General features: G+C 45.6%; 1 protein-coding gene and 2 long non-coding RNA genes across 5 annotated transcripts; 2 read left to right on the plus strand and 1 right to left on the minus strand.

Annotated features, from left to right (window-relative positions):
* Window positions 1-12676: 12676 nt before the first annotated feature.
* On the minus strand, window positions 12677-55535 carry TGM3 (transglutaminase 3). The gene is made up of 13 exons (XM_079118730.1): window positions 55462-55535; window positions 42695-42868; window positions 42094-42336; window positions 41433-41551; window positions 40098-40226; window positions 36369-36546; window positions 36128-36263; window positions 27400-27503; window positions 25207-25452; window positions 21126-21434; window positions 17709-17866; window positions 13763-13896; window positions 12677-13338 (listed from the first exon to the last, which is right to left on the minus strand). Exons 1-13 carry the CDS (start codon window positions 55466-55468, stop codon window positions 13191-13193), a joined length of 2085 nt encoding a protein of 694 aa, XP_078974856.1. The 5' UTR covers window positions 55469-55535; the 3' UTR covers window positions 12677-13190.
* LOC306648572 lies at window positions 23065-89869 on the plus strand. 2 transcript variants are annotated; one of them, XR_013760389.1, is made up of 4 exons: window positions 23065-23244; window positions 24097-24209; window positions 72452-72624; window positions 89766-89869. It is a non-coding gene; the product is annotated as an uncharacterized lncRNA (long non-coding RNA). The 2 variants fall into 2 exon arrangements; XR_013760390.1 differs by lacking the exon at window positions 89766-89869 and adding an exon at window positions 75000-75239.
* Window positions 89870-128269: 38400 nt separating this feature from the next.
* LOC306654140 lies at window positions 128270-132805 on the plus strand. Of its 2 annotated transcripts, none has more exons than XR_013761882.1 (3): window positions 128270-128547; window positions 128677-128719; window positions 132577-132805. It is a non-coding gene; the product is annotated as an uncharacterized lncRNA (long non-coding RNA). The 2 variants fall into 2 exon arrangements; XR_013761883.1 differs by lacking the exon at window positions 132577-132805 and adding an exon at window positions 130792-130904.
* The last annotated feature ends 11374 nt before the right edge of the window (window positions 132806-144179 follow it).

Genomic DNA, 144179 nt, shown 5'->3' on the forward strand with positions numbered 1-144179 from the left:
ATTTCCTTCGCTCTCATTTTAAAGTTATTTTCTTGGTGGTTGCTTAAAGAACATTGGAGTTTGGATGAATGCTAACTTACTCTCCATCACGTCCACAAACCGCTCTAACGCAGCTCTTCTCTTGCCCCTCTTTTGCGTAATTGTCACCATACAGATTGCATCTTTATACATTGTCACACACATTCCACAGAGGAGCCTGTCCGGTGTCTTGGCAGACGTGTTAGGAGCAGAGATCTGGAGTGTCTTGGTTGAGTTTCCCTGGAAGCAAACCTTAAGAAAATAATGGTGCAAATAGATGATTTGGGAGGCGATTCAAGGAAGCAGAAATGAGGGAGCATTAAGAGTAACAAAAGGAAGGAAAAACATGTCATAAAAACATAGTGAAAAACATAGTGAGTTGGTCAACCGGGTTTTGTAATTACTGCTTTATGCTGTTGTTTTACAAAATTATTTAAAAAGTTCCTGAGTGGGCCTGGGAGTGGAGCTCAATGCTAGAGTGCTTGCCCAGCCTGAGGGAGGTCCTGAATTCCATGCCCAGCACACCACACACACACATTTTTAAAACTTGTGGCAAACTCTAACTAAGATAAAACTTACGATCTTAACCACTTTTAAACATGTAGTTCAGAGGCATGAAGTACATGCACATCCATCACTGCCATCTAGAACTCTTTTCATTTTATAAACTGAAACTCCGCTCATTTAACAATAACTCACCTCCCAACCCCTGCCAGGCACTGCTGTTCTTTCTGTCTCAATGAAGGAGTAACTCAGGTAAGTGGGATCCTCCCATTTTGAGCTTTTGTGATTGGCATGTTTCACTTAGCATGGTGTCCTCAAACTTAATTCATGTTGTAGCATGGGCCGGAATTTCCTCCTTATTAAGACTGAATAATATTCCAGTGTGAGCGTGTGTTTGTGTGTATGCATGGTGTGTATCACATCTATCATATCTTATCTTATTAAGACTGAATAATATTCCAGTGTGAGCGTGTGTTTGTGTGTATGCATGGTGTGTATCACATCTTGTTTTACCCATCACTTGGGTATATACCTAGAAGTAGAATTGTTGGATTATATGGTAGTCCTGCATCTAATTAAAAAAACCTGTTTAACAAAACATCATCGTGTTTTCCATAAAGGCTGCACTATCTTACATTCTCACTAACACAAAGATTTTGCATTCCCACTAACACAAGGATTCCAGTTTCTCTTTATTCTTGTCAACACCAGTTATTTTCTGCCTTAAAAAAAATAAGTAGTATTTGCTTTACAAAGTGTACAGAAATGGCATTTGTGTTTCTTTGATGCTTCATTCCATGGGTTCACCTGTCAGTCTTTATTGCTAGTACCACACTGTTTCGGTTCCTATAACTTTTTTGTAAGTTTCAAAAAAATCAAACAGGAGAACGTATGACACAGCCTTCTAAGTCCTCAGGAAGATGTCAGATCTTCAATGTGGACATTTAACTCCCAAGATCTTATGTGTTTTGCCATGTTCTTGTTTGACCAAACTGGTATCACCAACCCAGGCAGCCACTGATACTAAACGGTCACTACTGATTTGACAAACACCCTGGGGAAAGGATTTTTCCTGCAGAGAAAGTTCCAGGTGAGATCAGATAAGGACAAACATCCCATGAATGGAACTTTTCCAGAGAGATTCAAGATAGATCAAATAGTAACAATGCTTTGAGGGTGGATTTTCTTTTTTTTCTTTCTTCCTTTTTTTTTTGGTATTGGGTAGCTTCAAACCTAGTCTTCCCCTCTGGTGGCTACCGACTGCTGCTTTTACAGATGCAGGGACCCTGAGGTGTCTGGTTTCTAAAGGTACCACAGAGAAAGGGAAGGGAGAGGGAAACAGGTTAAGTCATAAAGCCACAAATCCTAGTGCTTTTATTGAGATTGAGCAAGTTTCCATTAATAAGTGTTCATCAGATCATTGTTAATTTAGTTAATTTCAAGAGTTCAGTTTTTCTCAGTGTCGTCATTGCTTTTTGTCCTGAATTACCATCTCTGCAACATTCATTTTTATATGTGCATATATATTTTATTATGGAAAATTTTGTACAAATATGTACGAAAATATGGATAATAGAATAAGTCAGTCCCAGGTACCCATGAAGCCAGGTTCAACAGGAACTAACCGTGGCAGCTTTGGTTTCATTTTGACCTGTCCTGTTTCATAAGAGAGGAGAGTCTGAGGCAAAGACATAGGGACACCTTACCAAGGAGGGCTTTCTGCAGGTCAGCCATGACAGAACCACGCATCTGGGTGAGGAAGGAGGAAGGATCGATCCATTGCGCTCCATCTTTGACGAGAAGATCACCAGCAGACCATTCAGTGATCTGTACTTCTAGTTGCATACATGGGGAAGCTGAACTTGGGTCCTTAGCATCAGAAGGAAAGTCCTGGACAAGGACTGAGTCCAAAACACAGGGGAGAGGCTCTCAGGTGCCAGAGCCAGTTCCTGCAACTGTGACTGGGACAAATGACAGGTGAGGCCTGATACACATCACCTCCTACCCCAATACCCTGTACAATGCCTTGTACCCTCTCATGCTGGACTAGGACGTGTTTTTTTTTTTTTTTTTTTTTTTTTTTTAAATTATTGTGCTGTACTGGGCATTGAACCCAGGACCTCACACACGCTAGGTAAGCCTCTACTACTGAGCTACACTCCAGATCAGGGCATGCATTTTTAACAAGCTTCCCAGGTGTTTTTTCCCATGCCCCTCAAGACAGGTTCTTGCTAAGTTACTGACGGTCTTTATAAGTTGCCAAGGCTGGCCTCGAACTTATGATTCTCCTGCCTCAGGTTCTCAAAAGTCCTGATCCCTGCTGCTTTTTTTTTTTTTTTTTCTTTTGTGTGTGGGTGTGTGTGTGTGTGTGTGTGTGTGTGTGTGTGCGCGCGCCAGGGATTGAACCTAGAGGCGCTTAACCATGAGCCACATCCCCAGCCTTTTTTAAGTTTTATTTTGAGACAGGGTCTTGCTAAATTGCTCAGGACTTCACTAAGTTGCCGAGGCAGGTTTTGAACTCACGATCCTCCTGCCACGTCACTAGGGTTATAGGCATGCACCACCACACCCGACTTCCCAGCTGTTTTTAATGCGTTCTTAGGGTGTTGGTTCTCCTTGATAGCAGACTGAAATCACAGGTTTCGTCTTGACAGTCAGCTAGTTGTTAAATTCTGTGGGCTGGTTCTAGTCTAGGTCTCCCTCTGCTGGTGGTGATTAAGATTGCAGCAGGCTGTCCCCAATCCTCAGCATCCTTGAGTCTTAACACTCAGGCCACAGGTAATCTGCACCTGTCTTTGTGACGTCAAAGAGAAGGGGGCCTCTTCTCTGTTCTAGGCAAACCCTCAGAATCCTGATATGATTCCTAGCCTGGGCATCTCTCTGGAGCCACGGATCCAGCCCTGTTTAGACCGCTTCTGACCAAAGGTGAACTCAAACCTTACTTTGTTCAAATATCTTTCCAATTACGTCCAGACAAGATGAATTGCGTCCTTGCTGGTTCTCTCAAGTCCTGGTGCTGTGAGGCTTGGGTGGGAATCATGCTGACTGAAGTGCTGTTTTTTCTAATGCCTGGATCTGGTGGTAAGAATTAAATCTGACCTGGACTGAGCACTTCCTCTCTGTCAGACTCAATATCATTAATTCAATCATTGTCACAATTCCCTGAAGTGGGCACCATTATTATCTGCATTGTACAAGTGAGGAAACTGAGGTACAGTTTAAGTAATTGGCCTAAAGTTATTCAGCCATTTGACGGGCAGAGTCCCTTGGTCCAGGTAATCTGGTGCAATAAATATTATTATGTATATTGTTACTGTGCTCAGGCACTGTTAGCTACTTGATGTTGATGATCATATTAAGTTTTGCAGAAGAGAAACAGGAACTCAGAGAGGAAAAATAAGAAAATGGAGCCAGGTTGAGTCTGTTGGCTCCATGCTCCCCTAAGCCAGGGGACCTCTGTTGGTAGAATTTACCAAGTATGCTCCATGGACTGCCTGCATCAGGTTCTCTGCATGCCATTAAAAGAATATCCTCATGATTCTGAGCCAGCGAATTCAGGGATGGGTTGTGAGAATCCCCATTTTACTAAGCTTCTCCTGTCAATCCTGATTCACGCAAATGTTTGAGAAATCTCACTGACCTGCTCCCACTCATTAGAGCACATCCCACCAGTCACTTTAGATAAAAATGACTTGAGCACGGGGCTCCTTCACTCTCTTAACAGTTAAAGTGCTTTCCATGCACAGGCTCTCTGACAATGGTGGATTAAGATTCTGAAGCTCTGTATTGTTTATTTAGTAAAATGTCCAGAATTAGCCAGCCTCAAGACTGTGAAGCAGCTCAGCAGGACCACAGAGGATTTTGTTCTTTCAATCCCTCTATTCCACTACCCTGGATTGCTGATGGCTCTTTGTACTGTGGCTGCATTGGCACCAGATGGCTGCTGTGGATCCGAGCATCTTGCCCAAATCACTACTTCCCCAGATTTTGTTGCGGCAAGGGCGTTGCATGACATAGGCTCAGCCAAACTGATATTCTCACTGGGAAAAGAAGGAGAGGACATTGGGAACTCCATTGTAGGGGACAATGGTAATGGTTTCAGTGGCCACAATGGGTTCTTATGCCAGGTTATTCTTAGGTCAAGCAATGAGATCCTCACCTGATAGGTTTGTGATATATTTTTGACTGTTATGCTGGCTGTGTGGCTACCAGGGCCTCGTACACACCGGGCCAATGCTCTCCCACTGAGCTACATCTATAGTCCTCCTGTTTTCTAAGTTGGATTCTCTAATTTTTTCAGCTAGTCTGTGAAATATTTCAGAATCTTTACAATATTTTCTCCTCTCCTTGATTCAGCCAGAGTTAACTTCTATTGCTTACAGACAGGTCTACCATGCTTGGTTCAGGTCTTAGCTGCAACACAAGTCCATGGAGGGGTCTCGCCTGGCCAGTGGGGAATGCTGCTTATCATTCCCAAAGACAAAACCTGTCTTTCCTTCATTATTTTTTATCACAATCTGTCTGAATTTTTGCTCCTGGCTGGCTCCCCACTAGGGTATGGGCTCCACAAGGCCACAGACCACTGTGTTCTTATGTGGAGAGCATACTCTCTGACACACAGAAGCTGTATTTGATTGAAGAGGTAGAGGGATGCATGCTTGTTTTGAGTCTGGTTGACCTGGGAGTCGCCAGATGGCTGACGAGTCCCTTGTCACAGGCCACATTTCTCCCTGCGGAGTGACCTGGAGACCTCAGCTCTGCTCCTCCATGATGACCAGGCCTCTTGTTGGCTACGAGAGGGCATCGTGAAGAGAAAACCCTGTTTCTAAGCAGCGTCACAAGGATTGTCTCTGCCCGGGGTGGGGAAAGTGGCTGCGTCCTCAGCCAACAGACACCAGCCAAGCACAACAGGGAACCATAATACAATTACATTTAGAATAAAGGTTATAATTGGCTTTAATATCTCCTTAGACATTGACAACCCTGGAAATAATAGGGGAGACAGTCGTGACACCGGGGAATTATCCACCAGCCTAATGCACGCTGGGGCTTATTCCAGTTGTCGTTGCTGCATGCCAAACTCCCCCAAAACTTAGAAGTGAAAAATATTCACGTATATTCCCAAGGGTGAGAGGTTTGAACAAGGCACTGTGGGGATGACTGGCCTCTGTTCCACAATGTCTGGGGCCTCAGCTTGAAGACTCAAGGGCTGGGGCTAACTCGACATCTAGACCCGAAGTTACCTGGAGGCTTATTTATTCCCATGGTTGGCGGCTGGAACCTCAGCTGGGCAGATGGCTGCACACCTGCATAAGCCGCTTCGTGTGGTCTGGGCTTCCTCAAGCGTGGTGGCTAGGTTCTAAGGATCAGTGGAGAGAGACGGAACCACTGAACGTTCAGGCTAAAAGATGGGGCTGTCAGCTGCACACCTCTTCCTTGACCTCCTGCACCCAATCCCTTGGCATGACTCACGGGCTCTGCCTCCACTTCTGAGCCCACCCATGGCTTCCAGCCTGGTCCATGCCACCATTATGCCTCTGTTACCTGGACGGTTACGGTAGCCTTCTCCACGGATTCCCTGCAGCACCCAACAAGAGCCCAATCCTGTCACTTCTTTGCTCCACACCTTTCCGGGCTTCCCATCACGTTCACAATAGAAGCCAAGGTCCTCACCATGGCGTACGAGGCCCTGCTGGAACTCTCTTTGCCTCCTGCCTTCTCTGTCCTCCCCTCTGGCTACCCTCACCCTGGCTCCTGCACTCCGGGAGCGTCGCTTCCTTCATGTTCCCCATACACGCCAGGCCTACTCCCACCTCGGGGCTCTGCCATTCGCTCCTTTAGATCCACGTGCGAGTTCCCCTCAGCGTTCACGGTAGGCGTGGACTGTACATGACCCGTCAGAGGGCCTCTCCTGTCCAGTCCCTCCTCACACATACTCCCATTCTGGCCTTTACTCCCCAGTGTACTAATCATTACTTGGATTTTTATTTTGTATTTATGCGATTATTCACTGCGTCTTCTAACTCCTCAGCTCCGCCCCTCGGACAGGCCTTCAATCCTCCTGACTCAGACTTCCAGAAAGCACAGATCATTTCTGATGAGTCTCCATGACTTAGTCACAGGAGGGGCTCAATAATCATTTGTGCGTCAATGAAATCTCAGTCATAGAATTTAATGGCCTGGTGACCCTAGGAGTTCCTATCTCGCAGGATAAAAAGCATTAGATTGCCAATGTCACATAAAAAAAAAAACTCAAATCTTTCTGTAGAGTTATGCTCCCAAACCCCACAGGCATTTCATAATTAAATAGGACTGAAACACTGGCAGTCCGATAATTTTACATGTGTCTGAATTTTTTCCATGAACCAGTAGGGGGTGTTCCACTCTCATCCCTAAGGGCTCAAAAATATTGGAAAAGGCACATTCCATATTAGCAACAAGTGTGTCCTAAGTGGGGGAAGGAGGAAATGTCTGACATTTTTAAATTCCTTTGCGTGCTCATATATTTAAGGAATTTTTATGTTGCGAATGTGTTTGTGTAAAATGTTTTAATGGGTCTGCTTATATTTAAATATTTTTTATTATAGAGAAAGCTAATTTACTAAGAAGTGGCTATAAATTTGAAGTATTCAGGCTTGAACTAATAAGAAGCAATATAAGAAGTAAAATAGAAGTAATATTACTTTAAATAATAAATAGAAGTAAATATATGAATAAGTAATATTTAACTTTGTTCTAAATCAAACCCCCTTGATTCCCTGTCCTCTGAGGCATGGTAAACGTGAAGGTTTAGTTGGTGAAAACCAGAGACACAAGTCATCTGAGGGGTGTCCAGGTTGATAGAACTGCTGCACTAACACTCCACTCTCACTGCAGTTCTGTACAGTACAGGTGAAGCCTCATGTCACGTTGAACTTACCACGTCATGTCACCAAACACACCATGCTGCTATAGTTTGGATCTTAAGTGTCCCCTAGAGGTCCATTTTTGGGTGGTGGTCAAACCTTATAGAGGTGGGGCCTAGCGGGAGGCCTTTAGGTCATTGGGGGCATGCCCTTGAAGGAAGTGGTGAGATCACAGCCCCTCCTCACTCTGTCTTTTGAGTTCTGGCCATGAATTGAGTGATTTTGCTCCACCATTTGATCCCACCATGATGTGCTGCCTCGCCAAAAACAATGGGCAATTAAACATGGACTGAAACCTCCAAAAGTGTGAGCCAGAACAAACTTTTCTATTTATAAGCTAATCATCTCAGGTATTTTGTTACTGTAGCTGAAAACTGACCAACCATTATGAAATGCCTGTGGGATTTGGGAGCATAACTCTACAAAAAGATTTGAGTATTTTATTTGTAATGTGATATCACTACATTATTTTTTAAATTGCCATAGTTGATCATAAAAAGAAAGGTTCATATAAGAGCAAAGAATGGAGAGAACTTGTTCTAAACCACTATTTCCCCCTGGATACCAGGGCATAATAACGTTCACCTTTGGAAGTTGCTGGCAGGACAAATGATGTTCTGTCGGGGGAACCCCTGGTACTGGGCATGCTCCAGGTTGGATGTCGCTCTCTGAGGCTAACTTTCCAAGGAAATTGTGATCAAGGTTGAGAGGGAGGGTGGCCCAGAGCCAGAAGAGGAAGCCAAAGAGACTGCTTCATAGGAATGAGAGAGCCAATAACTTAGCAGTTACAGGAAAGGAGACTTGGAGGAGTCATCCAAGAATGCTTCTGCAGGGTTGAGCACCACAACAGAGAAACACTTCCTTGAGATTCTGCATCATTTACCTCCCTGCCTCTTTGTAACCTTGTCATGGCATTTATCACGGGAAGGTAGTACTCCATAACATACAGATCAGGCCCTAGGATCAGACCACATGGGAATGAATCCCAGTTCTGCCACTTACTAACCTCACTTACCTGTGACCTCAGTAACTCCCTAAGTCTCTGCTCCCTCATCTGTAAATGGGACTAATACTAGTACTATCCTTAAAGAATTATTGGAAGGATTAAATAAATATCTATCAAAGCCTTAGAACAGAGACCAAAAAAGTGTACGCTCTCAATGAATGTTAGATGTGACAATTCTTTCAGTCATTCCAAGCAGTCGCTTCATTCATTATTTAATTCATTCATTTATTCATCTACAATGTCACTCATTTAACTCCTGAACATAGATGGGCACTTAATTTGCACCAGATACTGTCTTGATGTGGAGGTCATGGGGCTAAAAAAAGAAATGGTTCTTGTACATGACAAGTACGTGGTCTAGGAGAGGGGAGAAAAGACAGTCAGTTGACTTTATGTCAAAATATTCTAGAAAGACATGCGCACAGGGAAGGAGAGATCAGAGAAAGGAGGGACCATGAGTGTTTGGGATGTGGGGTGCAGTCAGGTGGAGAGATATAGGAAAGTGTCCCAGAAGAGGGACACTTTAGATTTGGGTGCTGGAGAGTAAATAAATGTCGAGGTGGAAAATAATAATATTTAATGCTCTTTTTCTGCTTAACGAACCACATGAAAATGTGATACGGCAAGCGGATCTGTGGTTGGCTACTTGGGTTGGTCAGTTTTCTGCTGGTCTTCATTTCAAATTCAGTCATTTGGTAGATGCAGGGGTACTCTGGGTATCTATTCCTTCTTGAAGGAGTTTTCTGGTTGTGTCTTTCAAGGAATTCGTTTAATCTAATTTATGCAAATTTATTTGTATAAAATTGTTTGTAGTATCCCTTTAAATTCTTCAAATAACTTCTTTTTCTGATGTCAGTAATTTGTATCTTTATTTTTTCCCTGATCAGTCTGGCTAGAGATGGAAGGAGGAAGCTGCATTTGTTGATTGCATTCTTTGTTTCTAATATAGGACACAGGTTCTCTTCGGCTTAGGATGGGGTTTGTCCTGGTAAGTCTCTCTCAACACAAGACATCGCTTTCCCCAGATGTGTGGAGCCACTTAACTGCAAATTTGCACCAGCCTTGGGTGTCCTGGTCACAGTATTAAATCCTGTGTCACAAAAAGAATGGCCTAGTTGGGTGCATTGGCACCCGCCAGTAATCCCAGCAACACAGGAGGATTGCAAGTTCAAGGCCAGCCTCGGGAAAGACACAGATTTAAAAAAAAAAAAAAAAATTTAGGAAAGGGGTTCAGGGGCGTGACTCAGTGGTAAAGTGCCTCTGGGTTCAATTCCAAATGGCCCAAGTCACTGAAAGTCTTCCTTGTTCTGCCCCCTGGTCAAGGGCTCTCAAGTCCATTCCCACAGTACTGCCCTGGTCTTGCTGTCTTAGGTGGGCTAATTTCCACAGCTCCTTTGGACCATAATCCCTTTATTCCCTTATCAGGACTGATGCATCCCTAGCTGAGTTATGCTATAATTGAATATTTATTGGTCTGGAAACCCAGAGAAAGGGTAGGAACTGATCTCGAGTGGGCCTCCTGTTTTCGCGCAGAGGAAAGGCTTCTCCAGTGTCTTCCTACACAGCAGGATACTAATAGGAGGGGCATCATCTGTCTCTGTGGGCTTCGAGGGTCCAGTGGCATCTGGAGAACCCAAATCTCTGAGGTCTCCACCCAGATTACCCACTCGACATCCCCTGGAATGATATGGAATGAAGATGTGCTCTCCTCTAAATCACTGTTTTCTTACGCCACTCCTGGTACCAACTATTAGCTGGTCCTCCAGAAAATAGAATGGAGTTGCAGTTATGAAATTAAGAGATTTGTTGAGTGTGTGATAAAGACTTTGAAAGATAATAGTGGGAGAAATGAGGGATGTGCAAAGGAGAGCTTCCCTCTGCAACCAAGATCTGTCAGTCTCAGTCAACCCGATGGGGAGCCCTAGAGCAAAAATCACCCCCTAGAGGAACCCAGTGATGGGTAGGATCCAGCAGGTCCTGTTTCTCCTACTGGTTCAGTCATTGCCTGGAGCTACCCAGCAAGAGCATGGCCTACGCTCAAAAGGTGAGATGAAGCCTGAAGGTGCTAACAGCTGAAGCTGTCAGCTAATTGCCTTCCTTGCAGATGAACAAGGTATTTCTCAAAGGGACAAAGGAGTGACATGCATCCATGGTTGACACAGAATGGATCAGGTGTTTTCACATAGTGGTCTTGGGACAGTGTCCCAAGAGGGCGGGAACAGAAGTACACAAAACTTCTCAAGGCACTGACGTTGGGAATTCACACGATCTCTCTCCTGCCAGGTTAAAACTTGGCTGAAGCAGGTCAATCACCCAGGCTCAGCTCCAATTCAAGGGGTGGGAAAAATTATTGTGGCTAGTAATTAGAGTAGCCTCAGGAAAGGCTGGCTGGTGAGGATGATGCTGGAGGGAAGGAAATGGAAATTTCTAGGGTTTCTTTCTGTCAGCATCCAGAGCCGAGGTCTGTCTATTTTATGCAAATGCCCCTTGTTGGGGTCTGGGGGGGCAGAGCCTCTAAGAGGATTGGAGTGCCACCACCCACAAGCCAAGGCAAAGGGCAGACCCCAAGAGTCCACAGAGAGGGGGAAGAAGTTCGAAAGAGGAGACCCAGCACACCACGCTCGGCAGCTGGGGTTCTGCCGTGCGGCACAGACTTAAGAGTGCACAGTCACCTGAGTGGGGGACCTGGTGGGAGTTCCTGGGAGACATGGAGGCCAAATGTGGACACAGGTTCTGCTACTGGCTTCCCCCAGCAGATTTCAGGAACTGCTTGAGGGGCAGGCAGAGGACAGAGCAGCAGAGGGCAGACCACTGGCCTATTGCTTGGTGGGGCAAGAGGGGATGAGCTTCCCCAGGACCAAGGGACCTCATGAAGGGGAACTGGGCGGCCATCGTGAAAGCACTGTGAACTTTCATGGGACGTAGTGGTGGATGGGTCTACTTTCAGGGCCTCTTCTGAGAGGGCCATGCTGACCCACATCAGAAAACATGTCACATAGAAAGACTGCATAAAATATCGCCTGACAGAGGGCTATGCAGCCTGTGACCTCAGGGCTACGAAAGCAGACCTTTGCCACTTCTGAGTCCCTTTACCCCTGTTCTGACCCTGAAGGATCCGGTGACAGGAGGGAAGGAAGAGATCAGTTCAACCGTGCCTCCTTCACAAGCCTGGGGCAGACCTGAGCTGAGCAGGGGCGAGAAGCCCTAGGCTGATGTGGAGTCGGGGTTTCTGCTTAGCCTGGATTGATGCCTTCAGTTTGGAGAGTAAAGCAGAATTGCTAGAAAGAGATTAGTCAGTGCAAGGAACAGGAAAGCTTGGGGTTATTTTAAGGGGCAAAGATGGAGGAATGTGTGCAGGCAGAGAAGGTTCTGGTCGGCAGCACAGAGTGGCCAGCTAAAGTGGCGCCTCTCTCCTGTTGGGAGAAGAGGGCGAGGCACCCAGAAGGTGCTGTGGTCTGAATATGACTTAGAGGATTCCTCCATGGCTCATATGCTGGAGGCTTTGTTCCCAGTGTGGCCATGTTAAGAGGTAGAAGGACTTTTAAGAGGGAGGGAGATACTGGGAGGTCACCAGGTCACTGAGAGGCACTGTCAGGGATTAGGTAGTTCTCCTGGAACCGCAAGTTAATTTTCATGAGAACAAGTTGTTTTAACTGAGCAAGACAGTCCCTCCCATTCTCCGACTTTTTCCCTCTTACATATACTCCTCCAATCTGCCATGAAGGTCTCACCAGACCTGGTACCATGCAGTTTAGACTTTCATCCTCTAAAATGGTGAGTCAAATACTTCTCTTCTTTGGACAGTATCCGGCCTTGGGTGTTTTGTTACAGCAACAGAAAATGGGCTAATACATCAGGAAAGAACCCAGTGTGAGCAGAGCCTGGGCCGCCACCAGCAGCCCGTCCTGCCAAAGGGTTCCAGCAAAGACTTTGAAGTCCTTTCTCACTCTGACACGTGTAGAAAGACACTAAAAGAGTTTGCCCAGCACACAGAGAGTGCTTAGAACCTACTGTGACAAGGAGCTCTCTCCTAAGGCAACCTCATCTGTTTTCAGACTTCATGTTAGAAATCTTTCCATATATTGGCTTGAAATGTCTTCCTATTTTTGCACCTGGAGCCACACAGAACAACTCCGCTTCCTATGGGCATTGGAAGACAGAGGACAAGCCCTCCTCAAGTTCCTCCCTTCTCCAGAAGGACTTGACCCCAGATAGCCCCGCTGTCTCCTCCACCACCTCAGGTGAAACAGCAGTCTACTAGAGTTGGTGCCGGGTGATCGCACTTATTTAACATTTATTTTGCGTGTAAGGATGTGATGCCACAGCAGATAACTAAGCATTCCCTGCCCTCCACGGTGACCCCAGGGAGGAGCAGGTGTGTCCCACGTGCAGGCTGGAGATCAGCAAACAGTCCAGACTGGCTTCTCCCTGTATCCGTTTGGAGAGTCCCTGGGTCAGTGCTCTGCCCTGTAGCACTGATGGGCATGAAGGATAAGCAGGATCATGGGGCTCACAGCAGGAAGCTGCAGGGGGCAGCGGTCAGGAATGTGCAAAAGTGATTAAGTCACAGACCAGGGTGGACCCTGGCCTGGCCTGGGGGTGAGGGGGATGGGAGTATGTGCTGGAAGTCCGTGTCCGGCAGCCTCAGAGGATAGAGCGGGCTTCCCAGGCTGGACAACACGGGCAGGGGTCTCACTTCACCGGTGAGCTTCCCTGATCCGTGGTACCCAAGTTTGTATAGGGGCCGCCAAGGCCCTTCACTCAGCCACATCGATGGACAGCATGGCCTTGATGGCGGGGAACTTGTTGCAGGAGAAGTCAGCCAGCAGCTGCTTGGTGCCACTTCGGGTGGGCAGGATCTCAAAACGGACCCGGGACCGCTCCTTGGGACGCAGAGCTGGCACGCTGATGGGGAAGGGTACAGATCAGTGTTGATGTGGGACTCGCAGACCTTGGACTGGATGGCCCTTTTGTGGCCCCAACCCTGACTCTAGTGGGGGCCAGCACTTCTTCCTCCAGCTGCTCCTCCGGGTCACCTGGTCCCTCTAGCCCTGTGAAGCCCAACGGCGAAGGCGGGGAGGATTCATGGCCCCATAATCAGGCTGGGCTCTAAGGACGAGCTCTGAGCTCTGGTGACTGGGACATCCCAGGAATTCAGGACTGGTGAGCCCCCAACCTAATGCAAATTCAGACTCTCGAATTTCAAGAGCACCCCCTCTAAAGAGTGAAGAACTCAAGGCAGAGGGAGTGCTGTTTGTCCTGCCCAGGGCAGGCCCTTCCGTCCCTCTCCTGCCATCGCCCACACTGGCCACTCGGGCCTGGGACTCACTCGATCTTGAGGTTGCCCCGCAGCAGGCCGCTGCCCTCCACCATCAGCACACAGTCCTTCACCGGCTCATCCAGGGGGTTGGAGAAGAGCATCTGCACGTTCACAGGCTTGCGCACATGGGCCTGGTCCAGCACCTGCGGAGGAGAGGGGCTGCTGAGTCAGGATGCTGACTGCCCGGCCTCTACTGGCCACCTGGTGAGGGCGGGGCAGGATGAGGTGGTGACAGATGGGGAAGATGTCCCTGAGGACATCCTGAAGAGGGGAGGGTCATTTATTCAGCTCTCCTAAGTGCCCGATCAGCCATCGCCATCAACCCCATGCTATGGAGGGGAAAACGAGGCTCAGAGAAAGAGCGGGGGTCTCTTGCAGCAGCCGAGAGCAGGATGGCTTCTCTGCTGGGTTCAGAAGCCCTGGTTCCAGATCATCAGGGAAGGGCAGCCCCTGCTTCCCAGGGCAGCCCAGTCCCACTGACAGCTGTTGGGCTTAGGAAATTTTCGTGCTGAATTTAATAACATTAATTTTCTTAAGCCTCCTGCTAACTGGGCTTGTGTTTTCCCTCGAATCCTGAACGTCCCCTCCAAGGAGGCTCCACAGGCCCCTGAGGCTGCACAGACTCAGGCTCACAGCCAGAGCCCTTCGTTCCTTGTCACGGGTGGTAGGTCCCCCACCTTCATCCAGGTCACTCTTCACTGAGGACAACCCAGGCCGAGTTCCTTCCAAACTTCTGAAGTCCAGAAGGTTCCTTGTGTCACATTGTGGTCTGAGTAGGGCTCCTACCCAATCTTCACCAGTCAAGGTGAAGAAAGCGGAGCCAGGGTTCGGGGTCAGAAAAGTGACCTGGACTATTTATTCACTCCAAAAGACGAAGCTGTTGTCCTTCAGCAAGGAGCCAGCCAGCACTCTGGGCAGACATATCTGGTAGAGACAATTATCCCTCCCCTCCTAGAAGAGACCAAATGAGGTCACAGATGGGAGGAAAGTGTTTTGGAACTAGGAATCAAAATCGTGTGGCTGGCGGATTTCTTTTCTTCTACTTTTAGGATCACAGAAGGTTGCTGTGTGTGTTAGTTTGGTTTTCGTTTTTATCATTAGTCCTCACGGCAACCAGTTCCATCGTGACAAAGCTTTCAGATGGATTCAATAGCTTGGGAAATCCACACACTAGGAACAGTAGGGCCCTGCTGGTTCCAAAGCCTTTGCTCTTTTTGACAGGCCCTGCAATACTGACCAATAATTTGTGCATAATTGAAGCGGTTTTGAGACAATGATAGGCACTATAATTTCTCCCGTGGAACTCATTTAAGTGTATGATATAATTTCAAGAGTGAAGCACTATTTTATGCTGCAAGGATATAACAAAGCCACATAAATAATGTCATGTATTTCTCAATGATCTTTGAGATTTCTGTGTATTTGTTTCTTTTTCTTTATTGCTACTTATCATCTTCTCCTACTAACCTGATCTGCAAATGCACTGAGAGGAGAGCACGAGGGCCACAGGTCAGCGATTTGGAGGACATCAACCTCTGGAACAGTGTTTCCACTTTCTGATTCCACAGCCTAAGGTCCTCAATGCTAATTGCCAATCAGTGCCAGATGAAATCATGGGATTTTATTCCCCAATTATTATCTTTTCATGCAAATCACCTTGGTGAGTTTAAAAACCTGTGCCCTGCTCTGAGTGAGAGGTATGCATTGATTTGTTCAATCAAGTCAAGAAAGTCTCCGTTTCTCCAGAGGCTTAGAGGAGAGAATGTGCCTGCAAGAAGAAAACTGAGGTGCATTTCATAAAGATGGAATGTGAAGGTTGAGGATAGTACCCTTCTGGCCTGTGCGTGTTCTGATTTCCTTTCTAAAGATATTATGGTGTCTTTAAAGATAAAGTAGCCTTGATATGGAAATCCAAAAGATGTAGGGCTAAAGTGTTGAATAAAAGATAACGCTATAAGGAGGTCTGAGGATATTGGATAGAGGAAGATAATGGGAAAAAATAGCTTCATTTCAACACTGATCATTTTAAGGCAAAATGTTTCCATAACTGAACTGGCTGCTAGCCAGCGTCAATTCCTAGCCTGGGGCATTGGAACCGACACTTGGCCATCCGTTGTGTCAACAGAGATGGGGAGAGTGTCTTGGCAAAGCCTTGTGAAGCAAGAGGGCTGTACTGCACAGGGGACAAGCAGGGACTGACAGTGCCAGCTGTCCTCTGCCTCCCCCGGGGAGGGAAGAACACCAGCCCAGACCAACAGCTCTGTCCGGTCGTGACCCCAGGAGGGCTCTCTTTGTGTTTTACAAATATTGATTATTTCCTAAGATACTGTGTCTGGGACACAGTGACCAGCCCAGAACACAGGGAGCACCTGCCTTCTTGGGCTTACAATCAGGGGAGGGGACCAAATCATTGTACCAATAAACAGAGATTTCAGCTGGGACAAATGCAGTGAAGGGAGAAGACAGAGACTGAGCACGTATAACCGGGGTCAGGCTTGATTTGTAGGGGTGGTCAGGAAAGGCTTCCCAGGGGAAATGGCACCCTGAAAGAGAAATATCTTATTCCTTTGAGAGAGTTGGGACAACTGAGACTGTTAAGGGACTTTCTCAGTGTTAGTGTTGATAGTTCCGGGGACCCAGATATAAGCCCAGGTCCATTTGTTTGCTCAACCTGAGGTCAGAAATAACTGCCTCCCTCTGATGTCCTCACACGGGCTATCCAGGCTCTGGTTCTCGAGCCCCTGACCACTTCCCATTCTAAAGCATAGTCTAGACTAACCAGCGCTGTGAAAGGGTGAATTGCAGCCGGTTGCATAGAACGGACCCTGCACCAGTCTGGGCACGCTGGGCTCCTTTGCCCTCTGAGGTCAGGAAGCCTTGTTGTAGCTGGGGTGTGACTTGGGCGGGGTGGGGCCGGGGAAGCCACAATTACTCTGTTCCTGTAGCAGCCCAGAACTTGGGAAGCCAGCAGTGATTGGACCGAAAAGGCAATGGCTGTCTGGCCAGTGGGGGAGACAGGGAAGGTCTGACCCTTGGGCTCTTGAATGGACCCCATCGTCTCTGCCCAGCCATCTGCCTGTTCTTGCTAGCCAATTCCCCCTCAGATTGTGCTGCCTGGCTCCACACTGGACTGGGTAGGATAGGACCTGGGGGCTAGAGAGCGAGACACAGGCTTAGAGTCCACACAGAGGCTCCTTGTTGGTGCTGAAGAAGGGACAGAGGGCCGCTGGGGCCTCCTGCAGATCCGCAAGCCCCGCGTGGCTGGGCTCCTAGGAGGGAGTGTGGGAGCAGAGTCTGTAGACAAAAGCAAGCTCTGAAAGCAGAGGAGAAGTCCTGGGTCTCAGCCACTTTGGAGATGCTGCTGCTGTGACCCATGCCTTGGAAAGCACACCGGCTCGGTATAGGGGCCTGAGGTCCAGCCCTGGCTCTGGCAATCACTGGCTGTTTCCCTTTCCCTGGGCCTTGCTTCACCCAGGTGTGAACGATAGGGTATAAGAACCTGAGATTAGGCTTCTAAGAGTCCATGATTCCACAACCCCGGGTTCCAGAGAATGGAGAGATACGGGAGAGTCAAGTCCACTAGTTACCTGATCCATGGGCAGTGACTGAGCTGCAGCCATGGAAGGTCACAAAGCTTTCCCTGGACCCCTGCCTGTGCCTCTGTGATTCCTGAGCCCAACATGGCCCAGAGTACAGCACGCACTCAGTAGGGGGTGAACAGGTTGAAGAAAGCCCCACTCAACCCTGCCTTAGCTGATGTCCCCATTGGGTCTAGAGTGGGGACCAAAGAAACAGCCAGCAAATGTGCCTGTTCATCTCTCCAGACAGGAAACAAACACCGGGCTGATGCAATGGGCAGAGACCAGGACCAAGCCGAGCCTGGTTCCCTGCTCCTTGTGTAGAGCTGCAGGTGACGGTGGGGGTGGGGGCAGAGGCACCCCTCCCCTCTCCTTACCTCCAGGGTCAGGGTGGGGTTGTCCAGGATGACGTCCCGTTCCACCACCACTTCGGCCTCATCGGTCACCTTGCATATGGCTGTGGTCCGGATCATGTTGTCTGACTTGAGGTACTTATCATACTGAGCATATGAGATCTTCACAGGATGCTGCACTTCTGGAAGGAGAAGCCGGGGGAATGTGCAGAGGGTGAGGACAGACCTGGTGTCAGGCCGGGGCAAGCAGGTAGGAGAGCCCTCCCTGGGCCAGGCCCTGTGCAGTTGGGATGCAGGGCCCAGGGAGAGACCAGAACTAGTTAACTGGGCAGACCCTGGAAAGGATGGGCTTCCCCCTTCCTATCCTGGAAAATGTTGAGGGGCAAGTTTCCTATTAAGAGGCAGGAGAAGAATAGGAAGGTTAAGTGATTGCCTAATGGCAGTAACAATAACGATGACAATCCAATAATAACTGGGAAGGGAAGCCTGAGTATCAGCTAAATAAGGGCTTAGAGCCTTCCCAGTCATCTAATGACCCGGATTCTATTGCAACAGCATCTTAGCAACCTCCCCTCTTCTGGGCTCTCCTCCGTTGAAATCATCCACATGTCAGTAGACACAGGTTTGAAAGACTACATTTTTCCAAATCATGTTGCTCCTCTTCCATGTCACAATACAAATCTTCCATGGCTTCTCACTGCCTTAGGGATGGAGACCCTCAGCTGTTCCTGCATTGTCTCTGCCCAGCTCACCTCTCTCTTTTTTTTATTTTTTTGCGGTGCTGGGGATTGAACCCAGGGCCTTGTGCTTGCAAGGCAAGCACTCTGCCAACTGAGCTATATCCCCAGCCCTCCCCTCTCTCTTAAAGAACCCTCCACGTTTCTCATCATTCCTTACACAGAACAGGCACATTTGCATGCTGCCTCTTACAGATCCCCCACATGGAACTGCCTCCCCTGGCCTGTCTCCATGTGTCTGATTCCTCTCCAGGATTCAGAGCATCTCTTATTGTGACACTGCAGTCCACCTGCCCCTGCTCTGCTGGCCCTGGACAGTATTCTCCCTCATTCAGTTATGCTGCTTTTGATGCTGAAGGTATTTGCTATCACTGTCCATCACTTTTCCATCACAGAATGGAAAAGACAGTCCCTTGTATCAGCTGCTCCAATCCTCGCAGTGACTGAATCCTCTTGATCCAAACCTGAGGCTCAGAGAGGGCAAGAGACTTACCTAGGATCACCCAGCAAGCACAGGACAGCATCAAGACTCCAGGACCACTGCATCTGCCTCCCCCACCCACTGCTCTCTCATTTCAGTCCACTGTCTCTCGCAGAAGGATGTTTTTAAACCCAGTTCTCTTATGTGGATTATTATTGGTCTCCAGAAACCAGGGGTGTAGCTCAGTGGTAGAGTGCTTGCCTATCATGTGTGAGGCCCTGGGTTGGATTCCTAGTACCACAGACACCACACACATACAAAAACAAAACAAAATGCTCTTCCTTTGAGTTTCAAAGGTAAATAATATCACCCGTATGTATATGTAGAAAGTACCAATTAAAAATAAACAAACTAGCAAAAGAAAGATAAATAGAGTAGAGGGAGGAGAATAGGGAGGAGGAGAAGAGGAGGGAAAGAGGGACAAACAGGATTGAAATAGAATCTGTGCATGTATGATTTTTGTCAAAATGAACCCAACTACTAAGTATAACTATAATGTTCTAATTTAAAAAAACAAAAAGAAGTAAACATTGATGTAACTGCATCACTATAGTATGCTGATTTTAAGTCCTTTGGGTATAAACCAAGGAGTGGGATAGCTGGGTCAAATGGTGGTTCCATTCTAAGTTTTCTGAGGAATCTCCACACTGCTTTCCAGAGTGGTTGCAACAATTTGCAGTCCCACCAAAAATGTTTGAGTGTACCTTTTGTTTATAGCAGCTCAACTCACAATAGCTAAACTATGGAACCAACCTAGGTGCCCTTCAACAGGTGAACGGAGGAAGTAAACGTGGTACACATACACAATGGAATATTACTCAGCCTTAAAGAAGCATGAAATTATGGCATTTGTCATCAAATGGCCAGAGCTAGAGACTATCACACTAAGTGAAATAAGCCAATCCCAAAAAAACCAAGGGCCAAATATTTTCTCTGCTATGCAGCTGCTAATTCAGAGTGGGGGTGGGGTGCTAGAGAATAGGGGTACTTTGGATTAGGCAGAGGGGTGTGAAGGGAGGGGATATGGGGTCAGGAAGGACGGTAGGATGAATCAGACATTATTACCCTGTGTGCATATATGACTACCTGACTGGTATAATTCCACATCATGTACAACCAGAAGAATGAGAAGTTATACCCCATTTATGTATGATGTGTCAAAATGCATTCTACTGTTATGTCCAACTAATTGAAACAATTTTAAAAACATTTTTTAAAAAAGAAATAATAGCCATGCAGTTGTTTCTGATATTGAGAACATTTCTACCAAAATTCTGCCAGAAGAGGCTGCTGAGGGATGCTGCCTCCTGACAGGTGAAGCACATCTCAATTTCTCTGCAGACATAATTCTTTCATGAAGGGCTATATAATTAATCAGTTTCCATTATGTGAAGCAAATAGCTACCCCACCCTTGCTAATCTGCTTTGTAAGTCCAAACTTTTCATCACAGCTGGAAGGATTTTGCCAGTGTGGGCACACCTGCATTCTGATCCCACAGAACCAGGCTTCCTCCTTTCCACCTGTTCCCTTCCCACCTGCACTGCCCTGGGGCAAGGAGTCACTGTTCCTCCCAAATGCTCAAAGCTCCAAGAAAACCTGTCACTTCGTCAGAAATCAAGAACTCCACACACACCCTGGCAGCTCTGGGGGGTCAAGGGGTGGGGGGAGTTTGAGACCCTATGGTGTATTACAATCCATTGGGGTGAACCTGAAAAGTGACCCGCTGGGAGGTGAAGTGAGGTGGAAGCAGGGTGGCATGTGGGAACAGTGACAGAGCAGACAGGCTTTGGATTTAGCATCAGGAAACCAAGGACTAAGGCCCTGGCATTGCCCCTTACGGGCTCTGATGCATTCTAAGCCTCACTTCTATCTCTGCAACATGGATACTGAACTCTACCCTCTTTTAGAAGACTGAACAAAGTGGTATATAAGGACACTCTGCAGATTGTGCAGGGCGTGTATGCCCGTGCGTGGCTATGAGCTGCCAAAGTCTCCTTCCCTTCCTCTTCTAGGGTGTAAGAGGATTTTGGTTGGCACCATCATGACCTAATGCTGTTCACAGAGATGGCAACTTCCAAAGCACCCAGATCCAAGGCTTGTCCACAGTCATCGCTCTGTCCCCAGTCAGCTGGCTCACCTGGAGCCCAGCAGGAGCCCTCCTGTCTCCACAGACTGCTAACTACTTTGCAGTCCTGGACCCCACCCATCAGAGGACAAGTTACCTTCTTCGGGGTCCAGGGATATTGTGGCCGAGTCCTTCCACACCTCGTGTACAAGCGTGCCATTGTAGACGATGGTCCAGGCAGTCATATTCACCGTCACCGTCTTTCTATCACTGGTCAGGTTTTTGAGCAGCAGGGCTAGGCTGACTTCTTGGCCTACTGCCAGTACGCCAGTGACCTTGAACCTCCCAGAGATGCTGGGCGCCAGTTCCTCTCCTGCCACATCCCCTGCAGATGTGGCGCCAAACGTTGCGTTGGGTTTAAGTTTGCTCAAAGCCTTTTCGTGCACTTGTCTTTCCTCTTTGGAACCTGTGTGTTGGGAAAAGGCAGAAGCATCTCAGAGATGTGGCAGCAACTGGGAGGAAGGTCGGGGCCCTACCTGGAGGGGGGTCCTGGGACTAACACTGGCTCTTCTGCTGTGCCACCAGGATGGTCAGAGCAAGATCTCCACGCACAACATGAGGCTCCCGGACTAGCTGGTCTCTGGTCCTTTCTCCAATCAGGTCTATGCTGCCATGAAGCCATAGGGACAGCTGGTCTGCTCCTGCCCCAAATTACTCTAAGGCTTGATCATTCACTTGTGTCAAGTTAGATTTCATTTTTTTCTTCTGGTACTGGAAATTGAACCCAGGGTGACTTTACCACATCCTCAGCCCTTTCTGTTTTTAATTTTGAGACAGGGTCTTGCTAAATTGCCCAGGCTGGCCTTGAACTTGTGATCCTCCTGCCTTAGCACAGGTGTATACCACCATGCCTAGCTTCATTTTGTTTTTCTTAAATGAAAGGTAGGTTTTTAAGAGACTTAAAGAATAAGCAGGTCATTTTAACCTAAATAACAAAAACTGAACTAAAATAGGTTAGGATGAATTCATAAGCAAAGAAACAAGGGTATGAGTTAGAGCTGAATTTGTTAAAAAAAAAAAAAAAAGAATGTCTAAACACTTCCCTGCACCCTGCTGCCTGTGTCTAAAGGCACTTTGGAAGTCAGAGAGTGACACTTGTGTCCGCACCAGTCAACTAGAGCTACCCATGGCTGGTATGGTTCAAGGTTATGACTAGTTTGAATTGTTGAGAGATTTCAGGTTTCAAAAATGCGAGGGCTGAATAAAAACTGGCTCTGACTCAGTTGAGGGTGCTGCCGAACGTGATGGCATAAGCAGCCCTCCGAGAGTCACGATCGTGTACCCGAGAAGAGCTCTTGAGGCACTAAGAGCTGAGTAAGCAACTGCTGGCCTCTGTCAGGCTGACTGAGCAGTTCATGTGAAGCTCCCTGCCTGGGCCTGAGGCAGGACCTACCACCAAGGAGAAGGTGCTCCCAGGAACATGGAAGAATGACCATATTGACATCTGCCAGCCACCTGATGGACCCATGCTCCCCCAACTAACCTATGCCATTGTTAAGGCACCAGAGGACTTAGGATAAGCACTTTACAACTTGGTGCGCTATTTCCCGTAAGTTATAGGCAGAGGCTTCAGAAGCTGAGCATCCAACATTAGGTTAGAGAGGTGACTGGTCCAGGCCACCATGGGGACTAGAAGCAGAGTGGGAAGGGACCAGCCCCAGGAGTCTGGAACCCTGGTCTGAGGTTCTTCCCACACACCCATTGAAAGGAGGCAGCCAGATTACCCGAGCCGAGAGCTCCTGGTGGGTTGGGTTCCTTTGGGTGCCCTTCCATTTTCTAGTTGAGCTGTAGGTCCACGCCCAGGGTTGCCGGCGGCACAGGGATCTGAGCCTTCTATGCCTGGGACCTCCAAGCAGGTGTGTTTGCACAACGAGGTTCAGCACTTAGATGCCTATATAGGTCACCTGTTGGGCTTACTCAAGACTAAACTTCCTGCTGCTGTTTTCTCCCTGTGGTGTTGCTGTTGCGTAAATGCTTAGCAACCCATTTTATGAGCTTTTCCTCCCTGGGTCCCTCAGAGACAAGCTGGTATCATTAGGTAAGAAGAGCTGGGAAACACCAGGCAGAGTGATCTGTCTTGGTGTCATGGGGACGCAGAGGACCCCCTACTTAGCCTCTCTCCATTGTTTAGGGGGTTTGGCGGGGACAGACAGAGCCCCAGAGGAGCAGGATCAAGGTGCAAGAATAATAGGACACTCACAGGCTCACATATGCAGGTAAGCAGTGCCTGCAAAATGGTCACCTTGGGAAGTCATTATGCCAGGGAGGTTATGCTACTTATTAAGTCCTCCATATATGACAGGCACTGCCCTTGGCATGCTGCGCCCATTCGTATATTTAAATCCAACTGAAGACAGGTATTGCTATTTCCATGTTTCTGGTGAGGAAACAAGGAATCAGAGATCATAAGAAATCTGCTTGAGGCTGCACAGTTCTAAGTGGTGGAACTGGAGTTCGCTTTCTGTCCTGGGTCACTTGTTCCCTGCTCGTATACTTGTTTCTGCATCAGGACATTGTTGAAAAATAATTTCTTACATCTGCCCCCTGTCTGCTCTGCAGTGTTCTCTGTTGCACCCCCAGGGCTCAGCCTGGAGCAGGCACTCAGGAAGGGCTTGGGAAAGCTGTCAGAATAAAAATGGAGTTGCTGGTGTCAACCCTAACCAAAAAAAAAAAAAAAAAAAAAAAAAAAAAATTAACGAAGCGGGAAGTTTCCAAGAAAGAGTTCTCGCACTTGATTGCCTGAGAGCTATGAACACAAAAGACGCTGCCAGAATTACACAGAGGCCACCGCAGCCATACACAAAAATTACCCTCTACAAGGACATCTTCCCGGCAACTGTTCAACCTTGAACTGATGTCTCTCTGCTTATTAATCATTCTGCCCAAAGATTATTGCCTCAAAATATCTGATGTAATCTTCGTTTTTTGCCTTAAAAAAGTCTCCTCATCTCGCTCCCTTTACATACACCCAGAGTTCATCATGGCACGTGTATCCCCATGGCAGTGGGAATAAATAAATAGAATAGATTTTTGGAGAACATGGGCTCTGATTATTTATTTATTTTTAGATTGACAGGCTCAATGCGTACTGATACAAGGTTCATCTGACCTCAATCCTGGGGAACAGCCTGCAGAGACACTTGGGGGCCAAATGGTGGCTGTCAATCCCATTCCCCTAGAGGTATGTCACAAAAAAAGTCCACAAATATCAGCACTCAGAGGAGTCAGACCTCTGGCATTGGGGTCAGGCCCTGCCTCCGGTACTCAGCTTTGCTCTTCGGTAAACACCAAGAACCAGAGGCTGCTTAAAGATTTAGGGCTTCTTTTACCATGGGCACCTTTGCAAGAGTTCTTCTCTTGACCCCTTGGGATCAGCGGCAAGGAGCAATGAATCAACTATTTCCAAACATTTTAGAAAGAGTGAACTGTTTGAACCCATCACGGAGTGACCATGGCCTGCTGGAACAAGTGCTAAATGCCTCTGGGCTTTTTCTAAAAATGAACTTCACCTTCAAAGGCAGAGCTTTTGCCACAATCGAGAACCAACTACCCTGTTGCTGGTTCCAAAACAAAATTTCCAAGCGACAGATGTAATTAGAGTCAGGCAGCTTCGTAACACCTGGCCTTCCAAGGCCACCCCAGCGACCGGCGCTGGCGTGGATGTTGCAGGTTTCAGGGACTCGAGCATTTGCATTGCCATGTGATCATGCCTCACTGGGCTTCTGGGGGAGCCTCTTAAAGATCATGACCCTGGGTCTGTGTCTCTAGGTTTCTTTGTCCCTTTCTTTGTTCAGATGACATTTTCTGCCTGTGTTTCTTGGAGGCTAGGGGAGCAGGACAGAAAAATCTTTCCCTCAACCTTGGGGATCTTCATGTCCCCCCACTGTGATATTGTCATAGTGCTTCCCAGCTGTGCACTGAGACAGAGCCACAGCTGGAGCTGAGCTGGGTGGACAGCTCTGGGTGCCCTGAAGCAAACTTCCTCCGGCACTGCAGCTACTCCTGACCTTCCTGTCCCCACTGTCAGGGCAGTTGGGCATTCGAGGCCCAGGAGCCATCCTACCATTCAGGCGGAAGTAGCTGAGAGTGGTGGGGGATGAGGCCTTTCCTTCTCTCCGCTGGAAACTTTCCACCCACCCTGGAGCCTCTCCTGGTACCCGCTGTCATTCTCCTCTTACCTTCTGGGTACTTGTACTTGTCTGTGACGTCCATGCGAGAGTTGCTGCCTACCGCCTTGGTGCTGATGTACTTGCCAATGGAACGAGTGTCCAAGGAATTCTGCTTCTGGCTGCCGTTGGCAGTATCGTAGATCCAGGTGATGCGGTCAGCGTTAACCTCCGCGAAGATGAAGGTCATGTCGAAATTCAGGTCCACATCCCCCTCTCGGATGGCGTTGACCGAAGCTGGGCCACACTGGAACACTCCTGGTGGCCAGGATGGGAGGCTGGGTGCATCGAGGCTAAGGCCAGGCCCATCTGTCACAGCCTTCCAGGGCCTGCTTCTCCGAGGGCCTTTGGCCCCCTCGCCAACCCCCTACCTCGGCCCAGCCAAACTCCTTCAGCAGGGACTGTCTGCCCTATGCATCTGGAGTCAGCCAGCACCCCCCGTTGCTATCTTTCTGCAACGGCACCCTTACCTAACACCGGCTTCATCCTGCCTCCCTTGGGTGCCTGATCTGAACTGGCCCCATGCTGTTGGTCTGTTTCCTGAAAAGGACAGTCTTCCTTGTCTTGTGCTCATGGCAACTGCCTCTTTTCTTCCTCTACAAATCATTCTGACCCGTAAGGTCATGCCCTCCTACTCCTGGAAGACTCCCCCAATACCCAGCCCACAGGATCTCTTGCTTCTCTGAGCTCTTACGCCCTGACCTTCACCTCCTCCGGCACTTGGCCCAGGTCACTTAGGAGGATGTCGGATAGATGGTAGGTAGAGATAGTGGTGTATAGATCTACAGAGAGTTTCATTCAGGAAGTGCACAGCTGGAAGAGAGCAAGGTATAGCAGCATAGACAGAAGAGTGATATTCCATTTGTGTTTATAAAACAAATAAAAAAAAAGATACACAGACAATTTTTATAAGCTTGAAACAGTGATGCAACCTTTTTTTTTTTTTTTTTTCAACCATGAGCCCTTGAAAGAAATAGACTTGCTCTCTTGGAACATGCGTGATATTGAAACAAAAATTTCATGGGACGATATTTAGTCTTATTAGGTCCAATGTACCCTAATATTTTCTTTTCCATTCCATTTTGTTTTCATTTCTTGAAATGGTGGTCACAACCCATTAACTTGTTTTTATAACCACTAATGGATTACAATGAAAAGTTTAAAATAAACAGTGGGCTAGGAAATATCTAGAAGGTTACACCCCAACCCCAAACTCTAGCAACATACCTTGCTTCTTGTAGGGGGATAGGAGTAATGGGGTGGGGATAGGACTTAATTTTCAGTGTCTGTCCTTTTAGAACTGTTTGAATTTTTTCAAACACTGTGCACATATTACATCATCAATCTTTTTAAATTTTTATTTGCAATTTTTTAGGTATGGGGAATTGAACCCAGGGGTGCTTAACCACTGAGCCACATCCCCAGCCCTTCTTTATATTTTATTTAGAGACAGGGCCTTGCTGAGTTGCTTAGTGCCTCACTAATTTGCTGAGGCTGGCTTTGAACCCTTGATCCTCCTGCCTCATCCTCCTGAGCTACTGGGATCATAGACGTGTGCTACCATGCCTGGCTTAAATCTTGTTTTCTTTTTTTAATATTTGAGATAAACAACTCTAAAAGAAGGTACTAGAGAAAACATGCTCTAGAGAAAAGAAGAGGAAAAGGAAAGACCCCAAGAGAGTCTGGGACCCCAGCCCTGATAGGAGAGAAGAGGGAGAGAGGCCAGGAGTAGAGGAGTCCAGGCCTGGAGCAGAGATGAGGTCACCCGCCAGAGGAACGGCCCTGCTTGGTAGAGGACACCCAGGAAGGAGAGGGAACTGCTGCCGGTCATAATCCTGGAGGTCTGGTGTGCATCACAGAATGTGGACTAAATCCCGAGGGCCAGAGGGAGCCATGAGGTTTCTGTGCTGGGAAAGACAGGCTGCTGGAAAACCATTTTTGCCAGGGAACAATTTCTTTTCTTTGTCACCTGGCATGTGCCAGGACCTCTCCAGTGGCAGAAGCAGCCAGAGTGGCTGCAGAGAAGGCACCACTGAAGTAGCAGCCTGAGTCATACCAGATTAGGTGGGAGAAACTATTTTTAAAATAGTTTTTAAAATCACGCTGCACAGTGCAGAGAGGGAGAGGGTTTTTGGGTTACTACTTGTGTCTCTGTCCTACTCGCGACTTGGAGCTAAACCCAAAGCAGGGCCAGCAGAAGGTTACCTTGGCTTCTCTCCTGAGGGGTAGCGTCCAACACCTGCCATCCACTGTATGAGGGGCCCAGGTCATTCCGCACAAACCAGCCTTCGTTCCAGACATGGAAATTCCTGCAGACAGAACCAGAGACTGCACAGCCTGCCAAAGGCCACACAGCAGTCAAGTGGCACAACACCACATCCCTGGCCTGATAGCACAGTGCCCTGTTCCTCATTGGGTAAGTTAACTGTGGGCCCCACTATTGCACTAAGCATTGGTGAGCACTGTCCCATGGAATTCTCACGGGTTGCGAAATGGGTACTATTTCTAGATTCATTTCATAAAAGGGGAAACTGAGGCTCGGAGACATTAAGCAGTTAGCAATGATGGAGTCAAAGTCTGGACACAGGTATGCTTAATTTTCAAAGCCAAAGGCTTGCCCACCACGGTCCACTTCCTTTCTGGGGAGCAGAATGAATAGAAGGCAACTGGCCAAAGTTCCAGCAGGCATGCCCCATGCCTTTCGTCTGCCTGCATCCTGTTGGGGACATTTCTGCAGCTGGTGTGAGCTGAAAGTACATGGGGTTTCAACAGGAGTGACGGATCTTGCCAAGTGCCACGCCACCTTTCTTGGCTGGGGCCTGAATGGAAGCTCGACATAGATCGGCCCTAGAGTGATCTTCACCAGCAACGTCACTCTGTGTCCTGTTCTCCCCTCACCAGACACAATTAGCCAGAGTTTATCTTGTCCTGTCCTTGGAGTGTGACCTCTTTTCCTCTACCCACTTCCACTAAGCTATAGCCATATTGGCTGTACAAATAAACCTGTAGCTCTGCTTTTTGTTTGGAGGATAAACTTATAACACATGGACCCTTTTGAATGCAGAAATAAATGCTGCATAAAAGAAAAAAGAAAAAAAGAAAGAAAAAAACAATTACCTGAGAGTGAACAAAGTAGGAAGGGGAGTCAGAACTTGGAGGAAGCATTCAGCATGGAATGAGCTGTACCTGATGTGACTTTGCCCCAAGGAGGGGCTATGGTCAGGGAAAAGTGAAGGACAGTAAAAACTCAAATAAATAAGTCATATCTTTCTGACCTGAGGAGCCAGGAGGTAGACCCTGGGTCAACCAGGGAAGCTGGAGAGTGAGGGGGAGTGTTCTGAAAAGAGTCAGGGAAAAGGAACCCCAAATCTGTCTATAAACTCTACCCAAACCTCTGAGTGACCCCTGGACCACACATGTATGAGACACACAATCCAACTAAAGATAAAGGAAAGAATTGAGACTGGAGCTACTCCAACCATGGGTGAGAGGATTTGCAGTGCATCTACCCACAGTGGATTGCTCAAACAAAATAACAGAATATAGACACATTCTGTACAATCTAAAATTACTCAACTTGCAAAGAATCAGAAAAATGTGACTTAGTCTCAAAAGGAAACACAATCAACAGCAATGAACTGTAAAATTATGGAGATGTTGGAATTGTCATACAAAGACTTTAAAGCAGTTGCAATCACTATGTTCAATGAAATAAAGGTAAATATGCACATAATTAATGAAAAGATAGAAATTTATTGGCAGAGAAATAGAAAATATTTAAAAAGAACCAAATGGAACTTTTTTAACTGGAAAAAGATCAACATCTGAAATTAAACCATTCAATGGTTTGACTTATTAGCACAATAGAGATGACAGAGGAAAGAATGAATACACTTGAAGGCAGATCAGTAGAAATTACCCAGTCTGAAGACAAAGGAGAAAAAAGGTTGGAAAAAAAATTAATAAAGTAGAGAAGATGATTGCAACCCACATGCTAGATAGAGATTTACTGTATTAATATTACAAAGTACTTACAAAGAGAGAAAAAAGACACAAAAGAAAAACATGTCCATCAAGGGCAATGAGCAGGCGAATTTCATAAGAGATACAAATGGTCAATGAGCATGTGATAATGGTCTTAACCTCACTACTATTAAAAGAAAATTAAAATGCAGAGAGAAACCATTACAATGACACATAGGTTACATCTATTAGACTAGCAAAGATTAAAGCACAGGACGACACTCTCATTGTTGTCTCATTTCCAGGTGGGAAAACAAGCTCTGTCATGCACCACAGGTGGGAGTCTAAGTGGGTATGACCTTTGCGGAGGGCAATTTGGCAACCAGTATAAAAACCTTTAAAAATCTACATACCCACAGAGCCAGTATTTCCACCTCTAGGAATTTCTCCCACAGAAAAATTCACGTGAGTGCACAGAGATGTCCACATAAAGATGTTCACAGTGGTATTGTTTGTAGTAGCAAAAATGTTGGAGGAAGAGTTCATGGACAAGGGAATGTCAGGTACATTGTCGCACAGTGGTAGGGCAGAACACCATGCAGCTATGGAGGACAGTGAGTACCCTATGGATAGATGCAATTGGTTTCTGCCAATTAAAAAGCCAAAAATGAACGAGCAAAATCAATCTGGTACTGACTGATATTTAAAATACATCATGAGGTAAGAAAATCAAGTCACAAAATCATGTTTGTGTGTGTCTGTATGTGTGTGTGATGAATCCCTTTGAATTTAAAAAAAATGCATAAAAAATTGGAAAAAAAGTCCCCAAATTCTATTGTCTTGGTCAGGATTAATAGTTTGGTATATACATTGCATACATGATAAAATATGAAATAAGTTTTATATTGTTTCTGCAATTCTTCCATATTGTATGTTGAAAATTACTCATTACTTTTGTGACTAGAAAAATAAATGAATATTTTAAAGTTTTATATATATTACATAAATGATAATAGCTAACATAGTAGTAACATGGAAAGTTGTGTTCTTAGTTATAGTAGTTTCCTTCCTTCTTTCTTTCTCTCTTTCTCTGTCTCCCACCCCACTTCCCTCTCTTTCTTCCTATGCTGGGAGTTGAACCCAGGACCCTATGCATGCTAAGCTTGGACTCTGCCTTTGAGTTTCACTCCCTGACTATATTAACTCGTTTAATCCTTATAGCATCCTAAAAGATTTGACAATTCTGCACACTGTGTTGCAGAGAAGTGAAGTAATGTTTGAGGTCTCATGGTAAATTTTGTATAAAAAATTATACACAAAAAGCAAACATATAATAGATTATGTTGCATTTGAAATCATCTTATTTTAGAAGATTAGTTGATGACGGGGGAAATGCTTATAATTAAATATTCAGCCAAGAACACATGATTAAAACTGTGAAGTAGTTGGTTTCCGGGTGTGGGGAAGGATGTACCTATTTGATGTTCTATCTTGCTTTCACATCTTGCATAATGTATAATCCCAATTCTATAAATAGCAACAACGCATAGAGAAAAGTTTGGATAGAAAACTATTGAATGTTAGAAATATGTGAACAACGGAATTATCATGATTTTTACTTTTATATACATTTTGAAATTTCCTACAATTGTGAAAAAAAAAGTCATCATAACACCCACAAAATGTCTTTTTGAATGGATCTTTAAGATGGGTTAGAATTCACCAAAAGAACACAGAGGGAGTGTGGGAAGATGATCTTAGGTGGGCACAGGGACAAGGGAGGGAAGAGAGGGTGGTAAGAACACCACGTTCCTTACCACGTTCCTTACCACGTTCATGTTGTTCCTGGCAGAGAAACCCAGGGGAGGGGTGGGTTGGTTAAAAAAAAAAAAAATGTTAAGTATAGGAGCTGCGTTTTAGTACTTATTTGCAGAGCAGGTAACAAATATATCCTGGTTTCTCCCTCACGCAGAAACCACCACACTAATCCCACAAATAGGGGATGCATGCCATTCAGATGCCCCTAGGCACCATCTCGAAATTCCAGTTTGAACTTCTGGTTGTAACCACCCTCTCTCCCACCACCCACTTACGCTCCTGTTTCTGTCTGTCTTCCAGGTTTCGGCATAGGAGCTCAGGAAAAGGGCAGACTGTTGGCACTAGAACTATCTGAGGTGTTTATTAAAAGATGTCAATTCCTGTCCTTCCTGTCTCTTCCCACACAAATTAACCTTTATTTATTTATTTGTTTGTTTGTTTTTGGTACTGGGTATTGAATCCAGGGATGCTCTACCATTGAGCTATATCCCCAGCCCTTTTTATTTTTTAATTTTGAAACAGGGTTCACTAAGTTGCCCAGGCTGGCTTCAAACTTTTCGATTCTCCTGTCTCAGCCTCCTACAGATGATAGGCATGCAACACCACCCCTGGCTCCACCCAAATTAATTCTAATGTAATCTTGGACTTTTATAAACCACTACTACAGAGAAAGCAACTGAGATAAGCTTACTTGAGAATTCACAGACTAAGGAGACTCTGCCTGGATAGTGATCCCAGTGCCCAACCCCTTCTGTAGATAAACTCCAACCACAGTTCAGATACTGCCTCTGCCAAGCCATCTTTCCCGACAAGCTGAGAGAATGCCTGTGGGACCTCTCTGCTGTCTCTGAATCTCGCACATAATTCAAGGATTTTACTTCTTCTGCTCCATAATAGCCAATCATTTTATGTGACTGTAAATGCCTCTACTGCAGTCCCTGCTAGAAGAAGAACCCCTCTCGGTGCCCAGTGTCTGGTCAAGGATGTCCTGAGTCACGCTTGCTGAATTCAATTGTCCTGGGGACAAGGCTACTGTTGGTTCCCTCCCTGTGGGGTCTCAGTGGCTCCGTGCTAATGGGCGTGGGTGTCCAGAGGCAGAGCTGTGTGCAGAGAGACTGCACAGGAGCCAGGGGCTCTGCTGTGTGCCTGCACACAGCTCCCCTTCAGAATTGCTGCCCAACCCCATCTGCCTCCATCCCCAGAGCTCCACACAGGTCTACAAGTACATTCAGGTCTGTGCTACAGAAATTGGGCGAGGGAGTCTAACAAATTAAGGAAACAAGCCAGAAACATCAAGCTAACCTTGGCCCAACTGTTCTGAATCATTTGGTGACTGCTCAGTGACTGAGAGGGCTCCAGAGACCTCCTTCACAGTGGCCCGGCAGGGAACTGGATCACAAAAGCATCCTTAATTAAGCTCTCCCCAAACTGTCCCGTCTCTGAATAAATTGGCATGAGCAGAAGGGCTTAGAAAAATATGTTCCCCACTGGATGCTGTGAATGTGATTTTTAAAAAGACCTGGAAGAAATCACAGAGGATTACTGATCTAGCCTTTCCTTTTATGGGGTTGGGGAGGGGGACTGAGATGTGGAAAAGAACCCCCTGCAGATACCAAAATGTGCAACCTCAAATCCCATATGTAAAATGGTGTAGTGTCTGCATAAAACCTACACACATCCTCCGTATGCTTTAAATCATCCCTAGATGACTTATAATACCTAATACAATGTAAATGCTATGCAAATAGTTGTTATACTAGTTGTTTAGGGAGTAATGACAACAAATGTATGTATTCAGTCAGTACAGATGCAATTGTCACAGGTATAACTATATTTTCCACCCACAGTTGGTTGAATCTGTGGAAGTAACAGGGACACAGGGCTGACCATACTTCTCTCTGTGCCTTTGTTTTCTCCTCTTTAAAATGAGCAGGTCCTCTCTCAGGTCCCTTCCAGTCCTAATGTTCTTTGACTTGGTAGAGTCCTGTTTAAAGACACTTGGGTTCTACCCCTAGCTTGGTCACTAATTCACAAAGTGACTGTGGGCGAGTCATTTTTCTTCATGGAGACTCTGGGACATATTTAGTCTTGCAAAGAAGTAGCTTTTGCTGCTTGAAGTGAATCCAAAAAACCAGTTTCTCCTCTGGAATGGGTTGGGTAGCACCAACCTAACCAGAGCTCTTACTGGTGTCCAGCCAATTCTTTTGGAAAAATCTCAAGGTAAGAGCTGTCAGAGTTCTCAAACGTCAATCACGAATAGTAACAACACTCTGTCATCTCTGGTGGTTTTTTTTTTTTTTTTTGGTAGTAGAGATTGAACTCAAGGGCACTTAAACCGCTGAGCTACATGCCCAGCACTTTTAAAGAGCTTTTTTTTTTTTTTTTTTTTCCTAATTTCAAATTTTGAGACAGGGTTTTGCTAAGTTGCTTAGGGTCTTGCTAAGTTGTTGAGACTGGCCTCAACCTTGCAACCTTCCTGTCTTCGTCTCCCAGGCTGCTGCGATTATAATCACGTGTCACTATGCCTGATTCTCTGGTGCTGTATAGTTTACAAATCTGCCTGAGTTTAAATCTCATCTCCACCACCTTCTGGATATGTGCCGTTGGGTAAATTCTTCAACCTTGGTGCCTCAGTTTCCTCAACTGTAAGATGGGGCTGACAATAACAGGCGCTCCTCGTCATTTGTGAAGATAAATGTAAGCACTTAGAACCGTTCCTGGCACACAGCCGCGGCTCAGCAAGCCATTAGCTGCTGCTGTTATCATTACTAAGCATTTTCTGATGCTTAGCCTCACTGACCCTCACGTTCTGTTTCTGGGTAAAGTTCTAAAGCTTCCAACATTTACAGCTTACAAAGATTCAGACCAAAGGTTTTCTGTCCAAACCCAGGCTGGTCTTATAATAATAGGTTAGTAATTACACTCCAGGCAGAAAATGACTCGCGCTTCAGCTCTCTCCTGGGTGGATTTAATGTACAAAGAGTAGCAAACTCCCTTGGGAGGGGTAGCCCTCCTAGCAAAAGTGGGGCAGTCTGGCTGCAGAGAGTAAAACCAGTCAAGTTTGCAAAAGACTTAAATGACAGTTGACTTCACTGACGGGAGAAACTTGGGGCCAGAAAGATGAGGTGGTTTGCACAAACCACCAGAGCAAGCCGGTAGGAGGAGAGGAATAAGGGCTCAGGACTCCCTGTCTTCATACCGTCCAGGGCTACTGCCCCACCCACAGCTGGCAGGGGGTGTGGTGGGGCGTGGCCATCAGCTCCTCTGCTGAGAAGGGATCAGAAGTGGAGGTGGGAAAGGAAGGGGTGACCGGACCCTCCGGAACACTTGGGGCTCCTAGACCTGGAGCCCTCCCAACAGAAATGACAGTGAGCCACCCAGGTATGTCTTCATCAACCTCTACTTGTCCCCAAAGGGATTATATTTGAATGAATTATTAAGCTGATGTGGGATAATCAAAAGTTCTAATTCCAAATTCAGCTTAAAAGCTCCCCCTTTCCGCTTTCCGGAAACCTCCCTTGAAGATTCCCTTTCCAGGTTCCCACAGTGCTTACTGTCTGAATCACTCACCTGGCTCGTCACACACCATGCTGGTTGCTAAGTCACCTCTAGTAAGGGCTTCCCACCCCTGTCTCCTAATAGTGCCATAAATGCTTTGCACAGAGAGACCCAGTCTTAGACATTCTGGTCTCCCTGCAGCTCCTAGTGTACAGGATCTCCGCGGAAAGGTTACAAACAGGGAACCTTCCCCCAGAAGATCAGGCATCTTGTTCCACCGACCATCTCCTATTATAGAGGAAGCTAAGGCTAGGAAGGCATTGCCCGGATGATCAGAACTGCCTACAATGGGATTTCAGACACAGTGACAAAAGAAAAAGCCAGGGAGAAGGAATGATACTCATATATGGGAGATCAGAAAAAAAAAAAAAAAAACCACAACCTTGCCACAGTAGTCATGCCATCAAAAAGAAAATCGTGTGCACTGATGGAGAAAGAAAATCCTAAAATAAGCTTTCTCTCTCGCACGAAACCTTGGAATCCACGTGACAACAGATGAATGACATAAACCTCACTTTCCCACCGAGGGGAGAGAATGCTAATGCTAGTCCAGTGGTTGGCACAAGGTTGATGTCTGTCTGTGTTAATGGCCTTTCCCACTAGTTTCTACTTGTCCTTTTGCTTTATTCCATCAGTTACATTTCAGAAAAGTTTGACCTTCGCATCCTGGGAATATATATATAGACCACCTTAAAGTCTAACATCTGGAAATAAGGCAGCATCTGCCATTAGGTTACCCAGGCATGTATATGCTTGTGAGCAATTATGTGTGTGTTTCCTTTCAAATTCATTAAAATGATAGATGATTGACATATAAGTGTGAGTCTTTTTAAAGAGACACATAAATATCTGTGTATATATAGGTATAGACAACGTTTTCAATACCATCTGGTAATAACTTGGCACATAGTATAATCTTAAATAGTTGTAATAATACATATCTTTGTGTACATATACTGCTTTTTATATTTATAGATATATGCCTATACATTTTATGTGGGCATCTGTTATATAAATAGATGTGTATACATATGTGTGTACATGGCAGAATTATGATTATGAATCTAAACACAAAATTTCGTATTTTCATCTGAAATTCAAAATGAACTTATAAACTTTTCAATCTGTCAACCAAGATATGTAACATGTATATAAATGTTAAGTAATGTGTCAGTTTCCTTACTCTCTTTAAGAAAACCCTTCCGTCATATGGGTTACCTGAAATAAGATAGATTTATGTTTCCTGCTGGCAAATCAATAGCATCAACTTTACCTTCTAAAGTAGTATCGAGTCTAATGGAGCTTGTAAACTCAGGGCAGGTTCATAGAGTTCACGCTCACCTCCGTCATTGGCATCCGGCCCTTCATCTGAGGGCAGCACAATGGAGCAGACCTCAGATCTTGCAGAGCCCCGAGAAGAGGGGCTTGGGGTCCTGTTGGGTATGCAGTCTGCATTGGCAGCATTTCTGTCTTAAACCTGTACTGGCAGGTTGTTTTCCTCCAACTCCAGGGTGCAACTGGGTCCCAGGGGAAGGTGGGGCAAGAAGCTACTAAAACTTGGTGCTTGTGGTGCTGTGGCAGGTCAGATACTCACCATACACTATCACTACCTTTGTCCAGGGGGTTTCCCATGGGGTCGTAGTACACATCCACGCTGAGGTTTCGGTCTGTGTCATGAGCCGAGTTGAAGTTGGTGATCACCCGGGAGGGAATCCCCAAGGATCGCAGCACTGCAAGTCAGGGCTGGCATGAGGACTTGGCTTGTGTTGGGGGGTACCCTGGCACACCCCATCGCTGCCCACTGACCCAGCAAAGGCACGTCATACTCAAGGTACCTGTGTTGAGGGCCCCTGCAAACACCCAGCACTGGCCAAATCGGACCGGCCTGAAGCCAGACTTTTTCCACTCCTTGAGGATCTCCACGCTGCCATTCCAGTTCCGTGGGTCCCGGCCACCTGTGTAACTGCCGCTCCAATTCCCAGCAATCACGCCGTTGTCATCGTTGCCATTGATCTGGGCAGAAAATTCCCACAAATGAATCAGCACCAGTCTTTTCCTATGAGAGTGACTTGCAGAATTCAGAGGACAAGGTGGGGGGATGAGGAAGAAAACCAGGGACCCTTGAGACAATGTTCCGTCTTTCATCTTGAAATGATGATAATTGTAACAATAATCCCTTAAGAGTATTGAGTGGTTTATGGGTTCGGAGGTGCTTTGCTTAATGGACCACGCTGGATTGCCCTTGATCCCTACGTCAATCCTGTGCTGCAGCTGACATGGAAAATCAGAGACTCCACAGCCTGTCAGTGGCAAGGCAGGGCCAGAAATGCAGCTTGCAGAGGACTTCTGGCAAGAAAGAACTCCCGAGCTATCACTGCTGTCTGTCAGGGGTCCATGACTTGAAATTCTTTTGGTTTAGTAGGGTTCTGCAACGATCATTTTAAAACATAAACATCTAACGTCTTAGAAAGAATAAAAATGGAATGTTGCTTTTCATTCATTCATTTGTCCATTTTTTCATTCATTCATCTGACTGAAGGCATGGTTCTGGTATAAGGAACACAATCATATTGCAGAATAAGAGGAGCACAGGAGGTGGGGGTGTAGTTCAGTGACAGGTTGCGTGCCTCGCATGCACAGGCCCTGGGTTCTAGTCCAGCACCCCAAAAACAAAAAACAAAAAAACAAAAAAAAAAAAAAAAGGAAAAGAAGAGAGCACTGACTAAGGACCTCAGGTCTACTGTCTTCTAGAGATACTGTGGAAATACTTATGGGTGGAATGATGTCAACGATGTCCTGTCTGGGATTTATCAAATGATCTGTGGAGGAGGGGGTCAGATGTGATATGAGACCAGTCTTGAGTGGGTGGACAATTGCTGAACCTGGTGATGGGTACATAGGAACTTATTATGGTTCCTTTTGTGTAAGTCTGAACTTTTCCATAATGAAAAGTTAAGAGAGGGCTGGGGATGTAGCTCAGAGGTAGAGGGCTTACCTAGCATGCATGAAGGCCGGGGTTGACCCACAGTGCACACACATGCATGCACACACACACACACACACACATAATTAAAACAGACAGAGAGGAGAAACCTAGGCTATGAGCACGGCTTTGCGACTGGTCAGCTTGGGGATCCTGGGCAAGTCACTCACCTCCCTGGGTCTTATGTCTTCACCTTCCAGTACAGAAAAAGTGAGAAGCAAATGCTCTCTGAGCAAGCTTCCAGTAGTGAAGTTTTGAGTCTAGAACTGTCATTAACCCCTACTCTACAATGAGAGGCAGGACCAGGACCCCCAAGGCTTGCCTAGCCTGTGGGTTCCACTCCCTCTCTTTGGAACATCCCTAGTGGCAAGGCCTATGGGAATGAATATTCTGGAAACAGGCAGATGCTGTCCCAGGACAGGCTGGGCCCAACATTTCCTGGCCCTCAGACCAGGGCTGAGCTTTGCACCCCTTCCAGGAGGGCCTGGCCTATAATCGGAGGACCAGGCAAGGGAGGCCTCCTCGGAGAGGGAGGATGTGCAGCCTTTCTCCCTCTCCTCTGTCACAGGAGCTGCAGCCACCAGTGTGGTAATCAGCAGGGTCATCTCTGGTTGAAAGCTGAGTGTTCAAAGCCCTGGCACAGACCATAATTAGCTCCTGGCCCAGCCCAACAGGGAGGTCTGGAGGGAGCATCAGGGAGGTGCAGCCGAGGAAATTGGCTCTGAGATAAAGAGGTTTGGCCCTTGGCTTAGTGAGTCAGCAGCTGTAGGGCCAGCTGGCCGCACCCTCTCTCTCCTGGTGCGGGAGCTCAGCTCCCTGAATGGTCCTGAATTCCAGCTAGACTTGACCTCTGGCTCAGTTTAATGCCCCTCTTCCAGGCCACTTGATTTTCAAGATTCAGCCCCAATCTCACTTCCACTCTGTACCATTTCCTGGCCGCTTAGGCCCTCACCAATCCCAGGGCCCCCAAGTTCTCCGGGCCTATTCCAGGTCTTTCCTGCAAGAACTGGTTTCAGACTCAACTCTCAAAAAGCTCTCACTGATCAACCTCACATATTTATCCTGCAGCTGGAAGGTTGTCAGAATTTCTATCCAAGTAACTAGTTTGTTAGTTTGGAGATGATCCATCTCAAAAGTAAAGAGACCAAGTCAGGCCTACCTCATGAACCAAAATAAAAAGCAGTTTGAGATACTTCTGGGTAATTGTTCAGCTGAAGAAAGTTAAAATGAAAGAACTTGCTTTGACTTTTTAGCTTTTTAACTTGTAACTTTTAAGCTGGTTGATCCTCTGGTCACTCAAAATTTTTGTTGTTGTTGTTGGTGCATTATGGTTATACATAATAATGGGATTCATCGTGACACTGGTCATTTTTTTTAAACAGAGGCATGCTCTGCACACTGAGTGCAGAGCCACAGATTCCTCCAGTATTTAGCTGTGTGCGCATGCATGTGTGCGGCAGGTCTCTCAGGCTGAGGTCGAAGTGACTAGAAAGAGGGCCGGGTGGGCAGCTCGAGACCTTGTGGTTTGACTCACAGTTTATGCACTGCGAGCAAGACACATTAGCTCCTGGAGCTTCTTTCCCCATCTAGATAATGAATGGGTGTCCCGACAGTCTAGTGCTTTCTGCTGTGGAGGAGCTGGATGACAGCAAAGGAGGTTAAAGCCTCGGGCTCACTAGCGGACGTGATGTGCCTCCCTACTCAGAGGCCCCACAATGGAGTAGATCCTGGCTTGGCATCCTGCCTGCCTCCTGTCCCATCCCTGGAAGATGCCCAAAGGAGAAGTCACATTTGAAACAGACAGCACCCAAACTTCCTGATGCTGAGAACGCAAGGAAGCAGAACCTGCCTGTGCTCTAGCTAGCATAGACTAGCTAAATCTACACAGGTACATCACATGGCTTTGGTTTCTATGAATTGTAACCACTTTGGTAGGACCAGAGGAGCAACAGTATGGCTGCTTCTCCAGTTTGATCAAACTGCATAAAATTTACGTATTTATATATTTAAATTTTTTTTTGTACTAGGAATTGAAACTGGGAAACTGGGGATGCTTAACCAATAAGCCACATCCTCAGCCCTTTTTAATATTTTTATTTAGAGACAAGGTTTCATTAAGTTGCTTGCTTGGTGCCTTGCTAAGTTGCTGAGACTGGCTTTAAACTTGGGATCTTCCTGCCTTAGCCTCCTGAGCTCCTGGGATTACAGGTGTGTGCCACTGCACTGGGCTTATTATTATTATTATTATTTTAATAATTTGTCTATGATGTGGACAGGTATCTGAATCCAGGCAGGTTCCTTAGCTGCAGGTAATGCCTCGTCTGAGAAAGGCCTCACTGTACAGTGGGAAGGGCCTTGAAGCCAGCCAGACCTGTCTCTGCCTGCCCCTCACTCAACGTGCCTCAAGTAGGACTTTGATTTCAGGATTTTCATTTTCTACCTTGGCAAAACGGGGGTGGTCGTAGCCGTCAACTGTGTTTGGTGAACTATTAGACGGCATACGTAGAGGGCATGTGCCAAACTCAGCGTTGGTGCTCAGTGTACAGTAACAACCAGTAATTATCTTTGTCCTGTTACTCACCATGGCACTCAGCACCCGGCCAACGTATTTAGGGTCGTTTCTGCGGGCCACATCAGTAGTAGGGTCACGGCGGAAGTTCAGACTCTTATCCAAGATGGAGAGGCCGATTCTCAGAATGTCTTCTTCAAACTATTCAGAATGGGACGATATATTACCATGCAAGAAATGACAAGTGGTACTGGCTAATTATGGGAACAGGAACCTCAATGGTGAGACCACAGGATCTAGATGGGACCGTCCATTGAATTGAGAGCCCCTGAGGAACAGCTGCCGACTTCTCTATCTATATAAAGAGCCATCAGGGCAAGCTCTTCTCAAAGTTTCCTTTTAGCTATGACTATGATCTGGAGTATATTATTTAGACTCCTGGGAAACCAGTAATAAGGAGAAAAAATGTCACTCAAAATGCATCTGAAGCCATTGTCACAAAATTAGGCTTATGTTAAATAATTGCTTCACACTAGTTCCTCTGGCCTTAGATTCTTGCTTTTGCTTGTCTTTCTGCCTAGAAGGCTCTTCTCCAAGATATCTATCAGATTCCCTTACCCACTTCAGGTTCCTGATGAAAAGCTCCTTCTCAAACCAGGCCACCCAAAATAGCTTCCTTCCCATCCCTAGGTGCAACTCTGTGCCCTTACCCTTATTATTTTTTTTTTTCTTTTCTTCCTTCTAATGAAATTTGACACAGAAAACCAACATAGAAAAGATTTATTCTGGTTGACTACAGAATGGAGCCTGGGGTGGGCAGGGCAGGTACCTGTGTACCCCTCTTAGGTACCCAGGCACCCTGGCTCTGCCTCATTCTAATGCCTTTATTTATCTTCTGGGGGGTTGGGGAGGAAAAGTGGAAGGGCATTCCTAAACGTTTTCTAAAATGGGCAAACCTAGGAACTCTCTGAACTCAGAGGTAGAGTAAGGTAACACAGGACAAAGAGACCGCAGCTGTAAAAGGGTAGGGCACTCAGTAAGGATGTTTCATCACATTTTAACATTGAATGAGTAATAATAGAAGTTATGTTACTATCCCGATGGTCTCTCTGGGGCCTTATGCTTATCTGTGTATCGAGGCACCAGTGATACTTCTGTGCACTAACTGAGTTACGTGTGTCTGTCGTGCCCACTAGCTTGTGACTCCTTTAAGCAGGAGACCTTCTCCATTTCCTGTGTCCTTAGTGAGCAGCTCAGGGTCTGGAGCATAGTAGATGGTCAATAAATATCTTCTGAATGAATGAATAAGGGCAGGCAAATGGGACAGATGCAGGGATGATCTGTGAGGCAAGCCACTGAGCTTTCTTAATTGGGACATTACCCTTAGTCTCCTTAGGACCCTTTTACCTGTCCAAAATTCCAGCCAACCATGCTAATTCGATTTGTGCTTCCTACATAGATGATGCCGGAATCTTCCTCAACATACTCTTGTCTCTCAGCTTGGTTACTCATAAAGACATCATCCCCTATTTGACAAAGAAAGCAGATATCAGGGACTAGAATTCCACAGAGGATCCAAGAAATCAGCCCTCCTTCCCCAACCTGCACCTAGGGAATAAAGTCTTGGGCTCTAATGCCTCCCACTCTCTTTGTGGGAACTCGGGGCTGGAAAGAGAAGCTGGGCTGACCTGAGGGTCTGAAAATGAGACCCCAGGGATAACACGCTTCCTCCTTCAGGCAGAAAGCTATCGCCAAGCTTCAGAACTATACTGAGTCATTGCCCCTTATAATTAACCATGCTCTGAAGTGTATAAAAATTCATGTGATCCCCAGAGGAAATAGCAGTATGTTCACTTAATGGGGAAGGATTTAAGGATCAGAGAGATAGAGTTGACTGCTCAGACTCCCAAAGCTGGTTAAGTGGCAGAGCTTCTGACCTCTAGCTTCTCTGTTCTTTCCATAGCCCACAAACTTGCCCCAGTGAAACTTGAGCTTATGAAGGACATTCCCCCATCTCCTTTCCATAGGCATGGCTTAGGTCAGGGCTGGCGGGTGATTGGAGGCTTACCTTGCATCCAGGGGTTAAAGAGCAGTATGAACATTCCAAGCTTCTTGGAGGAGACACCGCTCTGGGAGGAGATCTGAATGTTCATGGTGTACCACCCTATGGGTGCATTGACGGGACTGGAGATGGCGATGGTCAGAGCATTGCCATTGCTGGCCTTGAGCTGGGCATTCCAGCCCCCTCTACTGCTCCCACTGGAGACTGGAAAAGTAGCCTTCGTCCTGGCTGACTCTGACGGGGAGGGTCCTGTCAAAGAAGACAGAAGCTGAGAGAAACTAAAGACTGCGGCTCAGACCATGGAGACAGATCAGGTTCCAGTACAACTGCAAGGTCCCTTGGGGGGCATTCATCCCATGGAATTCCATATGATAGTGCTGGAAGTAACTTGGGAGACTATGCCAGTCACATCCCTCTCAATCTGAGGATGATAACTCTTAGACTCAGAGATGGGCAGTCACTTGCCCAAGGTCACACTGAACTGATGGCAGAGCTGGGTCACAGTCCAAAGCCCATTGATCCCAATATGGTGGCCATTCTCCTTGGGATGGGCAGACCCAAAATCTACTCGGTGTCTGTGGATATGGTGAGGGAAGTGAGTAGGTACCTGTGGAGACTGTGAAATCTAGACGTTCATCAGAGCCAAGACTTCGGTTGCAGGATATTGAGACCTCGAAGGGCTGGCCTCTCCGCAAGATGAGATCTTGGCTGGAGAACTTTTCTGTATGATGTGCGCCCCTGTTAGCAGACATCTGCCAGTTGATGTTCTGGATTTCCAGAGCTGTGAGATAGAGAAGGAGAATCTGAGGTCTTGGGAGGCAGGGGCGGTGGAGTGGGGAAAGAGCAGACGATGCCACGGGGTGAGGCTAGTCAGAGTGGAGCCAAACTTCTGGAAGGAATCACATTAAAACTAAAAGACTTTGATCCTGCATAGCAAAAATCTTACAGTGTATTCCAGTTGGACCTTTCCAGACTCAGATATCCAAACTCACATGATCCCAGATCATAGAAAGGCCCTGATCTTGTAGACAACTGCAAGGAGAGGGTCTTTCACCTGCACCTAGTGGCCTGTCACTCAGACCTCAAGGAATAGGCCAAACACTAAGGGACCCTTGCTAATCATCCAGAGGACCTGTGTTGCCAGAGCACCTCTGTTCTGTTTTAGTGTCTCTCAATGCTTTGTGGATGAGGCTCCAACAGAATTGGGGAGGAGGAAGCTTCTCTCTATTCTATGGGCGTGGCTTGTTTTCTTGTGTCCTTGCATCTCCCCAGACACCAACGACCTTTTCTTTAATGTCTGACAGACATTTACTGGGAGGCGGCCTGAGCTTCTAGTGCTGCTAGCCATGACCCTGAGCAACATTTCTAGGCCGAGGGATTGGGAAGTTCCAGGCCCAGAGGAAACTTACAAATACTCACCCAGCTACATAGAGGACTGGATCAAAGACCAGTGAAATCCCTGGATGAGACCCTGAAGACACACATCTCAAAATATACCCCCCTCCAGTCCTTCTCATGTGACTGTGGAAGTGACAGAGCCAAACTGCATAGGGCTTATGAGAGTCACTGTGATATATCAGGCATTTGGCTCCTGGAAACCTGTCGAGCAGTTCATTCCCTTGAGTGATGTGTGAGATGTTATGTCGCTCATTACTCTGCAACCCAAAGTGCTCTCTGTCTTCATGACGGGGCCACAACTCTGGTGGGAACGTGACGCACACCCCAGGACCGGATAGAATTCTTAATCTGTGTCTCTCTTGCCATCAGAGTGTGCCTTTTTGGTCTTTAAATCCTGATGCCCAGCACATTATTTGACTGTGGGAGGGTAACTGAATACATAAATGAAGGAAAAAACAAGTGAACAAACAAAGGAAAAAACTAACATCATAAAACACCCTTCATAACTAAAACTCAAAATTTGGCCCATCAAGAAAGGTGAATGTGGGGCATCCATCTGTTAGACATATAAAATGCACCTATTATTTGTAGGACACTGTTAGATCCCATGTTGGGAGTGGAAAAACGTGTGAGATGTAGTTTTAACTTTTAAAGAGCATCTGTAGTGGGTAAGGCAAGCATAAGTGGTAAAAGATGATGGAGTGGGGAGAATCCAGTCCCCTTCCCATATGGAAGATGCATAAGAGATGCAGGCAGGAGAGAATCACTTCCAGTTACAGGGATCAGAAAAAGTTTCATTGAAAATGCTGAAGTTTTTTTTTTTTTTTGGGGGGGGGGGCAGGCCGGGTGGTAGGGAATAGGAGTTGAATCCAGGGGCACTTGATCACAGGACTGTATTCCCAGCTCTTTTTAAATCTTCCATTTTGAGACAGGATCTCACTAAACTGTTTAGGGCTAAGTAGCTGAGGCTGGCCTTAAACTTGTGAACCTCCTGCCCACTGTGCCTGGTGAAAATGCTGGATCTTAAAAGAAGACATATAAATAGCTAATAAGTTATATGAAAAAAAAGCCCAGCGTCACTAACCCTCAGAAAGATGCAAATCACAACCACAATGAAACCACACCTCACTCCAGAAAGAAGAGCTATCATCAAAAAGACAAAAGGCAAGTGCTGGCCAGGAGATGGAGAAGAGGGAAGCCTTACATACGGCTGGTGTGAATGTACACTACTTCAGCCAGCACAGAAGACAGAATGGAAGGTCCTCCAAAATTAAAATTAGAACTACACTATGATCCAGCAATCCCACTTTGGGGTAAATATTCAAAGGAAACGAAATCAGAATGTTGAAGAGAATAAACATGCATGGTGATGTTTATTGCCACACTCAGCACAAAGGCTGAGAAAGGGAATCAACCTAAATGTCCATCAAATGATGAGTGGGTAAAAAACCTGTGGTACATCCACAAAATGGAATACTATTCACCCACAGAAAAGGATGAAATCGTGCCCTTTGACAACAGGGTAGAACTAGACATCATTTGTGAGTCGATGGAAACCAGGTACCAAAAGACAAGTACCATAGGGTCTCATTCATATGTGGAATATTAAAAAGTTGGTCTCATTGGGGAGAAAAAAGGGAAGGGAATACTAAGCTATAATTAGAGAGCACTGAGAAGTTGTTGTTTTTTGTTTTTTGTTTTTTGTTTTGTCATGCTGGGGATTGAACCCAGGGCCTTGTGCTTGCAAGGCAAGCACTCTACCAACTGAGCTATATCCCCAGCCCACTGAGAAGTTCTTAACAAGAAGAACCCTGAAATGGTAAACGTTTGGTGAGACAGACATATTTAGCCTGATTTACACATTACCCAATGTCTGCTGCATTGAAACATCATCTGTATCCCATAAATATGTGTAGTCCTTATTTATCCTTTAAAAATAAATTTAAATTAAAAAGGAGGAAGACAATGCTGAATCTTGAAAGGAGATAATTTTGTCAGGTGTCAGTAGAGCAGTCTGTATTCCAGAGGATGGGGAGAGAGGCCCACAGGCCTAGGGAGTGAGCTGGGTTACTAGGCTGGAATAGAGGTCCTGCACCGAGACGGGAGGAAGGGAGACGAGAGCAAGCAGGGGGCCAGGCAGAAGATTCAGGGGGTCCTGCTGGAGGAGCTGTGGAAATGGAGCAGGAGGTCTCTCTTCCTCTCTAGGATGATGAGTCAAGCAAACAGTGCTGCTGAGAGGGGCTCGAGAGATGGTTTTATTTTACTTATTTTTTTGTGGTGCTGGGGATTGAACCTGGGGCCTTGTGCATGCTAGGTAAGTGATCCACCGCTGAGTCACATCTCCAGCCCTTAAAAAAGTGATCTTGTCACTAGCTCAGGCTATTTAAAATTCATTCATTCATACATCCACTCATTCATTCATTAAACATTTTTCGAATCAATGAATGGATGCCTTTTCGCACAAATTTAGGGGAACTAAAAGGTTCATGCAATCAGGTCCCCAACTTTTTAAACCTCTGTCTCCACCATATTGCTCACTGCTCTCTGTTTAACCCAGATAAACAGTGGAGATCTGGTAGAGCTTTATTCTTTGTCTTACTTTAGAAAAAAGAAGGGCTCAATGGAACGCGTGGTTTCAGGCCACCTGAGTCCCCCTCCTGAATTCTTCGCCTACTTCCCAACCGTAGAGGAAACACACCCTTCTCCAGGTGAAGCTTGCTCTTCCAGACCACAAACTTTTTGGGCACAGAAAGTGTGTCCTCAGATGAAGCTCCGCCAAGCACAGGGTTAAGGTAAGAGCTGGGGGGACTCTACGTCTCCAGCTGGCACCTGCTTTTCCCCCCCACCGGCAGGCCCACACCCGCATTTACTCTGGTAAAGCTCATGCTCTCCTTGCTGTGTCTATGTCAGTAGCAAAGGCCCCTCTTATTCATCCCAGAGACCAATGACTTGTCCTATGGGGAGAATGGCCCAGACAAGACTGAGCTCCAGGGTGCCTCGGCTTCAGAAAGCCATTCCGCCCACCAGGGACCCTGGCAGAAAGGAGATGGGGTGCACTTTGCATGACCCACTAGGTCAGACCCAGGGTGGTTGTGGTGGCGATGATCAGAGTGCTAGCTGAAGTTTACTGGGCATTATGTGCCTGTCATTATTCCAAGTCTCTACACGCATCAGCCCATTAACCCTGTGAGTCGGGCATGCGTAATCCTTTGTTGTACAGATGTGAAAGCCAAGGTGTGGAGAAGGCTTCGTCATGGTCACCCCCCTCCAGCGTGGAGGACTCTCCTGTGCAGTCACAGGAGTCTGGCTCCAGAGCCCATGGTCACCATGGCCTCCTTTCCTCCACCAAGTAGAAAGCCTCAGCAACAAGAACCCTGCTCTCCATGAGGGTGTGGTGGGATGTGCCAGTCTCCTCTGAGCTGGAGAGGGTGGAAAAGGAAGGCCTCTGTTTGTCCACAGCCTGCAGTGTGTCTGTTGACATTGACAGTACACAGGACACTGTACAACATTGAGGACATCTTATAACTGGAAACCGAGACTCAGAGAGACAAAGCACCTTATTTGAGGTCCCCTACCTAGGAGTTGGCAGAACCGGGATTCTAAACCCAGGTGCCAAACCATAAGAAATACATACTTGGTCTCCGCCTTTTTCTGCTACATAGCTCCTAACACTCTTGGGATCCTGGAAAGTACAAGTTTTCTTTTCATACCCATGAGATGACTGGTGGTGAGAGGCCTCTGGGTAGTCTCAGGATGAGGACTGGTGGCCAGGGGAACTGACCATAGGAATAGAGGGTTGGAACTTTCAGCCCCAGGCCTCTGACCTCCAGGGATGGGGAGGGCCTGGAGACTGACTTATTCACCAATGACAAATCACTTAATCAATCATACTTCTGTAACAATGACTTCATAAAACCCCCAAAGGATGGGGTTTGACAAGATCCCACACTGGCGATCACCCAGAGGTACTGGAGGTGTTGTGGTGGGAGAGGACATAGCTTGTGCTGTGTGTCTCTTCCATCTGGCTGTTGTTGAGTTGTAGCCTTTTATAATAAACTGGTAATCTGTTTGTGCACTGTTTTCCTGAGCTGTGAGTTGTTCTAGCAAATATTCGAATCTGAGGAGTGAGTGGTGGGGATCCTTCAAAGAGAGTTGGTCTGTCAGAATGACAGGCGGACAATCTGGTCTTGTGATTGGCATGTGGAGAGGGGGCCGTCTTGTGGGATTGAGCCCCTCACCTGTAGGGTCTGTGCTAACTCCCGACGTGTCAGAATTGAGTTACATCTTAGGACACCCAGTTGGTATCCCCTGAGAAATGGAGAATGGTTTGGGGTGGGAAGAAACCCCCCACATTTGGTAGCTGGAAGTACTCAGAGTAGACTAGAAGTTCTTACTGACCCTGATGTCACTGCGTCTCCAACGCTCCTCCTGGGAGGGGTCCTGTGCAGGACTTTGAATCCAGAAGCTACCCTAGGTGGTGAGGGGCCCTCACTACACATCACGTGCCCCTGGCATTTGTATCCTGTCAAGCAGGGAACATTGAGCACCTGAGGGAAAGAAACACGTTCCCCAAGGGTAATATTCAGAGCAGGAGAATTAAAGGGAGAGGGAGCAGCCTGCCTGGGCCTCCCGAGTGGGTGTGCAACTGGGGCTCACGTGTGGTTCCTGAAATCCTTCTCCTCCCACTGGCTGCCTCTCTCAGTCCTTGTCCTACCCCTGAACCACAGGATTGTCTCTCCTAACCCCAGATGAAGGACCTGTTGACCCTGTGGGATACCTGGGCCCTTCCCCCACCACCCTTCCCCAAGTCGACAGTGCATTTGAGCATCGGGCTGCTTTTTGCACCAGCCTAGGAGAGGAAGGGGGTGCAGAGAGAGGTGCACTCTCACTGGGGGTGTAGCACAGTGGTGAGCGCTTGCCTTGCAGGCATGAGGCCCTGGGGTTGATCCCCAGCCCGCAAAATACATCCATCCCTAATACATAAATAAATGAAATAAGAGGAAAGAGGCCGGAGGCCTGGCAGGGGATCAGCCTATAAAGGAGCTCTGGATTCCCATTCCAGGGCTCAGCCCACTACTCCGCGTCACCTCCCTGAGTTACTGCGATTACCTGGGGCGATTTCTCCATCATTTTCCCCTGAGACTACCAGAGCCATCAGCAGTCCTACTGTGGAGGACACCGCCAGATTCTATCCCAACACTCATTTGCTCCTTTCCTGGTCGTAAAATAGCCCACATCAATAGGCACCATATTTTGCAGGCTCCATTGCACCTGGGTGGTCATGAGAATATGGCTTGAAAACGTCTTGTAGGCAAAAGTTCTATGTTAAAACACAGATTCCAGAGAATCTTCTTTTTTCTCCTTTTTTAAAATGGTGCTACAATGTACACAACATTAAAAGTGACCATTTTAATCATTTAAAAGTACAATCCAGTGGCTTTTAGTACATTCACAATGTTAGGCACTATCTGGTCCCCAAAGAGCCCCCTCGTCCGTTAGCAGTCTACCCCCACCCCCATTGCCTCCTTTCTTTCGACCCTGACAACTGCGAATCTGCTTTCTTCTGCTATGGATTTGCCTGTCTGGACGAGCCTATAAATCAGCCACATACTGTGTGGTCCTTGGGTCTGACTGCTTTCACTCAGCATAATGCTGTTCAGTCTCATCCAGGTTATAAGTTGTATCAGTGGTTCATTCTCTTCTGATGGCTGAATAATAATCCTCCATTCTGAGTATATCATATTTTGTTTATCCATTCATGGACATTTGGGTGGATTCTACTTTTTGGCTCTTATGAAGAGTGTTGCTATGAACATTCATAGGGAAGACTTTTTTTTTCTGGTCCCGGGGATTGAATCCAGGGGTGCTTAACCACTGAGCCACATCCCAGCCCTTTTAATATTTTTATTTAAAGACAGGGTCTCACTAAGTTGCTTAGGGCCTAAGTTGCTGATGCTGGCTTTCTCTCTCTCTCTCTCTCTCTCTCTCGGTACCAAGGGTAGAACCCAGGGGTGCTCAAGCACTGACCCACATCCCCAGCCCTTTTTACTTTTTATTTTGAGACATGGTCTCACTAGGTTGCTTACAGGCTCACTAAATTGCTGAGGCTGGCTTCAAATCTGCAATCCTCCTGCCTCAGCCTCCTGAACCATAGGGATTAAAGATGTGTGCCAACATGCCCAACTTGAGGCTGGCTTTGAACTTCTGATCTGCCTCAGCCTCCCAAACCACTGGGATTATAGGTGTGTGCCACCTGCCCTGAGGAGCAAAACTCTTTTGAAACGTTGTTGGCAAATGTCCTTTGCGGGTTTTCCTCCCTCTTCTTCCATCCTGATGTCTGGAGGGTGGATAGGGCTCGAGTGGCCCCCTCAGACCAGGCAGGGCCAGACTCTAGAGATGGCAGAGTTGAGGTCAGTCCAGAGGCTGGGCCAGTGAAGATTTCACAGTGCCCTTAACTGCCCAGAACTGCCCACACCTCTTGTGTAGGAAAGAAACTGTTGTCGTGTTTATTTTTTTGTAAGTCACTGTTATTTGGAGGCTCACTGTCATTCACAGAAAAACTTAATCAATTGACCTGTTGGTATATCCCCTGCCCCAGCATTCTGGGATCTGTCTTTGGCAGGGGTGATGGGAGAGCACTCCAGCCTGGGGAAGGGGGTCACAATCAGCTGCAAGACACAGGTGAGGAGTCCTTGGTTGCTGGCCATGTGGCTGAGGTTTCACCTCTGCTCCTGGGAGGATCACACCACAGAGGAGCTGGCAGGTGACCCAACGTGGCATGACAGCCACTCTAGTGGGGTGAGACTTCCTGCTTGCCCAGACCCTACTCAAGACAGAGAAATATTTTTATCTGACATACTTCTAGAGTTAGAGCTGATAGAAATTCTAAAAATCATCTAGCTGAGTGGCTTTTGAGCTTTTAAAAAAAATGTAGAAACCACATTAAGAAATGCCTTTGACATAATATTCCCATACATAGATCTGCAACTTGACACAAAGTTGCCCCAAACGGTGCCAGCGCTTATTACCCATAATGCACTCAGATACTTTCTCTATTACTTCATATTTTTAAAAAATTGCTGGTCACCATCCACCACACTGATTTCACAATCTGCTAATGGGTTTCAATTGGCCGCTTGGAGAAAAGAGTGATACAATAGTTCCACATTGTAGTTCAGGAAACTGAGCCCCTCCGTCTGCCCCACCAAAGTAGAAGAGATCTGCTGAGATCACAGAGAAGTGTAGAGGCAGAACTTGGCCCAGAAGCTGGGTCTCAGATCCAAGTCACGGAAGGGCTGTGAGTCATTCCGGCTGCCGCTCTCCCCGCCCCCGGGGCCACAGGCACATCTCCAGCTCCTGGTCAGCCCCACCTCTGGCTCTGATGACACCCATGTGTCCCTGCTCGGCTCCAGCCTCCCTTCCCTTTCTCTTTCTAGCCTCTGCTGTTTCAGCTTTCAAGCCCCGTGTAGCTTCGTTGGCCCCGTTTCCTGGCACCCAGGTAGTGGGAAGTCTGGGGCTCTGTTGGCGGACAGAAGAAGGAGCTGGTGTGAGGCTCCCTGGGACAGAGAAAATGAGCCCTGGACTTGTGGCCTAGACAGGCAGAGAAGCCTTGGGACATTTCTGAATCGTCCTTTCCTCATATGTACAAAGGGATATTAAGACCTGAACATCCTCCCTTGTAGGGTTATTGTTGGGATCTAAGACATACCCACGGCTATCCCTGGGGTCCCAGAGATTGGAGAGAACAGATGCTCTGGTTTTGCACCTATAATGGCAACACGACACAAGAGTAGAAGAGGGTTTGAGCTTTTTATGGGCTGCCATTGCACTCTTCCTCTGAGCCAGACACTACGTCAAGCATTTTTTTTTTTTTACCTGCATTACATTTTTTAATGTCACAAAACTCTCTGATGTTGTTATGCCCATTTTATAGACGAGCCATTTGAAAGTCGAGTCAGGTGAAGTCATTTTTCCAATATCACAAGCTCAGGCAGAGCCTGACCTCAGTTGGGGCTGGAAGTCAATTTTGACTGAGCAAGGATGGAAGTCAATTTTGCCTGAGCAAGGATAACTCCCAGCTGCCACCCTGCAGCCAACCCAGGTGATTTTGGTGGCTGCAACTAGGCACAGTCCCTGGACACTGCCAGAGAGAAAGGGCCATCCACAGCCTGCTTAGAGGGGAAGGAGGGGCCCCTTAGCCCCTTCCCCTCTGAATAGAGTTTAGACTCTCTTAGGCCAGGAGAGGACCTCTCAACCATGCTGCCCAGATGAGCCCTCTGGAGAGTGTCGTGTTGGTATGTGCCTGACCCCAGGCCAGTGCACGCGGGACCTTTGGGTTAGAAGCAGCACTGATATTTTTTAAAGCTCTCCTGGTGGTTCTAAGGGTACAGCCAGGACTGAGCCTTGCTACCTTAGGCCCCTGTGTCATTTACACTATCAACACTTCTGTATATTCTGTCACCTGAGCTGCTGTGAGAGGGAGGGGAGTGACATTGTCCTCTTCTCCCAAAAGAAGCTAAGAGAGGGGATGCAGGCTCCTTTGGAGCTTGTCTTCCAAAGGCCATGGGCCTTGCTTGCTCTTTCTACTCCCCAGTGGTAGGGAAAGAATCTCCTAACTTCACCGTCACGCAGCCTGACATGCGGGCCCTGCGGGGGGAGAAGGAGGGTCCCACCTGCAGCACACAGCCCTGCAGGTGGAGGCAGCATGGAGAAATCATTTGAGGTGGACAAGAAGTGCTCACCAGGACTGGGGACTCCGGAATGCATTAAGGGGGCTGGAGAGGGGATGGGAAGACAGGTGCTAGGGAGGTTCCTAATGGAGGGGGTCCCCTGGGAATCACCCTTGATTAGAAAATGGACTTCATCTCCTAAGACACCAAAACAAGGAGAAAACAGACTCATGAAAGAAGGTTCCAGGTCCTAACAAGCTGTGTTGAGGGAGCACCTAGGAAGTGGATATCACCATAACCCTGTTGTACAGATGAGGAAACTGAGACACATGGGGTAAGCAACTTGTCCAAGACCACTCACTCCACCAATAGGGGACGGAGCAGAGTCAATCCAGAAAGCACCTCTCGACTAGTCCTTTGGTTTCTCTGCCCCTGCATACAATCTTGTGGTAATGAAAACTGAGGTGCGGGTGGCCCTCATGCCAGGTGGGACCTGTCTCTGATGAACAGGGAGCAGCTGCTGTCCAGGTAAGCAAAGGCAAATGAGGCTGGGGCAGAGAGGAGGTAACTGGTCCTCACTGCAAACTTTAGGTGGCTGGAGTCTCAAGACACTGGAGCCCAGAGGGGTCATCTGCTTTTCAGAGACAGCAGAGTTCAGGTGACTGAAACAAGAATGTGAGGAAAGTCCAGGAAGATCCTAGATTTACAGAGAGAAATAGGCAGGATCCCAGGAGGAAGGCCTGACTGCTTTCATGGGAGAAAGCGCCACGGATGTGCCAGCTCCAAGGAAATGTTTGGTGGCAGACCCACAGGTCCAGAATGTGACACACCCTCGGGAGATGGGGAAGCAGGGCCAAGAGAAGGTTATCCCTGAAGCCAAGGCTAGTGTCTTGAAAATGCATTTGCCTCAGAAAAACGGTTGGTGAGAAAGCTCATGGCCCCAGCAGAACAGAACCATTAGTCCCCCAGAGGTCCGGGTCTTTTGCAGCAGAGGTCTAGAGTTTAGGTTTGTACCCTAATGGCCCTGCCTGTGACAGGCTTTGGGGAGGGGAACGGTGCTCTCCGTCCACCCTGGGCCCAACACCGGGGTGCACAGTCTGCACTCCTGTGCACTCCAGGGCTGCTAGCGGGCCACTGTTTGTAGGATAGTGCTGGCCCTTCCTGGACCACCATCGTCCCATCCGTGGCCCAGATTACCTTCTTTACTGACAGGCAGAATAACTAGACACCCTCTGATTCCTGCAAGAGCCTTAAGTTAGGGGCTGGACAGAGTCCTCTCAAATCAGCACACACGCCGTCCTGATAGTCCCCTGGGTCACACCCACATACACACCCACCTTTATTTACTTCTCTCTGCTCAGATGCTCCTAATCCCACCAACCACTCCAGGCCAAGTCCAGCTCACTGTCCACGATCAGGTGCCATTGACTTCCCAGAGCCTTCCTTATTCCACTTCCAGCCAAGATGAATAATCTCTGCTTATTTTGGTCCCCACAGCACTTGGTCTGCATTTATCATGAAGCCTAATGACAGTTTGCCTTGCATGTTACTTACCAAGAACTGGTGTCACCAAGACCAAAGCCCATCAAGGGCAGGTACTGCCTGTCGTTCACTCCTGACCCTCTCTGCATGGTCCTTTTCCCTTTCCTATTAGTAAATCCATTCATCCATGAAGTATGGACCCCTTCTTGACTGAGTGGCTAAGCACTCAGCTAGGGGACTACATGTGTGACAAATTTAAGGCACTGAATGAATTCACCTGTTCTTCCTTCCTCTTATTAAAATTGATTATTTTCCAACCAGCCATTGCCCTCATTCTCTTGTGGCCTTCGAACAACATCTCTGGTTAACTGGGATTGGGTTCTAAGAACTCAGTGTCCAGGAATCAGCACCTCAGCCATGTCAAGCAGCCTAGACCTCCATGGGCATATTATCCATGTGACTCCACCATAGGCCCAGGGGCTGGGCACATACTGAGACTACTGGCTCTCTGTCCGTGGTTTCCTTTCCTAAGTCCTGGAAGGTGCTCAGAGTTCATCTATTTCAAGTTCTTCATTTTGCAGATGGAAGGCTCAGAAGCGATAGGGAACCCTGAGCAGTTGGTACCAGAGACCAAATAAGAAACCACATTCAGGATTGCTTTCCTGCGTCACTTGCACTTGTGTCTGAGCTCAGCTCTAGCAACAGGACACAGCAAAAAGACCCCGCAGTGGCTTGAACATAGTTGGACCCTGCTACCAACTGGCTATGTGACTTTGACAAGGGTCTGCCCATTCAGGGTGCTCAGTTTCCTCCCAGGGGGAGGGAGGTGGGCTTCATGACAGCTACCATCCCCTTTTGATAAAGTCCGAAAGACTCAGAGCTCCTCTCTCCTGGCCATACTGCGTATTCACAGGAGAACATGGACGACAGGGGAGGGCACATTTTTGCAACAACCCTGACCTGGTCTTCGGGATTTCTAAAGGAACCAGCGTTCACCTTTTGCATCTGGCTCAGTGATTTCTGCGGTAAATCTTCCTGTGGTCCTAACCATCATTCACAGTATTTTACAGGTTTGACTCATGCCTTGTTTGGGTTTGGCGTCTCGTCGCTGCTGTCAACGTCCTAGGCTGAACACCCATGGCAGGCAATAATTAGCAGGTGCTTAGCAGGGGCTCTGATTAACAAAGGGCCCAAATCCTCAATGGTAACCGGCAGTAAGTACAGAGCTAAAGGACCTGTGCTTCTTGTTCTCTTTTGCTCCCCTTCCCAGGTAGGGACTGCTAGGATCTTGGGGCACACCTGCTCCTTCTGCTACTGGGTTTCAGCACATCAAATCTCTGACAAGGAGCTGGTGCTTCCGGATGTGTAGTTTACTTAGGAGCATTCCCGTGATGCCAAGTACTCTTCTTACCACTCAGCTCGCATGCTGCTTCTCTCTCACCCCCTGAGGGCTCTGAGACTTGCTTCGCTTTACCTCTGCTGCTGACGGCTGGCAAAACGACACTGTGAAACACAACAAGCAGGTGCTCTCTGGCTTGACCTCAGCCGTGGTGACAGTGTGTGAAAGAAGCACCAACACGGGAAATCTCATCCTCTCTCTACGGGACGTGACCTTCAGCTGCACTGAGCACCCTGCCCATCACTCAAAACTACTTCCCACCCCTGGAATGTGCTAGAGGGAGCCGGCAGCCACCTCTGAATAGAACCCTGAAATACTGAGATCCAGCCTTCAGAGTGCCCAGCGCAGGCAACTGTCCTGGCCGGTCGCTCCAGCCTCACACGGGCATCCAGCAAGGGCTTGCTGGGGAAGATGCTACGCACTCACCACTCATGTTTCGCCTTCCTCTGCCTCTGCTGGGGCTCCGCTGGGAATGACAGGGACGGTGTGGGGAGACAGGGCACTAGGGATTGCCTTACCATTTATAGAAGCCTCTCCTACACACCCCAATTAGAATTCTAATGAGGTGGGCGAGGCACCAGGTCATTCCTGTAGTGCCTGTAAACGTTCACTTACGACACGCTCCTCACCCAATGGCAGGTCATCACGCTTGTGCAAGACCAGCTTGGGAAGAAGGGGCGAGATAAGAACAAAAGTCAAATCGTTGGCTTTTATGATTTTCTTTTTTTATATAAGAAATGGTGAACAACTTCCTGGAGCGTGAGGCTTAGAAGTGATGACAAGCTTTATTAGACGTATCTCATCCAGAGCCGATACTGGAAGTTCTCTCTGGGTCAGTGAGTCTCAGCTGAACCTAGGAGCAGAAACCTGTGAAGTCTTTTCTCAGCATGCACATATTTCAGTGTTCTCCACTTGCACAAGGGGTGTGAGAGCACTGAACTCGGGGTTGGAAGCCCTCCGGTGGGTTGATGGCCAGATTGCGGTCATCACTCAGTCTTGAAAGCTGAAAGCTGGAAGTCATGCCCACCCTCCTCAACTCACAAAGGCACAGGAACAGTCCACTGTGAAGAGGCGGTGGAAGTAATGTTGGTGGCCACATGGACTAAACCAGAGATTTTTGGGAATCGAGTGGCAGTTTGATTCTAGATCAGGGGGAAATCACTCTTTTTCATGAGAAGGAGTCACGACCACTGGCCACTGGTTCTACCACGTGCTCTCTTTAAGACTGCAGGGGAAGCTGGGCCATAATCCCTGTAGCTTGGGAGGCTGAGGCAGGAGGATCATAAGTTCAAAGGCCAGCCTGGCAACTTAGTGAGGCCATGAGCAACTTAGTGAGACCCTGTCTCAATAAAAAATAGGGCTGGGATGTGGCTCAGAGGTAGAGTGTCTGCCTGGCATGCATGAGGCCTGGCTTTGATCCCTAGCACCATGTAAAAGTAAATAAATTTAAAAAATCAAAATAAAAAGGGCGGGGATTGTGACTCAGTGGTTAAGTGACCCTGGGTTCAATACCTGCTACAAGGGAAAAAAAAAAAAAAAAAAAAGACAGCAGGGATAGTCACTGACCCTCTCTGGTTCCAGCTTCTATATTGGTTTAAAAAATGAGTGGGAAGAACCTCTGACTTTCTACATTTGTTTTTTGGCTTGTTTGCTTGCTTGTTTTTAAGGAGAATGTTTCTTCAAAGATCCTATGATGTGTAATGTTTTATCAAAGATCCTGTGATGGATATTTAGAAATATCAAGTTTCCTGTGAAAGAAAGGGAATTGATTTTTTTTAAAGTCATGTTTCAAGGATTCCTGACACAGAAGTTATTTCTTAAGGTATTTCCTTAAGTGGGGGAGTGAGGACTGAAAACGTGATGAGAAGATTGAGTCTGTAGGGAGAAGGTGGGAATCCTGGGTCTCGCAAAGACAAGAATGAATACATGAGAGACTTAGAAAAACTGGAAAAGAGGAATCAATGTCCGTTCTCTGTCCTCTGGACTCCCACAGACTTTGTACCTTTAAGTATTTGTATGAAGGAGGTATCAGGAGGCTGACATACAGCTCCATGGTAGAGTGCTTGCCTAGCATGCGTGAGGCCCTGGGTTCAATCCCCAGCACCTAAAAGAATAGAAAAAGAAAGATTTGGGTGTTTAAGATTTGAATCACAATGCACTGGGACATGTTTAGTGGATCTCATCCTTAGACTGAGCTCCTTGAAGGAATGGGCTATGTGTTATTCATTCTTTCCTCCAAACCTAGCAGAGCACTTGACCCATAGCAGGAACACACACACACACACACGCGTTTGAATGAACAAATCGATCACATTAGGGCTGGGAACCATAACTCCTGTTCACTCAGGGCTTCTTGTGGGCAAGCTCTGGCTAGCCACTTCACATATAACCTCCCTCATCTTCATATAGACCCTCTCTCCTGGGTGCTACTATTACTGCTATTGTACAGTGAGGACAAATGGGTTAAACCGAGGCCCCGCAATCATGAGATTCGTACTGTGTAAGTGACTCTGGAGCCTGTTTGCTTAGGCTCCAGAAGGAGCCTTAGGAGAGAGCAGAGGGTGCAGAGGTGTATGGCAAAGAGCCCTGGACCTCTATTCGGAGGTTCAAGGGTGGCCTTGGTCCCTGCCAGGCACCAACTTGACTCTTGGCAAGGAGTGATAATGCAGGATCAGTCCCATCAGAAAGCCTGAGGACTGCTGGGCGGCGTGTTTTGAATGGGATTAATGAATGTGAAAGTCCTCTGCCTGCTTTCAAGAGTGGATCAAGAAGAGGAGGGCTTGACTTTGTTATTGTTATTATGGTTGGCCTGGGAGACAAGAGGAACTGGACCCTGGGCATTCCTTTCAACAACCTGACAAGGAGCCTGAGAGAAGACAGATAGGTGGCATTACTCTCAGAGAGGAAACTGAGGTCACAGAGACCTGCCTGGGTCAAAATGCTGCCTCTGCCAAGTCACCTCACCTCTCAGAGTCTCTTACCTGTAAAACTGAGGTTGACTTTCTGTGAGCAGAAAGGGCGTCGGTGAACATAAAGTGCTTAATTAGCACAGCACCTGGCACAGCCTGGTGTAAGAAGTTAGTATTGATGTTATTAGGATTATTAGAATCCTCAAGGGATCCCATGTTTCCAGTGTCAAGAATTTGCAATGTGCACAGTGTGGACACTGGTGTCTGACCACCAGCCATTGATTTCCCCTTGAATGGTTTTGTAGCTGATCAGCCTTGTGGGTAAAAAAGTACCCTGAATTGGACTCAGAAGACCAGGACTCGAAGCCAGGCACTGTAGCTTGCCCACAATGTGACCTTGGCTAAATCCTTTCATTTCTTTGATGCTCAGTGTCCTCATTAGCCTGACCCTCAAATCTCTGTAGTGAGGCTCAGAACTATGGTGTGATTGCAGCTCTGAGTTTCCTCTTAGAGACTCAGGGCCAGGCCCGGCTTCCCTTTTCCCCTCCATTGCTGCCCCACTGGGCCAGCCTGCAGCCTGCTAACTGAGCAGCAGCAGGGCCCCGGCAGGGAGTCTGCCCTGAGTCGACTTATGTTACCTGCCGGAGGATTGCGCCATGGTGGCAGCCGCAGCCCCAACCTGCAGGCAGACTATAATTTGCCGGCTATGTCACAATTTCAGCTAAATGATTTTCAATTCATAGGTGGAGTCACCCAGCTACACACAGGATGAAATTCCTGCTTGGCCACAGTCTCTGCTCCTCAGACTCCAGTTAAGATGGAACATGCCAATGTAGGCTTTTACAAAGAGAGCCTAATTGATCACTTGCCTTTTTTCTCCCTCTAATTAAGGGATTTAGAGTTGCTGAAGATTTCACAACACACGCAGAGACACAAACGCTCATGAGAAGTTGTCCTGCCCAGACCACCCCGGCACGAGTCCCCTGCTCTGACACATCTCTCCTGACCACTGTAAAGATCTTACACCTCTCAAGGCAGCCCATGGGACACTGGAGAAGTTGTCTGGCTGTACCATTGGATTCTGGGGTGGTTCTGGTTGAAGCCTGACTTTCTTTATCAGCTGTGAGTTCAGAGACGTTGTCCATACCCATCCCTGCCTCAGGACCTACCTAGAAAGGTACCTAGAACAAGCAGTGGGATCCCAATGAACTCTGGTTAAAGTGCATTGAAAGGACCAGAACGATTTTCTTCATTTGTCCTAAAAATGTCTCCCTAGAGCTCCTATCCACTGACTCCTCTGGCTCCCCACCAACCCCAACCACTCATGGAGACCACTTAAAATGAGCCTGCTTCTTCCTTCATCCAATGCTAATCATGTTCTCCCCCAGTCTAACTAACACTTTCCTCCCTGGCTAAGTCTTCTCCCCACTAGGTTAAACATCTGTTTCCTTAAAGACCATTCCTCATGAGTCATGATTGGGAGCTTCTCACCATCCTGTTGCCTTGGTGGATCTTGTTACTCCCTTCTGAAATCTCCAATATCTCCCCGTGACCTGGTAACAGCTTGGATTCCTTAGTTGGGCAGCTGAAGCCTTCCAGAATCTGTTTATCCTTAATTCCATTGTTTTCTGCTACTCTTACTTGGACTCTCTTCTTTAGCAAAATGTGGCTGATCATTTCTCACCTGCTTTGAAGCTGGGCCTCCCTGTAATACCTGCCCGATTCCTGATGTACTAGGTATCATCACTGCCAAGGCCCAAAGCAAGTCTTCTCCTGATCATCCCTGTGCCCTGTGGAAAGAGGATTTGTAAGGAAATAAGGAAACTGAGGCTCAAGTCTCAGGGGCACATTCTAACTGCATGAGCCTCCCTGGGCAAATCACTTAACCCCTCTCGGCCGAAGGTGTCTCTGCAACATGGGTCTGATGCCACCTGCCCGGCCATCTCTGGAGTATGGTGTGAAACTATGAGATAGCTTCTGCAAAAGCCCTTTTTGGCAAAATGCACCGATCTGACCACCTCTGAGCTTTTTGAAGTCAGCCGGTGTCACCTGTCACATACTCAAGAATATGGGATCTAAATCCGTTAGTGTCATTTCAGGGAATACCCTCAGAGTGTGAGACCCTTCAAGAGGGGAGTATGCACATCCACGTGGCTGGCCACTGTTCCTGCTCCCAGGCTTTGTGCTACAAGTCGCACCTCAGTTAACTTCAAAGCCTCCCTGGGAGGTGGGTATCGCTATTCCATTTTATGAGCAGGAAGCCAGAGAAGCTAAACACTTTGGAGGTGACATGGCTAAAAAGTGGCTGTACCAGGATCTGAACCCAGATCTGTCTGACCGCAGAGGCCCTGTTCCTAACCACTAAGCATCCCTGTCCCTGATGAATCCTCTGGCTCACAGAGGACGGAGCCTCAGTTAGACTGGCATCTGGGTCTTTAATTAGGAGACTGTTGATCTTGATCCTGGGGATGTGATGTTAACAGTCCAGGGCTGACCAGGAAGGCAGGGTCTCTAGAGGACTGACACCTGAGTCTCAACATTGCTGTGTTTCTGTCCAAATTTCCCACTTCTGCCAAATGAATGGAGGAAAACAACCCCTTGGAGCAAGAGTGGGTATCTGAAGGTAACTGGCATAGGCGCTCATGTCACTGCCTGCCTGCTAGCACGAGGCCTGACCGACTCTAACAGATGCTCGGCCTTCCCTGGAGAAGACGGACAAGCAGCAACAGAAAGTTTTTAAGAAGATAAACGGATAACAGCTAAAAAGAAGTGCATACCACTTGTAGAAAGCATCCAGAAAGAGCGATGAGTAGTGATCACAGAGATAAGGAGGGGCTATTTATTAAGAAGTAGGATTTCACTCAAACCCTCAAGGAACAAGCTCACGAAGGAGGCATTCCTGGCAGAAGGAAAAGCGAGGGAGCCTTCAGGCTGAACCAGGAAAAGACTGCAGACGCACTGATTGAGAGCACACAGAGCCCGGGGACATGGGGGAGGAGGAAAGGCCTGGCTCTGCCCTTAAACACCAACGTGACACTTAATCCTCAGGCTTGAGGAAGGCCAGCCAGCCTGCAGCGTCAGATCACTTGTGTGTCTACAGCATCTTGTTGGAGGAATCAGTTCCCTCTGCCAAGTTGTCCCTTGGCCATTTATTTGTGAGCACACAACAGAAAAAACAAACAGGGAGGAGAAAGGAAACCACAGCCCACCATCTGTGGTCCCCGCGGTTGCAGCCTGGAGGGCCAAGCTGTGGTTTGCTTAAGAAATCACCAGAGAACAGCGAAGACAAGGGGCGGGTCACCTGGACTGTGTCCATCCTCAGAAAGGAAGTGGACCAGAGAGGCCGGGCCAGCTTAATCCCTTCATTAAGAAGAAATGACTTGCCTAAGATCACAGAAATGTTGACATAAGTCCCAGAGGCAGAGCATAGGGGTCATTTATTCCAACTTCCTTCTTAAAAGGCAGAATGCTTTGGCCCGAAGTATCCAGAATGAGAATGCAGGCTTTCTGGCTCTGGGAACTCTGCTCTTTCTGCCATGCTGTTCTAGTCACTTCCTTCCTTTCTGTTGAGAAACACATCTTAGAAAGGCCTATGGGGCTGGTCCTGCAAGTTAGGGAAATCATCTTCAACGTCATCAATATCAGCACATGTTATTATTAACATCGTCAGGCACCTGTAGGGTAATCACAAAACCACCTCCCCTGATCCTTACTAGGCTCTTAGGAAGCAGATCACAACTCACCTGCTTGCTAAGTCACGGGGGAGAAAATTGGGGTCCCACAGTTTGCATATATTAGCAAAAACCAGACTCAGATCTGAAACTTCACATTTTAAATTTCATGTTTTATTTTTCTAAAATCCATCACATAGGAGGTGCTGAGAGTAGATAAATATCAGGGGAAAAAAAGTTTCAAATCACATGTGTGCTGTGTGCTTCATCGTAACTTTATATACAGGGCTTTGCTTCATTTTTTGCCATCTGACACAGTATAAGCTGCTTGAGTTAAATATGATTTACAAAGAATCCGAAAGGTAGTGCTAAAGGAAAGTCTGCCTAGGGTAAGTGGGAAGGCAAGAACTGGCCTGGGGTCTAATGGCCTCGGGAATGTTCTCTGCCTTCACCCTGTGTGGCTCACACACAGGCAGATTTGGGACAAGGCACTTCCTCTCCATTTTGATTTCCTCAGTTTACCAAAGCAGTAGGATAATAGAGAAGATCAGTGTACACAGGACCTCCCTCTAATGACTCCCCACCCCTGGGGACTGAAGGATAAGTAGATTTTCCACTGATGTCTCAAAGAAAAAGGAGAAACCTTAGAGGGAAAGGAAAATAATTTCTTCTCGATTCTGGTCATCTATTCACCCAACAGTTATCATGTCATTAGGGGCAAGGCTCTCTTTAGACATTCTGGAAAATTAAAAATCGAACACATTTTATGGAGGGCAATTTGTATCAAAATCTGCAAAAGCATATGCATGCCAGAGTGTGTACTAGGGTGATCCATCATTTGTTAAAGGAGTGTTTTGGAAAAATGTAAATGCCTTATTAATTATGGCAGATCACACATTATCGATGCAGACATTAAGAAGGGTGATGTCTGTGTCTTAATTATTTGACATTGAATGATGTTCATGACATACGATACTAAGAACTTAAACTGTATGTATGAATGAACATATTAAATAACAAATATATGTGGAATGTGGTACATATACACATACTCTTGTGGAAAAAATATGAAAGGCTATATACTCCAATGAGAATAGTGGTCTATGTGTTGAAATTAAAACATAATTTAATTTGATTATGAGATTCTACATTTCTTTTCAATTTTTTATGGCGAGCACTTTTGTTTTTTGTTTTTTTTTTGGTACTAGAGATTGAACTCAGGGGTGCTTTTGAGCCACATTCCCCAGCCCATTTTATTTTTTATTTTGAGACAGGGTCTTGCTGAGTTGTTTAGGGCCTTGCTAAGTTGCTGAGGCTGGCTTTGAACCTGCCATCCTCCTACCTCAGCCCAGCACATATTTTTGTAAGAAAAAATGACCATATTATCTTAGAAAGATGATAATGACATATTAATATAAGAACTAGACTTAAAAACTTCATATATAGCATAGTATGATCCAATTTTGATATCAAATTTTTGATCCAAATTTTGATCCAATTTTTATAACAAACAGGGATTTTAAAAGGCTAGAATATTGTACAACAAAATACAAATGACTGTATCCCCCGATTTTGTTCTGCTGTCTATATGCATAAATTATGTAACAAGAAAGAAAAGTAAGTTGCAAGTTCACTTTTTTTTTTTTTTTCACTAAAAAGGTATGAGTGGAATAGGGTCCTGCCTTTAATTTCACCGGTGACATTTGGTGCAAGTGGAGCCCTACGTTAGGTACCTGGGGACTTGGTGTCGTGTCGTCAGAGTGTGGCTCTAACTCACTTGGAGAGAAGAGAAGAGCAGAATGTACGAAACTAAACAGGCAAGAGAGCTCAGTAAGTTTGCCTGCCGAATCTAGAAAAGATTCATGGAAGGGAGAACATTTTAGCCATGCCTTAAGGTATAATTGAACTAACAAAAAACTGGAGAAAAGCATTCTCATCAGAGAAGAGGCAGGGGGAGGCATGTGTGGGCCCCTCCAGGGAATTTAGTGGCCCACGACCAACTCTCCCCATCACACCTCCCAGATGCCCGCTGCCATCATGTGACATCACCAGGCTCCTGGGGATCTTTCAAGTAAGGTAGCCGTGAACAGGTGCAAGGGGCCCTCATTTGATTTCTCTGCAAATGGAATGAAGTTTAAAAAAAAAAAATGGACTCAGCACAGAGAACTTGAATTAGTGAATTATTTCACACTTTTGGGAATTCATCAGCGATTGCCTGGATTTGACTGGGATTTTTCGTCTTCACTAAATTGATCCCATACAAAAGCTTCTTTAATTATCAGGGACGAAGGAGGAATTTCCCAGGCAGTAGATTCTGATCTCGGTTTCATGCATCCATAAAGAGAGCTATAAATTTCAGAGGGCTCAGGCTTGTCCTGGCACAACATGGGCCTTCACAGCAGGGATGTTAATGACTTTCAACAGGAACAGTGACTTGCAAATGATGTTCCAACCCTGGCTCCTGGCAGACAGTCTGGACAGTAGGCATGGCGAGATGTTCTGGGAAAGGGCTCTGTTCACCTCTCTGGAGCATAAAAAGTCTGGAAGGTTTCAACAAGGCTTGCTCCTCACGATGTGGCAATACTTATAGGACTCGTGCACAGGGAACGCGAAAGGACGTGGAATTATTCAACTGAGTGAATTACAAGACAGGAACAAATCATTTTTTGTCTGCTTCCAACTGGCTCCAAACTCTTGGCATCTCTTGAGCTTCTTCCCAACAACAAAATGGCTGTGAGGACTTCCTTTGGCTATGAGTCTTGGTCCTCACTGATGCCATCTGGGTGAAATTGGAGCCTTATGTTGGATAACTGTGGACTTAGGGTCTAGTTAAAGCTCTGTCTGCAACTCACTTTGAGACCTTGGGAAATGCAGGGTTTGGTCTAAATGGGGCAGTTTCAATTTTTACTTCATCTTCTGCACCACTTCCTGTCCTCACACTGGTCAGGAGCATCTCCCGTTAGACTTATGGGCTATGAGCATGGCCATCTTACACATTTCTGATCCTCACTGAGAATCTCTGAAGAAAATGATCTCAATGTGTTTCACATCTCCTGCTCACTCTTAAGTTTTAGGATTCAAGATTTAAATGATCAAAAAAGCCTTAAAAAATATGGACATGGCCACAAACGCTGCCATCCTGAACTGTGGCCCTGTCTGACCCCAAGCTCACAGGCAGCTGCAGTACTCTTGGCAAGACCTGTGTTGGAGGCAAGAAGGCAGAAGAGCAAGGAGCAGCAGAGCAACGCTGGCTTCTTAAAGATCTTTCCTGGGACCATCTTGGTAGCTTCTGCTGATATCTCAGTTCTGCTCAGAAATGCATGGCACTGTTCCTTCTAGCTGCAAGGGAGGCTGGAAGTAGAGGTTTTTTTTTTTTTTTTTCTTTTCTTTTCTTTTCTTTTTTGATTGGATATATTGCTATCTGTGCAAAGTGGGGTTCTGTTAGTAAAGCTGAAGAGAGCGGATAGGGACGACTTGGTGATGTGTAGTATCTGTCAGACATATATTGTCCTTTCAAAAAATAACAACTGTGTGTGTGTGTGTGCGTGCGTGTATGTGTGTGTACTCATATATGCATGTACCTAAAAGCCTTAGTATACCGACTTAAGTATACATAAAAGCTTTAGTGTATATAAGGTTATATATATGCATATATATATGTATGTATGTGTGCATGCATATATATACACACATGTATACACAACACACACACACACACACACACACACACATATACACCTTAAGGAAAAAGTCACAGGGCAAGACGTGCCTGTGTAAATGAGGGAGTGATAAAATCAATAGATTTCTCCCAGCCACAATCATTAAGTTGCTGAAAATTATAAACATTTAAAATCTCTGGAACTTGTCCTAAAGCTATACAGCAAATGCAAAACCACTTATCTAAGGCAATCTGCTAAACCTTCTTGGGAGCTGGTGACATTTAGTGCTCCCCAGCTCAGCCTGGGAAAGACCCTGGCTCTTCCCCCAGTGCTCATTTCTCTGCGTCAGGTACAGGCTGGGTCCTGACCTGATGATGGATTTTAGAGCTGTTTTGTCTCATGGCTTTTGCTTTTGTTCTGGTTTTAAAAACAGAGACTACTTTCAAGGGCAACTCCTTTGATTCTCCTTGGTTTGTAAAGCCCAGCCTCCCCATTAGGACAGAAAGCAAAGAATGGGACCAAGAATTGAGACTGCCAGGTTTGGTTTCTCACTGTGACTTGGATAAGTCACTTCCTCTCTCTAGATGTCTGCTTCCTTGAGAGAGAACAAAGAAAAGCCATCTTAGGAAGCAGGATGACATCTCATGACTGTCACCAAACTTGAGGATCATGATCTAATGATCTGACCCTGCTCTTCCCACAACCTTCCCCTCCTCACTTCTTTTCTTCTTGCCTCTCATAAGTGCCTCTCATATTCTCTCTCTCTCTTTCTCTCTAGCTTTTAAAGTGCTTAGCTATGTGCAGTGGCACACACCTGTGATCCCAGCGACTTGGGAGGCTGAGACAGGAGGACTGAGTTTAAAGCCAGCCTCAGCAACTTAGCAAGGCCCTAAGCAACTCAGCAAGACCCTGTCTCAAAATAAAAAATAAAAAGGGCTGGGACTGTGGTTCAGTGGTTAAGCACCCCTGGGTTCATTCCCCAGTACAAAAAATAAAATTGCTTACTGCCTGAAAATCTCTGGCAGATGCATTAGAGTGTGGGGGATAAGGATTTGTTATAGTTGGTTAGTTTCTAATGCCTGCATCATACTAGATGGCTTAAGAAGAAAGCTCAAAAGGAGATCTAAGACCTGCAACTGGGAGGAAATGGAGGCAATAAAACAATTCATACCAAAATAGAATCTGTGAACAAAAAGAGCAGGGTTGATATAAAGAAGAACAACATGTTATCATTTTCAGGAAAATGAATGGAACTGGAGGACATTGTGTTAAGTGAAATAAGCCCAACTCAGAAAGAAAGCATCGTGGGCTTCCCCTCATGTGTGGAAATTAGTTGGAAAAAAGGAAGGAAGGAAGAAAGAGAAGAAAAGAAAAGGACATCATGAAAGTAGAAGAGGATGGGGGGAGTTGGACAGTGAAATGGTCACAGGATACCGTGTGAGTATAGTGTACCACAATGGAAGCCATCACTCCGTGTGATCGATGCACACCGATAAAAAATAAAATAAAATTTAAAAAGAGTAGGGCTGAGGCAGAGTTCCAAGTTGAGGGGTGGATTAGTAGGTACTTTGTTTCCTCCCTGATCCTCTTTGTCCTTCCGTTCTTGGGCATGAGAGGGCATGAAAGAGAAATGACCTTCAGCACCTGCCATGTCTCAGCCCCAGGACTGCTTCAGTATAAATTCAGTTTACCAGACTTCAGTCACTTGCCCAGGACTCTCATGAGCTTTACTACAACTGCACGCCAATTATTTTCTTTAAATCAGCCTCCCCTGCTTTTTTTTTCTTTAACTTGCAGACCTACCTTAGCCCTGTACCAACTGATGACATCCGTAAAGGACTTCAGCATGGTCTTGTTATCTAAGACATAAAATAAACATGTGACTGTTAGAATTAAAAAATTTTTGTCCCCAGGTCACAGTGACATGTGCCACACTCTGGAGTCCATCAGTGATAGCTCATTCAGCCCTTGCAAGTGCCCTACCAGGTAGGGATTATTGTACTTAGCCTACAAATAAAGAAACTAAGGTTCAGAGAGTTTAAGTAACTTGCCCAAGATCACAAAACCAGCAAAGGCGGAACAAGACTCGAAACCACCCTTGTCTCCAAGTCCTGTGCTCTTTCTTCTAGCCCTGCCCTTCGGTGAGGAGGGAGGAAGAAAAGAACAATACAGAAGCAAGATCTGTCCATAGAGATTTGGGTTTGGGACCAAATTGCTTGTGCAGTCCTTACAAAGAGCCAAGCCCTGGCGCCCATTTTTCCCTCCCCAGCAGACTCCTTGGTTCCTTCAGCACCATGAAGTTGTGTCTGGCATAGGATGGCACAATCCTGATGCTTTTCTGTGTTTGTCAAGTGGTGGCTTCTTCCAGGGGCAGCTCGTGCCAGGCTGTCCTGGTTGGAGGCTCCTGGAAGCCTTCCTAATCCCTGCCCTTTCAGATTCTAACCCAGCCTTTCCACTCACCATCCCTCAGGCCCTGCCTTCCTGTTTGCTTCTTGCCTGGGCAAACGCAGGGCTTTGCCTGCAAGTCGGGCCTTGGGGATGGGTTTGCTATTTTAAGTAGTAGATTTACGATTGTGGGCATTCATTCTGAAACAACTTGGAAGCATTCTTTTATCTTCTCTTTTCACCAAGAGTAACCAGAGGACTCAGCAACTCAGCACAGAGGACTCACATGCTTGGCAAAGAAGGGCAGGATTCTCTGCCGCCTCCCGCCTTGGTCTCCCTATCAAAGGGCCTGCTGGGGTGTGGTCCTTCCATGAAATGATGGTTAGGACCATGTGAGGACTTGGATGCCACTTGCCTCTGCTACACATGCTGCACTGCCAGCAGCGGGCTCTGAGTTTGGGGGGTAAGGATAGAAGGTAGAAGAGTGTAGGAGTAAGGGGGGAGAAGAACTAAAGTATATCACGGGCTTGCATATGCCAAACACTGTCCCATACACTTCACATCTGTTACCTCGCTTAATGCTCTCAGCAACCTACAACCATTACAAATAGGTATCATCAGGCTCATGTTAAAGGTGAGGAACTCCAAAAGGGGAAAATTAAGGAGCTCACTTAAGGCAATGTGGTTACTAAATGGCAGAGTCAAGATTTGAACCCAGGTCTGCCTGATTCCAAAGTTCACACTTTTTTTTCCCACTACCGTACCAGGCCGCCTCATTTCTAGATGAGATAAAGGAGTTTAAAAGGAGACTTCTAAGTCTCTTGTTCAGTATTTCCCAGGTTTTATGTCTCAGAACCCCAACTCTTCAGATCTGAGGAGAAGACCAAACAAATTCAAAGGAAGATGGTTCAGATAAAATTAAATGATGCCTTTACTAGAGCTGCTCAGAGCCTTTCAAATTCTAATGTGCACGTGAACCTCCAAAGGGAGATGCAGAGAGTCACAGCACCCAAATCACACAGGGACACTATTTGTTTCCATGCAAAACTGCCAAGAAATCAGTGTTTTATAAATCATTTGGAAAATGTTTATCAAACAGACTTTATTTTAGGTATTAAAAGGGAGGCAGGACACTTGCCTAAGTAATATGACAAGCTAAAGCCAGGCATTTCCAAACACACCATGGCCTTACTCCTCCTATACTGTCTGCTGGTCGCAATGGACTCTGCGGGATTCATCAGTCATGAAGAATGAGGTAAATGCCCACTACCTGCCAGACACTGGGGTAAACAAGGCATCAGAACAAGACACAGTGGAGAGGCCACCAACGACCATGTGGTGGTGGTGTTGAGGCCATGACTTGGGTGATAGAAAATCGTCCATGAGAACTAAGCAGGGAAAAGCTCCCAGTTACTACAAGGTGCCAGGATGCCTCAGGAGCACCTGTGACACCTTCCCCCCTTCCCCACTTCCCTTATAAATAGCAGAGCCATTTTTGGATTCCATCTCCAGTCCAGTCCTTATCCCTCTTTTTTTTGTCACGATAAAAGGAACAATGGGCATAGTTCGATATTCCTTTGGATTCTGTTAACATTGGAAGAAATCTCTCTGCCAGATCCGGTAAGCAGATTCCTGGAGTGCCTGATTGCAGAGAGATCACAGAGTGTCAGGGCAGAAAGAGATCTTTGTGACTAGCTAACCCAAACCACATTATAAACAGGGAAGTGACGCTGGAAGGTAAGGAGTTGACATGGTCTCCTTGTCCTGGAGGTCCAGCATGGTTTACCTGCTCTACTGGTCGACCCACAGTTTATGTTCATTCAACTTAAGTTATGCAAAACAGAAAGTCGAAATGTAGTGTGAGTCTGTTTCCCAGCTATGGGGAATGATGAAGGAGGGGAAGCCCCCATGTCTTCCTGCTACAGAACCTTCATAGAAGATTCTAGAAAACGCAAGGCTGGCTGTCTGGATTTCAGGTGTGGTTACTGGGTCCTTTCCTAGTCTCTACCTCAGTGACACTGTATGCCTTTGGGTGGGTCACTCATTCTCTCTGAGCCTGTTTATTAATGTACAAGAAGGAGGAATTTGGGTTTGAGATGCTTCTTTTAACTCTAAAGGATGCTCTGTGGAAGAGATTATGGCCAGAACACTGCCAACCACTCCATGCCTCCCACTCCCCTGCTCTGCCCACTCACATTTTTAATCCCTGACCATTTACTGGGCACACTTTCTCTCTGGGGGCTGGAGAACTTGTGTTCAGGAGACTCCAGGCCCAGGATGGGTGGACCTTGCTGCTGGCAAAGCACAAATTACACTAACTTTCTGGGACAGGAGTGGGCCTGATGGGGCAGCTTCCTGACAGCAAGGAGTCAGCTGCCCCTGAGGGGTTCTGGGAAGTGTACCCCTGACCCTGTGCCCACAGCCACAAGGTAGGCCAGGGCCCAGCCCAATAGGCTCTGGTGCTGAGGGATTGAAATGGTGCTGCCAGTTGACACCCCAGCATAGGCCCTGGTCAGGGGCCCTCGCAGTTCTCAAGCATCTGTCCCTGAGACCAGAGCACATCCCTCCATCTTGCACTCCCTCCCCACTTGGTGGACATGTTTTTGGAGGGCAGAATCAAGTGCTGAGTTGCTATCCTAGAAGAACTTCCCTCTGCAACCCAGCCTTTCTCTAGAGTCCTGAAACTCAGACAGAAAGATGGTCTTGATGGCGATGGTTCTGGAAACCCAATCCTTTCTGGAATGTTGTCAGTGACTACCCTCTGACTGGAGAGAATTAGTTGATGAGGACAGAAGCGTCATGATTAGTAGTTGATGAACTGTCACACCGAAGAGGAATTAGCTTTTGAATGAGCTCCCAGGTAGAAGTACCTGGATAGCTGGTTTGGATTTAGTGCAAAAACTTTCTAGAACTTGGATGAAGGAAAATTGGACTTCAAGGGACCATGGCTTTGTCTACCACTGAAGAACAAATGGAAGTTCAATGACAGTGGCAGAAATGTCTTGGAGACAGTTGGCAGCCTGGCTAGGGTCAGGGTGTTATACTGGAAGGTCAATTTAAGGTCCCTTCAATTTAGAGAACTGAGTTATGGACAATTCCTGATAAGAAGGTGCTTGGCCTTCTTAGCAGATGTGATCCAGGGGTGCCTGAATCCTTCCTGAGACAAAACAAGTTATACGCTTCTCCAAACGCTGCTGGATTTATAGAAACCACCTCCTTTCTCTTGCCCCTGACTTTCATGCTTTCCTCCTTGAGGTTTTAGTAATAAACACCTTTGAAGCCATTTCTAAAGATCCTGGTTTCCTTCTTCAATCTTGAATTTCCTGGGGCATAAACAAACTCTGTCCACTGAGACATCAGGTTCATGGATTGGGATTTCAGTACCAGGTGCTCTTTGGGGTATTATTTTCAGTATCTATGTTTTCTGATTCCTTTGCCAAGTTGGCATTGTTTTATATTTGCTCATAGATTAACTCTTCTGTATTGATTTCTTGATGAGATAATTAGAAATTTGGCTACTGTTCCCTACTGTCTTTCTCAGCCTTGGGCTACTTGAGAAACAGAATACTAATTTAGTATTTTTCTGACTCTTCCAGAGGAAGTGAATAATGATATGATTTATAGCACTGTGAGTGATAGAATGATTAGAGAGAACTGAGATGCTCCCAACTCCCAATTTGGTGGAAAACAATGCAGAGAAAGTACAACTCTTTCCCCTGGTAACATTCCATGGTGCTTGTCCAACAACCAGATATCAAGGGAGAACTTATACAGGAATATGATCAGACTTGAACTCAGAAAATATGGGTTTCCATCATATTTCTCTTACTGGGACAAACCACTCAACAACCACTTTGGGCTTCAGGAGAGGGAGTTGTTTTTGACTCAACAAATATGTGATTCCCTGCAATGAACAGGGCGTTTGCTGTCCACCTGATGGAACTGCTCAGTGCATGAATTGATTGAGGTGTGACTGTGAAAAAGTTTTGTAAACTACAAAATACACAGTGGAATCAGGGTTGATATATTAAAGATGCAATTGTGGAGTTTTTTTTTTTTTTTTTTTTTTTTTTTTTTCATTTCTAGTAAAGATCCTATGCCCAGTTCTAGGGAAGTGTTTCTTTGCAATGATCTCACTTCTTTTGTGTCTGATAGCACCCAAAATACAGATGCTCCTCACTTGCTTTTGTGTCTGATAGCACCCAAAATACAGATGGAGTTGCATGCCAATAAACCCATTGTAAGTTGAATGGGTTGAAAGGAAATTGATGCTATGCTTGCATCAGCCGAGAAAGTCTGTTTAACTGCCAGACCTCTCTAGTCACACATACTCTTCTAAGAAGCTCCACACTGCTTTTTGTTGTTGTTGTTGTTCTGGGGATGCTCAGGAAGGCAGTGAGATGCAGGGAAGATATACAAAAGCAGAAAGCCAGGGCTCTTACCGACGTCATTGTCATTCATTTGTCCCATAGCCCTCATCTGCCTCTCTTTTTCTGAACTGAGTAGCATAACACAGAGCTCACCTACCACACAGAGCTGGTGAGTCTGCACTGTGAGAGGACTTTGTAAAGCTAACGACTCTGTCCTAATGTCAGGGCTCATGTTTTGGTGTGCATCCCCTGAAGTCGCATTAGCAGTTGTGATGTCTTACCTGTCTCTGTGCAGGACAAATATTAATGCTGGCTCAGTCTGCAACCAAAAGTGATAGGATCTGATATTCTGATCATTATCTATTTAATAAGTTTCCAACTCTCTCTCTCCTTCTAAATACTTGATGATGTCATTTTCCTAGCTTGGAAGTGAAAAACTGATTTCACCCCAGACCCCTGCGTGGAATGGTGAGGCTCAGCCAGGACCTTGGATACGTACATCCTTCTCCTTTGTCTGTGTAAGCTGCTGTTGTTCCTAAGTCATGGCCACCTACGAATTCATGAATGTGGCTCTCTATTTCCAGGCCTAATGACGGTAAGAAGTCCCCGCACCCTCCTTGCCACACCTTCTAGACATCCTCCCACAGTTCAATCTACTGATAGATGGCAGCGATTATTTAGCACATATAAAGCTCTTGGAATTTATGACTTGTTTTATTAGTCCTTCCTTAGAACCTCCCTAAAAGGATGGCGAGCAAGACACTGGTGAAGAAATAGAGTTCCCGGTGACACCATGAGAATGACAAATCACTGTTTCCGTGGATAAGACAAGTGTAATTAATTCCTCTAGTAAAATCCTACAGGGTTGGTTGGTTTTGACATTAATAATAGATTGTGGGAGCACCGGCCACAGAATCAATGAAAGTGATTGGTGCCAATGGCCTCTGAAGACTCTACCAGTGAGCTAATGATTTCCAGAGGCACTTTCCTCTGACTGCTGCAAATATTTCTTTCCTTCCTAGATGGGTATCTTAATTTTTTCCAAGGTGGGACAGGGAGACGGAGGCCCTGAGAAGGAACGTGACTTGCCGTAAGTTACCAGGTTGAGTTGGCTGCAGATCTGAGATCACGACAGTTGGCACAAAGCAGGAACTCAATAAATATTTAATGAATAAAAGGCTGAATGAACTCAGGTCTACTGTTCACTTTTCTCTCCTGGGTACAATCTACAAAAAGGTACCTGGATTCCTGCCGTGTTTTCTGGGTTGAAGGAACTTCCCTCAAGACTTATGACGTCCTTTCCCCAGGCCACATGTGGCTAAAAGGCACTGGAAATGTGATTGTTCAAATTGGGATGAATTTTACGTCAACCTCAAATTTCGAAGGCTTATGGTGAGAAATGACAGGAGAATATCTCATTAGTAGTTTTTGTATTGATTATATGTTGAAATGCTAATAGCTTACGTATGCTGAGTTGATGAAATTATAGAAACAAATTATACCTGTTTCTTTTTACTTTCTTGATGTGGTTAAAAGAATATTTAAATATGCATTTACAGCTTGCATTAAAGATCTATCAGACAGCACTCTATAAGGTTCATCTGTGGACATTTTTGGAAAAGAATTACATATTGATTTGTTAAAGTTTCAATAAAAATAATTTCTTCTGACTAGCTAAGAACCCAGGAAACAAAGATAAGGGTAACAATTAATTTTATTTTCAAAAACAACAAAGAACAACAATCTCTCTCTCTTTTCCCTACCATAATCCTTTCCTGTGAGTTTTAATGCAGGGTCCTCAATCTCATAAATGAAAATCTACACAGGTGACTCTACCTGGTGGGCTGGCTGGCCAACCAACCCAGGAAGTCACACAGCTCATCAGAATTGCCACCATTCCAATCTACACAGGTACAGGAGTCATGTGTGAACTGAGGAAGTACTTCTGTAGCATACTTTTGATGAACCAGTTTTCATAAAAATAATTACCTCAATAACTAACATTTTATAGCTATTTTCAATTTATGAAATGCTTTCACATATTATCACCTTTCATTCCCAGAACATTTTTGTGATATGGGCAGTATTATAATCCCATTTGACAGATAAAGACACTAAAAGAGGATAGGAGGCTTGCTCACGATCACACAGCTAGAATGTGGTAGATCTGGTTTTAAAGCTCGGTCTTCTACTACTAGGGCCTTAACCATAATCCAGTGTGTGACCTTTGCTGGCCTGACCTGCCTCAGTGGCCCCACGTCATCCTTCTTTGCAGTATCTCTAGCATAGATCAACAGTGGAGGAAGCAAGGAGAGGTTTAAGAAGTTGTAAGAAGAAACAAACTTGGGGAATACAGGTGGCTCCCAATTTATAATCATTCAATTCACAATTTTTCAACTTTAAGATAGTATGAGCCAGGCACAGTGGTGCATGCCTGTAATCTTGGTAGCTCGGGAGGCTGAGGCAGGAGGATCATGAGTTTGAAGCCAGCCTCAGCAACTTAGTGAGGCCCTAAGCAACTCAAGGAGATCCTGTCTCTAAATAAAATATTAAAAAGATGTGGGATGTGGTTCAGTGGTAAAGCACCCCTGAATTCATTCCCTCATACAAAAAAAAAAAAAAAAAAGTGTGAAACTGACATGTATTCGTAGAAACCATATTTTGAATTTTGAGCTGGTCTAGTGCAGGATGATCCTCCCTTGCAATGATGGGCAGCAGCAGCTGCCAACCCCAGCTCCAGCCAGCCCTGGGGTCACCAGTGGGAGCAGCCAATGCTCTGCGATACCCTGTATTGCTGAACTATGATGTGCGATAGGTCAGGTGCATTAAATGCATTTTCAACTTATATTTTCAGTTCACCAAGGGTTTATCAGGTAATCTATCATAAATAGGGAAATATCTTGAAGATAAATTTTGCTATGACCACACCATAATGCCACTGTTAATTATCTTTTATGCCACTGCACACAGAAGAGGAAGAGCTACTGTGGGAAAGTCCTTATGGGTGTCAGTTCTACCTGCTGCTGGCCGGAGGGGAGGTACTATTTCCATCTGGGAGAAGTGAAGAACCCGAGGCTCAGAGACATTAAGCCCAGTGCCCATTCTGCCACCCTCGTTTGCTTCTGGGAATCAATATGCAAATCATATGCATGTTATTCTTGCTATTTTTTGTCTTTATTCATTATTTCATAATTAGCTCAATATTTTATACACTTCTATTTTCCTTTGGTTTGTTCGATTTTCTTTCTTTTTTTTTAATTTTTAATTTTAATTAAAAATCATAAATTTACATAGGGCAATGTTGTTTGATTCATTTTGTTATTTTTTCCCCTTCCCCCCTCCCCTCCCACCCCTCTTTTCCCTCTATACATTCCTTTCTTCCTCATTCTTACCACCCTCCTTATCCCTAACCCTAAACCTAACCCTAACCCTAACACTAACCCCTCCTACCTCCCACCCCCGTATGTCCTCATCCACTTATCAGTGAGATCATTCGTCCTTTAGTTTTTTGAGATTGGCTTATCTCACTTAGCATGATACCCTCCAATTTCATCCATTTGCCTGCAAATGCCATAATTTTGTCATTCCTCATGGCGGAGTAATATTCCATTGTATATATGTGCCACAGTTTCTTTATCCATTCATCAACTGAAGGGCATCTGGGTTGGTTCCACAATCTGGCTATAGTGAATTGAGCAGCTATGAACATTGATGTGGCTGTATCTCTATAGTATGCTGATTTTAAGTCCTTTGGGTATAGGCCAAGGAGTGGGATAGCTGGGTCAAATGGTGGTTCCATTCCAAGCTTTCTGAGGAATCTCCATACTGCTTTCCAGAGTGGCTGCACTAGTTTGCAACCCCACCAGCAATGTATGAGTGTACCTTTTTCCCCACATCCTCGCCAACACCTATTGTTGCTTATGTTCTTGATAATCGCCATTCTAATTGGGGTGAGATGAAATCTTAGGGTAGTTTTGATTTGCATTTCTCTTATTACTAGAGATGTTGAACATTTTTTCATATATCTGTTGATTGCTTGTATATCTTCTTCTGTGAAGTGTCTGTTCATTTCCTTAGCCCATTTGTTGATTGGATTATTTGTATTCTTGGTGTAGAGTTTTTTGAGTTCTTTATAGATTCGGAATATTAGCGCTCTATCTGAAGTATGATTGGCAAAGATATTCTCCCACTCTGTAGGCTCTCTCTTCACATTACTGATTGTTTCCTTTGCTGAGAGAAAGCTTTTTAGTTTGAATCTATCCCAGTTGTTGATTCTTGCTTTTATTTCTTGGGCTATGGGAGTCCTGTTAAGGAAGTCTGCTCCTAAGCCAACAAGTTGAAGGTTTGGGCCTACTTTTTCTTCTATAAGATGCAGGGTCTCTGGTCTGATTCCGAGGTCCTTGATCCATTGTGAGTTGAGTTTTGTGTAGGGTGAGAGATAAGGGTTTAATTTCATTCTGTTGCATATGGTTTTCCAGTTTTCCCAGCACCATTTGTTGAAGAGGCTATCTTTTCTCCATTGCATATTTTTGGCCCCTTTGTCTAGTATGAGAAAATTGTATTTATTTGGGTTTGTGTCCGTGTCCTCTATTCTGTACCATTGATCTACCTGTCTATTTTGGTACCAATACCATGCCGTTTTTGTTACTATTGCTTTGTAATAGAGTTGAAGATCTGGTATTGCGATACCACCTGCTTCGCTCTTTCTACTGAGGATTGCTTTAGCTATTCTGGGTTTCTTATTCTTCCAGATGAATTTCATAATTGCTTGCTCTATTTCTGTAAGGTACATCATTGGGATTTTAATTGGAATTGCATTGAATCTATATAGCACTTTTGGTAGTATGGCCATTTTGACAATATTAATTCTTCCTATCCATGAACATGGGAGATCTTTCCATCTTCTAAGGTTTTCTTTAATTTCTTTCTTTAGTGTTCTGTTGTTCTCATTGTAGAGGTCTTTCACCTCTTTTGTGAGATTGATTCCCAAGTATTTTATTTTTTTTGATGCTATTGTGAATGGGGTAGTTTTCCTAATTTCTCTTTCTGAAGATTCATCACTTATGTATAAAAATGCGTTGGATTTATGAACATTGATCTTGTAACCTGCTATTTTACTGAATTCACTTATGAGTTCTAAGAGTTTTCTGGTGGAATTTCCAGGTTCCTCTAAATATATAATCATGTCATCAGCGAACAGGGATAGTTTGAGTTCCTCTTTTCCAATTCGTATCCCTTTAATTTCTTTGGTTTGTCTAATTGCTCTGGCTAGAGTCTCAAGAACAATGTTGAATAGAAGTGGTGAAAGAGGGCATCCCTGCCTTGTTCCAGTTTTTAGGGGGAATGCTTTCAGTTTTTCACCATTTAGAATGATATTGGCCATGGGCTTAGCATAGATGGCCTTCACAATGTTAAGGAATGATCCCACTACCCCAATTTTTTCTAGTGTTTTGAACATGAAGGGATGCTGTATTTTATCGAATGCTTTTTCTGCATCTATTGAAATAATCATGTGATTCTTAACTTTTAGTCTGTTGATATGGTGAATGACATTTATTGATTTCCGGATGTTGAACCAACCTTGCATCCCTGGGATAAAACCCACTTGATGGTGATGCACTATCTTTTTAATATATTTTTGTATGCGATTTGCTAAAATTTTGTTGAGAATTTTTGTGTCGATGTTCATTAAGGATATTGGTCTGAAATTTTCTTTCCTCGATGTATCTCTGTCTGATTTAGGTATCAGGGTGATATTGGCTTCATAGAATGAGTTTGGGAGGGTTCCCTCCTCTTCTATTTTATGGAATACTTTGAGAAGTATTGGAATGAGCTCTTCTTTAAAGGTTTTGTAGAACTCAGCTGAGAACCCATCTGGTCCCGGACTTTTCTTTGTTGGTAGGCTTTTGATGACCTCTTCTATTTCATTGCTTGAAATTGATTTATTTAAGTTGTGTATGTCTTCCTCGTTCAGTTTAGGTAATTCATATGTCTCTAGAAACTTGTTGATGTCTTCGAGGTTTTCTGTTTTGTTGGAGTATAGATTTTCAAAATAGCTTCTAATTATGTTTTGTATTTCACTCGTGTCTGTTGTGATATTTCCTTGTTCATTCCGAATTTTAGTAATTTGAGTTTTCTCCCTTTTTCTCTTTGTTAGCGTGGCTAAGGGTTTATCAATTTTGTTTATTTTTTCAAAGAACCAATTATTTATTTTGTCAATTTTTTGTATTGTTTCTTTTGTTTCAATTTCATTGATTTCAGCTCTGAGTTTAACTATTTCCTGTCTTCTACTACTTTTGGTGCTGGTCTGCTCTTCTTTTTCTAGGGCTTTGAGCTGTAGTGTTAAGTCGTTTATTTGTTGATTTCTACTTCTTTTGTTGAATGCGCCCCATGAAATAAATCTTCCTTTCAGTACTGCTTTCATAGTGTCCCAGAGATTTTGATATGATGTGTCTTTGTTCTCATTTACTTCTAAGAATTTTTTAATTTCCCTCCTGATGTCTTCTGTTATCCATTCATCGTATAATAGTGTATTATTTAATCTCCAAGTATTGGAGAAGTTTCTGTTTTTTATTCTGTCATTTATTTCTAATTTCAGTCCATTATGATCTGATAGAGTACAAGGTAGTATCTCTATCTTCTTGTATTTGCTAACAGTAGCTTTGTGGCATAAAACATGGTCTATTTTAGAGAAGGATCCGTGTGCTGCTGAGAAGAAAGTGTATTCGTTCTTTGTTGGATGATATATTCTATATAAGTCGGTTAAGTCTAAATTGTTGATTGTGTTATTGAGATCTATGGTTTCTTTATTCAATTTTTGTTTGGACTATCTATCCAGCGGTGAGAGAGGTGTGTTAAAATCGCCTAGTATTATTGTGTTGTGGTCTATTTGATTTCTGGATTTGAGAAGGATTTGTTTGACGTACATGGATGAGCCAATGTTCGGGGCATAGATATTTATGATTGTTATGTCTTGCTGATTTATGCTTCCCTTAAGCAGTATGTAATGTCCTTCTTTATCCCTTCTGACTAGTTTTGGCTTAAAGTCCACATTATCTGAAATGAGGATGGATACTCCAGCTTTTTTGCTGTGTCCATGTGCATGGTATGTTTTTTCCCATCCTTTCACCTTCAGTCTATGGGTATCTCTTTCTATGAGATGGGTCTCTTGCAGGCAGCATATTGTTGGATTTTTCTTTTTAATCCAATCTGACAGTCTATGTCTTTTGATTGATGAGTTCAGGCCATTAACATTCAGGGTTATTATTGTGATATGATTTGTATTCCTAGTCATTGGACTCATTTTTGTTTTTTGACATGATTTGGTTTCTCCTTTATTTGGCTATTCCTTTAGGCTAGTTCCTCCCGTTGCTGATTTACATCATTGTTTTTCATCTCTTCCTCATGGAATATTTTGCTGAGAATGTTCTGTAATGCCGGCTTTCTTTTAGTAAATTCCTTTAGCTTTTGTTTATCGTGGAAGGATTTTATCTCATCGTCAAATCTGAAAGTAAGTTTTGCTGGGTATAAAATTCTTGGTTGGCATCCATTTTCTTTCAGGGCTTGGTAAATGTTGTTCCAGGCCCTTCTAGCTTTTAGGGTCTGGACTGAAAAATCTGCTGATATTCTTATTGGTTTCCCCCTGAATGTAATCTGATTCTTTTCTCTCGCGGCCTTTAAAATTCTGTCTTTATTTTGAATGTTAGGTATTTTCATAATAATGTGCCTTGGTGCAGGTCTGTTGTAATTTTGCATATTTGGAGTCCTATAAGCCTCTTGTACTTGGTTTTCCATTTCATTCTTGAGATTTGGGAAATTTTCTGATATTATTTCATTGAATAGATTGTTCATTCCTTTGGTTTGTTTCTCTAAGCCTTCCTCAATCCCAATTATTCTTAAATTTGGCCTTTTCGTAATATCCCATAATTCTTGTAGATTCTGTTCATGATTTCTTACCATCTTCTCTGTTTGGTCAACCTTGTTTTCAAGATTAAATATTTTGTCTTCAATATCTGAAGTTCTGTCTTCCAGGTGATCTATCCTATTGTTTATGCTTTCTATGGCGTTTTTAACTTGGTTTATTGTTTCCTTCATTTCAAGGATTTCCGTTTGGTTTTTTTTTCAGTATCTCTAACTCTTTATTGAAATGCTCTTTTGCCTCTGTTATTTGCTCTTTTAACTGTTGATTAGTGCGTTCATTTAATGCCTGCATTTGTTCTTTCATCTCCTCGTTTGCTTCCCTGATTGTTTTAATTATGTACATTCTGAACTCCCTTTCAGACATTTCGTCTGCTGTGCTGTCATTGGGTTTTATTGATATAGTATCTAGGTTTCTTCCCTTGTTTTCTCATATTGGTCAGATGTCAATGGGACTCTGTGATATTGTTGATTTCCTCTATTGGCTTATAGTGACCCTGTAGATTTCCAGTGTATCACCTACCAGCCTTCAGTAGCCAGAAGTCTTGGATTAATTTGATAATGCAGTGCTTCTGAAGAACGCTGCCCCTAGCCTGCTACTGGTTCCAGGGAGAGAGACCTGGAGAGGTCTCTTGTTGCACAGCCCTGGTTCCAGAGGCTGGTTGTAGGTTGGAGGTCTCCACTGGCTTGGGGACTTGTGGCTGGCTCTGTGTAGACAGGCTCTCACTGGGTGATTTGCCCCGAGAAGCTAGCCTAGAGAGGCTCTTCCCGCTGGAGGGGGGCTGGGCTGCTTGGGGAAGTCCCTGGCGCCCTGTGCTGGTCACTGAAGCAACCTGCGGGCGGGCCGGAGCTGGCAGCAGGGCGGGCCAGAGCTGGCCGTGCTGCTTCTGTGCAGAAGGGCTCTCACTGGGGGGCCTGTTCCGAGAGGCTGGAGGATCTGTCCCTGTGGGCGGAGCCCACCGCCAGACTGCACCGAGCTGCCTGGGGGAGACGCTATCTGCCCTGTCCCACTCTACTAAGCCACTCGAATCCGGGCCTGCCGCCCAGCTGAGCTTCGCTGGGTGGGGGAGACTCACCCCGTGGTTCTATCTTAGTCCGAGTCTCTCAATGCCTCCCCTTCTTGAATCCTGAGTTCTGGGACGACTGGAGATGCAGTCACCCTCTAGTCTGCCATCTTGGATCGCCCCTCGATTTTCTTTAACTTTTAAAAATGAAACATATTAGGCCCTTTTAAAAAATGTTGGTCATCTAACATGTCCTTAAGGTTATACATTTTCCTCCAAGCATCAAGTTCACTGCATTCATGGGTTTTGATAGTTCCATTATGTATGATGGTCTCAAAATTGATTTGATTAATCATAGTTCATTAATACTCTCTTTATAATTCAGTTCTAAATATTTTATAATTTCCACTGTGGTTTCTCTGAAACTCATAGATTATGTGCATGGAATAATTTTTTTTTTTTTACTTTCCAAAAATTGTATCTAGTTTTTAAATAGAGAAAATATGAGTCATGGGGTGTGACTGTGGGTGGTAGTGGGGGGCTAAGGGACAAGAGAAAATGTGAGAGCTGAGACAACTGTTCTATACCTGCAATGTGGCAGTTGATCCGTGGCTGCATACATTTGTTAAAACTTAGAGAAATGTGTATGAAAAAGAGCAAATTGCACTGTATGTTAATTATACCTGAATTTTTAAAAAATGAATTAAAAAACAAAGGCTTCCTGCCCTCTCCTGCCCTCTCCTGCCACCCAGACATCTTGTTTCTCTCCCTGAAGGTAACTATTGTTACCATTTTCTAAAGTGCATTTCTAGGGCTTTTAAAATGGATTCTCAAACGTATGCCTATTTTTTCAACACAAATGGTAACTATTATAAACCCTATTCTGCACTTCTTTTGCAAACCGAATACCTTGAAGATATTGTTCTACGGATTATTGAACACTGTTTTTGTCATTTCTAATTTTATTGCATTTTAGTCAAAGATCACAGGGTAGTCAAACAGTAGTTATTTTGTGCAAGAATAGGAAAGACACGTGTGGCTCTCTGTACAGAGAGCTACGAATTCAGGGAACATCTCACTTTCTCTACTTTGCTTGATGAACTTCAGGCTCAAAGGCAGTATCCTCTGTGTGGTTTCCATAGCAACTTTCATCGCTGCATCATGGTTGCTGTCTTTTTATCACACATCTCCTCTCTACTCTGTCCAGCAGTTTGCCTTAGCTCCCCCAGGGAGAAGGCCTGGACTTGATATTCCCAGGGCCTACCCAGTCCCTGAAGTCCCCAGACCCTCCCCGATCTGCTGACTATCAGCATGGGAAGAGGCCACAGAGGCCAAAATGTCCAGATATAATTGATCATGGCTCAGGAAATTCTGTTGTCATTTGAAGATTCAAATTTACATAGTAGGCTTAGAAATTAAAGATAAGACTTGTAAAGAGGAAGAAAACAGCTTTAGTCCTTAGGATTTCCTGGTAAATCCAGAACTTACAAATATATATCCATGATTTTATCCCTTACCAGAGCCAACTTTATTACAGGTATAAGGAAACTTAAAAATACCAAAAATTTTTTTTTTCTTAAAAGCCAACCCACCAAACAATATTTTGACTTTGGATATATCTTTTGCAAATCTCTGCATTCTACTCCAATTCACTGGGGATAATGGCCTTGAATACATGTACCTCGCTTTCTGGGAGATACCTGATCTGCTAGACACTACTGGAAAGCTTTAGGGAACTTGGGCAAAGTTTACTACTCACCTCTTTGAGTCCCTGCTTAAAATTCAACTGAAAAAAAATCAAGTTGACCTTCTGCTTAAGCTCTGGATATCATGAAGTCTGCTCTTACACCTTCTAAGTTAGAGAGGTCGTAGGAGAAGCTTGCCAAGATGTCATGAGTACAGTCTACCATGACCAAACTAAAAATTCTGTCATTATATTTTTGGGTTATGACAGTCAAACTGGGGATAAACAGGGAGTGAATGAGGTAGTTAATAATAATGCTCCTTCCTTGAAGTCTGCCTGTAGCTGGCAGATGTGGTAAAGAAAACCCTAGCGGGAAAGACTATTTATTAATCTATTTTCCACCTTCATCCAGAAAGTATTTAAAATGCTGAATCCTTGCATAGCCCCCACCATCAGCACCATGAGAGCTGATGGGGAAGTCAGTCTAAGTCTTGGTTTCCTCTTCCATGAAATGGAGGAAATTCCATTTATTTCACAAGTTATCAGAGTGACTGAAGGAGATGGTGGATAGAGATGTCAGTGATAGAGAAGATTCCTTCAACGATCACTGTGTTTGCCTCTGATTCAAAACAAAGGCCTCTGATTCTCCTATTCTAGTGATGAGGACAGTTTTTTATCTGTCTTAAAGGTCCTTAGATCTGAAAGAAAGTGTCCATCAGTGAACTTCCTAGTGGGCACCATGGCCATACCAAGTGTAATCATGGATGGGTAGAGGGCTTTAGACCACATGGAACACAGTAATGGCACCACCAGCTCCTTACACATCCATGCCCACCACTCCACCTGGGCGATTGGAACCTGCCCTTCACGCTCCACTCAGGCACCCCCCGCCCCAGGGAAGACTTCCTGGATGGGCGAGCCTCAGCTTTGACGTCTGCCAGAGCCTCCCACACCACCCACACTGCCCCTGCCTGTCTGCCGCCTCCTCCTCTCTGGTGGTTAAAGGGCAAAGTCTGCATCTTCGCTCCTTGCATCTCATGGGAGGTGTGGCTTCTGGCACAGGATGGACGTGCAGTCAGTGTTGACAGACTCAGATGAACTTTAAGTCATCGTTAAGAGCAGAGGGGTTCTAGTTCACAGAATCTGCTTTCTCAAAGTCTTCCCCCATCTCTGGACCAGACATGATCTCGCTTTACTCCGAAAACCCCAGGGTCACTTCTCACAGGACTTTCAGTGAGGCAGGTCACCCCCTGGGTCTGCCGAACACAATGCCCAAGCTCAGGCTCCGAGGAGCCCAACAGTGGTCGGGTGCTTTGAAGGATTGGAAGGGGAGACGCTACCTGGGGAACGGGCTAGAACCATTTATTAGCTTTATTTTATTTTACTATTTTTAGTTCATTAGAGCCGTGAGATCAAAATAATGGAAAAGAAATACAGAATCAAAAGAGTCAAATAATTGATTACAAGAAAAACTTGAATTAGAACTCAGGTCATGAGATATAAAACCGGTATGGAAAAAAGGATACGGAAAACAGATTATTGATGCTTGTGCCGCCTCATTTACTCTGGGTACAATGCTGTTAAAGTGAGATCCCACCATTTAACAGTATTGGTCTTTATTTTTTTAATGAAGTGCCTACCATATTACTCAGCACAGCACTTGGCACTCGGGAGTTACATTGATTTCGCCTTCCTCCTTTTCCTGGGGTCTCAGGAACACATTTCAGAGATGAGTCGGGATTAACTCTCGACTTCCTCCCTGCTCTGAAATGCCTGGCTGGTCACCAAGCTGATTTTTCTCCTGTGGAAGCTGAAATCCTTCCCACTGGCTTCCTGTGGACAGTAACACAGGCCTTGGTGATTTCCCAGCATCCTCTAGGACAGTGGTTCTCTCCCCCTGGGGTCACTGGAGAGCGTTCATAGATCCTTCTCTGTGCCCCCACGCCAGAAATCCTGATCTCTTCATGGGGCTTGTTCCCACTGACATACGTCACAGCAGGGGTCACTTTAGAGGGGAATAATACACCGTTGAGGAAGTTGAATCAAACGGCCTCCAGAATGCCGGTAGCCTGTAATTCCACACGTTGGCTCACAACCCCTACTGGTCCCAGGCATGCTGAGTCTTGGATGTTGGAGCGGAAGTGGCTATTGGAGGCCATCTGGCCCAGCCTCCTCGTTCTCAGATTGGGAAACTGAGGGCCCAGAGAAGGTATGTAGCTCAACAAGACCGGGACTTGAACCCGGGTCTCCTAATCCAAATGAACTAATTGCTAAGGTTCCGTATAAACGTACACTATCACCTGGAAGACGGCCACGCCAGAAAGCACAGTGTGTGCTCTGGCCAAAGCTGTTGGTGGCTGCTGTCCCGGCAATTATGAGCAGGGAAATTCTGAAGTCAGTGGAATGAGGAGGGTCCCGGGTGAGGAGGGGGCCCCTGGACAAGTTCCTTCTGTGATCCCCTTCTGGACAACGGAACAGAGGGCAGCGCCGTGATGACGGCACAGACCAAGACCAGCCGTCCTGAACTCCTCAGCCCGTCAGTCACCCAGTCCTGAGAGTCTGCCTCCTAAACTGATTTCTTGAGTTCATCCGTTTTCCCCATTCCCTCGGACACTGTCCTCGATCGGGCAGCTGTCCTTGCTGCCTGGACCACTGCCATAGTTTCCTCCCTCCCTCCCTGCGTCTCCCAGCCCATCCTCCACACCAAAGTCAAAGTCTTCTCTAGAATACAGACTTGTCACCCATCCCTCAAAACCGTCCAATGGCCTCCCTCTGGCCTCATTCCTCATCTGCTCCCCAGCTCTATCCTCACCCCTCAGGCTCTGGCCACTGAACGTTCCTCAGGAAAGCCCTCTCTGACTCCCTCAGGGGAGGGTTTTCCTAGTGTCCCCACAGCATTCTGAACTCCCGTTGTCACCACAGAAGGTCTTACGATGGCCCGTTGGTCTGAGTATCCTCCATCACAAGCCAGGGACTACTGCCTTCTTGGTCTTCTTGTGTCCCCTGGGCCAAGTACTGTGCTGGGTAATATGGAAGGCACTTTATTAAAAAAAATACTGAGATCATAAAATGGCGTGACCTTGATTTCACAGCCTGGCTACCCAGAGCCGGTGCGGTGGCTTGAGCACAAACCCCGAACGGTGTCCCCATCACCGAGCTCGTCAGCAGTCTGCTTCCGCATCCTTGTTTTGCTTTTTGTATCTTGTGATCTGAGCTCAATCTGAGTTTTCTTGCAATCAGTTATTTAGTTCATTTGACTTTATGGCTCTCGTGAACCAAAAAGGGAAAAATAATTAGAAATTCAAGAGCCCCTTTCCCCTTTCTCCTTCCCTGGTCAATGCCGCCCCTCTAAGAATCAGGAATCAGGAAGGACACAGTCTATGCTCCTCCTCAGACCTTCTCAGTCTGATGCAGGGATCATTTAACAAGCTATTAGAAAGATTTTATTATACCCGCACCCTGAAGTCCAAACAAATTCCTTCTGAGGTCAAAATCGCTCCTTTATGTGATGTATAACCCTGGGATCCTGGTGCATGATAGCCTGGGTACTCCAAGTACCTCCTTGTTCCAAGGCTGAATCCTGCCTGAGTAATGACCAGGACAGGTTTCCCCCACACCCTGTGTCACCTTGTGTGCTGGGGGGCGGGGGTGGAGAGGGAGGGGCAGGACGTGGCAGCTGAGGAAAGATGCCCATCCACACCCTAGCAACTTTGTTCATGGGCTGTGGCTGCCAGCTGGGGACCTGAGGCCCTCGGGCACAAAGCAGGCAGGAAGAAGGCGGTAGGAGAGAACCTCAGTCTCCCCACACCATCGCATACTCTGGTGGCTCCTCTTCATTTATCCATCTCAGCTTAATTTAAGAGTTCTAGGGCTCTCATTGCTCATGGCTGCCCCCACGGCAGCTCTGGAATCTACACTGGACCACAGAGCGGTATCAAAGCAGAAAAGAGGTTAGCCACCACCTTAGGACATGGCAGGGGACTACAGAGCAGCTGTCACACCCTCCCCAGGAAAGTCACTACTAGGGTCCCTTTCTGTCTACATGAGCTCATGATTCCCTTCTTAAAAGTGCAGGAAACATTAGTTCAAAATAAAGACATCTATCAACTTAATATAAATATGCCTGTCAATGGCTTCCTGGAACACACAGTTCCTGAGGTCCTTTTCTCCTTAGAGGCAATACAATTTAATCTGGACTTGTATGAGCAACTAATTTATACAAGCCTCCCTCCCACGATCCTCATCCCAAAGAAACGAGCCAAGTCTGCCTTCCCCAGAGCTTACCACACAGCTCAGGAGAGAAGACATGTGTACAAACAGTCCAAGAGAGAGTTGGGTAAATTCTACAACCCAACCCAGGACAGAGATAACAGGAAAAGATTGATTCTGCCTGAAAAGATCAGAAAGGTTTCTCAAAAGAGGCTACATCTGAGCTAGACCCTGAAGGAAGAATGGGATTTTGATGGCCAGTCTTCTCATTGGCTCTGTTGAGTAAGGCTAGGTTAGTTTGAGGCTTGAGTCCCAGAGAAGTGTCTTCCTAATCTCTACCATTGCTTAGGATGGTTTTGTAAAAAGCTGTGCCGTGGCTGAGGAACTTCTCTGTCTAGGGTTCAGTTTCCCCCTCTTGGCTTATTAGACTGAACTTGACTGGATGTCTGGCTCCTTCTTCTGCACTTTGTCCTCGTTAAAACCCAACACAATGCTGGGGACACAGTATGTCCCCCACAAAGGTATGCTGAGTGGAATTTAGAATTAGGATGTTCCGATCTCCAAGTTTCCTTCTAGGATTAACTTGTCCTCATGTCCCAGGACTCTGATACATTTTTCCAAAAAAGGAAAAAATAAAGATGCTGTAGATTTATATTTGAAAAAGTTTATTATAAAAATCACTTCTGCCAGGCGTGGTGGTACACATCCGTCATCCCAGCGGAGGCTGAGGCAGGAGGTCAGTGAGTTCAAAGCTAGCCTCAGCAACTTAGTGAGGTCCTAAGCAATTTAGTGAGACCATGTCTCTAAATAAAATACAAAATAGGGTTGAGGATGTGGCTTAGTGGTTGAGTGCCCTTGAGTGCAATCCCTGGTACCGACCTAACACCCTACCAAAAATAAAAATAAAAATAAAAAATCACTTCTATACAATCATGTTGGGGAAAACTACTATTTTATAGCAGATAAAGAAGGTAGGCAACCCAACAAAAAAATGGGAAAAAATTTGTTCAAGCCCTTCATAAAAGAGGGATATCCAAATTATCCAAATGCAAATATGTGTACCAAAAGGCACTCAACTTCATTAGTCACCAGGAAATGAAAATTAAAACCACAGTGTAATTCCACACCTATCCACCAGTATGGCTAAAATGAAAAGGAAAATAACATGTGTTAGCAAGGATGTGGGGCAACTAAAACTCTCATGTTGCTTGTAGGTGTAGAAAATAGAACAATGACCTTGGGAAAATGTTTGGCAGCAGCTCATAAAATGAATATATTCATATCCATGACTCAGCCAATTCCATTCCCAGATGTATACACGACAGAATTACATGCATTCACCAGATGACAGGTGCTGGGATGTCCATAGAAATATTCTTCCTAGTAGCCAAAGATGGCAAACAACCCACATTTCCGTCAACATCAGCATTGATAAGCTAATTGTTGTTTAGTCACACAACCAGAATACCACACAGCAAAGGGAATGAACATTCTTGCACAACATCATGGACAAATCTCATGTGCATTATAATGAACAAAATAGAACATTCTACGTGATTCGACAAATTTCCTTGTTTGAAGTCACGGTGGTGGTTATTCTTGAGGAGTGGGTTAATGAGAGGTCTTGGGGATTCTGGTGCCTCTTTCTTCTTGCTGTGGGTGGTATTTGCACAGATGTGTTCACTTTGTGAAAATTCACTGAGCTGTATCCAAGTTATTATTATGCACTTTTCTGGAATTATGTTATACCTCAATAATATTGACACTGAAAAAAAAAAAAAGCTTACCAGAACATGCTTTGGCTTCCTACCTACGTTTCAAACAACTGGAAAATCATGTGGGACAGGGGAGAGAGGAAGGGATGTTCCCTTTCTCTCATTGTCTCTTTTTAGAGATCAGTCATATTGTTTATTGAGCTATAATTTACATATGATAAAGTTCTTTGATTTTAAATGTAGAATTCAATGAACTTTGAAAAACCTACACTACAGTAATGAGACAGAATAGTTCCATTACCCCTGAAAATGTGCCCTTGTTCTCTATAACCAATCCTCTTACTAACCCCTGGTCACCACAGATCCACTTTGGAAACATCTCCATAGTTTTGTCCTTTCTAGAATTTCCTATAAATGGAGTCATGGGCTACTATCTTTTTGTTGTTGTTGTTATTGTTCTGGGAATTGAACCCAGGGGCACTTGACCACTGTGTCACATCCCCAGTCCTTTTTGTTTTTGATGTTGAGACAGGATCTCATTAACTGGCTCAGTCCCTCAATAAATTGCTGAGGCTGGCCTCATACTTGTAATCCTCCTGCCTCAGCCTCCTGAGTGATGGAGATTACAGGCATGCACCACCACACCCAGCCTAGGGTAGTATCTTTAAGAGTATTTTCTTTAGTTGTAACAGCATATAGTAGGTGACAATTGGGTTGAAGAGAATGTGTCACACTGCAGTTATATCCAAATACCACTCTACCCTGGCAAAACGCACAGGATCTTTCATGAGCGTCCTATGTTAAGGCAAGATTGACTGGTGAAAAGCAACATACCCCAAATTTAAAGGATTATGTGAAAGAGGAGTTGTGCCCCATGCAACCCTGGAAGGCAGAGCCAAGACTGGGGGCAGTGGCAGGGGGGCCATTGGCAGGATAAGGGGAAGGAGATTTCTCCTGTGGTGGGTGGGTGCTCAAGGACAGATAACTGGGGAAGAAAGTACTCCCAAGATGAGGGATGGGGAGAGGCTAGGGAGCAGGAGGGAGAGAGGAAGAGAAAGAAACATGTCTGTTTTAAAAATGAGTTGCAGCGGCAGAGAGGCAAGGGCTATATTCAAAGCATAAAGCGGACACTGTTACACCCTGTATGTGTAAAAAGTAATAAAACTCATATGCTCTTCTCTGCTCTGTCTGTCTTATGTCCATTCAGTTCCCAGACTCGGCGAAAGATCCCGCTCAGACCTAAGATGGGCAGAGTGATCCGCAGACATGTCACACATGCTGTTAGGACTCGTGCCTGGAGGACTTCAACTCAGCCCCTGCTGAATCCCCCAGGAGAAGCCTCCTGAAGTCTGCTGATTTTGCTCTGGATCCTCTCGCTGTGATAAACCAGAGCTATGAGTCAGAGGCTATGCTGTCTTGCGAGGCCTCCTGGTGATCACGGAACCTGGGGCTGTCTTGGCGTTAGGCAGCTGGTCAGCCACGAAAGGGCAGCTGAGCACCTCGGGGGCCTGACCTCAGGGCCGGGCACCTGGAAGGTGGGGCCTGGTGTGTCAAAACCTCCCCCAGCCATGCTCACATCCCCTCCAGAAAAAGGGTTGTCTGCAGACCATGTCACAGTCTGCCAGGTGGCCTGGGCCCTCCCTTACACCAAAACCACGTCACCACCTCCAATCGCCCTGGTAACCAAAACATGGAGACCCTCACAAAGAAAGCTGGTCGAGGGCTCTTCAAAGGGGAATAAGCCCATGAAGGGGGCAGGAAACTGAGGCAAAACTCTGAGCACCACACTGTCTTCTCTGGGAGGCAGTCCTTGCAGGTCCCTTGCTGTCAATCACAGGTCAATGGGCTGGGGTTGTGGCTCAGTTGTAGAGGCTTGCCTAGCACGTGTGAGGCCCTGGGTTCCATCCTCAGCACCCCATAAAAATAAATAAATTAAATAAAAGCATTGTGTCCATCTACAACTAAAAATAATTAAAAAAAAAAAAAAAAGAAAAGAAAAAAGAAAAAGGTCAAGAGGTGAACCCAAGTGGGACTCTGGAAACTTCCCTGGGACCCCCAATAAAACAAGAGCAGGAGGGGCGCGTCCTCCTGCTCCAAGAGGACCCACTCTTTCCCTCAAGGGTGTCCCCTTTTCCCTTCTAACTAACTCACGCCTGCTACTCTGAGCCACGTGTCTGAAAGCTTTCGGGTGTGAGCGTAGGAATGAGTGAAGAGGGAGCCGCCAGGGCTGCCTCAGCTTTGTGGCAGGCCTGTGACATCGGGGAGCCCAACAAGGACCATCAGAAGGGGGTCTCACTAGAAGGACCCTGACTCTGAAATTCGGTGAAAGTGCTTCTGGAAAAAGGAAGGATGAAGAGTGACCGGAGAAGAAGGACGCCCTGTGTCAGGGTGGTGTACAAGGTGGGCGGAGTTGTGGCAGAAGTTCACTTACACATTTGGAAATGTTGGCAGAGGTGCTTCAGAGGCCCAGTGGCCCTGGAGCCTCCTTCTCCAGCACGTCTGTATCTCTCCAATAGGTAAAAATGTCATCTTATTAACTGAGGAGAAGTAAAGGCATTTCAGAAGGTTTTCTTTAGGACTTAGAACACCATACAAGAGGGCGTCAGAGATGGAGGACTAGGTTGGAAAAACCGTTGGGAGGGAGTCGCAGCCTCCCCGGCCTCCACTCTCAGCAAGCAGAGGCCATTCTCAGTCTGGCTGATGGCGGTGGGGCCCCAATTCAGTCTGTTCCCAACTCCAGAGAATCAACTCGCTGGAGGCCCTGGCTGCTTTTGGCAGTGCTGGCCCAAGTCCCGGAGAGGGGGAAGTCCAGGCTGCTTGAGGTTTTTGGTTCTTTTTTTCCCCTACGATGGGAAGGCACAGGGCCCAGATCATTCCAAAAGGTGTGCTTTGGGCCGGCTAAAGACGGTAACGTCCCGATGGCTCTTTCCTCCAAGTCAGAGCAGGACACAATCCGTCCCTGGGAGCAAAACTCAGACCCGGAGAGGAAAGAAGGGGAAGGGGACAATGTCACCACTTCTTCACACCCTCCCCTCCTTGAGCTAAGATGGCAGCTGCAATGTTAACCTGGTACACGATAAGTTCACTGGTAGGGGTTTGAGTACATCTGCAATGTGAAGAAAAGGGATTTTTGTTGTTGTTTTTTAAATTTATCTTTTGGTACTGGGGATTGAACTCAGAGGCGCTTTACCACAAAATTACATCCTCAGACCTTTTTATATTTTTATTTTGAGACAGGGTCTCATTCAGTTGCTTAGGACCTCAGGAAGTTGCTGAGGCTAGCCTCGAAATAGAGATCCTCCTTCCTCAGCCTCCTGAGTTGCTGCCTAGGATGACAGGCATGCACACCATTCCCAGCATTGTTGTTGTTTTTAAATGGCTTTGTATTTTGTGGCTCTTGCATTTGTATGTTTGGTAAGAACCGATGTCAAGTGTTAGAGGCTTTTTAATTTCATAAATGCTAGGGTGCGCCTCTCAATCCAGGAAAGCAGAAAAACAAGTGTGAGACACAACTTCCTCGCTTTTTGGCCACTGATGAGCAAACCAAAATTTAAACTCTTGAGTGTTAGAAACAAGCTAAGTCTCCACACTGATGATATTTTACTATGAACTTTTTGGAGCCTCCAGACGAGGCAATGGACAGTGCTCACAGAGGAAGATGTTCTTTGGAGTTTTAAAAAAGGCGGTTTACAGTTGCTAAGGACCCTTTGTGAATCATATCAGATCTGGTTAAACCCTTTCAGCTGATGATTTTTTGACCCGCTGGGCATATTTTTGAGTGGGTCAACTCAGACTTTGAGAATGACAAGACATAAAGGGAAAAATAAAAGACAGAGGGCTTGGGCCCCAGCCCCTCGGGCCCTGTGGTCTTGCCTTTCTGGCTTTCTCCCAGGCCCCTCTGCAGTCCCGCAGGACCTGACTCTGAGCTGAGCCCCAAGGCCATCTGCTCGGTCATTTCAGCTGGTTCCTGCTGGGTTGAAATGAAGATGGGCCCAGGCTCTGTGATCAGGACTTGGGCTCTGGGGCTGTGGAAGACGCATGACGCTCCTTGGGGGTCACTAAACTGTGAGATCATCATGGATTCTGGGTGAATCACTCAGGTCACATTCAAACCTCCAGAGGAAAGTACTGTGCGCCAATGGGACCATCTGAAATGGAGCTCTTGGTAGGCCCGGGGTTTCTGCCATAGAGACCACGTGCTTTCTGCCTTGAGATTGCTACTAGGGCGCCCACCCCACAGACGCCAGTGACCCTTTCCACCGCTCCTGACAGGTGGACTCTCCACCACCTCTTGGAGATGCCCCCTGCATTGTGGGGATTAGCCTCAGGTTCCAGCAATGGACCCCACGACCTGACTCCCCTCGCCTCGCTCTGGGACACATGGCTTTGTGAGGCGGTTTGGTTACTGGTTGGGTGGCTTCTCACGCTCTCCATCTATCAGGTCACCCCCCCCCCCCTTAGGTGCCAACATGGCGCAGCCCGAGCTTCTCTTCCTGATTTTACTCCTCATATCTTCTTCCCGCTGGCCCGAACTCGCACCCAATCAGTGCTTGACACCCCACCCAGACCCCTAGCAACAAAGGCTCACCCAATCAACCATCGCCCCGTCCCCTAGCAACAAGGCTCACCCAATCAACCATTGCCCCACCCCCCAGCAACAAGGCTCTCCCAATCAACTCTCACCCCGTTTCATGCCCCAACCAATCAGCCTCTTCCCGGCCCTATATAAGTGTGTGCATTTTTAAAATAAAACGGAACTTCTCCAGTGATTAGCTTTGGACAGTGGCTCTGTGCACTTCTTTCACCATGTGAAGAGTCACATAAAGGCACACCTACAACAGGAACAAGACTCTTCTTGTTCAAGCTGAAGGGAGACGGTGCTGACCAAGAGTGTGTCCGCTGGCTCTCAGGACAAAGGAGAGAGCTACTTTTATTCCAGGAAAGGGTGGTAGGGGTGGCTGGGGTTTAGGAATGTTATTGGCCTTAGGTCCATTTCTTCTTCCCTGGGTGAGCACTTTCGCTTGGAGGAGGGGTGGTTGGCCTGTTCTGGTGCCATGTATTACATCTCTCATGTACAAACCCCTCGCCTTGGGATGCAGATGAGCTGCTGTAGCTGTTAAAATAACACATAGGGAGGAGTGGAGGAGAAAGGGCTCTGGAAATTTGCAGTTTCCATGATTCCTCAACAGTTTTATCCTTTATTTCTGTTGTTGAAGAAGTACAGGGAGGGGATCCTGACTTCAATCTTGCACCTGTTTTTTTGAGGTTGATAAGATGGAGCTTCAGAGTGAGCGAGGGTAGGGAAAGGCACACAGCATGCTCTGGATAGTTAGTTAAGGCAAGAGAGCAGGGAAAAGCACAGATCATGCCATAACAGCTAATAGGCTCTGAGTTAAGGCTCAGGAGAACATCTTCCCACTGACGGTCCCTCACTGTGTCATTCTAGTCTCGAGAGTTTTGTTTTGTCTTATTTTGGTACCAGGGATGGAAACCAGGAGTGCTTAACCACTGAGCAATGTCCCCAGCCCTTTTAATTTTTATTTTGAGACAGGGTCTCACTAAATTGCTAAGTTGGCCTCAAACTTGCAATCCTCCTGCCTCAGCCTCCCAACCTCCCAGATTATAGGCATGTACCGCCATACCTGGCCCACTCTTAGAGTTTTTACTCCCTTAATCTTAAGGGGCGCTGCTTTTCACTGGGAGTCCCTGACTGTCTCAATTTGATTATTAAATGCACTGGGCCTAGGAAATGAGTGATCTTTTTTCAGGTTGCTCAGAAATAAAAGGAATGGAAGGTTTTGTAAGCCCATGTTCATTTTTTTTTTTTTTTTTTTTTGTGGGAGTACTGGGGATTTAATCCAGGGGTATTTTACTACTGAGCCACATTCTCAGCCATTTTTGCGTTTTTTTAAATTTAGAGACAGGGTCTCGCTGAGTTGCTTAGGGCCTTGCTAAGCTGCTGAGGCTGGCTTTGAACTCGAAATCCCCAGCCTCAGCCTCCCAAGTCGCTGGGATTATAGGCATGTGTCACCACAGCTGGTTCATGTTGAAATTTTTTGGAAATTCAAGATTTCATTCTTGATCAATTCCTGAACATGATGTATCTTTGTATGAAAATGTTACGTTGCATCCAAATGCTTTTCAGTGAAAATGCTATTGTCTCTCTTCTATGCAGCTCTGTCTGGTGGAAGGTCTAGATGACAGGGGTGATCTTGACAATGTACAGTTCTGATTGCTAGGTTCTTGTTGCTGTGGTTGTTTCTGGTGCCAGAGACTGAACCCAGCGTGATCTTAAAGCAACAGAGGGAAAACAAAACCCTCAACACCCGGGGAGGTGCAGGGGCACAGAGGGCCCTGATGGTCTTTGTTACACAGCTCCAGGCCTGCCGTGAAGCTGAGGTAGCATGAAGGCCCCCTTCACCCCAGAGCTGTCCCCCTGGCGTGAGGTCCACACCTCCACCTCCAGATCCCGAGTCTGGATTCGGCTCCCTAGGCAGACCCTTGGGTTACAGGCAGAGGCCTGCTTCGAAGCTGAAGCAGCTGTGGAGGCCTGCCCTGAACCCTGATTTTTGCGATCATGCCAGAAAGATTTCAGACATGTCACTCAGAGTGACGGGCATGAGTTTATTAGAAGGGATAGGAAAAGGGAAAAGGGGACACCCTTGAGGAAGAGAGTGGGTCCTCTCAGAAGAGGAGGAGGATGTGCCTCTTCTGCTCTCCAGTTTTATTGGGGGTCTCAGGGAAGTTTCCAGAGAGTCCCACCCAGGTCCACCTCTTGACTTTTGATTGACAGCATGGGAACTGCCTGGCCCATCTCCCAGAGACCGTAGTGCTCAGAGTGGGAGGTTTTAAGGAAATTGAGTCCCTTGTTTTTGCCTCAGTTTCCTGCCCCCTTCATGGGCTTATTCCCCTTCGAAGAGCCCTCGGCCAGCTTTCTTTGTGAGGGTCTCCATGTTTTGGTCACCAGGGTGATTGGAGGTGGTGGCACGGTTTTGGTGTAAGGGAGGGTCCTTCTTCTTAAGGGGACGTGATCGTGACTGGGGGAGGTTTTCACGCACCAGGCCCCACCTTCCACCCTGGCTGTCAGCTCAGGCTCCCCGTGGTTCTGGTTGCCCTTTGCTGTCTTTTCCCTGCCCGCCCATCGCGGCTGACTCGCTAGCTGCCTGACAGTCTTTGTCTTTAGAACTCTTCCTGGAAGCTTCCTTTCTTCCTGAAGGAAAATGTTCCCGGCTGCCTTTCCAAGCTGCTGGGAGAGCTTTGAACTCAACGGACGACGGGCAGGCCTGTGATCACGCCTGACAGCTCAGGACGGCAGGGGGTGTGGTACAGCTGCAACAGTCCCCACGCAGAGTCAGTCACATACACTTGAGGACTGGTGTCACCTACAAGCAACAGGTTTGTAACGGACTGCCTGAGGCAGTGATGGCACTGAGGACTGAGCTGAGTTAATTAGACTGAAGGAGGCCTGTGATGGGAGGCCCCATGCTGGGCGCGCATGGGGAGTCCTGCCAACCTGTTCTGCCTACGGTCTGCCCTACTCGGAGCGCCCCATCTTCATCAGTCAGGATGCCCTGAAGACATGGGGCTGACCCGTAGCTCTATCACCACACTCTCTCCACCCTGGACAGCCTTCAGGTAAGCTGCCCCTCACTGCTAAGACCATCTGAAACCTCAGCGGGTGCCCCAGGACAGTGGGGACAGTTCACACCAACACCTGAGAACAGAGCCACTTGGCTTCCCGAGACGCATCTTTATGGTTCGTGGGATTTGCCGTAACCGGCTGCGTCCAGGACCCCTGAAGGACGTAACAGTGTTGACCTCACACTGCTGCCTGGGATCCTAGTGAAAATAACAGAGCCGTGAAGACCCTTGGCCGAGGCCGAGGGACTGACTCCAGAGAAAAAGGTCAGCCTAGCAGGCCAGAGTCTGCCATTCTTAGACCCACGTGGGGTTTGGCGTTGACTGAGGTTTGGGAACATGGGTTTGGGAAGGGACCCCAGTCCTTCCTGAGGATAAGAGTAGCTTGTTGTGCTAAACGTTTTGTGTTAATGAGGAGGTTTGTGCTAAAGTCTTGCTTTCCTTTTGGGAATCTGGAATTTTGTATGTGCCAAGCCAACGTGCCTATGTGGCTAGATCTTAAGAACATTCTGGATGTCTAGGCTCAGGTGACGTTTCCTGCTAAATGAGATGTGACATTTTTTTTTTTTTTTTAAACCTGGAAGAATTAGTATGTTCTGTATGACGTTACTGGGAAAAAAATTCCTTTTTTTTTTTTTTTTTTTGATAACAGGGATGGAAGCCAGGGGCACTTAACCACTGAACCACATCCCCAGTCCTTTTGATTTTTGATTTTGAGGCAGGGTCTCACTAAGTGGCTAAGGGACTTGCTAAATTGATGAGGCTGGCCTCAAACCTGCGATCTTCCAGCCTCAGCCTCCCAAGTCCCTGAGATTGCAGGTGTGCACCACCCGCCTGGGAGAGAATTCCAGAAAACTTGGGCCTGGCTTCTCGACTTTGTCCCATATACTTTTTCCCTTTGTTGATTTTGCTTCATGTCCTTTCCCTGAAAGGGAAATTGCTTAAGTTGGGGCAATTTAGCTGTTAGCCAAAGGCTCTGGCTATGACCAGACCCTCAAGGGGCCATCAGGAAGACTGAATGAGGTTATAGATACAAGCAAACCTGGTAAATGACAAAGTAATTTATGGACCTAAATTAGCTATTGTAATTTTGCATCCTGAACTTTACATTTATTTAAGAAAATCTTCGAGAAGATGACTGGGTTTCCCAGGTGAGCCGGTGATGTCCGGCTTGCAGTGGGTTCCGCAGACAGACCCGGATGCTCCCGTTTGTAGACAAGGAAATGGGCTTAGGGAGTTTCTAAAGACTTTCTCAAGGTCATATGAATCATGGCCAAGGCCGATCTGTAGTTTCCTCTCAGAAAAAAGATCTGACTTTACAATTTGTTCTCACTTCATTTCCAGGTAAAGTTGTGATCATTCAGAAGCCTTTTCTTTCTTCATTCTTTTCTCATCAAAATTGGCACAAACCCTCAACATCCCCAAAAGACAGGTCTCTTTATGAGGAGGTGGAAAGAAAATGCGCTCTGGAACCGGACAGATGTGGGTCTGAATCTAGGTTCCACTTCTGATTAGCCAAAGACTTCATTTCTGTGAGACTTACTCATCTGCAGAATGGGACAATAATATCTGCCTTCTAATGTTACAAAGATTAAAGGTAATATGTATGGAGCCTCCAGCTCTGGGTCTTTCTTACAGAAATTCTACAAATGGTAGCTGGGTGCTACCATTACTGCTATTATTATCATCATTATTTTTATTTATTAATAGGTTTAAGCAGCAGGAGGAAGAATCACACATTTTGTCTGTGTCTCCACTTGGAGAACCTTAGTGAAACTGGTCTGGCTGGTCACTTGGGAAATTAGGATCAAAAGATTTTTCTCCCAAGAGATGACAAAAAAAAAAAAAAAAAATTCTAAAGTCAGCAACTGCCACCTCTGAGATGAGACTTTGAGTAGACTCAGAAGTCTCATCCAGGTGTGAGATTTCTTTTCAGCGTCAGCTTCATGGCCTACCTGTGACTCACCAAACCTGGAGACAAGGGATAGGAATGGCTGCATTTGTCATAGCATCTCACAAAGGACTGCGTTGTCACGAGGGCAGAGGAGAATCAGAACCAAGCCCTGTTTTGGGGTGGGGAAGGGGAAAAGCAGCTTCAATAAAAAGAATGAGGAAGGATGGGAAATGAGCCATGTACCAAGTGAAACCCATCGACTTGGGACCAAGAGTCATGGTGATACATTCTTAACTTTATCATCTCTTAAGGAAACACTGGAACTTGGGACCAAGTTTCTGAAGTAGATTGAGAACATGAAGACAAAACCGTAGTCATAACCAGGAAAGTCGGCCAGAGAGCAGGGAGGGAGTGCAGAGGGCGCCTGCCATCGTCTCGCTCTTTCACAGGGTCTGCAGAGATGCCTCTGGAATTCCACGGACCAGAACGCATTTCTTGCCAAGAGGATGACCTGCTGCTTGAGGAACCTAGTCGAGCATTTAATCGCTTTTGTTCTAGTGCTAAATATTGGAAAGACAGTGATATATGGCGGCACCTCTCTACTGTCGACGGGGATCTAAAGCCCAGAGAGGATAATTGACTTGTTTTAAGTAATGTTAATGCAGAGTTCCCAACCCATAGGTCCCTCTCCCTTGTGGTATGTGAGACAGACAATGGTTACTCCTTCCAGTTTACAGATGATGCCAGATGTGGGGCTCCATCTTCTCCAAGTCCAAAGAAATGTTAGCCAGAGAGCTTCTCTACATTAGGAGGTGAGGCTCAGAAGGGCTTTAAGATCTGAGTTGGAAGGATTCCCACTTCCTGAAACTTGACCTCCTAGGATTGATCTGAACTCCAAGACAGACCAACCGCCAGCTTCCATATAGGCTGGTCTGATCCAGTCTCCTTTTTACTTTTTGCCCTTCTGGACTTGGCCTGGGCCCATCAACTGTGAGATTGAGTGAGAGGGACCTGGGAATCACCATTTCTTCTTTAGTCGACGCTCATCGTTTCTACCTCCATGGAATGCACAGGGTAGCTAATCAAATCTCATAAAAGTCCTCAAGATCTGAAAGCTGGAAGAAAACTTTAAGACCATTTAGTTGAAGCCCCTAATTTTGCAGATGAGGAGACTGAGGTCCAAAAAGGCCACGTGACTTACACAAAGCCACAGAGTAAAACCCATTCAAATTTAGTCTTCCTAGTTCTAGATAAGCATGACATCATTCTCCCATTTAAATCAACTCAGTTTAAATCGACACAGGCTTATGTCTGCTGTGTGCATTTAAGAAAGAAAGAGTAGGAAGAAGAACTAGAGATCACAAATCAATCTAAAAGAAACTGCAAGGGAAAGAAGGGCGCAAAGAGTGCATCTATGATCCTTAAGAAGCTCATAATCCTGAAGAAAAGACGAAGATATAACACAAGGCAAAATATAAATGCTCCAAAAAAGGCTTGCACATGTCAGATCAAAGCAAAGAAAGTTTAAGATGCCCGAAAAAGGCTTCAGGGAGGAGGCGACATTTAAAACAGGTTAAATCACTCAACACCCCTTTCAGTTCCCTTTTGGTTGACCTTTAGAGGCTAGAAAGCTTAAAACCTTCCAGTCTCCCTTGTAGCTGGGGGTGGCAAAGCAACTCCGTTCCGGCCAATGAGACATATGTAGGTTTCTTCTAGGGCAGCTTTTACCACTTCTACCTCTTTCTTTCCACCTGGAACTTGTATAATGCCTAGGGCCACAGCAGTGTCACTAAAGAAGTTGTAATGAGAAGATGAAAAGAATTTGGTTCTGGATGGCATCCCTGAGCTTCCAAACCAACCTTCGACCGCCTGTCCTGGAACTTCTTGTTGTACAAGATAAATTAATCCCTATTTAGTCCAGCCAGTGTAGCAGAACTTTTCTTAAATGCAGTTAAACCTGAACACAACTGGTTCACATCATTGTAAAGAGTCATGGGATTTCAACAAGCAGAAGCAGCAGAAAGCTGTGAGCCAAGACTCTAGGATGGGGAAACATGGGGCATGTTCTCAGCACAGCTGAAGAGAGCATAGAGGGAGATCAGAAGAGGAGTTGAGAGAGGTGGGCTGGAGTTGGGGGTGGAAGACAGGGGTGCTCGGAGTGTGGATGTGGGCTTCCTTCCAGATGCAGAGAGGAATTGTTGGGAGAAGTGATGAGTGCTGTTTGTGGGAGCTGCGGTTAGTTCCTTGGCACTCAGTGCCAGGTGGCTGGGTGAGCAGGTGGGGCGGCTGCTGAGAGCCTGCAGCCAGAGTGGGTGGCCTGCTTCCTGCTCGTCTGGGGTGCTCGTATTACATTCCTGTTTGCTTAGGATTTGCATGGGACACCAGGAACCACAATACCGCAAACTCACTTGCATTCATTCCGAAGGCCCCACTGGCACTGTGTCACTTTCCTCCCACCAGCAATTACCAGGCTGGCAAACCACAGAGAGCTGAACCAGCCCTCTGGCCTCTAAAGCGTGCCCTGCTTTGACTATGGCTTCTGCAGGACGTGAATGCTTCTTCAGGAATGGCCTGAGATGGAGATGATAAAAGCCAGCATGTGGAAACAAACCCTGGTCAGAAGTCACTAACAGGAAAGATAGCCCACCTGCCATGGCTCCCAACAAGCTCAGGAAAGAAATTCTTTCCTGTTTTCGCCTTTCTGTAGATCTATTCGGCCCTCTGTATCTGCTGGTTCTGCACCCCTAGATTCAACAACCTCTGATTGAAAATATCTGGAAAAAAATTTTCAGCTATACAGAATATGCAAAGACTTTTCTCTTATCATTATCCCCGGCAGTGTAGATAAGAACTATTTACATAGAATTTACATTATATTGCCAGGTGTACACTTGTAATCCCAGTGACTTGGAGGCTGAGGCAGGAGGATCACAAGTTTGAGGCCAGCCTCAACAACAGAATGAGACCCTGTCTCAAAATAAAAAATAAAAAGGGTTGGGGTGTAACTCAGTGGTAGAGCACTATTGAGTACCTCAATCCTCAGTACCCCCCCCACAGAATTTATATTATATTAGTTATTATAAATAATCCAGAGATGATTTAAAGTATACAGAGGATTTACATAGGTTATTTCCAAATACTGTCATTTTATGTAAGGAACTTGAGTATATGATTTTGATATCTGCTGGGGTCGTGGAACCAGTCCCCGTGGACACCCAGGGATGTCTGTATATTTCTCTGATTCGGACACTGGAGTCAGGGTGATGCTGTAGAAAAAAATACTGCTTCCATTTGCTCCCGACTCATCTGTGAGAAGACAAAACAGAACAAAAAAATACCCCCCACCCCACTTATTCAATGAGAGGTTCGGACCCAAAAAATGAAATTTCATCCTCCCTAAATTTTTTCCTTAAAAACAAAACTTACAAATTTTTAATTGATAACAATTGGATATACTTATGGGGTAAAATTCAGTATTTTGATAAATATTTACATTCAGGTGTAATTAAAACCAGCAAATTAGCAAATCCATCATCTCACATAAGGGCCAATTGTGTGTGTGTGTGTGTGTGTGTGTGTGTGTGTGTGTGTGTGTGTGCACGCATGCGCATGCACATGCGTGGTAGAACATTGAAAATCTATTCTCTCAGCAAGTTAGAAATACACGATGCCCTATCATTAAGGGTCACCATGCTGTGCAACGGATCACTACAGCTTATTGTTATCCAGCTCAAACTCCAGGTTCTTCCAGAATGCTTGGCCCCGAGCTCCCTGCGCAGCCAGCAGAGAGCCCCTCCCTGCACATCTAGCATTCCAGGCGCACGTTGGGCGTGCTTTGAATCTGTTCAGGGTCCCCACTTAGTTCCTCCAGGGACAGAATCCTGTTTTCTCCCCCATCAGCAGACATCGCAGGAGCTCGATGAATCTTAACCAAGCACATGAGTGAGCCGCCACGGTTGTTTCTTGATGAGGGCCTTGGGAAAGAAGTGGGGATGCACTCAGAGCCTGGGACAGGGCAATAAGTGGCCCCCGTGGATGATCACCATGGAAGTGCCCCCAAGCTCAGGGCATCAAAGGGGGCATGGGGCTCAGCTGGTGCCATTTTTGTCAATGAATCCCTCGCTGATAATGTTCTGTGAGAAAAAGATTAAGGAGCTTGCTAACCTGACCCCACGGCCACCAGCCTAGGAAGGACCCAGAGAGTGCTTCGGTGAAGGTCTGTGTGCAGCTTCGTGGGATCTAGAATGTCTCCGATGTGTTTATGCATGTCAGCTGCTTTTGGAAAATACTTGAAGGCATCAAGATAGTTCAAGAAAGGCTGGTTTAGTGTGAAAGGTTTCTAGAGTGAAGTTTTCACGTACAAACCATGTTGGGGATGCGAAAGCCCCTGTAGGACCCCAAGTTATCGGTTGCTGCATAAACAAGTGGATAATACTTGGAAATGAGGAAAGATGTTATTGTTGTGATTCTAATTATTATTATCTCATTTGTTTAGCATCTATTCAACATCAATTGATTATCCAGTATGTGTTGAACACAAGGGACATAAGGATACACAACACAGGGTCCCCTTTATCCAGAAGGGTACTGAATAGGGAAGAGAAGGTAAGTAGAATAATGTGCTAAATGTGAACAGATGTGATGGAAGGCAGATGTCTGGAAACTGGACTTTGAATAATGAAAATAATAGCATTATTAATAATAATACCTTTATATGGTACTTACCATGTACCAATCATTCTAAGCACTTAACATCTATTACCCGCTTAAACCTCACAACGGTCTCACAACATACATTTAGTGTCCGCAAATGAGGTCAGTGAGGCTCAGAGAAGCTAAGTAACTTGCTGAGGGTCACACAGCTCTGATAATCTCCCTGAACTTTTTTTTTTTTTCTCCCTGAACTTCTTTTGAAGTCTCCTACCACCATCTGAAATATACAGGAGATTCTATATTTTATACTATAATAGAATTGTGTTGATTTAATATGAAAAGTTTCAACTACTTATCAGTTCTATTAGCATCTTTCCATGAACCTCTAGAAAGATGGGTCATTGTGTCTCTTGTGGCCTCAGATGTCCCTGGCAACCTGCTGATTCTTAGCTGGAGACACAGCTGCAAACCCGGGAGGTTAGTTTAGATGTCTGAACCAGAGATAAATATGAGCACATTCAGGTTTTCAAAAAATATCTCTTCAGAATAGCAAGACCTTGAAAGAACTCAATTATCCATCAAGAGAGAACTGGGTAAATAAATTGCATTCCGGGATAGATCAGCATGTGCAGATAAGGGGAGTTCTCAAAAGGTAACGTGAAATGAAAGAGCAAAACATGGACCAGCCTGTATTTCCATTTTTGTGTTGGATGGTATCCCTACCAACACATGCTTGTACAGGCAGGGACAAATTTTGGAAGGCGACCCAACAAATGAACAGTGAGAATCTCTGGTGGGAGGTACTAGGAATGGTTCCTGCTTATTTGACAGTAGCAGGGATTGAACTCAGGCCCTTGGGCATGTGAGGCAAGCCCTTTACCAATGAGCCCCAGTCGCAGCCTCTTGTGGGAATGTGAAGTGAGAGAACTTGTCATTGCAGACCCTTTCATATTATTTGAGTTTCTACCTTGTGCCTACATTACTTTCTCAAAGTAAAAGGAATAATTTAGTGAGTCTTCAACATGCTTCAACAAAAAGTTCAAAAATCATTTTTAAATGGATGGAATTAGAGAATATCATAGTAAGTGAAATAAACCAATCCCCAAAAACCAAACACCGAATGTTTTCCCTGATAAGTGGATGATGATACATAATGGGGGTGGGGATGAGAGAAGAATGGAGGAACTTTAGATTATGTAGAAGGAAATGAGAGGGAGGAGGGTTGGGGTATGAAAGATGGTGGAATGAGACAGACATCATTACCCTATGTACATGTATGAGTGCACGAATGGTGTGAATCTACATCATGCACAACCATAGACACGAAATGATGTACCCCATTTGTGTACAATGAATCAAAATGCAGTCTATAAAAATAAAAAAGAATAAAAAAGAAAAAGAAAAAGAAAGAAAACTGGAGGAGCCATCTGGGAGCAAAACTATGTGGATGGTATACAGGATAAGAGAGAGAGAGAGGTGGGGGGGTGCCTCTTGGAAAGCCACTGTGGCAGTGCAAGGTAACAGAAATGAACCAGGGGAGCAGTAGGTGGGCTAAGGAAGATGACAGAGAGACATTTCAGCAGAAGGAACAGCAAGCCTGGACATCATGTGGTTGTGCAGGTGTAGGGACATAGATGTTAAGGGTGACTTCTGTGACAGGAGTGACACTAGAGCCCTCAACCAGAAGGTACAAAGAGCCAGAAACCAGGATAACAACGACTTCCACTAGGTTTGTGGGATCCTCAGACAATCGGATAGAGATGACCTGCTAGAAACGGAAGTCTAGAATTCACGATGATAAACTCTTTTTTACCTTACTGCAGGCAGTTTCCCAAGTTCTAACAGAATGAAGAACGAAAGCGTCCACCTGTCTACCTGTCTGTGTAGGGGCCTTAACACAGCGGGCCTGGGACGGCTCTGCTGAGAGAGACTTGCTTTGCAAGGTTGGCCCTGGATTGACATCGGGGAGCTCAGACAGTGGACAGTTCCCTACACCGATAGGGAGCTTGCCCTGCATAAAGGCGGCTCTCTGTGTCTCCTGGGTCATTTGTGCAAACAACAGGCTTTATGCTGAATCCCTGTTTTCCTTCTCGAAAGTGTCCATGTGACCAGCCCCATAACACATCTTGGGCATGAGTTTCCCAAGAATGTCTGGGGTTGATCACCTCTAACATGAGTTGTCTCAATTTGTCTCTAGAGGAATTAGGCACATCCTGTGTGACTCTACAGGGAGAGGACACTCATGAACTGGCTCCTGGTTCCCTCTGAACTTCTCCCCGAGTGCCTTTCCCCTTTCTTGATTTCACTTTGGATTTTTCCCCTGTAATAAATCTTAGCCACGAGTACAACTATGTGCTGAGTCCTGTGAACCCTTCTAACAAATTCCAAATCCAGGGACCCGGGACACGCCTTCAGGGGGTCAGGGGTGTAGAAGAGACATTCGAAATCTAAATGTGCATGGCCTGTCTGTACTCCTTATCATCTGCCCATCTGTTTCTTTCTGACACGGTTCCACATGAAAATAGAATTTTTAAATGTTGAAGAAAGCCTGAAACTTTTCAGAAAAAAAAAAAGACTTTTGCAACAGAGGCGTGCTCCACAGCTGCACTGTGACCGTGCCCTACCAGCTCTGCAGCGGGCCTCACCCGCCAGGCTCATCTCCGGAGCGTGAACAGAATTCTTGGCGGTGATTGTCACGACCGGGAAGTGCCTATTAATTCTGACAGCCTGTGACTCTGCTCCATGTCGGAGCGGTTTGGGATTCTCCCGAGACGAATCCTAATCCAGGAAACAAAGACGGATGGTCACAAAAGCCTGTAAAAGGAGGCTTAGGGTGAATCTTCCACCCCTGGCCAGGATCCAGGGTGGCCTCAATTAACGCGGGATGAGTGCAGAGGGAAGCACTTAGGACTTTGATCATCATTATCCCCAAGCTGCCCCGTTCGGGAGCCTGCTCCTTCTCCCAGCCAGGCCCTGGCTCCAGGGGGCCTCAGTCATAAAGGTGTGTCAGGGAGGAGCTGCTCCAGAAACCGCCAAGGATGCTTCTCCAAAAATTGGTGGTGTGTGTGGGGAAGGGGGAGAATAGTCTTTTCAGGTCACAGGGTGTTTCTTATTTTTTGCACTTTGTTGTGGTGGCCACACCTTAGAAGACATTATTAAGAGCAAGGTCTGGCCAGTCTTTCATTGTCAATTCTCATCATCCAAGGGACGGATCGCCTCCCTAGAGTTTTAACATTGGCCACACTGTTTTTTTTTTTTTTTCTTTTTATTCTTTCTGGAATATTCCTCATCCCTTCCAGGAAAACCTAACATCACCCGTCTTAAAAGTAACTACCCGATTCATTACAATTGGGAGAGCTTATTGGATTAGGGAGGTACACAGAACGGCCTGTTCACACACAGTTTCGTACTTGCACATGAAAGTAGGTCATTGTTTCCTACAAGTATAGAAACCATTGAAATCTTTATAAGTCTCGGTCTTTTTAAAGATAATCCCCCATCTTTATTCTTTGATAGAGTTATTTGAGTTTAGCTTTGCCTGGAATCTAGGTCTTTCTCTGGGTAGTTTACTAAGAAATGTCTATTTTCTTCTTAGTTTCACTCAATTCTGTTTCTATTTAAGCTAGAACAGTTTCTCTCTACTCCATTACTTTGCAGAACAACCATAGTTCTGAGTGGTTAGGATCCTCAAAGGCTTGATTTCAAATGTTACCTATCAAATAAAAAATCAAGAATTCATAAATGAGGTTCAAATGAAAACAAAGAAGCTTTTATGTGGGTACAGAAGAGATTTACACGGGTGGTTTAGAAACTGAAGAAGTGTTCTGTCAAGGGGGAGGAGGACTGTGTTTTCAAAGGAAAAAGGGGGCACGATGGGGTGAAATGAAGTGACTTGTCACATGAGCTGTTTTGAATGAGTTTGGATCAGTGCTGAGGGTCTGCTCATGTACAAAGTACCCATGATTGGCTGCTGGGGGCCATTGCAAGGGTCATCAGTAAGCAATAAGTCTTCCGAGACAGCCAGCAAGTCAGTAGAAGTCCCAGGATTGGAAACTGTCACCAACGGGGGTCTCACGGGTTCATTCTTTCCAACTATCATTCTTTATCTGGCAGTTAAAGACTTGGGGGTGGAAGGGAGGAGAGACTGTCTGTGATAAACTGCAGCCTGTCAGAGGCAACCTCCAAGGCTCACAAGACAAACTCTGTTCTCCCTCTTGACCAAACTGTGGCCATCTTAATTTGTATTTCCACACAACTTTGGACAGGTCATATGATCTCATTTCTCTCACCTGTAAAACAGGGAGGTGCTACAAGGAAGAAATACCTTTTCAGGTGTCCACGCTGGGCCTGTGCCTGTCCTTGTCCCAAGGTGAGCAGGGACTAAAAGGCAGTCATGACGATGACCCCACTTGCCGCAGCTGAGACTTTTTGCGTCTCGGTTCTCCTCCATCTCTGAAGCTCAGTTTGGGAGGCTCCCACATTGACAAAAGTATTGACTTTTCTTCCATTTCTCTGTCTTATCCTTTATTCATATGCTACTTGTTCCTCTTTCCTTATCTCCATGTGGAGTTTCCTCTAAGACGTGAGGTCCAGGGGCCCTGTAGCCCTGGGGTACTGATCTTTATCCTCATCACATGCTCCATGCTTCCTCCTCCTCACCCACCACTAACATTTCACTGTCAATACAGCAGCGTGTGTTCACAGAGGAGTTGACAGACCACAGGCAGCATTTTCATGTCAGATAAGACATGTCAGATTTTTCTTCATATGAGTCACTAGGAGTTAATGATTAATGAAGGATTCCAGGAAAAAGTTCCTTTCCTCATTTAGTTCTGAGTTTTTAAAAAACTGGACCAAAGGTCTATAGTTGACAGAGGTATCTATTTGTTTGATTTTCTTTTTTGGGCCATAAGCCATATAGGCATTCTAATTTTTTCTTCCTGAAGTTCTTACTGTTTGAGTTCCACCCTGTCTGTCAGAATAACAATGGTCATAGGGCATGTCATCTACCTGGGTGGCTTTCTGGAATCTGCAGGGAAACCCACATCACAAATCTAGCCAGGGGAGCCTCAAGGTAAGGCAAAGGGAGAACTCTTACATGTTAGAGTCAAAAACTATTAAGGTTTAGCTGTCAGGGAAATGGACATCAAAACCACAAGGAGATACCGCTTCATACTCACTAGGATGACTCTCATCAAAAAGACAGGTAATAAGAGCTGGTGAGGTATTGGAGAAACTGGAAATCCTGCCTACAGTGCTGGTGAGAAGGTAAAATGGCGCAGCCAGTTTGGAAAACAATGTGACAGTTTCCCAAAAGATTCAACATAGGGTTGCCATAGGATCCAGCAATTTCACTCCTAGGTGTATGCCCGAGAGAAACGAAAACATACATCCACAGGAGAACCTGCACCCAGATATTTATATTAGCAAAACATAGAGTCCAAAAGTAGGAATAACCCAGAGGACCCTCAACTGGTAAGTAGACAGAGTCATGTAAGGGGATATTGAGCAGTAAAAAGGAAAAAAGATTGGATACATGCTAAAACACCATGCCAAGTGAAGAAGCCAATCACAAAGGACTTTGTATTGTATTGTTTCTTTTAAAAGTACAGAATAGGCTGATTGACTGATTGATTTTGAAACAGAGTCTCACTATGTTACCCATGCTGATCCTGAACTCCTATACTCAAGGAATCCTCCTGCTTCAGCCTCCAGAGTACCAAGATAGTCAAATTTATAGGTATAGAAAGTAGATTAGTGGTTGCCTGGGGTGGAGGAAGATTGAGAGAAATGGGAGTGATTACTGATCAGAAGGGGTTTCTATTTAAGGTGATAAAAATGTTCTGACATTGTTGTGATGGTTGCTAAACTCCGAAAATTCTAAAACAAAACAAAACAATGAATGATGTACTTTGGGTGAGTTGTATACTATGCAAATTTCATCTCTATAAATCTGTTATGGTAAAAATAAAAAGAAGCAGTACAGAATTTTATCATGATAATTAAGGGCAAAGGTCAAAAGATAGAATAACTACAAATCTCAGGCGTACCTTATCATCAGCATGACACAAAACTGTAGTATGTGCTATTGCAAAGGCCCTCTAAGAAAACCCAAATCTTCAGAAACAGATAAAAGTGAGTCCTCTAAAAAGATATTTCCGTACCAACTTGCCCAGGCTGCCTGAAGTTATTCTGTGAACCAGCCTGGATTGTTCAGGAATAATGTTTATGAGGTAAAAGATAAACCTGCAACCAATGCTAACTAGCAACCAAACCAAGCAAAGATGTTATTGGCATGTTTCATGTACTCCACGCCCGTGAACGACCCATAGGTCATTCCAATGCCTGCCTAGGAGTTGTTTATAGTGTCTGATTTATCGTCCCTCCTGTAACATGGCAACTAAAATCAGCTTAGCCATCTGTCTCAAATGTTCTCAGTTCACCTCTTACCAGGAATAAATAACAAAAGTAAAAGATGGTGTTCTTATAGTCAGTAATAGCCAGCTGACAAAATATAATAAATAAGACCCTACTGATGGTGGCAATGAGGAATACCAAATGTCTGAGACTTCTCTACCGGAACTATAAAAGTGTTAACTGAAGAACATAAAAGGTAAAATACAAAAAGCCCAACAATATTACATGTTTGAGGGGGTGGGAAGATTTAGGACTGAAAAGAAATGAATTCTCTCCAAATTATTCCATTGATTCAATGTGATTTCAAGGAAAGTCCCAGTTGAAGCATGTGTGTGTGATTGTGTGTATGCATGTGTGTGTATGTGTGTTCACGTGTGTGTGTGTGTGTGTGTGTGTGTGTGTGTGTGTGTGTGTGTGTGTAGAGGCACGCTGGGGCCTGTGTGCACCTGTAGATAGACAAGCATGTTTGCACAGTTTGAACAAGTTGATTCTCAACTTTTCTTGGATGCGACTGTAGCCAAGGGTTTTTTGAAAAACAAGAAGAGTGAGGGTGGAAGAAGGGAATATACTCCACAGAACAGAGTTTAGAAATAGGCTCCTAAACTTCTAAGAAATTTGTAAAGAGTGTTGGGCCCCACGACCTGATCTCCTCCTGGACAGCTTCCCCATTGCATGGAAGGCCCTTCTGTTCAGCTGAAGAGCCGGGACAACTTGCCACCAAGGCACCCTTTATTGAGTTAATGCCTACCACCACTGACTAAATGCAGAGTGTCTAATTTCTGACTTCTAATTTCCGACCCAGGACTTAACAGGACCATTGGCCTCCCACGCCTCTCCATTTAGTGAGGTGCAAAATTATATCTCCCTCATTCTATCTACAAACAGTACTTCCAAATAAATTAATCTTCTGAGGCAATAATCCAGCTTCTAAAAATCTCACTTACTGAAACACTCTTAAAAGTATCTTGAGATCCATAGAAATAATATTCATGACAGCAATATTTCTATATTCTAGAAAAGGGTGGTCGTGATAATAGCGCTAATATACGTTGAAGATTTATCACAAGCCTGGCTCTGCTTGAAGTTCTTTACGCAGAGTTCCTCATTTGGTCTTTGCGACAACCTTTGAGCAAGCTGGTATTATTTCCAGTTTATAGACGGACAGAGTGGCCTGGAGAGATTGTGTTATTATCCAAGGTCACGTGGCTGGTTTTGAACTCTGAATGTCTGGCTCCAAACCTCTTAACTGCCTCAAGTCAAATGTCCATCATTCATTCATCCATTCCAAAAATATTTTGAACACTATCAAGTTCCAGGCACTGTGCTAAGCAAAGCAGACATAATGAATAAAACCAGACATGGTCCCTACCCTCACTCCATTTATAGCCTAAAGGGGGTTGAAAACAAAAATCCACTGATGAGCGCAAGGAAGGAAGGATGGACGGACATACTGCACTCTTCTATGTGACTACTTAATAGGTCACACACTGAAGCCCAGGGTCAGAGGAAGGCTTCCTTGAGGAAGTAACACCAGAACTGAGATCTGATGAGGGAACAGGTTGGGGCTGGGTGGACGTGTGCGTGATTTATCAAGGAAGGGGACAGTTGGTGCAATGACACTGTGGCAAGAGGCAGTGTGGTGCCGTCACTTATGCTAGATACCTTAAGACCCTGGTTTCTGGGACCTACACACGTCATCGTTTTTGTAACCTCCCGGTCAGAGAAGCCTGCAGTTTGGGAGGGTGGAGGGGTAGGAGAGTTTGGCCACACCTGGAGCACATGTCTCAGGAGATGGGAGGAAAGGGGAACGCGTACACCTTCCAGTCGCTGACCTGGGGCTTCCTTGGCATCCTTCACATGCACAGAGCACCTTTGGTAATAGACCCCTGTGGACAGAATGAGTCTGAGCTGGTCTAGAGGAAGGTCACTCTTTATGACCAGGACTTCAAACATGTTCTCCTCCAGAAAAGAGAGACGAAGACAGAAGGGAACAAACAGACCACCAGAGCCAGAGCTCGATTCCAAAGGTAATCTGCCAGGACCACAGCTGGGAAGTTCTGGCTGCTTCTCAGAATCAGATACAATCCCATATGTGGCCACCTTCTGCTGGAGAGAGCAAGCTTCCCAGGCTCATTCCCCACTCCCTCGTGAGTCTCAGTAGGAGCAGGGCGTGGGTTTGCATGCTGCAGGCGTGAGAGAGAGACACCGTACTTGCATATCTCATAGGGCCTGAAATCCTTTTTGGACTACAGAGCAGTACAAACAGACAAACATAACATAATAGGAAAAGACAGACATTCACATATAAAATGATCAAATTCTACATAAAATATACCATGAATCTAACCATGTAAAACAAAGCAGTCAGTTGGGTGCATTGGCACACACCTGTCATCCCAGCAACCTGGAGGCTGAGGCAGGAGAATCACAGGTGCAAGGCCAGCCTGAGCCACTTAGCAAGATCCTGTCTTAGAATAAGAAATAGAAAGGGCTAGAGGTGTAGCTCATGAGTAGAGCATCCCTAGGTCCAATCCCTAGTACGAGGGGAAAAAAGTCTGCCAAAACCCCATACATAGTAAAAGGATTGGAAAGAGAACATTTTAAGTGTGATTTATGTCTTGTCTCTCAAGTATGGAATTATATAGGATTTTCCTCTACTTTGTTTTATATTTCCCAAAGTTCTAAAATAAGCACAGACTACTTTTGCAATGACAATTTAATAAATTTAATTTTACTGAAGTCCATTCATTTGTTAATTCAATAGCTATGAATTGAGTGCCTATTGCAGCAGGCAGGGTTCTAGGCCCTGGAGATTCATGGTGAGTGTGTTTAGCATCTCAAGGAAAAGGAAGAGCTGGGTGGCTGAGGCAGAAGGATAGGAGACACTGGGGAGCACCGGGGTTATGTAGGCCCTTGTACAGCATGAAAAGAGTTTGGCTGTTATTCTAAATGGGATTAAATAAAACACGAGGCAAGAGTTAAACAGCCTCGCAAGAGAGAGAAAGCAAAACAGTACCTGCATGACTCAGATACTGCAGCTAGACCTTGAGAGGAAGGTGAGGACTCCAGGTGTACTCAGGGAAGGCTTCACACTGGCACCAAAGCGCAAGCTGGCCCTGAAGGATGGGTAGGAGTCTCATGGACAGACAGGCCACAGCACCCCTCTGTTTTGGTGGGGTCGGTACTGGGGATGGAACTCAGGGCCTCATGGATGCCTGGCCAGCCCTCTACCACTGAGCTCCTCACCTCAGCCCTTTCTTTAGCAAAATCAGAACCAAAGCTGACATTTAGAAGAAAATATTTTAAAGGAAGAAGCTCTGCATTGAGGATGAACAACTAGACTTTCCATCTGAGATAAGAATATATAAAAAATGATAGCAAGAAATTGTCCAAATGTCATCTGGTATATCCATATCTGTTCCCCTAAGAACTGAGAACAGGTGAGGCCTTTTGGCGCCTATGAAATCTTCACACTAGGAAGGAAAAGGAAATTCCACACAGAAATATTGTGCTTTTGTGAACCCATGAAACAATAGGGAGGTGCTTTCAATTCCTTCTCTTTTCTTTTTTTCCTGCTTTCTGGGTGGGACCATCTGCCATTGAATACAGGTTTCTGACTGTACACCACATGGCCACTGGCTGTGTGTTCTCAGAGGTGAGTCGGGCTGGGCTCCCCAGGTCGCTCGAGGAGGGTATGCTTTGGAGTACTTCAGGGACAGATAAAGTGCCAGACACATGAAGTCAGCTGTGTGGGTCACTCAACAGGCAGTTACTGCATGAGGGTCAAGGGAAGAATGGAAGCAGGGAGGAGGACAGGTGGCTTACGAAAAGTAACTGATGAGTTCTTGCTTCATGTCCTTCCAGCAAACAAAGGACAACTCAAGCCCAGCACTATTGGCCTCCAACTCAGCAACAGAAAGCAGCCCAGATAGGTTTGTCCCTCGCCCACATCTAACATCAGTCCCTCCAGCACCACCTTGTGAGCCCAGCAGTATCAACAAGGGTGAGAGATTGGAAACCCTCCAAAAAACGAGAAAGGAAGCAAAGGGAAGCTGGAGTAAGTGTATTCCCTCCCTGCTGGCCCTGGGACTTCCACCCCCACCAAGACACACTGGGGTAGCAGCACAGGCACTACAGGAGGAACCATGACACAATAAACAGACCAGCCCAGGAAGCCTCTTTGTTCCCACAGGCCGGAAACTCCATCCCTCCCACTCAGAGATATGCGGGGAGCTATGTGCCACTAACAAAAGGGATTCTGTCACACAAGTGCCTTGGCTTCATTATCCTCCAGGCCTGACTCTGCTCCCCAGCTGAGAGACAGCCAGTGGTCCTAGTCTGGGGACCACAGCAGCACGAACCCAAGGAAGAACCAAGAAATCACAATTTGAGTGAGAAAAATCAATCAATCGACTGATGCCAACCAAGACGAATTAGACATTGAAATTATCCGACAAGGATTTTAAAGAAGTTGTCATAAAAAATGCTTCAACAATCAATTACAAATCCTCTTGATGCTAATGAAAAAATAGAAAATCTCAGCAAGAAATAGAAGTTATAAAAAAAAAAGAACCAATGAAGATTACAAAACTGAAAATATAGTAGCAGAAATAAATATCTTCCTGGATGGTGTTGATATTAGAGAGAAGGTAACAGAACGGAATCACTGAACCTGAGCACAGAACAATAGAATTTAGCCAACTGAACAGAGGAGAAGAAGTAGACCAGGAGCCTTTGGGGTATTTGTGTCACTGGGGTCACAGAAAGAGAGGAGAGGAGGTGCTGAAGAATATTCAAATAAATAATGACTAAATGTTTTCCATGTTTGGCAAAGACACAAAACTACAGAGTCAAGAAGCTGAGCTAAACCCAAAGAGAATAAGCCCAAAGTAATCCATTCCAAAGCCCATAATAATTAACCTTCTGAAAACTAAAGATGAACAAAGTATTTTAAAAAGTAGCCAGGGGGGAGCTGCACATTACCTATAAGGGAAAACCAATTTGAACCATAGCAGATATGTCATCTGAAACCACAGAGGCCAGACAGAAATGGAACAGCACTTTAAAAATGCTTTAGGAAAAGAACTGTCAGTCATGAATTCTATATCTGGAAAAATTATCCTTTGTGAATAAGGGGGGAAATAAAGCCATTCGCAAAGGAAAGCTAAAAGAATCTGACACTAGCGGACCTGCACTTAAAGACTGGCTAAAGGAAGTTCTTCAAATGGAAAGAAAATGATAAAATGTGGAATCTTGGAGCATCATGAAGGAAGAAGGTCCTGGGTTTGATTTCCCCAGCATTGCAAAAAGAAAAAAAGAAAAAGGGAAGAAGGAACGATGGAAAAACAGATGTATGAGTCCATACAGTCAACTGTTCTCATCGTGAGCTTTATAAATCATGTTTGATAATAGAAACATGGAGAGCAGTGACAGAGGATGAGGATCTCAGCAGTGGCTGAGATTGGGGGTCTCTGATGACCTCATGGCTGTGGCATGCCCAGGGCCTGGGGATGTTTCTGTGCAAGGGCACAGGATGCCTAGCTGCTGTGGCAATGCCCTGCATGAGGAGGCTCTGTGAAAGAGTCTTATCAGCTCTGACCTTGATCTCAGACACATAGCTCCTGGAAAGGAAGGAATTCTTATGCTGGACAACCACGATGTTTCATCAGCTCTGCTTCTCCAGTTCCTGCCTGCCTTATAGTAACTTCTAACAATGGACTTTCTTGAGAGCTACACAAATCTCCTAACATTGCACTTTGCAACTGTGGATTGCAACTATGGAAAAGCTACATAGGATGTCCTAGTTTCTGTAACTTTCCTGAATACAAAGAATAATGGTTGCATAGTCTTTAACCTGATAATGAGACATATATAAATAAACATTGCTGGCATAACATTTTAGATCTCCATCTCCATCAGAGATTAGAGCTCCACCTGATCCCAGCTTAATCTTCAAAATCTGTGTCTGTGAATCTTTATTTTCCAATCCCCCTTCGCCCCTCAGTGGATCTGAGAGTTTGGTCATACTGGTCGAGGCAGAAACAAACAAACAAACAAAGAAAATACTCACATAAGTGACATTTAAACGCAGGGAAGGTGAAGAAGCCTAAATGAAAGCAGCTTCTACATTTCACTCAAAGTGGTAAAATTACATATGTATAATGTGCAATAACTAACAGTAAGTACTAAGAAAATTACACAAAGAGATATATTTAAGAGCATTATAAATAAAGCAAGATGGAATCTCAAAATATGTTCTTAAAAAAAACCACAGAAATGTTACAAAAGAGAAACAGAGAAATAAGAACCAGAAGAAACAAACAAAATAATAAAGTAGCAAACCTAAGCTCTAATATATCAATAATTACCTTAAATGCAAATGGCCTAAAAATATCAACCAAAAAACAGAAATTGGCAGAGGGGATTAACAAAAAATTATGCAAATATGCTCTGCTTACTAGAAAATCATCTCAAATTTGACAAAAGATGTAGGATGAAAGAAAAAGGATGTAAAAAGAATGCCTTGCAAACATTAATTTAAAAAGTCAGGAGGAGCTAAAAGAATATCTGACAAGGTAGACTGCAGAACAAAGAAAATTACTGGAGACAAAAAAGAACATTTCATAATGATAAAAGAATCAAACCACCAGGAAGATATAACAATCCTAAATGTATATGCACCAAAAAACAGGGCCTAAAAATACAAGAAACAAAATCTGGTAGAGCCAAAAAGAGAAAAAGACAAATCAACCATGACGGTTGGTGGCTTCAAAATCCCCCTGTCAACCACCAATATAACTACTAGAGATCAGTATAGATATATAAGATCTAAACAGCATGATTCTGGTTTTAAGACACACTTTCCACCTTTTAGGAAAATCTTAACTACCTCAGAAGAATTCATTCTTTAAGAAAATGAGAAAATCACCATGTCCCTGCCTCCTAAGAGCACAGATTACATTTTGGAATCAACATAGAAACTCCATATGGACAACTAGTCAGAAAAATATGTGTCATAATAGGTCTGTAAGATCAGAATAAAACAGAGGTCATTCCTACCCCTGGTTCAATGTAGTATTTTTCTACAGTATTTCCTCCACCAAACAATCTAGCTTTTTATGTCCAACTAGAGAGCAAGAGAAAGCAGCTCACTCCTCTCCTGAGCCGTCATAACCCACTCGATGTTATTAAGGAAGAAAGAGTTGAGACCATGCTCTTCACTTGTGCTCGAACAATTCTCAGGACAGAAAGCTTTTTGCCTCCTCTTCTTTCCTTGGCTACTCTGTTAGTAGGATTTCTCTCATAAAATGAGCACTCTCCTACAATGTGTTTAGTGCTGCAGTCCAAATTAGCATAAAGTCTCAACAAGATATAAATATGTAGAAATTGTCCTAAAATATCTCTACCCTATCACTAGAAGGAACAAAATAGCTGGGGCAGGATATTGTCATTTTGCTGACCCTGCATGTTGTCTTGCATGCCGTGCTGGCTAACATGGTGGTCAACAGTCACCTGTGGCTGCTGAGCACTTGCAATGGGCTGGTCTAGATTGAGATGTGCCATATACGTAAAATATACATTGAATTTTGAAGACTTCATATAAAAAAGTGTAAAATACCTCATTAAAATTTTTATGTTGATTACATGATGAAATTATTTCAGCTCTATTAGGTTAAATAAAACATATTTTAAATATTTATTTACTGTGGTTTTTTTTTCTTTAGTTAAAATGTAACTAATGGAACATTTAAAATTACTTCCGTAGCTCCATCATACTCATTGAACAATACTGCCCTGCCCTTTTCTCTCTGGCCTATAATCTCTCTACAAAGCTAAATACAGTCTTTATTTTCCAAGCTCTTTCATCCCATCATGATACAATGGAAGCCAAGTCACATGAGGGTGTGGGGAAGGTGGTTGGTGTGAGAATGATGTTGGGGTTCTGAGAAAGCTTTGGCTTTCCTAATAAAAGGAGACAGACCCAATACACCTATCAGAATGGCAAAGATTTGGAACACTGACACCTGGGAATGCTGGGAAGGGTGTGGAGACGCAGGAGCTCTGTTCACTGATGGTGGGAATGCAAAAGGGTGCAGTCACTTGGGAAGACAGTTTGCTGATTTCTCACAAAACTAAACCTACTCTTAATAATCACACTCCTTGATATTAACCCAAAGGAGTTGCAAACATGCCCACACAAAAAATGTGTATGTGTGTTTACAGCAGCTTTATTCATAATCGCCCAAACCAAGACATTCTTCAGGAGGTGAATGGTTAATCAAACCATGGTGCAAGGGGAGGTTATTCTGTGCTACAGAGAAATAAGCTATAGAGCCATAAAAAGAGACAGAGGAATCTTAAATGTATATTATTAATGAAAGAAGGCAATGTGAAAAGGCTATGTGCTGTATGATTCCAACTACAAAATATTCTGGAAAAGGCAAAATATAGAGACAGTAAAAAAGATTAGTGGTTGCCAGGGGTTACTAGAGAGAGAGTCATGAACAGATGGTGCACAGAGGATTTTGTTGTTTTGTTTTTGAGACAGGGCCTCACTGTTCTTCCCAGGCATTCCCAGGCTAGTTTCATATTCCTGGACGCCAGCAATCTTCCTGCCTCAGCCTCCCAAGCAGCTGGAACTGCAGTCGCTGAAAATACTCTGAATCATACTACAATGGATACATGTCATTTGACATTCATCCAAATTTATAGATAACAACTCTCATGCAGACTGTAGACTTTGAGTGACAATGACATGTCAATGTAGGTTCATCGGTTACAACAAATGTACCACTTTGGAGAGGATGTTGGTGATGATGGCTGCTGTGGATGTATTGGGTGGTGGGGAGGCTGGGGAACAGAAGGGAAATTTCTGTCCCTTCCACTCAATTTGGTTGTGAAGGAACAACTGCTCCCAAAAAATAAACTCTTAAAAGGAAAACAAAACTAAACTAAAAAAAAAAAAAAAAAAAACAATAAAGAGACAGACCCAGCTGGCACTGGCTGGTTGCCCCCTTTCATCTCTTCCTGCCCTTAATGAAGGTTCCATGCCTGCAGCTGAGGCAGACAATTGGTGACCAGGAGAACAAAGCACCCTCCCAAGGGGAGGGAAGATCTAAAGGCCTGAGTGCCTGGACCAATACCAGCAGCTGCCCAACTCAGATCTCTAGGCTTGTGAGAAAAATAAACCCCTGCTCTTTGAAAGGCACCTTCAGTTGTATTCTGTAACTCGCAGCTGTGGGTGCTCCTAACAGGACAGCCCTCAGGCCCTAAGCCAATAAGAATTAAGCTTCTCAGGGTTCTTCCCCCTTAACTCCTCTCCAGCTCCTACAGGAAGCCCACCCTAGTTCAAGGTCATCTTGTAGTTGAAGAGGGACTGGGTTAGAGCTCAGCAGCAGAGCTCATGCTTAGCATGCATGAGGCTCTGGGTTTGCTCCCAAGTACCAAAAGATGGAAAAAAGAAGGGCAAAAGGAAAAATGGAAGAAAAGAAAACAAAAAACTTCTGAGACTCCTCTGCTTCCTGCTGCTTTCAAATTCCAGTCTAAGGAGACACTTGCAAAACTGTGTGACAAGAAAGCTGACCTCAGTCCCGGGTCATCCACCTCCTTCTCCAAGAGGAAGTGGCCAAACCCACAAAGAGCCTCAGGATAATACTTTAATTATATGAAAACCACAAATTATATATAATCAGAACAAGTCAACACACAGTATCAGGATGGATGAGCCCTTTGGGGGCCCATCGGTCATCAGAGGACATGCTGAAGTCCCACCTGAGATGTCCCCCAGGGAAGCATCCCAGTTCCACCAGTTGCCCCTGGTCAGGGTTGGTGCTCAGTGCCCAAGGCATTCTGAGCATCCTCTTTGGAATGTACTCCAGTTTGTCTGATTCTCTTTCGGGTATGCTACTGGGAGAAGAGAAAAAGCTAATTCACTTGCATGGCCTGAACTCTCCTTTAGAGCAATAAAGCACCTAGACATCAAAAACCACCAGTGCCTCTGGGCACAGCCTCCTGAACCTCAAAAACAGCCAACAGAAATAAAATTTTGTTGATGAGGTCTTAGCATTGGTGATCAGTGGATCTAGCTTCCCAGACACCTGTGTGACCTTGGGCAAACAACTCATTGTGGGAAAACCTCAGCGAAAACACCCTTTTGGCATCAGACATTCTAACATCCCATCTAATAAGTGATGCCTCCCCCATCATGAAAAGCAGTTGCATTGCCTAACTGTGACTGATGCCTGTCATTTTCCCTCCTTCCTTTGCTATGCCAATAAATTGCACCTCTGAGCCAAGCGCTCAGGCCCTAAGCCTTGGAGTCATTCCTCATTTCTCTCTCACCCAACATGGAACTCAGCCACTCCACCTTCAAAATTCATGCAAAATCCAAGTATTTCTCACTTTTCTCTACCACCCAAGTCCGAGCTCTTGTTACCTCCCACCTGAAGTCTTTATGAGCCTTCTGGTTGACCTGTTTCCACTCTTACTTCCTCAACTCTGCTCTCCACCCAGTAGCCAGAATGATTCTACGATCAGGTCCTGCCACCTCTCTGATGTCCTCCCTTCTCCCTCAGAATAAAATCTAAAGTCCTTCCCATGGACTCTTAGGTCCTAGTAATCTAGACCCCGACCTCCCTTCTCTTTCCATTCACTCCACCATGGTCTCTTCCCCAGCTACTCTGACCTTCTACCTCAGAAACTGTGCATGGTTATTCCCTTTTCTTGGACCTTTCTTCCATCATTTATCAATTCACTGCTCCAATGTCATCTCCCTGGAGAGGCGCTACATGGCACAGGCTGTACTAGAATGTAAGCTATTTGATGGCAGAATCTTCATTTTGTTTAGTTCTGTGTCCCTAGCACCCTAGTATTGTGTCTGGGAATGTGCTGAATCAGTGAATGAACAAATATATGCATACAGTCTTGCTCAAAACCTTTGTCAGATGACAGTGCCGACTTGCTTTCAAAATTTCTATTGAGGAATAAAGAGAAACATGTTCATCAGTGTCCCAAAGAGCTCACTCTGGTTGAACCAGGATGCCCCACCCAAGCTCTGTGTGTTCAGGTGGTTCTTTTCCCAGAAGCAGCTCCTGATGAGGGGTGGGGCCCTATGAACCCTGAGACTGCAAAGAATACTAATAGTGATTTCTAAATGATTCTCTAACCCCAAAGTCAAATATAGGGAGGGGGTCAAAAGCAGCACAAAGACCCTCCCTGGTCTATTGTTTCTCTAGAGCTGCCACACTCCTCTGAAAGTGGCCCCAGAGGGGAGAGAGGAGGGAGGCGAAGCCAACGCTCGGTGACATCATTACGCTGATGAGTGGGGCCCTTCCAAGTTTTGACTGATCCTTGGTGCTCCAGGAGAGCAATGTCCAGAAGAGAGGAACGAACATCAGAGTAGCTCATTCTCAGGACGTGAGAACACAGGACCTGATGTCAGCATGATACCAGGCTCCTATCTTAGCAGAGGCTATAGACATCATCCCTGGGCCGCTTATGGTTCAGATATGAGGTGTCCCCAAAAGCTCCTGTGTTAATGCAGGTATGTTCAGAGGTGAAATGACTGGAATGTGGTAGCTGTGACCTAGTCAGTGGATTGGTCCATTTGATGGACTGATAATTTGAATGTACTAACTATGTAGTGACTGTACATAGGTGGGGAATGGCTGGAAGCAGTGGGTCCCTGGGGCATGTCCTTGGTACCTCTCTCTCTCTCTCTCTGCTTCTTGGTCACCATGAACAGAGCAAGTGTTTCTCTGACATGGCCTTCTGCCATGATGTTCTGCCACAGCAAAGAAGTCAGCCCACCATGGACTGAACCTCTGAAATTGTGAAACAAAATGAACTTTTTTCCTCTAAGTCGTTCTTGTCAGGTATTTTTGTCCCAGAAACAAAGAGCTAACACATGGCCTCATTATGAAACTAATAAGAGAAATCTGTAGCAGACATCACTCTTAGTGTCTGGACTCCCACCATCTGTAAACCAGAGACATAAATGCTTCTGGAGTCAAGTCAGAAGTCTACATAAAGTTGTTGAACTTGAGCATTAAAGGATGTAATGGGACTTACTGTAACCTCCAGCACAAGAGTTCAATAAGTGTTAGCTGCAATGTGGAACTCACTGTTATCTGAGCTTCCTGGGTGGATTCATTCATTTAACAAAAACTTGCTGGGTCCCTATAATGTGCCAGGCAATAAAGAGTGGAAAGACTACCAAAGATTACCATCTTTGTAAGCTGGCAATACAATAGTCATCATGATGGTGATAAAAAGAACAGTTAACTTTTTTTTTTTTAGCACTTGCTCTGCACCAGGTATTGCTGATCCTTCAAGTGCAATAATTCACTGGATCATCACAACAGCCCTATTACTAAACCTGTTTCAGAAATGAGGGAAAACTGAGGCTTAAACATTTATCTAAGGACACACCAGGGTTAAACACCCTCTATCAAAGCTAATACCCATCACTCCCAGGAAACACTGCCTATTCTAAATTTAGCATAGTGAATTAACAGGAGGATAAATGGGGACCTCACCCTCTAGTGACTTAAGGGAGGGTTTCTGAAAACAAACAGAGAAAACTACTACTGTTCCAATTAGGAGATCTCTTCTGGGGTCCAAGACTGGGAACTTGCAGGCCCAGCCATGAATATGGCTTCACACCTGCCAATTGAGAAATAAGAAGACTTCAGGTGGGAAATTCATCTTGGACATTTTACTGGGATGGAATCAATCTCATCCCCCAGACATCTTGGTATTTCTACTTATTAGAAATTATTCATTAAGAAATTTCTTCTCCCTCCTTGGAATCCTGTCACACCTCATATAACTTCCCCGAAGCATCTGTCACTTTCTCTCACTATTCTGAGAGCTGCTGCCATAGGTGCTATCTTTACTGAATACCTTACTTCACCAGGTGAGGCTAAACATACATGAAAAGATGATACCAGACACCCTTTGTTGAAAGAATCCTAGAGATAGATGAGGAAACAGGAAGTGACACACCGAGGGTCACACAAAGAGCCAGTAGCATAACCAAGATCAAAGCCCATCTGACCCAAAGCCCAGGGATCTCTTAAGGACACTATACTGCCTCTTCTAACCATGTGAAAGGCTGGAAAACTTTGAGAGGTAAAAGGAGAAATGTATGCAAATATCTATGTAATCCAGGAAGAGGCTAAAACTCCAGTATGATAGCAGGACAAAAATCAATCCTTTAAATTCACAAGGCAAACATAATAGCGACAACAATATGACCTCGGTAATAATAGAGCACTTTCTATGACACTCTGTGCCTTGCACCATTCCAGCAGCTTTACCAATATCAACTTTTAAAGTCACAACAGTGCCAGGTCGTTTCTAATATTATCCTCATTTTTCAATGAGGCAAGGTTAACCTTCAGTACAGAGTGGTTAACTAACTTGGCCATGGTCATCTAATAGCAGCTAACATTACTGACCACTTGCCATGTGCCAGAAACTAAGTTCAGAAATGACACTGGGTCCCATCGCCTCGTTTAATTCTCAAAGGAACCCTAAGCTAATTACTATCATTATCGCCACTTTCAGATGAAGCCAACGGGGCTCTGAGAGGGAGGCCGGCCCAAGCAGCCTGGGTCCAGAGCCCTCGCTCTTAATCACTAGCCACGTCGCTAAGTGCAGGGAAGCAGACACAGGCTTCCCGCGAGTGGAAGCGGGACCTGGGTGGAGATCTGTCAGCGGTTCGGCCAGGGCCGCGCCTCAGGTCAGTTCTGAGTGTGACTTGCCCAGACCTCGGCGCCCCAGTCCTGCGTCCGCTCCGGGATTCTCCGCGCCCAGCGAGCCGCTACCGCCCCCTGCTGCCGGCGCGACCCTGAGCCGGAGCGGGAGCGGGAGCCCAGCCCCGGTCGGCCCCCGCGCAGAGAGCGCGGGGGAGGAGTGAGGTCACCTAACGCCCCCAGCTGGAGCAGGCGGAAGGCACCGCACTCTCTGCACTCTCCTCCTCGCTCTCGAGTCCCTCTCCACCCCCAGCCTCCCACCGCCTGCGTCCCTGGCCCTGAGACCGGGAGCTACAGCCGCACTGCCTCCCACCCTCGCCGCGCCAGCACTCCCGCAACCCGCGTCCGGTTGCCATGGTGAAGGTGGTGTGAAGCGCCGGAAGGGGCGGGCCCGTGACCGCGGGCACGCGCCAAGGGTCCCCACAGCGCGCCGAGCGCCGCTGGGTTGCTAAGACGTTGCGAGGCTCCGGAGAAGCGCCGGAAGGGGCGGGGCCCGCGGGTGCCGGAGCGGGAAAGCCGCACCGCCCCGGGTTGCCATGGTGACGCGGGCCCGCGGAGTAGCCCGACAAGGGACTGGCCTGGCGCGTCTTCTCGGGGTCGGGGAAGAACGCCTCGCGTTCCCCTAACTCTGCCGTTTTGGAGTAGGAGCCCCGTTTCCCTCCTCTGGTGCCTGTGCGCCCGCCGAGGCGCCTTCAGTGTCCTGGGAGGCGAGGGGAAGCTCCTCGCTGGACCCTAACCACCGACGGGCGAGGGGTAGGGGCTCGGGCACGCAGACTCCCTGCGTTCTAGAATTTCGAGGGCGAACGGGGCCAAAGCTGCCTGTGTCTGGTCCTCATTTTCCCACAGCGGTACCCGGCAGCCCCGGTTGCCATGGTAACGCAGGCGGGCGGAGGACCGGGTCAAGAGTGGTGTGACGTCCCCTCCACCCTTTCCACCTGCTGTGGGTAGCAGAACGCAACAAAAGCGGCACACCAGGCCCTACGAATACTTGAAGGACAGTCCGGGTGGGGGCTGCTTCCTGGGGTCCCTCATGACTTTACCCTCCTGGCCTCACACTGCTGGGTGCATGTGCAACAGGGTGAGCTTATCCGGTCGCTGCGGGAACATCTGACCTTTGCAAGTCTGCTTAGTTTACGGCGGCACAGATGTGTCAAAGTATTTAACTAGTCTCTTACTAGAGCAAGTTAATCCCCCCCCCCACAACAGTTCATTCCTGCAAATGGTACTAGTGTTATATAGTAATAGCTTTGTATATACTTGTATGTACATATGCGATTTTCTCTGTAGAATGAATTTCCAAAACTAAAATTACTGTGTCAAAAGACAAATGCAATTTTAATTTTCACGGATATGGCCAAATTGCTCTCCAAAGACACTAGCAAATTTACATCTCCACCAAAACCGGAATCCAATAATTTTAATTAGGATTATATCAACAGTGATGAACTACTTACAAAGAATTTTCCAGAGCCAATGTCATTAAGCCAATTTAATTCTTTGATCAGTATTTTATACAACATCGTTAAACTATCCAATCTCATTTGTTTCATAATGAAGTTTTATTTCTTCAGTAATTTGTATGTCGAATTTTACTTTGGTTTCTGTCATTATGAGGTTTCTTATTTCACCCTCATTTTATTGAAAAAAAATAAGGAAAAAGAGCAGCCCTGGCATTCGAAAGCTGGCCTGCCTCAACTCAACCATGTTATTTTGCACATAAACAACATCACAGAATTCCAACCTCAGACAAGGTCATTCTAAGGGCATGATAAAATGAAGTGGATAGGGGTGTAATTCAGTGGGAGAAGGCTTGCCTAGCATGTGCTGGGCCCTGGATTCCAAATCCAGCACTATCAGAAAAGAAAGAAACCAGTCTACTTTGTAATTTTGTTAAAGCACAGACAAAAAACATGGTCATTGTGCCACCAAGAAAATATCAAACATCCCCCTCTCTTAGTGAAAATGAGTGGCTGCTATTTGTTTACCAATTACAATTTTATCTTTGTTCTAGCCTATTTTTTCTATAGATTAGATTTTTTGAGATTCACAGTAGTGGATTTGCTTCTGCTTCCTGACAACATCCAATCTAGTCCCCACCCAACTTCCTTAGACTCTCCCCAACTCATGCAAACTAAGCTCACACCCAATAATAGTTTCGAACACCTTTATTTTGAGGTACTCTATAAGTATACTCTCCAAGTAACAAGTAATAAACCCAATTTGTTCAACTACAGGTATGTTCCTGGTGGTCTTAGAGTGGGAAGAGTTGGCACTAGCAATTTCGATTTCCTCTGGTAAAATTTTGCATGTCTGTAGATGTTTTACATCAGCAGTCTGTTTTAATTTGTATGATTATTTCAACCAGATCTTATTTCCCTATTTTTGCAATTTCTAATGTTACCCTCAAGATGTGAATCTTCTGAGTTTTTAACAAATTTAGCAGCTGCAATCTTAGCCATTATTTATTTTTTTATTATTTGTTTCTACCAGTGGTAGTCATTATGAATCAGACAGAACATTGATATTATTTTTATTTACTTCTTGACAAGGATCTTCAGTAGGGTGATAATGTAGGAAAAGTCAAAATGTTCTGCTTTAATTGGCAGGATTACTATGTGCCACCATGCCTGCTTACTGTGCACTGGGTACAGAGACCTGACCATGAAGTAACTCATGGTCTAATCAGAGAGATATAGGAGCTATCTGGCCTCAATTTGACAGATGGACAAGAATAAAAAAAGCTTTCCAGATGGAGGAAACAGCAAACCTGAGGTATTTATTCATTCAGTAAATATTTATTGAGAACCTACTTTGTGCCAGGAACAAAGGATGTGGGGCTGTGCATTGGCACAGGCCTGAAATTCCAGTGGCTCAGGAGGCTGAGACAGAAGAATTTTGAGTCCAGAGTCAGACTCAGCAACTCAGTGAGGCCCTCAGCAACTCAGTGAGACCCTGTCTCTAAATAAAATACAAAACAAAGGGGACTGGGGATGTGGCTCAGTGGTCAAGCACTCCTGGGTTCAATCCTAGGTATGAAAAAAAAATTGATATGGGAATGAATATGTTCCTCATGGTCAGGTATTATGATTAATGCAAAGTAATTCCCAGCATTCTGTGGGCACCTGGGACAATGGCCACCTGACCAGTGGGAGTCAAGGAGGGCTTCTTTGAGAGACTGATTTTTAACCTGAGATGTGAAGGATGCACTGGCATTTGCCAGACAGAGGAGACAGAGGAGGTTATTCCTGGCAGAGGAAACAAACCATGCCCCAAAGTGAGAAAAGCTTGGCTCTTTTGAGGGGTTGGAAGCAGGCCAGTGTGACTGGAATGAAGTAGGCTGGGGGAGGGTGACAGAGATAGACAGATCTGATCCTGCAAGACCGTGTTCATCTTTTTTTGGGGGGCAGAGGAGGGTACCAGGGATTGAACTCAGGGGCACTCGGTCACTGAGCCACATCCCCAGCTGGTATTTTATTTAGAATCAGGGTCTCACTGAGTTACTTAGTGCCTCGCCTTTGCTGAGGCTGGCTTTGAACTCGAGATCTTCCTGCCTCAGCCTGCTGAGTCGCTGGGGTTACAGGAGTGTGCCACTGGGCCTGGCCCTTGTTCATCATTTTAATTTAAAAACTACACACTAGAGAAGAGTATCAAGATTAGGAATGGCATGAATAGATTAGAAATACATTTTTACAATACCTAGGTGGACAGTGGATCTGGGGCGCTGGCTGGGAGTAGAAGATGCCACCAAACCCCTTCAGAGACTAGTGCAGTTGTTCATACGACAACAATTGTAGTTGGACCAGGTGGCATTCAGAGGATGGACGTATCCTCTGAGAATGGAAATGAGATTGGTGTGAACTGAGGGGTGTGTGAGGCAAGGAAATACCTAGTGAACATTATGAGAAACATAGTCTTCAAACAGTGCTGTTATGGACGGAATCATCCCTCCTCCTTCATATGTTTAAGTCCCAACTTCCAGTACTTTAGAATGTGAATGTATTTGGAGATAGGGCCTTTAAAGATACGTTAAGGTCATTACTCATATGACTGCATATTGACCTAATCCCAATACGATGGTGTCCTTAGAGAGAGAAAGCAAGAATGCACATGCTCAGAGAAGAGCCCAGGTGAGGACACAGTGAAACAGTGGCCATCTGCAAACCAAGGAGAGAAGGCCCCCAGAGAAACGAAACCTGCTGACACCTCGATGCTGGTCTTCTAGCCTCCAGAACCGTGAGAAAACAAATTTCTGTTGTTAAGCCACTCAGTCAGTGGTGTTTTGTTATGGCAACCCTCTCTGACTATTACAAACTCAAATGTCCAGATAATAGATAGTTGGGAAATAAATTATGTATATCCATTTCACAGAAAAGTCTTACCCCAAGAACTACCTGTAGAAGTTCAAGATTTTGACTTCATGAAGAGTTTCATTTAATATCCTCTCTTTGTGTGCGAGGAATTTCATTGCATTGACAAGGACCAATATGGTGCCTCCAGAGCAGCCACCAGGGCGTCATCTCCACAGGAGTGTATGGGAGCGGGTTGCAGCTAAGTTTGCTGGTTGTGGCACTGACGATGCCCAGGTGTTACTTGCATTGTTTCCTTTGTCTCTGTTACTCTGAATTTTTTCAGTTTCATAAAGAATCACACATATGTTCTGCTTATGATTTCTTGCAGTAATGGTTACCATCAGTTCAAATAGTAACTGTCTTTTCCACTTATAAAAATTCACCATCTGAATATTTTTAGGAATGACTTAACCTGGTAATGAGAATAAAGACTGTTCTGTGCAAATATGAAAGGAATAAGTTTTGAAAAAACAAGGTAGAGCTATATATACTGACATGAAAAGATGCCCAAACCATATGGTTAAGGGGAAAAAAGAAGCATATGTAGATATGAACCTATTTCTGCTTTTAAAAATAACCATTTGTTAGTAGAGCTTAAGGAAAAATCTGAAAGAACATACAGCCAATTTTTAAGGTATTGTAAAAATTTTACCATTTGAAAGTCTAAATGAGCTCTGTTGATGATTTTCTATAGCAAGGAAACTGCAGTGCATGGTGATTTGCAGAAGGCCAATAAAGGAGTCAGAGAGCCACAGTCCACTGCTCTGGCATTCCCAAGCTTACTGACCATGACACACATCATGCCACATGGCAAATACTAGTAAAACTTAATGTCTGTCTTATTTTAAAATAAACACAACCATAAACACAATTCTTCAACCCCAGTGGATCATCTCATAAGCCCCACATGCCCTACTTGAGAGAATGCTAGTGTATAAACATACAGACCGCGTGCTCTCAAATGGAGTGGAGGGTGATTTGTTACCAGAAGTGTTTTCAAAGGAACCCCATTATGTGTGTAAAACCTCTACTGTGTCTGATGTGGGGAACATGACTGTCCAGAGAGGCCCCGACAGGACGAGCTCTTTGTGTTCTTGTCTGAAAGAGGACTGTGGTGATCTCTCCGATGGCTTCCCACTGGCTTTCTGAAACCCCTGGACCCTCTCAGCCATTGATGCAGCAGTTGAAGTGGCTGTTCTGGAATGAAGTGGTGTCTTTGGAGGAAACTCTACCCAGGGTGATGATTCAACAGTGTGATACCCAGCAGTCTTTGGAAGGAAGGTATTTAAAGTCATTTAGTGGGATTCCATGTAGCTGAGACTTGTTGAGGAGGCTATGTTTATGAAACCTTGAATTTAATAAGAGTTTAATAATGATCCCCTCACAATACATCAAAATACTGTTTTTCAGACTTGACTTGAGGCAGTTTCCAGAAAGAAGCGCAAGCTCAATGGTAAGCACTTTACTGAATGGATAAATGAAGATCGAACATCGCCAAAGCGATTGTGTACATTTTGGAAAATTATTTCATTTATCAAAATGAAACCCACAGCACTTTTAAAGTAGGCAAATGATCAAATAGCATTGAATTAGAAAAAGTTAATCGAGCAGTCTTTATTGAAACCCTCTAAGCTAGGGATGGTGCAGGAAGCACAATAATCCTGCGTGACATTTATCATGACATTTATTGTACCGTGTGCCAGGCAGTGGCTGATCAAAGGATGGGTTATCTGCACAGCTGCCCAAAGCACTAATCCATCAGCAGCCCTAAAACGTCAAGGGAGCAGATGGGAAAGAGATGTCAGGTACCTGAGAATTTCACACAGGATTCCTTCAGAGGTGGCAAACTATTAAGTGGCCTCACTCCCACCTAACATTGGCAGCACATTCCAGTGACATGGCAGAGAGTGTAGGGGGGACAGGGGACATCTTTGGATCAAGTCGAGGATAGGATTTTTAAGCTAGCACTACCTGACTGTGAGGAAGGAGCCAGTCACGTGGGGACCCAGGATAAAAATACTCCAGGTAGAGGGACAGTCAGTGTAAGCAACCAGGTCCCAGGTGATTAGGGACTGGAGACAAAGAGCCTGGGAGGGAAGTGTCAATAAGATTAGGAGGTGGTCAGGAGCCACAGGAAAAATTTTACAATTGTCTGAGCTGCAGTGGGGAGTCATTGAGGTCTTCAAAAGGAAAGCAGCCTGAACTGACTCACCTTTAAAAAGACCCATTTGACTGACATGTGGAGGAAAATTCCAAGAAGACAAGAATGGAGTCAGAGCAATTACGCCTGGGAGAGCATCATCCAGCGAGAGGTGACAGAGGTGAGAGGTGCAGATGGTGGGGACGAAGGGAAGCAGACAGACCTAGGCTGATCTGTCTGGACAGAACCATCAGGGCTTTCTAAGAGAAGATGGGAGATCAAGGGAGGGTCAAGAGTTCTGTTTGGAGCCTAAGTGTGAGGTACTGTTGAGTATCCAGGGGATGGTTCTGAGCAAGCAGTCAAGTGCATAAGTCTCCAGGAGACCTCAGGGAAGAATCCCGAATGTAGGAGTCCATGACTCAGAGCACTGATGCATTCAAAATCACAGCACGGAGTGTGATGCCCCCAGGGAAATGATGCAGGCAGGAAGTAACAGGGGCCTAGGGATGATCCCTGAAGAAGGCCAGTGTTCAGACATCAGGTAGAGGAAGCCCTGCAAGGGAGACAGAAAGAGCAGCTGGTGTGGTAGGAGGAGATTCCCGAGGATTGATTCCATTCAAACGTAGTGGGTGGAAAATTCCAAGTAAGCATTATGTTACCTCTGTTGCATAAAATACACTTTTTGCCATGTAAAAAAGGAGTCTCATGCAGAGGATCCTTCTTTTACTGCCCGTTCTCCTGTCTTTATTATCTGCTGTGTTTGTAGAAGTTAGATATAAAGTGCTGTTGAGAAAGTAAGGGAGGCTCCCCATCTCTCCATCTTCAATCTATGTGGTGCTAGTATTCCTTGGTTCTATCTCTAAACGCCCCACTTCCACTCACTTCTCTCATGCCCACCACGACCACCCTGCCTCATGCCAGCCATGTCTTCTCTCTCCTGGACAATGGCTGGGCGGGGTCGGACTGCTGCCTCTAGTACACTTTCTTACAGTGCCTCCTCCTGGCAGTAGCTAGAAGGAGCCTTAGGAAATATAATGTTGCCTTAAAATCCTCGAGTGAAATAGCCTAAATGATTAGAAACAGGGAACTAGTTAAATACAGTGAACACACGCCCTGGAATGCTGTGCAGGTATGCAGAAAAAATGGTAGTAAGAACATTTCCAGTTCTCAAATAATCTCCAAGGCATGAAGTGAGAAAAGCCAGTGGTGTCCAGCTGGCCAGGAGGGGTGGAGGATGGCAGGAGACTACATTTTGGTGCTTCTGAATGTTGAATCCTCTGACACTCCAACAGTCATAGTATCTGTTCAACCATAAATCAATTAAATTCATTTTTTACATGAATGAAATGATTAACTCTTACTTCACTTCCCTTATCATTTAACAGCCTAGTCTCCTCACGCTGAAGCCTCACAACCCAGCCTGCTCTCCGCACCTCTGCTTCATCTTCCAGCACTTTCTTACAAAGTTGCAACCACGCTGACCCTCTTGGTCCTCAACTTGGCAAGCTTAGTTCCTTTGTAGGGTTATTGCTCTTGCTGGTCCCCTGTACCTTGCCCTCCCTGGACAGCCCAGCATGGCTCCACCCTTCAGGTTGTGCTCTGAAGTTACTTTTCAGAGAGGTCGTCTGTGTTAGTCCATTTTGCATCATTGTGACCAAAATATCTGACAAGAACAACTTAGAGGAGGGGAAGTTTATTTTGGCCTTCAGTTGCAGAGGTGTAGCCCATGGTTGGCCAAGTCCATTGCTCTGGACCCAAGATAAGGTAGAACATCATGGCAGAAGGGCACCACAGATGTGTGCTGCTCAGTTCAGGGTGCCCAGGACACAGCGTAAGGGACTGCAGGGATGATGCACCCTTCCAGGGCCCCAATGACACACCCCTTCTAGCTATGCGCCCCTGCCTACAGTCCATTCAAACTAAGATGGACTGATGAGGTTACAGCTCTCACAATCCAGTCCTGTCACCTCCACACATCCTGCATTGACAGAGGAGCCTTCAGGGGGTGCCTCAGATCCAAACTATAACATCTTCCCAGAACTCAGTTTAAAGGTGCTTCCCCTCACCCCATGACTGTAAACCCATGATGTGCTTTCTTTGTAACAGTTGCCCCTTACCATCATAATTTGGGTGTGTAAAACAGTGCCCAGCTCACATGACACAGCAAATGTTTGTTAACAAATGATTGTTTTTCTGTTTTTACTCAAAGCTTCACGGTGGTCCTTTGAGCCAGGCTATTTATCATAAGCATACAGACTACAGTTTGTATCCTGGATCTGCTTCTGTTTAGTTCTATGACCTTGGGTAGGTCACAGACCTCACTGGGTTTTGTGAAACTAGGTGAAATCTGAGGTATGAAATACCAGATCTGGCCAGGTTCACCAGGAGCGAGTTGAAAAGGAATGACTGTTGCCTGCTTCAGGAACAGGAGAGGGCTCTAGGCAAGGCAGGTGACCTGCTGAAGCCAGGTAACCTGGGAAGCAGAGGCCTCACTTCCAGGGATTCTAGCTCCTTGATCCCCACGTGAGAATAACAGGCTTTTTCTCTTTATTCTCTGCTTTCTTTCCCCCCTTCTTTTCAGTACTGGAAATTGAACCCAGCACTCCACCACTGAGCTACACCACCAGCCCTTTCTATTTTCTTTTAAGACACAGTCTCACCAATTTTGCTGAGGCTGGCCTCAAACATGCAATCCTTCTGCCTCGCCACCTGAGTAGCTGGGATTACAGGCATGCGTACTGTGCCCAGCTCCCTATTATCTTCTCACAGACAAGAGCCCCCGCCTCTCCCACCCGCTCTGGATTGGAGTCCATACCTACGATCAACCCTCACTATAGTTGCTCTCTTTACTGGGAATTGGTAGTTTGTCTTTCGATTTTCTTCTTGTAAATGAGTGATATGTTTTAGCCTGGAAAACAGTACATAGAGTTTCTAAACAACATCATCAAATTAAATGTGGTGCCACAGTGACTTAGGGAAGCCGTTCATCTCTTTGTTTCTTAAAAGGCATGAAACGGTTGATCAGCTTTTGCCTCAGTGTGTTTATTTGTTATAACTGATAGAAGCACCAACATTTACAGGCAGAGAATTGAACCCACATTCTAATCTAAGTGCCTAAATACAAAGTGATTTTCTAAACATCATGTTCATATTTTATTTTCTCAATTTAGACCACAGCCCGAAGGAACAGGGGCTGGGTTTGTAATGACCTGGAGGAAGTTGTGAATCTCTGAAATTTGACAACAGATGTCACTAGTGCCACATTGCTCACAGAGCCCTCAGCGCTACCTGCCATTTCAGAGCTCCTACATCTTCTTTGGCATAATAAAAATTGTTAGCAAGAATGCAGTGGCTCAGTGTCAAAAATGTCTGCCTTCTTGAGCCAGCCCATGTTCCACATCTGACCTCATTTATCTTTGCATTGACTTCAGAAAGTCACAAGCATAATCCCCTTTGCAGGCTGGGAAACTGAGACTCAGAGAGGCCCAGTATTGCCCAAGGTCACGCAGAGAATGACCCTGGCCTGTCTGTCCCCAAAGCTATACTCTTTTCATGCCATTCTTGATTAAAGGCCAGCATTAATATAAATAGCCCCAAAGGGTGCCATGCTTGGAGCCACCATCTGAGCCAATTAAAACCTCTTGGATTAGGAGTGTCACACTGAAGTATCAATAGACCTGGAGTGGGCTGAAATGCAGCATTTAATCAGCAAGATGATGGCGCAGAAGTTCCCAGAAGCAGAATCCCAATGGGCCCCCTAGCCTGCAGCCCCCTGGTGCTAAGTCACTGACATTTGAAAAGCTGGCTCTTTGACAAATTCTGCATGCCATTTCCCTTTACCGCCTAGTCTCTGTGAAGTAGCAATCAGCTTTGTCACTCATTCTGCAGGAAACCAGCCAGAGTGTGCCAGGAAGACAGCAACTGAGAACTCCAGAGGTCTTTTTCTTACAAAATCTAGCAACTGTTATATGTCCTTTGACTCACGGCAATATGGTGTGAAGAATGTGCCCATCAGGCCACAAAGCCCATGTGAGGTTGGAGAGGGCAGGGATGAAAGAGGGTGAGGCATGAGGTCAGTGTTGGGGGACAGGGACAAGGAGACCACTAACATCAGCTGGTTCCTTCCAGTGGGGTAAGTCCTTTATACATGTGATCCATCTAATTTAAACAGTCCTGCTAAATAGCTGTAGCCTCCCTGACTCCCATTTTACAGATTGGTAATGAGAAGCTTAGTGATCACATGCCTTAGCCAGGTTGCACAGCCTGCTTCAAAGCAAATCCCTCTGACCGATACCACCTCATTCACTCTCTTGCAAATCCTCATTCTATGTTCCCAGTGCCAGTCCTTCCCCCATGCCCTTTTCCCCGGGCAGATCATCAAAGGCATGACTTCCACATCTGGGTTCTGGTGGCTGGATTCATGAATGGGCCATGTCATCCCTCAGTTTCCAACTAGCAAAGAAGGACAAGTGTGGGAAGACATCAATGAGCCCTGCACGAAATGAGCCCTGTTTTGGGAACTCCCAGGCAGAACCCCCTAGTGGGAGAATGCCCCACTCAAGCTGACACCCTGTTGTAGCTCAAGTTCAAACACAACCCCGGGGCCAAATAACCTGTTTACTGCAATACCCTACCACACGGAGAAGTAAGCACAGACTCCTCCCACACTGAAACCTTATACCTCCTGGTCCCCTTTGATCTGTCCTGCTATTAATAAAGCAAGTGCAGGCTTCTTTGTTAGAGCCAGACCCTTCTGGGTGGCTCCACCGGTCACACCCCTGCTTTTTGTCTTATTTTCTGATATTCTACTTCCGCAGCTTTTATTTTGCAGCCAGCCCATCCCTCCAATGGGCACCCACCCCTCGCCCACGTGGGACATAAGCAAGAGACAAATGTCACTTTTGTAGGCTCAATTCAGACGTGGTCCATGCAGGGTCATGACTGGAGGTCCTGCTCCATTTGAGCATTGGTTCCAGGCACTGAGGGAGCAGAGGGTCTCACACTTGTGCACAGGGAGCTAGAGGATGCAGGTGTTTTGTAATCTATAAAGCACTCTACAAAAGTGAGTTAATACAAAGTGAATACTATTGCCTTACTAAAATGGAGCAAGCTTCCTTTGCTTGGAGTAGCCTAAGACTAGAATGGAATTTTTCAAATAGATCATTCTTCCAGGAAACAAAAGAAAAATAAACCCTTCAAAAAGGCATAGCAATAAGAGAGTTTGCCAAAGACAGTTTTGGGGTCTCACCTTTTAAAAGCCTTTAAGCCTGGCAGATGGTTAAGGAGGCAAGGGGCCAGAGAGGGCAGGAAGAAAAGAACTTCTCCCATCTGGTGGTCCAGATGAGGTTTGAGTCCAGAGCAGCCTGCTGCCCTTCTCTTAGTAGGGCTGCTTTCTTTCCTTGGTGAAGAACTTCCACCATTCACTCATCAGTCCATCATCCATAGCTCCATTAATTAATTCATTCACGTAATTTGTCTTATAGCGAGCACTTGACCTTGATGGTATACACTCTTCAAATAGCTTCCAAACGGTAATTAGTGTTCAACCATGAAGAAAGCACACTTTTCTTAAGAGGTACTTAGAGCAGGAAGTTACCTGTGTAAAATGTCTCTGTTATTCTGTTTCCCCTACTACCCCAGATCTCTTCCCCATCTTGGCTCTTCCCATGGGGCCTCTGGGTACTAGTAACCAGGACTACAGGATGGAAGAGAAGGAGTAGCGCCACGTTTGATGGATGGGACCCAGTGTGAGGAGGTGTCAGGCTTTGGGAGGAGGCAGAGGAGGCAGAAGTCCCACCTGGAGGGCAGAGGAGCACTTCCAGGATGCCAAGGAGAGCGGGGTGGGGGACTCTGTGCTCACTGGGCCAGGCACCTGGTGTCTGCACCCTTCATCCTACTTTAATATGTGAGGCTCCTTAGGGTCCCAGGAAAGAGCTTTTCTCCAGCCCCGCTGCCCCCAGCCGAGTGCTTGGTGTGGATTCAAACCTGGACTCACCCCATTCCAAAGTGTTCCTTCTATAGCTCACTCTGCAGAGAGTCACCAGAAGAAATTGCAAAAATGCAAACCCGGAGCCTCACCAGGCCCCTCAGATCATAATCTGGGAAGTCTGGGGAAGGGAGCAGAAATCTTCATTTCTGCAAAGTCCCCAGATGATTCTGATAAAGTCTGTCCACTCTACCTTGGGTACAGATAAGGAGAGTTTAGCACTCTTGGCCACTCACCAGAATGACCCCCGAAAACCGGAGCTAAGATTAACTCAAGGCATCAGGCTCTCTTCTGAGGACAGGAGAACTCCTTGAATCCTCCCAGGAAATCCACGAGGAGGGAGCTCTTATTATCTCCCATGTTATCTATCTTCTATATCATAACTATATATGATCAATCAGGAAAGAGAGCAATATAAATTAAGGTCAGGGAAGACCTCTGTGACATAGCAGAGACCCAGAGAAGGTCTATAACTTGCTCGATGGCCATAGAACTTTAAATGGCGGCCTGGTTCAGGATATCTGGAATGGGGTCTCTCCACCATCAAGCTAAACAGCATCTCAAAACGCTAAAGGAGGTAGGGAGGGGGTGACATTGTCGGGGATGCTGGCTGAGAGGGAGAGGCTGGCTGGGAGACCTTTGGGAAGATACATAAGCTAGTGTTACCAAGGAAACAACTAAATAAACCCTCTAGCTTCCTTTGCTCTTAGTTGACTTCAATCACTAATTTTGGAGGTCACACGGTTGGGAAATACATTAGTCTCCTGCTAGCTTTGCTGCAGACAATACCTGACATGCGAGTTAAGATGATAATGATGGCTTGGGTTACTTTTCAGGAACCCCAAGGCCAGTTTTGCTGAAAACACTGACCCTTCACTTGGGCCTGCAGATATATGTCCAGTGGAGAGGGGAGGAAAGGGCGTGGCACCTCTGCCTTCATGTTGTGTCTGTCCCCTCTGCTGCCTTAACCTTTGGGTCAGATGCTACTCAGCTCTGCATGAGACATGAGGGACACTTGAGAAGTGTTTTGTCCAAAATTATAATATAGGATTAACTTGATCTAGATGCACCTAGTCTCTCTTCCCACTCAAAGCTAAGGGCACCTATGGTGTCACTGCCATGACCAGAAATACCAGGCCATAAAAGGTATGAAAAAGAGGTGGCACCCAAGTGCCTGGAAGATCTCTGACTATTCCCAGAAAAGACACGAATATCCTCCCTCTTCTTAGCTTACCCCTCCCCCATGATTCCTCTCCTATATCTGCAACCACTCAACCCCCTGGATTTGAGAAGGGGTTTTCCATAGGATGAGCTTCAGAACCTGACTTTGGTAACACTAGGACTCCCAACGTAGAAGCTGGGTAGCAGAACAGGAGGAATATGGCCCCTGGGGTGCATCTATCCATCTATCGTCTGCTACTGTCACAGGGTACCTGAGACTGAGCAGTTTATAAAGAACAGACATTTATTTGGCTCATGGTTCTGGGAAGTCCCAGAGCATGGTGCCAGCATCTGGCTAGGGCCTCTGGTCTGCATGGTGCCATGCCAGAAGGTGGAAGGGCAAGAGAGGGCCGAACACATTTTGATAACACAGCCACTCAGGCAATGACCAATCCACTTCTTTGATCATGACATTCATCCATTCGGGTGGCAGCACATTCACAGTCTAATCACCTCTCAAAGGTTTGCATTGGGGATGAAGTTTTCAACACATGAAATTTAGGGACATATTGGAACCACAACGGTGTGCAAACACCTGTGTGTGAGAACAAGAAAGGTGGCCACAGGGGGACTCAGGGGTCCCAAGTCTATGCCAGGCATTGTGCGGGCTTCAGGGACAGTGCCTCCAACCTCAGAGTCTCCAAAAGAAGAGCATGGGTGCAAAGCCAGCCCAGTCACCGTGTTTGGCCCACGAGAACGCTGAGGTCCAGAGGAAAGGAGCTCACTTGTGCGCACACTTCAGTTAGGGATGGGGGAGAGGACACGGCTGGCTGTCTCCCTGGGACAGCTCTTTTCACAAGCAAAGTCATGGGGTCTGAGCCCAGCCCCGCGGACCGGACACTCAACTCCCGGTCCTGTCTCCTCCTCTGCTTTACCCCAGGAAGAAAAGCGAGAAATTCCTAAAAGCCGTTCTGCACAGGCCACGAGGTGCGCCCTGGAGGGCACTTCACCGCAGTGAACAGTCCAGAGGAACCAGTGGAGGAGGCTCTTCTGACTCACAGCGGTGGTCCTCAAAGTTGGCCCTGGACCCGCAGCATCAGCATCACCCGGAGCTTGCAGACCGGCACATTCTCAGGCCCTGCCCCAGGCCTGCGGAAACGGGTGGTCATCTGCCCGCTCGGGTGTGATGACCCCCACGCTGGGTCATCTCAAGGGTGGGCAGGGGTTGAGGCCCTGCACCCTGAAGCCAGTCACCGCATCCTCTTGGCCTCAAGGTTTCGGGGTTGTTCTTGATCTCCTGGTTTCCTTCTCCCATTCATTCTACCCACCACAGTTTAAGACACAGGAGTGGGAGAGGGGGAGGGTGGGGTTGGAAGCTGTTTCTGTTCTGAAAACAATAAACCCGAAGCCAGAGCACTTTCCAGTGGAGACGTGAGTGAGTGCGACGACGGGGGCCTGCTTGACCCATCCGAAGGCGTTGGCGAGTGGGTACGAGTGTCCTCGTCCTCGGAAGCCCACTCATTTCCGCTCCATTGTCTCAGAGTGCAGGCTTCCGGCAGGATCTCCAGGGGATGATCGGACACCAGTTCCCTGCAGCAACAGAGGTGCAGCTGTCAACTTCCGGCTCTTCCTGGTGCCCTATGGGGACCCTGACTCACTGCTCGGTCCCCAGGGCCTCCTGCCCTTCCCCGGGGGCCCAGCTGGCTCCCTGCGGGGCCTGTGCTGTGGCATCTCCCCGGCTTCAAAGGCTCGTCCCAGGTCTTTGCAGGGTTTGCTCTGTCACTGGGTGCAGGTCTCCCTTCAGGTGCCGCCACATCAGAGAAGCCCCCTTGGCCCCTCTGCTAGAGCAATCACCCACCCCACCCCTTCTCCTCACTCGGTTTTAGTTTTCTTCTTCCTCACGTTATTCAAACTATACGTTCATTATGAACCCACTTCAGAATGTGAGTTTCATGAAGGCAAAATCTTGGTCTTGCTTACCGCGGAATCCCCAGCTGCTGGAGTAATTCCAGGCACGCGGCAGGGACTGGATGAATCTTAGCAGAATGAATGAACGAGGCCTGTGACATAACTGGCTGAGTAACTAGCTGCACTGGGACTCTGGCCCCGGCCAAGAATGAGGCCTGAGACTGCCGTCTCGGTAAGAACACTCATCATTGAGTTATTCATTCGTACTCCAAAAAATATTAGGTGGATACAAGATGCCTGCTTGATACAAGATGCCACTAGGTCCCTGGATACTAGGGGTACAGTGCTTAGCCAACACAAGCCAAGGTCCTGTAAACCCCGAGCTCATAGTCCAAATACCAACCAGTGAGCACACAAATGAAACAGATAAATGTGCACCAAGGAGAGGTCCCTAGAGCCCCAGTTCTCTCTAGTGGAAAGGCCTGATAGTCTGAGATAATGGCAAGAGCTGCCCTGAGGAAGTGAAGGATGAGCAGGAGTGAAGAGGTGAAGAGGAGGAAAGATGAGGGGAACACACTGTGGACAAAGGGAACAGCATGTGGAAGGGTCCTGTGGCAGGGCAGAGAAACTGGGAGTGTGAGGGAACAGAGGGGCCAGAGGGGCTGCAGCGGAGTGTGAGCAGGAGAGTGGGAGTGGAGTGGGGCGTTTTGCCTTGAGCCTAAGAATGGAGTAGAACTGTGGAGGTCTTTTAAGTGAAGTGGTTGTGGGTGAGTAGGGGACATGATCAGATTGTCGCTTAAAAAAGTGTTTGCAGCAAACCATTTTGGATGCATGCATTGAATTCATGCACATAGATGAAGAATGGGAAAGAACTCTAGAGCTGGAATACTAAGGTTCGAATCCTAACTTTACTACTTACCACCTCTGTGCCTCAGATTTCCTATTTTTAAGATGAGGGGACGGAATACTAATGAAAGGGTTGAAGCAGGGAAGTCATGTGGAGTTTAGAACCATGTCTGACTCAGTCAACATCCAATAATGTCAGTTATTACGATAAAATTTAAAGTGGACTGGTACCGTTGTTCCATTGAACAGGTCAAAAACTGAAATTTAGAGATTGTGAGACAGAGGTAGAAACAAAGTTCAAATTCTAGCTAAGCCCAACATCCTCAGACGCCTCAGTAGCCAATATCACCAGGTCTGGTCCTGATGCAAATTTGAAATTGGGTCTGGAAGTCTGTAGGGATGGATTAAAGGGTGTAATTAAGCTATCCTGAAATAGCTATTCCTTTATTCACTAATTTTTCATGCATATACGAAGCACCAGGCCCAGAGCTGGGGAGTGAGAACAATTAGACAGGAGTCTCAACATCACAGTCCAGTGAAAGAGATTTACCAGTGAACAGCAGACGAACAGTCTGGAGCGTTACAGGTGTTGGGATTTTAAAGTAGGCCTTACCTGATGTCACCTTTCCAGATGGGGACACTCAGCCTTGGTTCAGGCTCATGAAGTTCAGGTGCAACCAGGATGCTGTTGGCCCCAAGTAACAGACACATACAATAAAGATGTTTTTTTCAAACCTCACATAACAAGAAGCTGAAGAACTCAGTAGTAGGCAGTAAATCTCCAGCGTGGTCTAATTAAAGCTCCAATTTCATCTTTGGAAGGACTTCTGAAAAGACAGTATGAGGAACTTTGTAGACTTTTTCCCGTGGAAAAAAACAGGACTGGTAAAAGTTATTATTTTTCTTAAACAGTCACTTTGATTCTCTGGAAATTGTCTTAAAGACGTAAAGTGAACAAAGAAGCATTTAGCACTTAAGCCGTGGCCTGGTTCCTGCCCCTTGCCCCAGCTCAGCATGATCATCTGCCACAGGTTATATAAAATTTGTGGGAGGTCATTGATTTGGACTTGACTCCTTCACTCAGCATCAACAGACCAAACCGATATGGAGGTTCATCACAGTAGCTGAGCTTTAGTTAATTGCAGGAGGTCCTACAACCAATTAACCAATTAAGTTGTCTCCCTCTCATTTCCATTTTCTGTAAAAGCTGACAGATCCCAGTGTTGGTAGGAGTTCTCAGAATCTGCTCTGGTTCTAGGAGCTGCCAAATTTGCGAGTCATTTTTTCGTTTCATTTCACTTCGTTTTGTTTTTCTTTGCTCAAATAAACTCTGCTGGATTTAATTGGAATAAAGATTCTCCTTCTAACACATAGGTGGGTACAGACAAGGAAAAGACTTCCTTCTCTCTTAGCTCCTAGGTTAGGGCTAGAGAATGGCAGGTCACCACACATTCTCGTCCCACCTAGCTCCATATTGTAGAGGCTGAGTCCCAGGCAACAGAAGCTTAGAGGTCTGGGACCACTCCTCCACTCAGCATCCCCTTGTAGGGTGAACGCTCTGCCCCAGACATCAGGCTGAGAATACTGGGGCCCTGATTACCTTCCCCAACTTGACAGTAAGGCAGATGCCTCCACATCAGGAGTATAGAGCTGAGAAAAAAAAGAGGCTGCTGCCCCTGCTAGCACCTATTTGTAAAGCAGGTTTGTCACTAAAAGAGGAACAAGTTGCCGTCTCCACCTCCAGTTTTGGAAAAGTAGTATAGAAACTTTGCCCAGAGGAAGAGGGAGGCCTTAAGAACAGAGCTCCAACTGGGCACGGTGGCACACGCCTGTAATCCCAGTGGCTCAGGAGGCTGAGGCAGGAGGATCGTGAATTCAAAGCCAGCCTCGGCAACTTAGCAAGGCCCTAAGTAACTCGGCAAGACCCTGTCTCTAAATAAAAAATAAAAAGGGCTCAGGGCTCAAGGATGTGGCTTAACCCAGGTTAAGTGCCCCTGGGTTCAATCCCTGGTACTACTAAAAGTTTTTCACAAAGAAAAGTTCAGGTGCAGATAGTTTGATGAATTCTGCCAAATATCTAAAAAAATTAACATTAATTTTTCACAACTCTTCCAAAAAATAGAATGAGACAACATTTTCCAATTCATTCTATGAAGCCAATATTACTCTGATACTGAAATCTTGAAAAATATTTAAAGAGAACTATAAACCCATATCCCTCATAGGCATAGATGCAATAATCCTCAATAAAATCCCTATAACCCAAATCTGATGACATATAAAAAGCATTATAAACCATGGATCAAATGGGATTTATCCTAAGAATGTGAGGCTGGGTGAATATTCAAAAGTTAATTCATGTATCTACAACACTAACAGAATAAAGAACAAAAACCACATGATCATCTCCATAGAGGCAGAAAATCAATTGGGGAAATACAACACCATTTTGTGGTTAAAAATAATTGACAAGCTAGAAAGAGAATTTTCTCAACTTGATAAAGAGCATCTGTGAAGAACCCCCATTTGCCACTGTATATAATAATGAAAGACTGAATACTTTCCCCCTAAAACCAAGAATGAGGAAAGGAAATCTACTCTCGACACTCCTATTCACCTCTATCCCAGAGTTAGTAACCCAAACAATTAGGCAAGAAAAAGGAATGAAGATATTTAGACTGAAGAAATAAAACTATATTTGCACATAACATAATTTTGTATGTAGAGAGTCCTGAGAAATCCACATGAAACTGTTACTGTGAATGAAAAAAATCAGCAAAGGTGCAGGCTGCAAGGTAAGCATACAAAAATCAAATGTATTTTTTAAATATCATCAATGAATAATATAAAAACTAAAATCAGAAAAAAGTCCATTTACAATAGTGTCAGAAAGAAAAATATTCAGAAATAAGTCTAAAATCCTAAAAAAAAAAAAAAAAAAAAACAAAACAAAATGGAGCAACACCATATGTAGAGGAATTAAGAGACAATATTGTTCAGAGGACAGCGTTCCTCAAACTGATCTACTAGAATGTGACCCCTATCAAACTCAAGCTGTCTCTTCTGCAGAAACTGTAGAGGTAATCCTAAGATTCATATGAAAAATTCAGGGGACCTAGAAGATCTATCCCAATCATGAAAAAGAACAAAATCAAAGAACTTGCATTTCTTAATTTTAAAACTTAATGCAAAGCCACAGTAATGTAGTATTGGCATAAGGGTAGATGGACAGATCAATGAAATAGAATTGAGAATTTAGAGATAGTCCCTTACATTTCAATCAATGACTTCAAGACATTTCAAACAAGAGACTTTAAACCAATGGTGCAGAGACAACTGTATAATCTTCTGCAAAGGAATGAAGCTGAACCCCCACCTCACCTCATCCACCACAATTAAAGTGGATCACAAATCTATGTGTACAACTTTAAATATATGACTCATAAAAAATAGAAGAGTAATTCCTTAGGAACTAAAACACTTCTTATAGATGATATCAAAAGTGTAAGTGTCAAAGGAAAAAAGCAGATAAATTGGACTTCATTAAAATTACCAACTTTTATGTATCAAAGGATATCATCCACAAAGTGAAATGACAAAGTGAAAAGACACCCCAGAGAATGGGAAAAATGATTTGCCAATCATACATCTGATAAGGGACTAGAATCCAGACTCTACGAAGAACAGTTATCACCCAAAAGACAACCCAATTTAAAAGTGGGCAAAGGACATGAATGAATAGACATTTCCCCAAAGAAGATATACAATGGCCAATAGCACATTAGAAGACACTTAGCATTGTTAGGCACTAGGAAAACCTAAATCTAAGCCATTTGGTCAGTTCTCACACACTGGATGACTTTGATAAAACAGACAATAATTGTTGTCATGTACTGGTGACATTGTTACCCTCACCTCTTGCTGGTGGGAATGTGAAATGGTGTAGTCATTCTGGAAAACAATCTGAAAAATTCCTGAAAAGGTTGAACACAACCTCAGGATTTCCACTTATAGGGAAATACCCAAGGGAACTGAAGATGCTTGTACACCCCAAAATTGTGCATAGAAGTTTACAGCAGCATTATTTATAACAGATAAAAAGTGTAAACAGCCTAAATGTCCAACAACTGATGAAAAGATAAATAAAATATGGTATGTTCTACAGTAGAATACTATTTAGCACTAAAAAAGGCATAAAATACTGATACAAGTTCCAACATGGATGAACCTTGAAAACATTACGCTAAGTGAAAGAAGTCAGCCACACAAGGCCACCTATAGTATGATGCCACTATACGAGAAGGATAGAAGAGGCCAATCTATGGGGAAAGAAAGTCATTTAATGGCTGCCCAGGATTTGATAAGCCATGATGAGTGACAGACACATGAGTGACTGCTAATGGGCGGGGTTTGTTTCTGTGGTAATGAAAAAGTCCTGAACTTTACTGGGGCAAGGGTCATGCAACTCTGAATATACTTCAAACCACTGAATTTAAATGAATGAATTTTGTAAGTTATATGTCAAAGTTGTTTTAAAATTATCCATTTTGGAGGGCAGAAAAGGGGAAATACTGGGGAATGACATTGGCCAAAATACACTGTTATATTGTGTGCATGTAGGAATCCGTCACAGTAAATCCTTATGTTCAACTGCAAAGCATCAATAAACTATGTGGAAGAAAAAAAATCAAAAGTGTCAGATTTTTTTCATCTAGCTTCCTCATAGTCACAAAATGATTGCCATATCAAGCATCATATCTTCATGGGACAATACCTAGAATTAAATCAAAAGATATGTGCTGATCATTTTAAAGCTCAAACCAGGTTTCCTCAGAAGCCCTCAGATGACCTCTCACAACTCACTGGAGAGAA

The sequence above is a fragment of the Sciurus vulgaris genome, assembly GCF_902686455.1.
Source record: "Sciurus vulgaris genome assembly, chromosome: 2".
Lineage (NCBI taxonomy): Eukaryota > Metazoa > Chordata > Mammalia > Rodentia > Sciuridae > Sciurus > Sciurus vulgaris.

Excerpts from the sequence above, each read along its gene's own strand:
- TGM3 (XM_079118730.1), bottom strand. Across the intron at positions 21,435-25,206 it reads CAAGTACAAGTACCCAGAAG|GTTCCAAAGAGGAAAGACAA; the intron begins GTAAGAGGAGAA and ends CCCAACACACAG. Across the intron at positions 17,867-21,125 it reads ATCCCTGGACCCCGAAGAAG|AAGTGCAGCATCCTGTGAAG; the intron begins GTAACTTGTCCT and ends TTCTCCTTCCAG.